The sequence below is a fragment of the Sorex fumeus genome, unplaced genomic scaffold (assembly GCF_029834395.1).
Source record: "Sorex fumeus unplaced genomic scaffold, SorFum_2.1 ptg000010l, whole genome shotgun sequence".
NCBI lineage: Eukaryota > Metazoa > Chordata > Mammalia > Eulipotyphla > Soricidae > Sorex > Sorex fumeus.
This window is the reverse complement of record NW_026606067.1, coordinates 44,346,629-44,490,807: the sequence shown is the minus strand read 5'-3', so window position 1 is coordinate 44,490,807 and position 144,179 is coordinate 44,346,629. Positions and strand designations below refer to the sequence as shown.

Here is a 144,179-nt window from a genome sequence, read left to right as displayed (position 1 = left end):
AAGTGAAAATGCATTATTAGCAGCAACAACAAAAAATCATTCACAGCCAGGGAAATGCGGAAATGGTTAATGTACATGCTTGCCACGTGGGAGCCTGGGATTCAATCCCCAGGATTGCATGTTTTCCCCGTCCGCATCCCAGAACCCCTGGATGTGCTTCTTACCCCAACAACATGCCCGATCACCACCAGGGATGGGTCAAAGACCCCCTTCATCCCCCCAAAAGATTTTACACTCATGCTACCATCTAGAGAGAAAAATTATATGACTCTTAAGTGCTTTGAGGTCTTTGGATGAAAGGGGTTTGCCGATACCACAACGTTAATTACAGGACTGTTTATGGTTCCAGAAACCTGGAAACGGTTAAGGAAATTACAACATGTTCAATTGACGGAATATTACGTAACTGATAGAAGAGTTGCAGAGAATCATTAGTGAGTGGGAAAATGCTTATTCTATGAAGTGAAAAAACAACACAGAGACACAAACCCTCTCAACATTGTCCAGTGTGAGTTCATTCCGTTTAAAACAATATAGGAGATGGGAAATAATCCAGTAAGTGAACAGTAATTATCTCTAAGTGGTATAATTGTGGGGGAATTTGTTCTCTTCTTTAGACTTTTTCATATTTCCCAAGATTCATAAAATGAGCATAGAAAAATACATTGCTTTCACAAATCCTTTGAAATTTGTTGAGGCTTATTTCATGGCTCAGTGTGTGGCTGGGTCTCATAATGTTCCATGTACATGTGAGGGAAAATGTTTAAAAAATGGGGTGTTTGTGTGAGGTGCTGAGGATCCTAGGATTCTGCCTGTGAAAGACATGCTGTCTACCACTGAGCTACAGTTCTGACCAAGAATATAATTTGTCTGGGTGAATTATCAATTTCTGCAAGTCTGAAAAATATTTATTTCAAAAGCAAACAGTGGATCTCCCTGTGCTTCCAGTTATAAGGCAATGCCACTCAGTACATATTAATCAGCATTTCCTCTCTCCTAGGTGAATAGAACAGTTTAAAAAAAAATCTCCCTGCACTCCGGCTCCTTTGCTGTGGTGACCAGAGATCCTGGGTGGTGCTGCTCATTCACTTTCACTGGTGCTGCTTGCTGAGGGTCGACTGCTTCAGTTGCGGAGCTTCTTTGCGCATGCTTGGCTGTGTGGTGCTCCAGACACCATCCACTTTGTGGTGGCTTTGGGAGTTCCAAGGGGGGTGCTGCTGAGAAGTGGGGTGATGCTGGAGATCAAATTCACAGCCTATATTTTCGAGGCGGCCACTTTCACCACTAAGCTATTCCTGGTCCTCATGAGTTAAGTGTTTAATCAGTGTTATGACCTTTACTTTTCCTGTGGTGTGTGTCATGGGGCGGAGGGGCAGGGGGAGGACATTCAGGGCTTACTACTGGCTCTGTGGCAATTAGGGATCACTCATGGTGGTGCTTGGGAGACCATATGTGGTACTGGGGATCGAGCCAGGGTCAGCGACATCAAGGCAAGTCCCCTTAATCCTTGTACTACTTCTTTGACTCCTATTAAATTAAAAAACATATTTGGGGGTGGGAAGGTCTATTAGGCACACCTGGAGGTTCTCAGGGCTTACTCCTAGATCTTTGTTCAGAGATCACTCCGGGAAGTGCTCAGGGGACCACTTGTGGTGTTGGGATCAAACCAGGGTAGACTGCATACAAGGCAAGATACCTACCTGCTGTACGATTGCTCCAACCTGGCCCTTTCATTTTTAATTTATTTTTTTACTGAGCCCGGCAAGCTACTGAGAGTATCTCGCCCGAACGGCAGAGCCTGGCAAGCTCCCCGTGACGTATTCGATATGCCAGACACAGTAACAACAAAGTCTCCAATGGAGACGTTACTGGGCCCGCTCGAGCAAATCGATGAACAACGGGAGGGCCTTTACCTTTACCTTTACCTTATAAATAAAAATATTCATGTAAACCTTTTTAATTCTTCAAATTTCAGAGAATGAACAGATAATATCATGATCCCAATATTTTCTGAGTGAAGAAAATAAAATACATTATGACCTAAAATTCCAGTACTAGCACTCTAGAATAGCCCTTACTTTTAATAAAGCTTTAGTCTCACATCAGCCAGGGTCTGAGAGATAGTGTAGAGTGGAAGGTACTTGTCTTGCACACGGCTGATATGGGTTCAATCCCTAGCACTGCATGCAGTCCCCCGAATCCCAGCGGGTATGATCCCTGAATACAGAGCCAAGAGTAAGCCCTGACCACAATGAGGTGTGGTCCAAAAAGTTTTGCATCAGCTCACTTTCCCTTATAAATTCCCTGACAAATTTTAGGCTTTTATATAAAAATATTTATAAATACGTATATATGTTTTAGAATTATTTTAATAATACACATTCATTATAAATACACATATAATTAAATTTAGCCTTCTGAGTCATTTAATTTAGATTTATTTTGTAATTTCTTTTATGCTTGGATTTTATTATATATCACGGTCACGGTCCTCCCGTTGTTCGTCGATTTACTCGAGTGGACCCAGTAACATCTCCATCGTGAGACTTGTTGTTACTGTGTTTGGCATATTGAATACATCACGGGGAGCTTGCCAGGTTCTGCTGTGCGGGTGAGATACTCTCGGTAGCTTGCCGGCTCTCCGAGAGGGGCGGAGGAATTGAACTCGGTTCGGCCATGTTGGCTGCATGCAAGGCAAATGCCCTACCACTGTCCTATCACTCCAGCCCGTATTATTATATATATTTACACTAAAAAAAGGGAGGTATTTGGGCCCCACCCAGCAGTGCAGTGCTCAAGGATCACTCCTGGTGGGCTGCAGGAACCATACGGAGTGTTAGGGATCCAACCCAAGTTGGCCACATGCAAGGCAAATGCCCTATCCACTATGCTCATCACTTTGGCTCCTGCGTGTTCCATTTCCTCCTTTTGTTGCCGTTTTTGTTGTGATGATGAAGGTTTGCAGTGCTATCTTTTTTTTTTTGCCTTTTTTGCTTTTTGGGTCAACCCAGCGATGCTCAGGGGTTACTCCTGGCTCTGCACTCAGGATTTACTCCTGGCAGTGCTCGGGGAACCCTATGGGATGCTGGGAATCGAACCCGGGTCGGCCACGTGCAAGGCAAACGCCCTACCTGCTGTGCTATCGTATTTTTATGCTTTGTATTTGTCTTTTTACCCCCCTGAGTTTATTTTTCTTGCACTCTCTTAGATTGATTTTCTTTGTCTCTTCTACTCATCTGGAAGTGACAGTAAAAATTTGTACTCACATGCTGGATGTTCCAGGAATTTTATTGTACTGACTTGAACTTAACAAGTTGAAATCTATTTCTTCATCTTTTCCCTGAAAAATATTAGGAGGCCAGGGGTGAGGCTGCAAGGGTAGAGCATCTGCTTGGCATGTGCAAGTGTCCTCTGACCACACATTCCCCGTCTCCCCCCGCCCCAGCAACTGGGCGTGCTCACCACAGTAATTAAAAATAAAGCAAAATAGGCATTTCAGACACATCGACAATGTCACCCTTTCATTTAGATGCTCCTGCCATGTCACCCCTTTAATTTAGACACTCTGCCATATATTTGTCTTTTTCTCCCACTCAACAAGACATAAATAACAACAGCAATTATTGTTATTATCTTATAAGGTCATTATCTTTACTCACCCATTGACCCCTGTGAGTGCTCTTGATTTCCGGTAAAAATTCAACCCCTGAATATGAACTGTTTTTTAATCTGTTTAACGTAAATATGTGACTTTCTCTCCTGTGAGGCCTTTGGTTGGTGAATTTTGTGTATGTCAGAATGTCTTTGTTTCATACTTACAAAAACATTTACAATTTTATTTTACTGTATTTAAATTGTGAGAAAAAGAGGTTTGGGTGGTATCTGGTGATGCCCGGACTTACTCCAGGCTCTGTGCTTGTGCCTGAGGATGGGATCATATGTGGTGCTGGGAACGGAACCCAGATCTGCTACATGCTGCATGCAAGGCCTGACCCCTTGAACTAACTCCCTGACTATCTTTCCACATAGTGACAATATTTCTGTCACAGATTTTCACTCTTGTTGGAGCAAAACTCTAAAAATTGTTCTGGGGCTGGAGCAATAGCACAGCGGGCAGGGCGTTTGCCTTGCATGTGTCCAACCTGGGTTCGATCCCCAGCATCCCATATGGTCCCCTGAGCACTGCCAGGAGTAACTCCTGAGTGCAGAGCCAGGAGTAACCCCTGTGCATCTCCAGGTGTGACCCAAAAAGCAAAATAATAATAATAATAATAATAAAAATAAAAATTGTACTGTTTTGTCGAAGTTAATCTTTTATTTTAGGCTGCTTTTAGGAATTTTTATGTCTACATCTATGATTATCCCTGTCATGTGTCCTTGTGTGAATTTCTTTGTATTTTATTCCCCCTGGACTTCTGGAGTTTGTGGACTGGTCTCTATCAATTTTGGAATTTCATTACTTTGAGAAATCTTGCTTATGACCTCTCTCTCTCTCTCTCTCTCTCTCTCTTTCTCTCTCCCTCCCTCCCTCCTGTAATTCTGAACAACTTACTCTCAGAAATGTTCTGTTTTCCACATTTTAAAACCGTTTTCATTAAAGAACTCCTGGTTCATTGAAGAACTCACATTCCATTTCCTTCCTTATCAATGATCTCTTTTGGAATATCTAGTAAATCTTTCCATTGAATTTTTGTTCTTTTTTCCCTAAACATGAGATTTGATCTAAAAATAGTAGTGTGGACATATTCTAGAAGTGTATATATTTTTCTTTTTTTCTTTTCTTTTTTTTTAAAGCTCATTTGGTGGCTGAGGAGATAGTACAACAAGTAGGGCATTTGCCTTGCACAGAGCCAACCCAAGATTGATTCCTCACATCCCGTATGGTCTCTTGGGCACTGCCAGGAGTAATTTCTGAGTTCAGAATCAAGAATAACCCCTGAGCATCACCAAGTGTGGCCCCAAACCTAAACCAAACAAACAACCCTGTCCCCAAATACACACAAAAATAAAAAGCTTATTCTGGGCTGAAGTAATGATACAGCAGGTGCTGTCCCAGATTCGATTCCCTGAACCTCATATGGTCCCCTAAGCACTGCTAGGAGTGACCCCTGATATGCAGAAGCAAATCCTGAGCACAATTGGGAATAGCCTCAAAATGAAAACAACAAACAAAAAGCTCATCTGTGCTATAAAGTTTTGATTTCTTTATTTTTCCAGAACCTCCCAAGTGACTGTTCAATGCAAGGGCCTGAGGGTGCCAGGCTGGGGGTTACCGGGGCTGTTCTGGTGGTGCTCGGGGCCTTGAGGGTTGTTCCTGGTTGTGCTCAGGGGATCATGTGGTTGGTACCAGAGACGAACTGGCAGACAAGGCTTCACCTTAACTCCTATCTCCCGGCTCCTTTTTGATATTTTCAAATCCTTCCTTTGTTTCTTTCTACTTACTAAGATGTATCTTTGTCTCTTGCTAGCTCATGTGACATTTTGGGTGGATCTGATTCTGTTGTCTATTTTTTTCTCAAAGACCTGATCATGCGTAGTATGACTTCTGGATGAGAGCACATCCTCCTTGGAGGGACAGGGCTCCTGCTGGCAGACGCCAGAGCTCAGCTTCTCCAGAGAGGGGAGGATTTGTTTCTGCGCGGGAGCTGAGGGCTGCCAGCTTGAGTTCTTAATGAGCTGCTTGCTTAGCTCTGGGACTTGGGATTTCCCAGCTAGTGAATCAGGCTACAAACTCTCTGGGGATCTCCTGAAGGTTGTGTAATCCTATGGGAGATTGTAATTTTTCTCTTTCCTCTCTGGGTTTCTACTCTCACATACTTTTGCTCCTTTGGGTTTCTCCCACTCTTTTTTAGAGTCTTGACCAGAATTGTTTGCACTCAGAGTGGATGTCCAGTTCGTCATGCTATGAAACAGAATCTAGTTAGTATTACAGGAATAAAAATGTATTGGTGTATCTAAGTTTAGCTATTAGTTATTTTTTTCGGGGGGGGGGGCGTGGCACAGCCCACTGTTCTCAGGGTGTACTCAATCATGGCTCTTGTCAGATCATAGGAAGTTTTGAGTGGATCTGATTCTGTTGTCTATTTTTTTCTCACCGTAAGATCACTCCTGGCAGGACTCAAGGGATCAGATGGGGTTATGGATGGCAGGGAAAGAACTGGATCTGCCGGATGCAAGGCAAACTCCCTAGACGTTGTGCTCTGGTGCTAACTCCACTTTTTAGCAATTATTTTATTGTTTCCTTCCCCATCCCCACCCCAACATGACACAACCTCTTCAGAAGGGCCCTCTGGTGCATCCACTTGTCCTGTATACTGCCAGGTCTGTAGTCTTATTCTTAAATTAGATCAGAACCAGGTTAAGCCAGCTTTGTGTAATAGACAATACTACAATTGGGGCTGTCTCATGGCTGTATCTGTATTGCTACTGAGTGCTGAAGGAGGTCAAATGATATATATGTTAACCTTTCAGTAACAGTATTGCAAACCACAGTGCCTCAAAGGAAAGAGAAAGAGAGAGAGAGCGACAGAGAGAGAAGAAGAAGAAGAAATGATTTACTCCTGGATTAAAGTGTAAAATAAAATTTCCCATTTTCTTTATTTATCCATAAACATATGTTTATGTACTACCTACAATGACCAGTTTCCATATTCAAGTCATTTGTAGGTAATACTACACTGTATATTGGATGAGGATATCTTTTCCTTTGCATTGCTAGATCACAATTTTAGTTATTTTGAGAAACCACCATAGAAAGTGTAAAAAAATTTTTAAAAAGAAAGATTACAATAGACTAAAAAATAGAATTGTATTGTTGGTGATAGCTCATAATCAACCTCTTCAACCCTGGGTCTCCTGGGTGTTAGCATTTAAAATTCCTTAAAATATACCAGAGAGACAGCACAGGGGTTATGGCCCTTGTCTGGCATGCAACTGGCCCCAGCTCAATCCTTGGCACCACATAGGGTCCCCCAAACACCATCTGGAGTGATCCTTTTTTTTTTCTTTTTGGGTCACACCTAGCGAAGCACAAGAGTTACTCCTGGCTCATGCATTAAGGAATTACTCCTGGCGGTGCTCAGTGGACCATATGGGATGCTGGAATCGAACCCAGGTGGGCCACATGCAAGGCAAACGTCCTACCCGCTGTACTATAACTCCAGCCTCAGGATGGATCCTTGAGCACAGAGCCAGGAATGAGTAAGCTCTGCACACCACCAGGTGTGGCAAAAAAGTAATTCCTTACCATCCAATCCAATTAAGGTGCAAATTTAAGACATAGGGGGAAAGGCAGAGATGTTGGTCCTAGAAACCTAGAAAATATGGAAACTTTAGTTACAAGTTCTTTTAAGGTTGTCTTTTCTTAATCAGTTTGCCTGATTAAATTGGTAAGTCCGTTTGTCAACCGCTGATGAAATATTTCAAACTTTGAAGAGCCAGAGGCACAGTTCAGGAGTTGATGCACTTGCTGTGAATCTTGTGGACCCCAGCTTGAATCCTCAGACCACATGTGGTCCCCCCAGAATGCTGTCAGGTCACTCTGGAACACAGAACCGTGAATATCCCCTGAATACTGCTGGGTGCAGCCCCCAAAGAAAAACAAATAAAAGGTTCACTTCAGGGGGATCTGGAGCTAGTTCAGTGGCTACGGCGACTTGCCTGGGCTCGATTCCTGGCACCACATAGCCCCGTTGGCCTATGAGTCACAGGAGGGGCCCCTGGAGCCTCCCAGATTTGTGAATCAAAATTTTACATGTTGTTTCCCTGCCTATTCTCTGAGGGTGGAATGACAGAGGGTGAGTAGCAGCAAAGGAGATCCAAGCTCCCAAATCTAGTGCCTTAGACAAGGGTGGTGGTGGTAATGGTGACGGCACGGCTGCCCTCTGGGGTGCTCCCAACGAAGGCTCTGGATTGCTTGATGTTACCCCTGCTCCCTTTGGGAGATGTTCCCGGGGACAAAGAAAGTCAGGGAGAGGAATGGGGAAGGATCCAGGATAAAGGATCGAATAGATGTTTTTTTCTTTCTGGGTCACACGTGGAGATGCTCCGTGTTGACTCCTGGCTCTGCACTCAGGAATTACTCCTGGTGGTTCTCTGGGGAAGCATACGGGATATGGGGGAATCAAACAAGTACAAAGCAAACATTTGCCTTACCCACTGTACTATTGCTTTGGCTCCAAGTATAGAACAAATTTGTAGAAAGAAATCAGCTAGCAATTCCTTTGACTAATTTGGTGCTAGGCTTCAATTTTTGTTAATTTTCTCTTTCTTTTCAATGTTTTATTAAGGCTCCGTGATTGAGAAAGTTACTCATGACTTAGTTTCAGGCATACAATGTTCCAACACCAACCCCTCTACCTGTGTCAACTTTCCTCCACCAGTGTGCCCTGCCCGACCCACAGTCTGCCTGTTTGACAAGCACATTTTCAGTGTCGTTGTCTCTGTGACTTAGCTAAGCATTTATGCAGTTCGCTGGAGCCAGAGATTCTACCATTAAAGCTGCAGTTGTTTGGCTTAAGATTCATTTGGCCTCTTAAAATGCAAATACCTCTTGGACACAGATGCTTACTGGTGGGAGGGGGCTAGCAAATCAGTGACACAGGCCACAGGATGTGGTGGGACTGTGGCAAATTGGAGAAAACGCCCCACCCACAGGGACAGCTGTCCCATGGCCTGGCCAGTTGCTCAGGAATAGGAATGTGGGCTTGTGGTTGTTTTCAAGTCAGAAATGATCATTTTTTATGAGAAATGTCATGATTCTTAAAGTGTTAGCAACTTATCCTACAAAAAAGTTTAGCCCTCCCCCCACCACACACACACACACACATATACACACAAAGACTTGAAAAATTACAAACAAACTACAGAGGCCAACAAACAAACATAAAAGACCAGACAAATAACAAAATCGCAGCTAAGGGCTGGGAGCTGTCCAGGCTCTGATCTGTGTGTTAACTTTTACTACTCATTGGCCACCCCATTGTGAAAGCATTGATCATGGCTTCTGGTAGCAGAGGAGGGGTAGGGGAGGAGAGAGAAATAGAGAAATAGACCATCAGACACACAGAGAGAAACAGAGCTGAGAGACACAGAGATGCACAGACATTGACAGGAAGAGAGAGAGCCTAAGGCGGAGCTGTGGATGGACAGAGAGGGCCTGAGAGCCGGAGAGGACCACGCAAATTCTCAGCACCCCGAGGGGACTGGGCCCTCGCCTAGAAGCCCCTTTCCAACATCTGGATAGAAAGAAACGAGCCAAATCTAACTCTTTCAGGATGACCACTTCCAAAGCAAACTTGGAGCGTCATTCTTTCCATACGGAATTCTCAAGACAATGTTAGACATCTTTCCAGGGAGGTTCTACAGTATCTCCGACAGATGACTAAGTCCATAACACTTGTTTACCGGAAGCAAATGAAAATTCTCAGAGGGTTCCCTTTTCTAGTCAGGGCTGAAACTCTTCTCTAAGACCTTCCAACAGGCAATGAGTCAGTATTAATTTGTTCCATCAACAGTCTTTACAACACATCATTTTGGGGTCACACCAGGAGGTGCTCAGGGCTTCCTCCTGGCTCCGTGCTCAGAGATCACCTCTGATGGGGCTCAGGAGAACTCACGTGGTGCCAAGGATCCAATGGGGTCAGCTGTGTGCAGGGCAAAGCACCTAACCCACTGGACCATTTGTTCTGGCCCTAGAAAGAGTTTGATCAACTTGAATGTGGAATGTCATTGACGCATCAAACCTGCCCGCACATGTCAGGAGGGCAGCAAACGAGGTCCACCCTGTCCTCTCCTCACCCTGCCTCCTACTTCCATCTGAGTTTAATGGACCGTCCTCTTTCCTCTCCCCTCAGGACAGCACTTCCTGCTTCCACGAGGAAGGGAGCTCTAGAGCCAAATGGAGACCCATCAGACACGCACCCAAGGCTACCGTCCAGCGCGGGCGAGGACCGTGCCATGCTGCTAGGGTTTGTGATGATGGCCTCATCTGTCCTCATGTTCTTCCTGCTCGGAACCACCATCCTCAAGCCTTTCATACTCAGGTAAGGAAGAGAGAAGGAAGACTGAGAACTTCCAATTCAGATCAGCCCCATGCCCGTGAGAGAAGAGGAGGCTGGTTTGCTTTCTCAACCCTCCGGGCTGGGGCCTGGAAGGGGTCGTAGGGCCACTCACCATTGCTCTCGGGGCTGGGCGACCTGGGCATGAAGGAAGAGCTGGGAAGAAGCACTTCGCTTTGCCATCTCCGAACTTCAGGCTCAACATTACTCAACAAGTAACTGCAAATTGGACATTAAAGTAACACATTCTGCTTTCACATGCAGTTATTCTGGAGAAGATCCTCTATGTGAGCACATTGAGCTGGAGTGTTTTGAGAGACTTTCTTCGCTCCATTTTGCATCTCTTGCTCCCTTATCAAAGGTTATATGCTCATAAATTTGAGGGTGTGTGTAAGGATGTTCAACCCTATTCCATTGGTCTGTGGGTCTATTTTCGTTCCATGCCATTTCAATGATTACCACTTTGCAGTACAGTTTGAAGTTGAGGAAGGTTATGCCCCCATCTTCTTTTTCCCAAGAATTGCTTTAGCTATTCGTGGACGCTTGCTGTTCCATATGAATTTCAGGAATGTTTGATCAATTCTTTAAAGAATGTCATGGGTATTCTTATAGGGATTGCATAGAAACTGTATAATGCTTTGGGAGTATTGCCATTTTGACAATGTTAATTTTCCCAATCCATGAGCAGGGAATGTGTTTCCATTTCCTCATGTCCTCTCTCTTTTCTTTTTGCTTTTTGGGTCACACCTGGCGATGCACAGGGGTTACTCCTGGCTCATGTACTATGTACTCAGAAACTACTCCTGGTGGTGCTCAGGGGACGATATGGGATGTTGGGAATTGAATCTGGGTCGGCCAAGTGTGTGAGGCAAACGCCCTACTAGCTGTGCTATATCGCGCCAGACCCTCTCTTTTATTTCTTGAAGTAACGTTTTGTAGTTTTCTTTGTACAGGTCCTTTACCTCCTTAGTTAAGCTGATTCCGAGGTACTTGATTTTTCTGTGAACGGGATTGCCTTTTTCATATCACTTTCTTCTCTCTCATTATTTGTGTATAGGAAAGCCATGGACTTAGATTTTTTTTGGGGGGGTCACACCCAGCGATGGTCAGGGGTTCCTCCTGGCTTTGCATTTGGGAATTACTCCTGGCGGTGCTTGGGGGACCATATGGGATGCCAGGGATCAAACCCGGGTCGACCACATGCAATGCAAATGCCCTACCCACTGTGCTATCATTCTGGCCCCAGCCATGGACTTTTGGGTATTGATTTTATAGCCTGCGACTTTCCTATACATGTTTATTATTTCTAGGAGTTTCTTGGTAGAGGCTTTAGGGTTCTCTAAATATAGTATCATTTCATCTGCAAATAGTGAGAGTTCTATCTCTTTCCTATTTGGATGTCCTTGAGTTGGAGTGTTTTGAGTTTGGCCATGTCTACCTGACACATAAAAGCTGTTTATACCTATTCATTCTTCATGAAGTCCTTGTCTCCCAATAAAATGATGGACTTTGCCTGTTTGAAGGCAAGTTAATTGCTCATTCAGTTAATGTGCCCATTTATTTCAGCTCTGAATAATTATATCTAAATATATCTTTGGTTCCTGTGACAGGCTCTGGCCTGGCCCTTATAGAAAAAAATATGTATTGAATATTGCTGGATGGGGCCCTCAAACAAAATGAAAAACCAACAGAAGTCTGGTGCTAAACCCATAGCAGAAACTTATTTGCTAACTTAAGACATTGTTTTTCTAAGGCTCCATGCAGCGTTTTATATCCTGGATCTGGAGATCATGTTCAGCTTCACTCTGTGACTCAGCTTTAATTTATTAGTGAGTAAAAATGGTTACATGTGGTCTGAGATCCCAGGAGTGCACCCTAACCCTCTCTGAGCAGTATTTTTGAACATTTTGACTTCAGAATTTGTTCACTGAACTTGTGTTTAGGAAACATAGGGCCCGCCAAGGAGTGAGTACAGGAGTCCATGAGGATCTGATCCTACAGGGTCTGTCAAAACCTCTCTCAGCAACCCCTCTGCACCTTAGCCTGAAATGGCTCCCTAATGACTTCATGTACTTGTGTGTTTTCTTTTCAAATGGCATCAAAGTCTTCACAAGTGGGAATTTTGTCTTTGACTTCTAGCACCTAGGACATTCTGTTCATGTAGGATATGGGCACACTCTCAAGGAACATTTCCAAGTCAAATTGAATTCAGTCCATTTATGGAACTTTTATATCATCTGTATATGAGAAGCAGGATGCTTTCTACTTTATGTAAATAGCTAGATCCTATTTACCTTTAGAAAAGTAAATAACTTCTAAAGGTAAATAGGATGTAGCTAAAAATCACCTCAAGGGACTGATAATAAAAATAACTGAATCTCTCTCTTTCTCTCTTTCTCTGACCATACCCAAATGATGCTGCGGTGGGGGGAGATTCTCCCTGCTCTGTGATTGGGGGTTGTTCTCAGAGGTGGTCAGTGGCCCATGAGATACCAGGGATGGAACCAGGCCACATGCATGCAAAACGTGTTCTCAGACCATTCATCTATCTTTATGGCCCAACATAGTAACTTTTCTAATAGGTAATTTCTTGCTTATAAGATTTTCATTTGTCTCTGGAAGTAGAATAGGTTTCTACTTCTGTAGAAAATGTCCACAGTCTGTGTTGACTTATGGGATCTTGTGGCTGGTTTGTCCAAAGGTGTATTTCTACGAAGAGAAGCCAAAGGGTTTGTGTTTTTGAGATGATGAGGCATGAGAGGTAAGTTGGGGGGGGGGAGAGAGAGAGAAAGAGAGAGAGAATCGTGGTGACTATAGTGTATAGGGTAATATTGCCGAAGCTCTCTAAATATGTGCATATTAAAAAACAGTAAAATATACAGATTGCTGGCCTTCTGAAAAATAAATGAACCCAGATGTTGGGAAATGTTGCTGTAGAGTCTGTGTTTTAGAAAATTTGTCATTCTACCAAACACATTTGGATGCTTCTGCAGTTTGAACAATATAGAGGATAGATGTGGCGAGGAAGGTCTGACGGAGACTTGGAGAAGAAAGACTGTAATTTTCTGCTGGCTCTCCCTGCCTTCCTCCACGTCTTCCATGCCCTGAAAGTGCTGCGTCAGCACTGAAGGTCCTTGACTGCCTTGAAACAGGCACCTGCCTCAGGCTGCCATGTTAGACATGCAAAACTCAATTCTCATTTCTTCTTTTCAACTTGCAGCACTCAGAGAGAAGAATCGAATTGCACTCTCTTGCACACACACATCACAGAAGACTGGATGGACTGTGCATTCACGTGCGGGATGGACTGCCGGGGCCAGGGAAGGTACCCATGTCTTCAGGTGTTTGTGAATCTCACCCATTCGGGGCAGGAAGTGCTCCTACACTACAACGAAGAGGCGCTGCAGATCAATTCCAAGGTAACAGAGACGTTAGGAAGTGTGCCAAGCACAGCAATTAGAGCCAAGAGTCTTGAGCACAGGGATCTTTTCGGGGCAGACTGCCCTCAGCAGGGTGTTTGAGAGGTAAATCTGTTTCTGGCTTGGGACTGTTTGACAGAGGTCAAATGAGGATAACTGAAGCCAAAAGTATTCTTGGAAGGAAAATGGGAAGTCTAGTCAGGAGGGGGAATTTTTCCAATATCACAAGTTGGAGTCAGCACTTAAAGGCTGAGCCAATAAACAGATTCATTTGTAGGCAGTTCTGCTTCGAGAGGTCCCACTCAGTCTCTTACAGATTCTAAAATGCACTTTTGAATTTATTTAAAATCAAGCAAGTCACTTTTCTTGTCTTTTTGAAATTGAAAAAATCTTAGGCATCGTGGTTGGCATACTGTTAATGACTACCCACTCCATCGTCCAGTGTCCCCACTCAATACCCTCATTCACTCCAGTGGTAAGCTTCCTACTCAAGTCCAGTACTTGGTTTCTGTTGCCTTTGGTTATTTGTTATTTCTCCACTGTTTCTTAATACCCCACATATGACAGATCATCCTGGGCCTATCCTATCATCATGATATTCTCTAGATCCATCCATGTATCATTAATTGCATTTCTTACAGCTGACTAGTATTTTGTTGTGTATATGTACCAGAGTTTTTTGTTTCTAGGCCATACTTGGCAGTGCTCAGAGCTTACTCTTGGTTCTTTGCTCAGGGACCACCCCTGGCAGGGCTCAGGGGGACCATCTGAGTGCCAGAGATTGAAACTGGGTCAGCTACAAAGAAGACAAGTATCCCACCCATTGTACTATCTCTCTGGTCCCAGTACCATAGTTTCTTTATCTAGTAATCTGTTCTTGCACACTTGGGTTTTTTCCAGATTTTGAGAATTATAAGAAGTGCTGCAACAAACATAGGAATGCAAAGATCTTTTCTGAATAAAGTTTTTGGTCTTTTGGCATACATTCCAAGAAGTGGAACTGCTGGCCATAAATGAGCTTGACTTTTTTAGAAGTATTCAGATTGTTTTCCAAAAAAGGCTGGACCAGTCAACATTCCCACTAGCAGTAAAAGAGGGATCCTTTTTTTCCACATCAGTGCCAACCCTGGTTGTTTTTGTTCATTTTATTAGTGCAACACTGACTAGAATGAGGCGATATCTCATTGTTGTTTTCATTTGCATTTCCCTGATAATAAGTGCTGTTGATCAAATTTGGCTAGCTATGTTTCAGGAATGTTCTGTTTATCTGTGTCCCACACTCCCATTTTTTGGAGTTATTTTTTTTTCTCATATAGTTCTACCAATACTTTATGTATCTTGGGTATTGACCCTTTATCAGATGAGTGGTGGGAAGTATCCTTTCCCACTGTGGGTGTCTTTTAAAATCTTTTCATTTTTATAGTTGTTCACAATAATTTATTACATTCAACAGTCCAACACCAATCCCACCACCATTATACCTTCCCACCACCATTATTTCGAATTTTCTCACCACCACCCAAGCCTGTTCCAAAGGCAAACCCTAAATATTTTGTATTGCTTCTTATGAATAATCCACTAAAAGTGATCTAAAAAGGTTTCCTTAGAGGAAAATGTGTGAAAATTGTTGTATATCTCTCTTGGAGCCATTAAGCCCCTGTATCACTAACACTAACATGCGGTTACAGGTTGAGCTAATATATATCTATATCTATATCTATATCTATATATATATATATATATCAAGATTGGTTGCCTTCTACTTTACATCCCATCAAATGTGGTGTGCTACTCATTGTACCTTAGGGGTATAGAATTCTAAAACTTTAAATAGGGTTTTAGAACTGGAGTTAAATTTTTAATTGAATGGCACTTAAGAGGTTGGAAGGCATATCTGCAGTGTGTTGCTTTCTTCTGATAATTATTTGTGAATCTCTAGATCATGGCCATTAAAGAATTTATATGGCACCCAGAGGAAGTTCGTGGGCATGGCTGCCAGGCTCCCAGAAGCACAGGGAGATGGGTAGAGGGCACCCATTGCCTACTCTGCGAGAGCCTGGAGATTTTCATCACAAAACCCACATACCAGGTTTTTTTTCAGTGTATATATTCTCACGTGTGAGGGGCTCATCCCAAGCCTGTGAAGATCGGCTACAGGCATGGTGATGATTGGGTTCTGGAGGTTTTGGGCTGCCGGGGCTCTGTGGGGGCAGGACTCTGTTGGGATAGGCTCACCCACCACTCGAGGTGCCCCCAGTGAAGTCAGCTTGGCACAGGTGAGGAGGCATCTCTGCAATGTGTTGCTCTCTTCTGGGATTTTTGAGGGTGTCTCTTTGTTCTGGTCCTTGCTTCTTTTGCTGTGCAGAAGCTTCTTAGTTTGATGTAATCCCATTCATCTTTGTTTCCATCTGCTTAGTCAATTGCATGAGTCACTGAAGATAATCTTTAGCTTTGATGCCATGAAGTGCTCTACCTATGTTCTCCTGGATATAATTTATGGATTCAGGTCTGATAGTGATGTCTTTTATTTTTATTTGAATTTGTCTATGGTATTAGAAAGAAGTCTGCATTCTTTTTTTTTTTTTGGTGGGGGGGGGTTCATGTGACCAACCACTTGTCCCAACACCATTTGTTGAAGAGGTTTTTTTTTTTTTTGCTTCACTTTATACTTTTTGCTTCTTTATCAAAGATTAACCATCTATATACCCGTGGATGTCTTTCTGGACTCAGTTCCGTTCCATTGGTCTGAGGTGCGTCTTCATTCCAGTACCACTGGAGCTTGAAGTCGGGGACAGAGAAGCCTTCCATCTTGCAAGCCTTTTTTCTTGTTAAGAAAAAAACCCTTCAGAGATTATGAGTTTGCTTTTAAGGTTACTTAGGTGGTTAATGGGATTCGAAGTTTACGTTTACATGCTACCATGAAGTTGAGTTGCATGAGCTCAGCTGATATGTCACCCTTTGTTGTCTTCCTTAATCACTTTCATTCGGTGACTTCTATTTTCTATTTTTGAGGCAATAGTTTTTACTTATCTATATTTTGTGGGTCCGTGATCAGTACTCTGGGTTCCTCCTGGCTCTGCACCGGGAATCACCCCTGGATGGGTTGGGGGTCCACGTGAAGTACATACCTACTGTACTCTCTCCCCCACTTGGAGCAATTATTTTGAAAGGCCTCAAATATTTTTTATAAGCATGACACAGTATCTCCAGTGCAGAGCAGATAATGACAATAAATCTCAGACTTTTCCTTTTATTTTGGGAAGGGGTTTTTTGGGTTCACCCCTGGTTGTACTCCCCTGGTTTTACTCAGGGCTTACTTCTGGCTCTGTGCTCCAGGATCACTTCTAGATCAGCTCTGGGGACCATATGCAGTGCCGGGGATCAAACTGGGATCAGTTGTGTACAAGGCAAGTGCTTTAACTACTGTTTTCTCTTTTTTCTTTAAAAACAAAACAAAACAAAAAACAAAAACCAGCTGAGAGCCTTCTTTTTTCCCCTATTGGTTCTGCCTTGCAGGAATCAAAATTTCGGCCATTCTGAGGGTCAAGGGGAAAAATCTCCATGTTATATTTCAGGGAAGATTTTTACTCTAAGAAATTAGGCAATATTCAGACAATGGAGGTAGTGAAATTACATAGAGATCAATACATTTAGTTGAGTGAACAACTGGATTAACCAAGTAGACGGTCCAGGAAGAGACCAAAGGCCAGCTTAGGGAGCAGCACAGTCCTTCTGAAGCTGGTCATCGCCTCTTCTGGTACATCTGTTGATTAAGAATTCCTTCCCACATCCCTGCTTAGTGCCTGAACTGGCCATCTCAATCTGGGCGCTCCTGCCAACACATCCCCTTGAGTGCAGTCATTTCCGAGAGCAGCAGTCTCCACCAACAGCTATACCAGAAGGCAGTTTCAGATGGAAAATTGTTGTGTAAGTGCCTGGGGGTCAGGGGCAACATCCTCATCTTTCTTCCTCCTCCATGTCCCCAGTGCTTTTACACTCCTAAGTGCCACCGAGATAGACATGACTTACTCAACAGTGCTTTGGACATAAAGGAATTCTTCGATCACAAAAATGGGACCCCGTTTTCATGCTTCTACAGTCCAGGCAGCCAAGCAGAAGATGTTGTTCTCATGAACAAGTATGACCCCATGATTATCTTCCACTGTGTGTTTTGGCCTTCGCTGACTCTGCTGGGTGGGGCCTTGATTGTTGGCATGGTGAGATTAACACAGCACCTGTCCCTGCTGTGCGAGAAATACAGCTCTGCACACAGGAATGAGGTGGGTGGCCAAGTAGCCTACACGGAACTGCATCAACTCAAACCATGCAATACACGGGGGAGGAAAGGAAGGAGCGGGGAAATGCAACAATGGTGACAAGGTTAAAGCCCTGGTCCCCCAATCCTTACGGTCTGCGCCTGGGGGGAAGAGCAAATGATGCCTTCAGCAAATGAACCATGGAGGAACAGGAAGTGTGATTATTTCTATAAGGAAAGCAGCACTTTATTCACTTATCTACTTGGGTTTTGGGGCCTGGTAGTTCTCAGGGCTTACTCCTGGCTCCGTGCTTGGGGGTTTCTCCTGGCAGTGTGAAGGACCACGTGGTGCTGGAAACCAAACCTGGCCCTCTATCTCCCTGGGTCCGCGAAAGAACTGTAGAGGAAGTCTTCATTATGTACTCTAGGCTGTAGATGCATGAGCACTCCCTATCTGTTCTCCCAAGTTCCATTACATGTGAACTAAGGAAGCGTTTTTTGTTATCACATGACAAAAACATCTCAAGGTAGCTGCACTCGAATTCAGTTCCAGTTGGAACTGGTAAACAACAAGGGCGTCTAATCTACTGCGCAATGCACAATCAGCCTACTTACAGACACTGTAAATAGAATAAACATAAGAACATTTCTCAAAAAAGTCTGAGATTTCATTCACCACAGAAAGAGAATAATCTGGCAACTTCACAAAACCCGAGTCTCCCGTTTCAGTTCCAAATTCATGCTGGAGGAAGAACTCGGCACACAGAAAAGATACTAAGTTTAGAGTTGCTGTACTGAACTTTGCTATCAACCACGTAATTTTTCTTTCAGCAAGTTTTCTTTTCTGCTTAAATTAGCCTCCCATGAGCTCATTTTGTTCTTTCTGCACAATCTGGTGGGAATGGGAGAGAGGGTTCGAGATGTGCTGAGAAACAGGTAGACACTGTCCTGCATAGAATTAACCTCAGCTAATCCACACGGGGGATTAGAAAGTGTAGAAAAGCTCCACACTGCTTGTCTATGTTTTAATTATCACGGTTATTAAATAAGACGCCACAAGCAATTGCTACGCTAACTGCACTATGGATTGAAAACTTGGTTCTGAAAACCAACGTGCTTTAGTTTTAGAAGTCTAGAAGTCGGGAATATGCTCAAAGTGGTGGAGCCCATGCTCGACACGACACACCAACCGACCACTGACACCACGTCCCTCTGCGTTACCCTCGCACCCCCGCCTAAGCTCCCAGTGCACTGCCAGATGGGACTGTGGCGGCTCCTGATTATTACCAGCTTGACTGGTGCAGTGTTGGGCCTAAGCATTGATTGAGCCATCCTGTTGAATGGGTATGATTATTATTAAAAAATAAATTATCAGTCTTGGTGACTTTCACTAAGTGGGTCGGGGCAGGGAGCTGCAGGAACGGGCTGGCTAAACCTGACAGGCATCTCAAGTCCAGAACATGGCGCTGGAGACACAGTACAGTGGCTAAGACACTTGCCTGGCACAGTCGAGCTGGATTTGATCCCTGTGTCCCATGGGGTCTCCTTCAAGGAGTGATCCCTGAGCTCAGAGCCAGGAAGAAGCCGCAGGACCACCACGTGTGGCCCCAAATCAGAATATATTCAATTAAGGCCCAGAATATTCATTTTAGAGAGGTGTGATACATTATTTTGCAGACTAAAGACTTCCTTGTATTTTTATACATATTAAATCAATTGCAGAATGAATTTCTGTAGTTTTTTAAATGAAGGGCACACCTCTACTTCACTTTTTAGTGAGTTTAGCACCATTCCAGCCTTCTTGTGATTTTTTTTCCCTCCTACCAAACTCAAGAGCACTCATTTGGAACTCTCAGTGTAAAACCGAAAAGTGTTTCAGTTACTACAATTTTCCATTCATAGAATGGGCATTTGGCTCCTCTCAGGAAAGACAAATATTATTCTTGGGGAATAAAGTTAATTTGGAACCATGTTAACAAAGTTATTCACACCATTTGGTAAATAAACACAAGTTAAGTGATTATTTGCTGTAAATTGTTTAAAAGCAATGTCCCCATGCCTTACTGGTGAAAGCCCAAATTTACCTTTTGCAAAGATTATGATCATTGAAAAAGCGAAACCAGTTTGCTTCTAGTTCGCCTTAACGGTTCAAGTTCTGGTGTTCAACTAACTTGAAAAAGTGTCTAACTCCATATATAAAGCCATTCGTACAAGTAAGTCTCTGCATATTTCTGCTTAAGATGCCAGTTATAAAATCCTTTATGCTTGAAGGAAGTTAATCTATAACTGCATTTCTCTAGTATTCATAGCTCTACCAGGGCAGAAAAACTGGCTTTTCGGGCATCACTTAATCACTTAACTTCCCGTTAGTCGTCGATTTGCTCGAGCGGGCGCCAGTAACGTCTCCATTTGTCCCTGTCGCGTGCTAGTGTAGCCCAATGGCATCTCTTCGCTCCGGGAACATGGAGGGCCTCAAACCGATCGTTCATGATCTTGACAAAGAAGTCTGACCATCTGGTAGGTGGGCGGCCACGCGGTCTCTTGACATCCCGTGGAATCCAATCAGTAACAGCTCTAGTCCAACGGTCGTCTTTAAATCTCATTACGTGACCAGCCCATCTGATTTTCGACACCTTGGCATATGAGACAGCGTCCCTGATCCTTGATCATCGACGGATGTCAGAACTCCGGATTCGTTCTCTCATTTGAGTGAAACGTGATATTCCAAGCATAGCTCTTTCTATTCTTCTTTGGGAGACCTGAATGGCGTCGTTTCGGGCATACTAGTTTGTTTTTCCAATCAACTTTTCTTAATCATGAGGTACGAACTCAAATTCAGTTAAAATTTGATTGTTTACACTGATTTGTTTTTAAGTATTCAAAAGAAATGGTGAACTGTAATGATCCCAAATTTTTGCTTAAAATGTAGCACACTAAGGACTGCTTGAACACAAGGAGATTTTTTTTTTTTTAATAAACAGTGTGATGTTACAGACTGCAAAGGTAAAGAAAAGCAGACATTAACAGTTTCTGATGAGCACAAACAGGAAGTGCAGTCACAGGTCAAACTTCTTGCTAGAAACAGCAAGACTGGGGAGAGGGCATAAATTCAGTGACACTATTATCCCATATTTTCATTACAGTAACACATGCATCTTGCTGTGCCGAATACTTTTCTGGGCCATCATTTAAAAAATATTTTAAAGCATTTTTTTCCTAACTACTGTGGAAAAGCACAGGACTTCAGTTCACTGAAAAACAAAATGCAAATAGATTTGTTATAAATAAATGGGGCTGGAAAGGGTGGTTGGAGCTTTGTTTTTGACGGTCCCAAAGTCAAAATATTTGACGTGTTGGTAATAATTTTTATGTTAGTGCTATAGTCTCCCAAGATATTAAAGTGTTATGTTACAAAAGAATATATTCTTTTAGATTTTTATTTAACACAGTTAAGTTTGGGGCCTGAATCAGACGGAAGCCGTTACCTGCATTTGAAGTTTATGGCCCATAACCAAAAACATTCTGGAAACCAGACAGTCAAAAATCTCCAACTACATTTAAGAACAGAAATTAGATATGATGAAGGGCTTTTTCTCGTGGAATCAACAGCAATGACCACATTTGGAAATTCATACTATAGTTTAGTGTTCACTAAAGATATTTTGAAGAAATAAAAAACAGTGAAGATTTTCTGCCTTCTTGCGAATCCCAGAGGAAGAAGAATCACTTTAAAAACATACTAGCTTTTAGCATAACCACAAAATCACTATAGCAACAGATTAAGGTTTAGATAAACTAGAATCTTATGAAGTGCATTAAAAACCATTTTTCACCTAACACAACAAATGGAGTCTATGGTTGGCAGTGAAAATCAGTTACCCACCTATGCTAAATGCACCATGAACCGATCTTACTTCCTAGCTCGGATTCCGGGCCAATGAAAACTGTTCTATGTGGTTGTGTGAAAGCTGTCAGACCCTTCCCTTACGGCGCGTTAACTGCCACTTTATGCTGACTACCATGACTTGAATAGCAAGAAACCTAAAGCCCAGCAAAAGAATGGAGCTATGCTGAAAAAAATAGCACGAAGCTGCATCATCAGCTGCAACACTCGGATGAAGCGGGCCTCTTTAAAAACTGACCCCGACCTGGGAAACTCCTAGTCGATCTTAGAACCCTGATGTCTATACCAGACGCTTCTTGACTGGGGCTGGCAAGCCGTGTGTCCACAAGTACTGCGCAAACACTTACTTCAGTCACAGTGAAGAATAATTTCAAGTGTCAAATTTAAGAAGCTAGGACTATGGACTTCCTGGCACTAGTCCAAATGACTAGGTCAGTAATTTGACTTGAACCAAATTTTCTTTATAATGTCTCCAATGACATTAAAAAGCAGACACGCCAATTCGAATTTTACAAATCTCACAGTGCTCTGAAGATGCCTGAAACATCAAGAGCCTGAAGTTTTGAACATTATTTATTTTTTTCCTTCTGAGGTAGAGTTACAAAAACAGTTTTATTGAGACCATAGTTTTTTTGAGCTCAACCCACCACTTTTGCAGGAAGGAAAAGTTAACTTCTAAATGATAAAAAAGGCTTCTCAAGCCACGGCACATAAGACGTAATGACAATTTTTAATATGATAATTTAAAAAGTGGTTTGTGTTTATAGTTTTAAAAATAGCCCAGCTGTATTATTCTTCGTCATCAAGAATTATTCTTTGAGGATCTTGTCAGTGTTTAACACGACAGTTCAGCCTTCACAATCCCATCCTTGATGAAGTGGTCAATTTCCTGTACAATACACTCGCGCAACTTTCAGCCTTCTCTCAGACAGTAACCAGCTAGGCCGTGATGAGAAGAATGCAGTTCATCCAACCAACTCCCACTACTCCTGGTCCTTTCCTCCAGTTTCCTCGTCTCAAAAACATCTGAAGTATGAAAGTTGTCTTTAAATTAGTAGAAGCACCACAATCCATTAAGACCACATACGGCCTTTAAAACGATTTCAGTAATGTCTTAAGACATGAAAGTATCATTGTTTGAAGGTGGATTCTGAACATGTGGGTCCAGCCTAAGACTGCAATTGGTGCAGACACAAAGACATGGAACTCAAAACACTCAGAAAAAGTTAACCTGCTAGCTCTGGGATGATGCTGGAAATGAAATATCAACGAGTTGGCAAATATGGGTTACTAACCAGAATATGAAAGAGAGGAACTTACACAGTCATCAAGAAATTTACACTATGAGATTTCCAGGGTGCCTTTACAATAGGTAGGCTACTTATAATTTGTTAATAATGCCAAATCACAGTTTTTGATGGGAAAAAATACAGGTGGACCGTGTTTTACTTAAGCGAAAATCAGTAACTCATTTAAAATAAAGTCAAATCTAAGAGGGTATATACAAATCATTATTTTCCTGATTATTAAGAACTAGACTTTACACAAAATACTTTATCAGCAGCTGTGTTCATCAAAAAAAACCAATAGTCATAGTTTCACAGTTGAAAAAGTCACACATGAAAATATTTTACAATTCATTGTATTATATTCACCAGGTTCCCACTTCCTAAAGGGCTTATAATATAAAGCCAATTAGAAGGGAAAACCTCAAAGTTGATTCCTTGGACACTACATTTTACAGAGGACACTAACAACCACAAAAAACTTAGGTTCTATTGTAAAATAGCGACCACATTCCATTCATTTTTAAAAAACCCAATTAAAAACATCTTTTAAAAAAGATGAAATTCCACAATATAATGAACAGATTCCAAACTAACAGCAGTCTAAAAATCTTCAAAATAAACAATTTCATATATTTTAGAATATGATAAAAAAGTTAAAGCATGATTTTCAAACAGTTGATAATTTCCTGCTAAAAAGTGTTCAAAATTAGGCTTCATTTTTTTCTTTACCTGCTTCCCCCGCCCCTCCAAGACAGCTACTGAAGGAAAAATTTCTCAAGTGGCCAGATACAAATGGCGCAAGCCAAGAGTCATACCATTCAGTGATAAGCATGGCAGGTTATTGAAACTGACCAACCCACAGAAATTGATCCGATATTCAAGTACCTTGACGCCTCACAGGGGCTCAATAAACACTAACCTGAAATACAGCCTAGTTGACCCAATATAGCACTTAATCCAAGTTCTGGATGTTCGCCTTCTAAACACTGCAGATCCCCACCCAAACCCCCCACCCTCCCACCCCTTATTTTTAATGTTATCTGCTTAAAATTTGCTTGGATTTATTTAAAATTCACTATTAGATCGCTGCATCATTATTTTCTATGAAATTTGTATTTCTTCAAACAGAATTTGGTTGTTGTGACTCTTGAAAATAAAAGTAAATGGTGAAAATAAGTTATGTGGCTTATGTTTCATGGTGGAGGGGGTCCCAGGGGGAGAGATGGGGACAACTATGTGGACTGAGGTGAAAAATGAAAAAGCTGCACAAATTTGGTGAAGGAAGCTCCAGGCTTTTTTGGCACTCAGATAAACAAACCACAGTTCTCTGTAATGTCTTCATTTTCCACCACTAATGTTTAAGATTTGTACCATTTCACTGAGTTTTCCTGTAGTCAATCCCTGATATGGAAAAGACTGGGACGTCACTAACTGAATATATCTAAGGATTAAAATACTATGATATTTTAATAAGTTACAGAACTTCAATATCTGCACAATAATCTTTCTGGTTTCCTATTTGGACAGAGTTAAAATTCTTGCAACTATTCCAAGACACTTTATACATAAAGATCCCCTAGTCTTCAATTTTTCTTCTTGCTGGCAATAGTATATGCATGCTTTAAAGAAGTACCTAAATCTCCAATGCTTATTCCCTTTAAGGGTTCTAAAATAGCCAAGTATTAAGAGCATTTGAGTTAGAGTCCCCTGTTCATTAATTCAAGACTTCTACTATAGGTAATTGATTTCATAAATAAATACTTTTTAAGTGATGCTGTTTTACTAGAGTATACCATGTACACAGTTTTTTTTTAAAAAAAATAAAGTTGTATTCCAATGTTATATCTAATCTAGAAAACTGTCAGTAAATTATTGCACTTTTTCTGGTGTGGCACCTGGACATTTGCTAAACCTATTTCCTAGGATATTAATCATTTATTTTAAATACTGAGTAAAATATCAGAATGGGTGACTAGCAATAGATCCTACATCTTGGGTATCCTGTGCTCTAAGGTGATTTAAGAGAGGTGGAGCCCTGATGACTTGGAAATGGACTTGGTCTTAAGGTGGCTTAAAGGTCCTACTTTTATACTGAATTGTTGGATAAATAGTCTAACAGGTCTAAAGTTCGCTGTCTCTATAGAGCATACCTCGGTAGAGGGTTTAAGCAACTGAGAAGATATTCTAAAGTGTTAATTTTGGTACCTAATTTCATATGACTGAGACATCTCAAGTATAAAAGAGGATGGAAGATGGAGGATGCCTGTGAAAACAAAAACAAAAGAAGAGGAACTTGTTCTCCTTAAATAGTTACACACTAGTTGTTGGTATAAATGGGACAGTGCCTGAGCCTCCCCCGCAGACCGAGAGAAAAGTTGACCATGCTGCTACGAACGTAAAAAGTTTGGGGGTGCAAAACAATGCATGACTATGGGGCAGATCATGGAAATAAAGAATATATATTAATGATAGTTTCTATAATATAAATAGCCTTTAATAAAAAAAATAATCTTTTTTAATAACATTAATACTCATTTCTATTTTCTGGAAAACATGCATGAAAAATGTATTCGATTGCAAAAGGAGAGAAAAAAAATCAACCTACGGTGAATACTGTACAATTCAGGAGCAAGAACTAGTCTTGCCCATTCTTTCTCTAAGATGATTATTTTATTTTGTGAGAGCCCAGAATTTCCCTGGGAAATAAGAATCAGATTCTTGTAAATACTGTCTAGAACCCTGCCCACCCCTCCCACCCCAAATACCATATAATAACAGGTCTCATTTGTGACTGCTTCCAAAAGTTTGCAGATAAGACCCCAAATCATTAAAAGGTTTGATTTATTAAAAAGTCTCTGGTGAAATCTTGAGCCCCTTCTACCGCAAGCACTTTTCTTCATTAAACAAGGAGTCAAAAAACCCTCTTCAAACCTTTAAACTATAAAGTGAACAGCAATGGAAAAATACGTCAATTTTCATTACTTTCCAATCTTAATGTAATTTAACATCAAACTCCAGTTCACTTGGATCTAATGCAATGGTAGACTGTTATGTCCACATTTCGAAACAGAACACTTGCAAAAAAGAGAACATCATTCTTTTTCCTTCTCCACCATTTCTATATATTTGGGGGATTTTTTTGTTTTGTTTTTTAAAAAAAAGATACAAACAATCTTCAAAGTTTACCTTTTTGGACTTAAGGCATAACATGAAATTGCGCATTATTCTAAAGCTCAATTTTGAAATGAACTAGTTTAGTGCTATCAAACCCTGTTTGCGTTTACATTATTTAAATTATATAGTATTTTATTTCTGTTCTTGCTGTAAATTGTAATGCTGTTCATGGATTGTGCAATTCCTATGCAGTCAGTCTTTGCCTGCTGACAGTTACTAACAGTGCAGTACAGAATCCAGATACTGAGCTTTCCATTTTTCAGTTATCACTTCAGTTCAAAGCATGCTGCTTGATTGTGTGGAAGATCCAATCCATTTTTGTTGTCCAGCCACCATGATGGGCATCATTCATTTGTTTCATGAAATATTCCAAAGCCTCTTGTTCAGTTTTATCTAATGCTAGAGTCTTTCGGATATATGCAATATCATCAAAAGACTGGAGTTCTGGCATCCCAGAGCCAAGCATCATGGAGAAAAGGTTTATGAAGAGATTAGCATGCTGCCGAATAGCAAGGTAAGCCTTGTAACACATCTCCTGAAACCTACAAGTAACAAGAACAGTTTGGTCAGTTAGGCGCAGACAGTGTGACTGCTAGCTCGAGGGCTTTGCTCCGACAGCTCATTCGAGGGGCCTTCTGGAACAAACAAATGCTACTAAAAATAGCGTTCTCCTCCTCACTTCTCTTCTCAACACTTTCAATTCCTCTACCCCACACTAGAAAGGACATCATGAGAGTTCGTAAGGATTGTGTTTGCTGCCTTCATGACCAGCACCAGGCCTGGCTCACTGGAAGTTAAATACAGATTAGGGGCTACGGCAATCGTACAGAGGGTCAGGTGTTTTTCTTGCATGTGACCAATCCAGGTTCGATCCCCAGCACCACAGATGGTCCCCCAAGCCTGCCAGGAGTGGTCCCTGAATGCAGAGTCAGAAGTACGCCCTGCTGGGTGTGGTACAAAAACCAAACAAAAACCAAAACAGATTATTAAATGAAAATTGGCCTTTGCAGCAGGGTTTCTTAAACTGTGGATCAAGAACACAAATGGAGTCATGTAACTGCTTTTGCCAGAAAAAAACTGACAAAAGTAAAGGGTTTTGAGTGCAGAGTGACAAAAATTCAGAAATCACACACGTAATGTATTTGAGGGGAGCCCTGGAGGTTCTTAAACTTTTCTCACCCATAACCCCTTTCACTCCTGAGAAACGCAACATAGGCAAACATTGCCAGAAATTACTTGGATTCATTATGTGGTTGGTTTTCAAGTTACTTTTGGTTGTTGCATGTTCAGAAATCTTTTGCTGTTGTCAAATTTTCCTAATCAACCCATTCAGCTATGTGACTCTATGACCAACAGTTGAGAAGCTAGGTTTTAGGGTATGTGCTCGGGCTGGAACTGAGGAAAATATATGTGGAGGTTTAAAAAGGGTTTTGAGAAGTACTTTATAGTTAAAGACAATAGAGACAAAACCTTAAGTGGTAAGAAAAATCATGAGTAAAAATGGTAATTAAAGACAGTCTCCACTCTGGAATCACCTGCATCTCACCTCAGGGCACGTGATTTCTCTTCCTTTATGGGGATCTCTCTTGTCTCTCTTGCATGCTCTGTCTCTCATGTGCTCTCTCTCTCTCTTTCTTTGCTCCCTTTCCCCTTCCTGGACCCCTGCACCCTTTGTTCTTACTCTCAGTTCTGTCAAAAGGAGCACGTTCTTTGTAGGCCTTAATTAATAAACTGCACTTGTTTTCCTTTCCATTTTCTTCACGGCATACACAATAAACTTTAAAATGCTAAAAAGAGCCTTGGAGAAAGCTTAAGCAGTACATGCATGGACAAGGCTGAGTTCAAACCCCAGAACTCCCACCATCCTGCCCCCCCCCCCACACACACACACCACTCGGAGTGGCTCCAGGCTCACTGAGCACAGTTGAGTGTGGTCCTCATTCAATAAAATTAAAACGTTCAATTTATGCTAAAATGTTACTATAACATTATTCTTATTCACTTGAAAAAAATCAATTGTTTTTGACAGAATATCAAGTAGTCTTTATTTTGAACCTTTTTTTTTTCTTTTTGGGTCACACCTGGTAATGCAAAGCTGGGGGTGCTCAGGGGAGCATATGGGATGCTGGGAATTGAACCTGGGTTGGCCGCGTGCAAGGCAAATGCCCTACCCGCTGTGCTATCACTCCAGCTCCTATCTTGAACTTTTGATTTCTTGGGCTTACCTCTCAAATTCTCTTGTCTTTGTACATTCTTGAGCTCCTTTACTAATTACAATCAAAAAATCTTGTGTCAAGACAAATGGCACACGTTCTCGTTTATAACCAAATTTTTTCTTCTTGTGATCCAAAAAGTGCCCGAAATCTATATGAAATAGCTTTTAAAAAGAGGAAATTTTGTTATAGCTTGACAGCAGAAGAAATGCAATATCCTGAATTCATAAACTGAAGAATGCCAAAACATTGTAAGAAGAGAAAAGTATTACTTGTCCATCATCTTTGACCATGATGTTACTATTGTGACGATCTCCAATACCCAAAATAAAGGTGGCGACACAGTATCCCGCACAGGAACGTGTAAACAGGTCAATAGCTGCATCATATCTACAAAAAAGGAAGAAATACCCCATGCGTCTGAGAAATAAATAGCCTATGAACAGAAAAGATGGTTCAAGTTTGCATTTTCACAATGAAGACAATCTTTAACACGAGAGGGAAGCAATTATGCCTGAAGATATGAGGAATTTTGACATTCTTACGTTTCCAAGGGTTTCCAAAGAAATCTCTAGGTATTCTCTGATAAAACCACTGTTGGAGGGATGGGTGTTTGATCATTGTGTGATTGTAACCCAAACATGAAAACTTGTAATTATCTCACGGCGATTCAATAAAATTTAAAATAAATAAATAAATAAATAAATAAATATGCCTTCCTTAAAAAAAAAAGGCACTGTGTAAATGAAACATTTTGTTAACTGACTTTTTATGATTAGTTTTTTCTTTTTATTTTCTTTTGCTTTTTGGATTGCAGCTGGCAATGCTCAGGGGTTACTCCTAGCTCTACACTCAGGAATTACTTCTGATGTTGCCTGGGGGACAATGGAAGGAAGGGGACTCCAGGTCGGCCACGTGCCAGGCAAATGCCCTACCCACAGTACTATCACTCCAGCCCCGTGATGAATTTTTTCTAATCATTTTAATAATAATTTGAAAGTCAAATTTGGAATGGTCAATATTAATTTTTTATAAAAGCAGTTAAGAAAAATCACATTTCTGGAAATGCTACAAAGAATACCATCAAAAAGTAATTCTGATCATTGAAACACTGGAGCAAATTGATGAACAACGGGAGGGCAGTGCTACCCTCAAGCGTTTCCAAGTTAAATCTACCTTCCCTCCAGCACCCCAGGCAAGTACACCTTCTACTGGGTTGATGGGAAGAAATAGGAACAATTATTGAAAGTCTTGTCCAAAAAAAGTGACACAAAAAAGCATTCTGCCAACACTGACCATTGACAGTAACAACAGAGAAGTGTGGAATAAAAGTTCTGGTTATGAGACCCAAACCTCAAAATGAAAACCGACACTGACATCGGAAGAGAACAAGAACTTACATTTCTCCTTTGTTCTTGTCCTTGAGCCACTGGTGCAGTGTGTGGCTGTTGAACTGTAGTGCTCCTTTCAGGCCACCTTTGCACTGGATTTGCATGATAGTGTGAGAATTTCTCACCACCTCAATCAGTCCTACGCAATCTCCAATTGACAGACAACCATAGGGTAGCATTCTAAGGAGGAGCAAGATGTTTGGAATTAGTTAGATGATGGAATTTTAAAGTGGCGACTGTTTTAATAGGCTAGTAGAGAACATTTTATTTGCAAATCTGGCAACTGTAACCTTTACTCCCTAGTCTGATTTAAATTTTGTTACAGCACGACAAACATTCCTAGAAAAACCTTCAGATTACCTATCATTTATTATAAACTTGAACCGAGAAAGCATTTAATTGTACATCATAAATGCATTATGAAAATTACAGTGGCAATTAGAAGTTTCACAAACCTTTATGACATGAAGAAATAGGGATGGATTTCAGGGGGGGAGATGGCCCAAGTGACAGAGCACATGGCAAACACACGTGAGGGCCTGTGTTTGACCCCAGGGACCCAGGTTCTCTTGACCACCGCTAGGTTTGGTAGCCTCTGAGTACGAACAGGCCAGAGCAACCCAACTGCCAGGAACCACAGGGAGAGGGCGCCGGGCCCTGTGCGCATCGCGGGGACATACTGCAGGGTTCTACTTTTGGGTTGTACTTCAGATTAAAGAAATAAGGACGATGCAGACAAGAGAGATGGGATGAGGGTAGGGTGCTTGCCTCTTATGTGGCGACCGAGTGTGATCCTCTGTCAGCACAAAGAGTCCCCATGCACAGCTGGGAACGCCCCTGCCCCCAACATACATGGAAGAATTGAAAGCTATTAAACTGACATCTAAGTAATATCTGACGCAGCAGTTCTCAGATTTTTGTGATGGAGGATTTTAAAGAGCCTGAACTTACCTGGTCCCATCTACTGATGTTAGAAATTAAAACAAGGTAAAATTTTAAATAGAAATTCATTTAAAAACAATAAACTACTACATGTTAAAGTAACATCTTTTTTGGTGTGTGTGTGAACAGCATAGATTTTTATTTAGTTTTTTTTTTTTTTTGGGAGGGGGGGTTATACCTGGCAATGCTCAGGGGTTACTCCTGGCTCTGTGCTCAAGAATTACTCCTGGCAGTGCCCAGGGGACCATATGAGATGCTGGGTATCAAAACTGGGTCAGCTACGTGCAAGGCAAACACCCTACCCATTGTGCTATTGCTCTGACCCCAGAATGATTTTTTATTTTAATAATATTTTTACTGACCATTAACAAAGCTGTTAATGATTGGGTTTCAGTCATACAATGATCCACACCCATCCCTCCAGTAGTGCACAATTCCTACCACCAACGCCCATTTCCCTCCTACCACCCACCAAAAGTGACGATGAGACAACCTTGCCTCTATCTATGGCAGTCACTTTTCTTCTTTTTTCCTCTCTCTCCTTTTGTGCATGATGATTTGCAATACAGGTACTAAGAGGTCATCATGTGTGTTCAGGACGTTCAGCATTTTTATCGGGAGGGTAAGGCTGGAGATTTTTTAGCTGGATGGCAGGTTTGGTGTGTGGACGTGACTGGTGCGGCTTCTGGGAGTATGGGGAGGTGAGGGGAGGTAGCCCATTCCGACCCTGAGAAAGCCTGGAGAATGTCGCAAAACCTGTGTACCCGAATTTTCAGCAGATTATATCTCGGTGAGGTCTGTCCCAAGATGGAGTCCAGCCGGGAGCGTGACAGCTATTTTGAATTGTGGGAGCAAGCGGCTGCCGGGGGCTCTGCTTGGGCGGGCACAAGACTGACACTCTGCTCTGGTTTACCCTGGTCTACTCAGCCTTGTTCGGGTCTAAGATTAACTGCGGCTTTTGATCTCTTTCAAAATGTATGGGTCTCTGAAATAAGGCTGAGCCAGAGGTGGTTTGTGGACGTGGCTTCCACATACCTGTTTGGCTGTTTAATTGCTCAGGAAACTTAGTCCCGAGTTGTTGGGGTCTGGCCAGAGGCACAGTGGCAATTTTGGGGTGTCAGGAGGCCTGAAGGCACCATCAGGCTGCTGATGCACTCACCCCGCAGGTAGAGGCAGACCTGCTGGTGGCACTGAATCCCATAATGCAGCATCTTTTATGAAACAAACAAAAAACTTAGTATTTTTAAGAATCTGTGAGAAGAGCAACACTTTCTCACTGAAAAAAAATTTTTTTTTTCCTTTTTGGGTCACATCTGGCGATGCACAGGGGTTACTCCTGGCTCATGCACTCAGGAATTGCTCCTGGTGGTGCTCAGGGGACCATACAGGATGCTGGGGATTGAACCCAGGTCAGCCGCGTGCAAGGCAAATGCCCTACCCGCTGTGCTATCGCTCCAGCCCCTCTCACTGAAATTTTTTTTAAATGTCTAGCTAATAATTCTTGGTTGGATTCTCATGTATGCTTCTATATTCATTCTAATACAATGTTTTAATTGAAGCCTTACACAGATGTAGATATACAGATAAAGACATATGCAATAATCTTATATAAATGCATTTTTCTTTGATACTATATCAAAAGCAGATGATACTAATTTCTGAATTTGCTATATGAAATCTGAAAACAGCTGTATCAATAAACTTTTCATAATAAACAGGGGCTGGAATCTATCACCAGTATGTGAGGGGCAGAGGGCAGGTAAGACAGAAAAGGAACCACAAGGACCATAATAGTTGAAAATGATCATGTTGGATAAGAACCGAGTATTGAAAGTAGGTAAAGGAACATACATGATAACCTTTCAGTATATTGCAAACCGTAATGCCCAAAAGGGGGGGAAGGGGCAAGGGAGGGAGGGAGGGAGGGAGGGAAGGAGGGAGGGAGAGAGGGAGAGATAGAGAGAATAAGAAGAATCTGAGACTGATGACAATCTGCACCTCAGAAGGTCACTTAACATGTCCACTTTCCTTCTTTGCAATAGAAGGGGATTCACTATTGTGTCACCGCTACATTTTCCATAGCAGCTGCTCTCGACCTAAAACCTCATGGGCCCTGTGGCTGCAGCTAGAAATGACTCCCTGTGCCATCCCACAGACAGGCTTTTCGGGCCGGGGTCTTTGCCCGAGGAACTGTTTGTCCTTGGGTCACCTTGACGGTGCCCAGGGCTCACTCCCGGCTCTGCACTCTGGGGACTAACCCTGGACTGGCACGTGCAACGTCAGCACCTTACCCACTGTACGATTTCTCCACACCCCTCGCCCACCAAAGACTCCTGATCAGCACAAAGACAAGAGAAGAAAAACTCTCAGGAGCAAAAATGACCAAGAAGATGAAACCTGGCAAAAAAAACCTTGAAGATATTATTGGTAAGAGCTGATGGCTTGGGCTTAAAACACAATGGCACAGATATTAAGAAAGGTTCTTTGAGGTAAGAGGATTTACAATTTTTTTTCCTTCTTGGGTCACACCCAGTGACGCACAAGGGTTACTCCTGGCTCTGCACTCAGGAATAACTCCTGGCGGTGCTCAGGGGACCATCTGGGATGCTGGGAATCGAACCCGGGTCGGCCGCGTGCAACGCAAATGCCCTAGTTGCTATGCTATCACTCCAGCCCCAAAAGTTTAAAATTTTAAGAAAATATATATTATAAAAATTTCTTTTAATTATTAAGATCTGAATTATAATGGGCCTTTTGTGCTTCCTATGTCTTATTCTGATAGTGATATTGGAATTGCAAAGTTTTTTCAAGCTTATCAGAGACAGTTCTTCCTTAACCAAAACTCACTAGTTATGCTAAACCAAGGAACAAAAGGAAAGTGAAAGTTAAAACTTGTATTAACAAATTAACTAGTGCTAATTACTCCACCTATGTCTTCAGATGCCTATATATATCTTATAATTAAGTAAAGGTGACTTTCCAGAATACATTTCAATCTTCATGTTGCCTTTTTGATTACTTACCGAAGATCAAGGCCTTGATTTTGCCATATATTTTCCATAATGCGAATAATCTGAAGTGTGAGCATATCTTGTCGTAAATCTGAAATTCAAGTAACATATACCACCTCTTACTACCACAGTGCAAGTTTGGGAAAATTGTGACACCCATAATTTTCAAATGGAAGATAAACAAAGCCATATAGTTTCTTTAATGTAACTGGTAAGGAAGCAATATGCTGAATTTTAAAATCCACATCTAAGTATATAAGTAAATACATTGGTAAAACTATGAAGGATAAGTTAGTATCTAATTTTCCATAATTTTAAATCACAGTATCTAAGTATGATGATAAGAAATGAAAGCTTGGGAACTTGTAATAGTTGACTTAAAACTCTCATGTGTTGTGAAAGTGATTCATTCACTCATTCATTAGAAACTGCAAATCTGAATTCTTATCTTTCCCTGGGTTAGGGTATGCAGTAGTATAATTTCTAATAATCACAGATAGTTCCTAGCCAACCATGCCATAAAACTCAATAAACTTCATGAGTCATTCAATACTTAATTATTTAAGAAAATTAATAATTAACTGCAAGGCTTTCTATTATGTGATTTTTCCCAATTGTAGGCTAATGTAAATAGTCTGAACGTATTTAAAGCAGATTAGATGAGGTGCTGGAGAGATAGTACAGTAGGAAGGGCACTTGTCTTGCACGCAGCTGACAGGAGTTCAATCCATGACACCCATAGGGTCCTTCTAAGCTGGAAGTATTCCCTGATCCCAGAGGCAGGAGTCAGCTCTGAGCACTTGCTGGGTGGGGCTCCAAAACAATCATAACAATAACGATGACAACAATGTAGACTAGATTAAGCTATGATGTTTGGCAGGTCGGGTACATTAAATGCACTTTCAGCTTAGAACTTCAATTTAAGATGGGCTTGAAACAGGCTTATTTAACCTTATTAAAGAAAGATCTGCTCTTCTTTTTCTGAGTCCTTTGAAAGCTGAATATTTATATGAGAAATACTGGACTTCAGGGAATTCAGTGCTAAAATGTCATTTCCCAAGAGAAAACCATGAACGATTCTCCCACCATTCCACTTCTCCTACTACCTCTGCTGGCTCTTCAAGCTACAGGACTTTCACGTATGGGGTGGGGGGGCAGGGGCACCTAGCAGTGATCAGGCTCACTACTGGCTCTGCGCTCAGAGATCACTCTTGGTAGAGCTTGGCAGGCCTTTGGCAGTGCCAAGTGCCAGGATTTGAAGCAGGATCAGCCATGGCAAGGCAAGAGTCTTACCCCTGTACTATCTCTTGGTGCGAGTCAGAACTTTCTTAAACGCTTCTTGAGTAGACTCTGTTCCAAGGTTTCCATGATCTTAGTAACTGTCTAACATACCCCCTTTCTCTGCTAGATTCTGAGCTCTACGAAGGTGCAGATGCTCTTTCATTTCTTCTTACAATACCAGGAACTAGCTCATCAACTATCGACAGAATGAGTAGATAAACACTCACAGAGCTGAAAAATGGTAATTAGAAACCGATTTTAGATCTAATTAATATTCAATTTCTTTCCAATACGCATATCATATTCAAAAAGTTAAGACATTTGTTTATTATATTTTTATCACTTGTGTATTTCTTAAATGGCTTTTGAGAGTCTTCATGGCTTATAAATAGCCTATGTAAAAAAGAGAGTTAAATTCATGCATCACAAGTCCATTAATACTTTCTTACCATCCCCATTTTTAAAGATGATCTCATTGTTCTGAAAGAGTAACTCTGACATGATGTCTGGATTCTCCCAATTCAACCACAGTGGCCTTTTTGCAGAGGACATAATTCGACACTCTTCAAGCCTTTAAAACAGTTGAAAACTTTACTAGACACCTTGGCTTTGCTATCCTAGTCTCCCTCAAACTTATACTAAAATACTTGAAGCATAATTTAAGTATTACAAATTTTCAAACGTTCTCTTCAATATTATTTGTGAATTAATTCTTAAGGAAGTACAAAGAGAAGTATTAAGCGTAATTTTTAGCAACATTTTTCAGTAACCAGAGAGATATGGCACTAGTTTTGCTGTTACTACATTCTATTTCTTTTACCAGAAATTCTAGCCATGTGAAACACTCTGAAGTAATAAAGTTATTCTGGAAAAAAGTGCAGATCTGAACTTGAAAAAAAAATTCTTAGTACTTTGATTTTGCATGTTAGGAGAACTGGAGAAGTAAGCACATATAATTGAACATTCTAAGCTATCTAATGGACATGCTAACTTTCTGCAAGATTTAAACAGAAAGCATACTTGTTTAAATATGCCAGAGAAAACTTACCTAAGATTTCCTAGTTGATGAGCAGGGTTTAGAGGAGAAAGAAAGCCCTGGAGGGCATCCATGAAATCTGGCCGCCTCATTTGCTCAACTAAAAACTTCATCTGTACCTGATAGGTAAACATAATCGTGATTAGAAAATGATTTCACAAAAGCTAAACCCAACTGCTACTCTTTTTACACTGGGGCTTCAACGTTGGATAGTCTTTGGATCCACAAGCTGACCGGGCTGCATCTTAATCAGAAGGCCTTCTGTAACAAAGCAACCCCGTCTGGGCATAGAGGGGCATGTGCGCCAGTCCGGTACACTTTCCTGAGAGAGGAACTCATAACACTAGTAGCCAGAGTCTCGGCTTGAGAGCTGGCTTGGTCAATGGTGGCCGCCAGTTTTTAAAATGAACTGTGCTGGAATATAGCCACACCCCTTCACTTCAATATTGGCTACTTTCAGATTAACACGGTGGTGCTGAGAGTTGACAACAGCGACTGCATGTCTTGAAAACTCTAAAATAATTTCTACCTGGTCTTTTCAGAAAAGGCCCTCCCGTTGATCGTCGATTTGCTCGAGCGGGCCCAGTAACATCTCCATTGGAGACTTTTGTTGTTACTGTGTCTGGCATATCGAATACTCTCGGTAGCTTGCCGGGCTCTCTGAGAGGGGCGGAAATACTTCTCACCCTTGTTTCATGCCCTCTTAGCTGAATCTTACTTTCAAGCTTTTCGTAGAACAAAAAAATCACACTCAATCTCTGTTGGGTAAAAAAAAGTAACAAGGCTAAAAAAAATAGTTGGGAAAAACATTTCTTGCACTGAGGCTAAATTACAGTCCAGTTTTAGCAGACAGTTTGAAAGAAACATCCTCTTCAATCAGTTCAAGCCAAAGCCTCAATGCTAAACTATCACACAGGTAACAGTCCTGTTATTTTCAGGAAATCCCAGTACATTGAAAACAGAAAATCTGAGTAGGAAAAAATGAGGCCAGGAACCAGGAGTTCATAATAAATTAATTTTCATGCTTGAATTTTAGAACAAATTGATTGTACATGTGTGTGAGTTGGGGCGAGGGGGAGTTGCATGTCTGGCAGTACCCAGGGACCATGAAGTGTCAGGGACTGAAGGTGGGGTTCCTGCATGCAAAGCAGGAACCTCCGTGCTATCTCCCCAGCCCAGTAACAAGTTTTTATTTTCTTTCTTATTATGCATTAGTGATGAATACAATGACTGCTGACTACAGCAATTCTTGTTCACATAACAGGCATTTTTAATCACTACATTCCTAAAGTATAGTGCTTCCTACTTGTTATCATTACTGTGCTAAAGCACAGAAATCAAAGTTAATTGCTTATGTTCCTGTGACTCATTTTAGTTCACTATTACATTCAGTTAAGCCTGTAGTGATCTGAGTAGTGGAATTCACATTCCTAATTGACTTGACTGTATCAGAGCCCATCTGTATTATGAAAACTCCAGCTTAGAAGAAAAGTCTGTATTTATAAACTTAACTGATAACTATTTTTTAATCTCACTTGTAACAAATTTTATTCCCCACTGAAGTCTAGTTCTTCTTGTTCACAACTCCAGTATCAGAAACAATAGACTCACCCTCAAATAATCTGACCAAACAACTTGTCACACCCTGTGACATTTAGACTGACAGAGGAGCTTTCTTTGGAAGTCTTTTGAAAGTAAATATGAATGAAGCCATTGGAATATTCATTCCTTACTGGTGATTTACATTGTTCCTTTCTCAGGGAATTACGAACAAACGTGCAATCCCCTTCTATTTCACTAGACATGAAAATGACTTCAGTTTTCCTGTAGGATGTGGCAGCAAGTAGAAAGGTTCATTCAAATCCTTTACACTGCATATTCCTCACACACTACATTGCACTGTGAACAACCTATTACACAACCAAGTCCATTAATTGTAGCACTGTAGCACTGTCCTCCCGTTGTTCATCAATTTGCTTGAGCAGGCACCAGTAACGTCTCCACTGTGAGACTTGTTGTTAATGATTTTGGCATATCGAATACGCAGCGGGGAGCTTGCCAGGCTCTGCAGTGTGGGCGGGATACTTTCAGTAGCTTGCCGGGCTGTCCGAGAAGGAAGGAGGAATCGAACCTGGGTCGGCCGTGTGCAAGGCAAACGCCTACCTACTGTGCTATCCATTAGTTATGTTAATAAAAAAATTTGAGGGGGATTTGGGTCACTCCTGGCAGTGCTCAGGGGCTGCTCCACCTCTGTGCCTGGGGATTATTCCAGGTGGTGCTCCGGGGACCATGTAGTTGTCTGGACAACAACTGAACCCAGGTTGTCAATATGCGAGGCAAGCACCTTAACCTTTACACTGAGTCCATTTTAAACTTAGAAATGTAAAAGCTAATTTATGAAAGGAAACTCTCATTTTCAGGTCATCTCTTGAAGATAATAAATTGTACAAAATGAGGGAAAAAACTCATTTAAAACATGGAAGGTGGGAGGGATAGTATAATGGATGAAGCACTTGCCTTGCACGCAGCCAACCCAGATTCAATCCCCAGAATCCCATATGGTTCCCTGAGTATCATTAGGAATGATTCCTGAGTGCAGAGCCAGGAATAATCTTTAAGCATCACCAAGTGGGGCCCAAAAGGGCGAAAGGAAAAACCAAAACTGGGAACTAGCTATGTAAAAGAGAAAGGGAAAGAAGAAGGAATTAACATTCACTGGATATTTTCCCATACAAGAACTATGACAGGCGCTCCAGATGCTTTATGTGATTTAATCTTATAACAAATCTATGAAAAAAAATCTTATTCTTGTTTTACAGACAAGGAAAATAAATTCAAGAGATAAATAATGTATCTAATGATGTAAGGAGCAGTGGAAATTAAATTTCATCTCAAATCCTGATCTACTTGACTCTGAGGCACTTGTATCTATATACAGGAATCGTAAACACGCCCGTCTCACTGCGCCGGAAAGGGTCTTAAGTAAAAACCCGAGTCACGTACCTTTTGTGTTTCATCCTTCTTCTCTTGTTTGAGGATGTCAGTTAAGTTAATAAGCTTTTCCATAGCCTCCACTTGCCTGTTCAGGTGCTTTAAATACATGCCACACGCACGACAATAGGACTCCAAAAGCAGCCCGAACCGCTGGCTCACTGTTTTATTGTGCATCTCAGATCTAAAAGAACAGTTCAGATTTTTTAAGAAACTGTAGCACTGCACTGTAGTACTGTCCTCCCGTTGCTCATCGATTTGCTCAAGCGGGCCCAGTAACGTCTCCATTTGAGACTTGTTACTGTTTTTGGCATACCGAATACGCCATGGGGAGCTTGCCAGGTTCTGCAGTGCGGGTGGGATACTCTCGGTAGTGTGCCGGGCTCTCCTAAAGGGGTGGAGGAATCGAACCTGGGTTGGCCTCGTGCAAGGCAAATGCCCTACCCGCTGTACTACTGCTCCGGTCCTTTTAAGAAACATATATATATATATATATATATATATATATATATATATATACACACACACATACACATAAAAATTTAAGTGAGTATATTAAACATCCATGCATAATCATTTAAAAATATATTCTTCAAAATCTAATAAATGTTATAATTATTCTAATAGTTAAAAATTTACCACTTAGAAATAAGACAACCAAGAGTTTTAGGTTGAACCTGAAAATCGACTACATTTTAGGTTAATTCAATTACTTTCCATATAGTAATTTTGCACATCATGTACAAACATGATAACAAGGAAATTAGTGACAAAAACAAAATAAGTATAGAAGAAAGTCCAGTGAACATGATTTCACTTTTGTGCTATATATATCTCTTTTCTGAACTGTCTCTAAAATTTTAAACCTAGTTGGAGCAATAGCACAGCAGGTAGGGCGTTTGCCTTGCACTCTGCCGAACTAGGTTTGATTCCTCTGCCCCTCTTGGACAGCCCAGCAAGCTACCAAGAGTATCTTGCCTGCACGGCAAAGCCTGGCAAGCTACCCGTGACGTATTCGCTAAGCCAAAAACAGTAACAACAAGTCTCACAATTTGTTGTGAGATGTTACTGGTGCCCGCTTGAGCAAATTGATGAACAACGGGAGTACAGTGCTATAATGCTTTAAAAAATAACAATATGAATATGATTCTAACTTCAAAATTTGTGCAATGTTTATGTTGCTAACTTTGAGAGTAATCTCCTATTCTGAAAAGTACTTTTACTCTCTATTTTCTAATAAAAACCTTGAGATCTGTCATTAGTATTTTGAATTTCAAGATAACTGCTTGTCCATTTTCAGATTTTTAAAATGTTCATATATAGTGAAACCAAGCACAGTATTCTCATCTCATAAATTTTTTTTTCACTTTACTTGAAGCAGAAGCAGAATCTTTAAAAATATTTCCATTCTTCTGTTTAAATTCAGCTTTGAATTTTAATTCTTGCTTAATGATAAAAAGAAAAAGTTGAGGGAAAACTCATCACTGGTATAGTATGCTTTCAGTATGTAAATCTCTAAATATTGAGTAATACATACTTAGCAAGTCTACTGAAAAATAAAGCAATATGTAAAGAATTTTAATAAGAAAATAATTTAACTTACTTTAAATGCCAAAAGAAAAAGTGCCCAATCCTTTGATTAGTCAATGCTTTCTTAAGTAAAAATCTCACAAGCAGGTTATCCAAATACTGTTCATATTTTAGGACCTATGTATTAAAAACAAATAGAAAACAACTCTACATTAGTTATATTTTACACGGTTAGACAAAAAAAGCATTTTTTTAGTGTGTTTTGACATCTTTTTTAATGTTGAGGCAATTTTTTTTTCCTCTTGGGTCACACCCAGCGACGCACTGGGGTTACTCCTGGCTCTGCACTCAGGAATTACTCCTGGCGGTGCTCAGGGGACCATATGGGATGCTGGGAATCGAACCTGGGTTGCTGCGTGCAAGGCAGATGCCCTAACCGCTATGCTAACACTCCAGCCCCAGTAAGGCAATTTAAAAAAAAACACTCTTAATTAATTTTTTTTTCACTTTTTGGGTTATACCCAGCAATACTCAGGGGTTACTCCTAGCTCTGCACTCCTAGTGGTGCTCGGGTGACCATATGAGACGTCTGGGATTGAGCCCCGTCAGCTGCGTGCAAGGCAAGTGCCCTCCCTACCCCACTCCACCACAGTCTAATGTCCTTCGTTCCCAAGCCAACTCTTCCAAGTTCTGCTGCTGGACTGGTAAGTCTGCTGCCAAATGAAGGAGTTTGTTTTTGTCTTACATTCTGATTAAGGTGCTGTGGTTTACAATCCTGCTAGGGACAGTTTCGTGCATCTATTATTCCAACACCGCACCGCCATCTGAGTACTCACCTCCCTGGACCATGTCCCAAAGACCCCTCCTTCCCTCCAGTTCAGGCTGCTTGGACACTTGCTATTTTGTTTTAGATTTAAGAGACTTTGCTTCTGGCCCACACTCTGCAGTTCTCAGGGCTCACTCCTGGAGGTGCTCAGGGCACCATATGTGGTGCCAGGGATCAAACCCATATATTTAGAGAGCATTTTATTTAAAAAAAATTTTTTTTTCTTATTGAATCACTGTAAGTTACAGAGTTACAAACTTGTTCATGACTGAGTTTCAGGTGTACAATATTTCAACACCAACCCCTTCAATAGATTCGATTTCCCTTCACCAATGTCCCCATTTTCCTTCCTGTCCCCGGTCTTGCCTCTATGGCAGGCTCTCTTTTCCTTTTCCTTTCCCTCACCCATCCCCCATCTTTTAGGCACTCTGGTTTACAATACTATTACTCATGGGGTGTCATGCATGTCTCTTCACCTCCTTCAAGCCATTTTAAAGGAGGAAAGTAGATGCTACTTTGAGTGATGCTGATTCGTTTTATTATTTTTGGGCACTGGAGCCAGACTCAGCTGTATTCAGGACTTATTTCTGACTCAGCTGAGGGATCACTCCTGATGGTGCTCAGGGGACAGTATTTGTGCCACAATCAACCGTGGTTTACCCATTCAAGGTGCCTTACCCCCCTGTATTATACCTCTCCAGCCCCGGTAAAACTGATTAAAAAAATACACACACACACACACACACACACACACACACACACACACACACACACTGTTACTGCAAGTTAAGTTTTGGAAATAGTGCATTATTTTTTAATTTTATGTTACTTACCTGTACAAGCTGAATTAAGTACTGAGAAAGTTTGTCATCTGTTAGGTATTTTTCCAAGCATCGAACAGCAAAACCTCGAACCATAGGATCTGGGTAATTGCAATCCAAGAGCTCCATAGCCTGTTCAGGTTTGATCGGAGGCCAATCTTTAACCAGGCAGTACATCTGTGTATGAGAGACAATCTGAGAAGTCAGAGAGAAGCTGCGAGACTTGGAGATGCTGTCTTCATTTCTTACTTTAAAATCAGTTAAGATAAAAGCCCACTTTATAAATTCAGTGCTAAAAATATGCAGCTCTAATTTTATTAGAGAAAGTGATGTGAAAGGTACTTTTCTCCACTATATTACCATCATTTATTTAAGACACAGTCTATTTCATTACTTATATTTCTGCAGCTTTGGAGGGGAAATAATTTGGACACACACCAATTCTGTTCAAGAGTTATTCAGTAACCTCAAACATGCACTTACCTGAGCTACTTCATCTCTAGAATTCCATTTAACAGAAAGAAGCAGTTTAGGCAGAATCTCAGGAATAGTTACGCAATAGTGTCTGTGTGGGAAAGACAAAACAAAATTAAAAAAAAAATTCTTGCATGTTATTCAGAAAGTCTAGACATATATATTTTCAATTATGCAATTTTAAAGGTTCCAAATACTTAATAAAACTCCTTACCATTACCAGTCTCCTTTAAAATCAAGAAATCAGTTTAATATGATAATTTCATGTACTAAGACAGAATTGTAAAGGCAATGACAAGCGGAAAATCCAAATGGAGGACAAGTACTTCGAAAAAATGGCTTACGAGACTTATGAGAACTTATGAGGCTCTTTTATAGCACCTGTCATTCACATAAGAAACATGAGCCATCAGAAGAATCGCCACTTCTACTTTGGTTACTGGGCAAAATTCATGTTTTGTCTTGGTGACATAAGAAAGCATCATGCTATTTGAGAAAATGTAAAAAAAATTAAGAGAACTCCCAATAACAGAAATCCTAGCCCAATTAAATCATAAGTTGTTTTAAATGATGGGTTTTTAGCATCATCACTGTTTTTAGGACCTGGGGACAAACCTGCCCAGGGGTCACTCCTGGAAGTGCTTCAAGGGACTATCAAGTACCAGGGACCAAACAGGGGTCAGCTGCACGTACTGCAATGCCTTTACTATCTCTCCAGCCTCACTACGGGGCATCATATTTTTGTTTTTGGATTTTATTTTTAAAATCTTAAAAAGGTCTTATCAGGCATTTAGAATTTACAAAGGAAGTATTCAATGGATGAGTTTAATTATCATCGAAACACGATTTCCCAAAAATAATAAGCTATACCCACAGTTCTCACAGAATGATGTTTCTAAATACAAGTATGCTATACTTTAACAAATATGCAAAAATAAGGCAAAAAGACCAGTATTATCCTGGTATTATCCTTCTGTAATAAAAGCCAGCCAGATTCTTTATCTTATCGCTTACCTGTGGCTCCACAGGAAATCCTTTTCTTGCTCAGTGATTTCAGATAGAGGATCACGTGTACAGATTGCTCGGAGCTGTTCTTTATCATTTTCTCTTAGTTCATTGTCTCTAGCTAGTCTGTTACTCTGTAAAATAAACAATATCTTAGATACTTTTCTTTGCCATGTTATTTTCTTCCTGGATTCAAAAGTGAATTACAGAAGAGGAAATTATCAATAAGCTTTATGCTTAGTTTATTCCCAGCACAAGTTTTTGTTTTCAGGGGAAAGAAAGAGCCCATTTAGGACTCTATAGGAACAAACCTATAGGAGCAAATCCAGGAACTGAATTAGCATCACTGCATTCACAGAACTGGGATCGCCACAGTTAAGGATGTGACCGGATGGGGAGACTAGGAATACTGTAGAATCCACTGCTGCTCCTTGCCATTCCCCTTTCTAGTACTAGTATTCTTTTAACTAATCTAATGTTTCTCGACTTAGTAGTAAAATAGAACAAAAATATAAATTTTTCCCCACATTCCTTGTCTGAATCCTTCTTACCACTGCAAAGGTTTCCAATTCAACAAGTAAGACAAGGGGAAAAGGAGAAGAAACACCCTCTTTAAAATGCTGTGCACTGAGTGTGACGAAGCTGGGCTGTAAAGGCGGTTGCAAAGGCTGGAGCACACGCCACGTACGCAGAGGCCTGGCTTTTCACCTGGGCCTGACAGTTCCACAGGCACTGAACTGAAAGGCCGTCCTGTCCACTGCCAGGTGTGCTCCCCCACACAAATGGACACACCAAAAAAGAAACCACAAGCAAGTAACTTTATATGCTTTCAAGGTCTCGATTTATTCCTTTATCTATTAGCTGCATGATAAGTGAATGCATTAATGTACCATGTAAAACAAATATACCGGCTTAGAATGAGTTACACAATCCCTAGTGGCTAAAATTGAGACATCTTTTCTACTTGATATATTTGAATACTGTAATTTCTCAAAAACATACAGAAATTATTGCATATACTTATTCAAAGGAGTAGGAGGTAGATCACATACTGCCTACTTGGCTATAAGAGCCTCTATTCTGGTGAGAAATAGTGTGAAGATCATTAGAAACTTGATATAAATACTCTGGGTTTTGTGATAGAGAATGGCTGAGAAGCTATCCTGTTTTCTGTTGGGGGACAGGGAGGGCGGGACTTTGGACCACACCCAGTTATGCTCAGGGACTGACTATTCCTGGCTCTGAGCTCAGCAGGGACACCAGGCAGGGCTTGGTGGGCATCCTATGTGGGGCCACTGGGTCTGTGGGATGAAAGCCCAGGGCCTGAACCCCATGTACCACTTCTCCAGCTCCTGAGTGATCACTCAGATAGAGTAAGTGGAAATGGCCTCTAAGATAATAATATTTAATTGTGGTCCAAATGACGGGAAAGAACCCTTCATATTAAGGACAGGGAAAGTTGACTGGGACCGGGCAAACAGTGTCCCCAGAGAGAGTGAATTTGATGTGAAAGAGGAGCAGGAGGACGTGTGAGCCTGAGGTTCGGAGATGAGGAAGAGGAGCAGAGGAAGAGGATGTACAGGAAATGTAAAATTTGCAGCTCCAAGTGGTGTTTGAATTTTATTTCTAGCAAAAGCTGTGAGAGGATAAAGACCATGATTCGACATGTTTCATAACGTCTACACTGGCCACATAGCACCAAGGAGACAAACTAGGAGGATTAAGGCAACAGTCCATAAGAGATTAAAATAACAAACTCCAGACTGACCAAGAAAGTGGTCAGTACCATTTATTATCTGATTCCAGTGGACTCCATTTTAAAAATTTATCTTTATTTATATTTTGATGCGGCCGCGTGACATTTTATCATCTAGGTCTTACTCTGGAGAACCTGGCAGGCTACCAGAAGTATCCTGCCCACACGACAGAGTCTGGCAAACTCCCCATGGCGTATTCAATATGTCAAAAACCAGTAACAATGATGGGTCTCATTCTCCTGACCCTGAAAGAGCCTCGAATGTGGCACTTTTTAAAATCTCAGGGTTAGGACGAAGGAGATGTTACTGGGGCCTGCTTGGGGCAATCGATGACCAACAGGATGACAGTGATTTATATTTTGATATAAAATAATTCAGAGAATGAAATGATGATGAAAATTTTTATAGAAATTTGGTTAAGAATTAGAGGTAAACCAAATTTATGATGCAATACTTTCAAGAGACTTTGATGCAATACTTTTAAGAGACTTTGTTTGCTCATTGTTGTGTGTGATCCTGGAATATATCCTTCTCAGAAATATTGATACAAATCTAACAAGTTTTACTTTATCATTACTGATTTTTTTTTTGTACCAGCATTGTCAAGATGCCATTGTTGAGAACTTTGATGGTCATAATTTTGTTGAGAGGATAGCCATTTTCTGTGCTTTATTATTGCAAAACATTTCTATTTTACACATAGAATAGTCGAAAGAATTTTTCAATCACCTTTTTCCTTTCAATTCCTCTTGCTATCTCACAGCTACCTGCTACATTTATCTATTTAGGAAGCGTATCAAGTAAATTTTGGTACATGATATCATAAAAGGTGAGATGAAGTCATTCCTGTTTATGACTGAGTACAGATACTATATTTTTTGTCATTGGAAATATATTGTTCACTCACTGTATTTGATTTTGGGAAAATGCAGTCATTTATATGATCAATTTCATTATCATTAGAATCTGGTACAGTGATTTTTATTGGTGTGATTCTGACCCCTGTGCCCCTCAAGAACCTTTGATATTGTTGGAGATATTTCTGATTGTCCCAACTTGGGATTGAGGTACAAATGACACCTATGACAGGGATGCAGCTAAACATCCTGTAATGAATAAGGCAGTCCCTACAAAAAATCAAGATAACCCTTCATCAGTCAGGTTAGTGATGTGATGGAATTCATGTATAACTTTTGACACCTCAAAATTAAAATGACAGTCATTTCTTTTCTTTTTTCTTTTTTTTGCTTTTTGGGTCACACCCGGCAATGCTCAGGGGTTACTCCTGGCTCATGCACTCAGGAATTGCTCCTGGCGGTGCTCAGGGGACCATATGGGGTGCTGGGAATCGAACCTGTGTTGGCCATGTTGGCTGCATGCAAGGCAAACACCCTATCCGCTGTGCTATTGCTCCAGCCCCTCTTTTTTTTTTTTTAATTTTCACTAGTGAAACACCATGAGGTACAGTTGTAGACTTATAAATTTTTGTGTCTGGGTTTCAATTATACAATGATCAAGTATCCATCCCTCCACCAATGCCCATTTTCCACCACCACCGATCCCTGGATCCCTCCGACCCCCCAGTCATTTCTTTTTAATTTTAGAATGGATTAGATGCAGAAGTCCTGCAGATACCAAAATCTATGGTTGCTTGAGTAATATTAAGATTGGTCTCCTGGATTTATGGGTCCCTCATTTCTAGTTTCAACCAACCAACAGCTGTGGTGGCTGAATCTGTGAATGCGTAACCCTAAGATATAGAGGAGCAACTGTATTTTTTTTTAATCCACAAATAAGTGGACCCACAAAGATCAAATTGTGTAATTTAAGGGCCAAATGTTTTTGGCTCAAGTTGTCAATAGTGTACAGGCTAAGAAAGCCTTCTTTACATTATATCATTTGTCTCTTTGCATTCATACCTGTGTCATTTAACAACTGTAAATTAATTTTCCTATCAATTTTCATCTCTTTGTCTCTACAGATAGAAAGGGGATGGGCGAGAGAGTTAGTACAGCAGGTAGGGTGCTTGAACACAGCAGACTTCAGTTTTAAGATACAGGAAAACTAAAATTCTACATGTATCTTAGATTTTTAAGTTATCAACAACCCATGATAATTGAAGAAATTCATTTCATACTGTCGTACAACATTAATCATATTTGTTTTGTTGTCCTTTGCTCTCCATCCTGCCATCTACCATCTCCAGGGAAATGTAGCACTGTAGCACTGTCCTCCCACTGTTCATCAATTTGCTGGAGGAGGCCCAGTAACGTCTCCATTGTGAGACTTGTTGTTACTGTGTTTGGCATATCGAAAACATCACAGGGAGCTTGCCAGGCTCTGCTGTGCAGGCGAGATACTCTCAGTAGCTTGCCGGGCTGTCCGAGAGGGGTGGAGGAATCAATCCTGGCTCGGCCAGGCTGGCCGCGTGCAAGGCTAACGCCCTACTCTGTGCTATCGCTCGCAATATTAATATTACAACATTTTCTATTATTATACTAAACATTTATTTTGGCCTTTGAAAGAAAGGTCCTTCAAAGAAACAAAAAGTAATAAAATATGATCCTTACAAAGAATTTTGTGTAGTCAGAACTGCTATAAAAACAAACTTCAGGACTGGAACCCCACCGCGCAAGTGTCTGCAGGCGCCCCACCCCCGCGACGCTGGGAGGAAAAGGGGATCTGCTTCTCTCTGCCTGTCCCTTTGGTCCGGCCGCCCATCAGAGCTGCTTCCTTGTCCCCCACCCAGTCTTTACTTCCTGGACAAAAACCAGGTATCCGTGGAGGCGTGGCCACTTCAGAGGTGGGCGTGGCTTTAACAAGTGGGCGTGGCCTAATTTTCGGCAGGCCAAGGCTCAAAACCAACAAATATTACCCCTCCACATACACAACAACATGAGGAAACAACGCAAATCCCCACCACAGGGAGACCATGAGGAAATACATCTAGAAGCCTCAGTAGGTGCTAGCCACCGTAGGGACCTCTCTGACAAGGAATTCAGATATAAAGTCATCAAGATGTTCAATCAACTCGATGAAACAGTCACACACATATCCGCTAAACTGAAAGAGGACATGAAAGAAACAATCGATCGCAAAATTGACAAAATACAGCAAGAAATGAGAGCCGAAATTGGAAAGCTCCGCACAGAAATGGCACGCATCACAGATTCCATAGATGAAGTCAAAACCTCACTCACTGCCCTCAAAAATAGAACAACCACAGCTGAGGAAAGAATCAGTGACTTGGAAGATCAGCAGCACCAAGCCAACAGACAACAGCAAACAATGGCAAGAGACCTCAAAATAGCTCAAGAGCGAATCAGAGTCCTACGAGATGATTCCAGAAGAAACAACATTAGAATCATTGGACTACCAGAAGCTCAAGGAAACAATCCCAATGAAAAAACCATGCTGAAACAAATTATTGCCGAAAAATTCCCAGAGCTCCATAATACAGCCATCCAGATTCAAGAAGCCCAAAGGGTGCCAGCTAAAAGAGACCCCAACAGAAACACCCCAAGACATATTATAGTTAGAATGATCGATTCTGCCGATAGAGACACAATACTGCAAGCAGCAAGGGCAAAAAAGGAAATCACATACAAAGGAGCACCCCTGAGATTCACAGCAGACCTCTCAGAGGAAACCCTACAAACCCGAAGACAGTGGCGAGATATAGTCAAAAAACTCACTGAAATGAATGCTTCACCAAGAATACTCTATCCGGCTAAACTCTCACTCCAAATAGATGGAAAGCTACACTATTTTCTAGATAAACAGCAGCTCAGGAACTTCATAGACTCAAAACCAAACCTAAAACAAGGACTAAAGGGGCTACTATAAGACAAGACAAACCCTACAACCACAACACACCCGCACAGAAACATGACACAAAACCCCATAACCATACTCTCTCTCAAGTCAACAGTCTCAATTCACCATTGAAGAGACACAGAGTGGCAAAATGGATACAGAGACAGAACCCAACATTCTGCTGCCTACAAGAAACTCATCTCAACACTCAGAGCAAACACAGACTCAAAGTCAAAGGATGGAAAACAATTCTGCAAGCAAACAGCTCCTGTAAAAAAGCTGGGGTGGCCATACTAGTATCTGACAACATTAATTTCACCCTGAAAAAGGCTAGAAGGGACAGTAAAGGCCATTTTCTATTAATCAAGGGATACGTACAACAGGAAGAAATCACACTCTTAAATGTATATGCACCTAATGAGGGAACAGCCAAATATTTAAAACAACTGCTAACAGACTTTAAGGAGGACATTGCAAGCAGCACAATAGTACTTGGAGACTTCAACATTGCCCGATCACCTCTGGACAGATCAACAAGAACAAAACCCAGCAAGGAATCATTGGCTTTGAAAGAAAAAACAGAAGAGAGAGGGTTTATAGACTTATACAGGGCTTTACACCCCAAAAAGAAAGAATACACATTCTTCTCCAGTGCACACGGAACATTTTCCAAAATAGACAATGTGCTAGGACACAAAACATACCTCAACAAAATAGGGAAGATAGAAATAGTATCAGCCATCTTTTCAGACCATGATGCACTGAGGATAGAAGTGAATCACACACAGACATGGAGAACCAAATCAAACACCTGGAAATTAAACAACTCGATGCTGAACAATGAATGGGTCAGGAACGAAGTCAAGGACGAAATCAAAAGATACCTGGAAACAAATGAGAATGAAGATACGAGCTACCAGAACCTATGGGATGCAGCGAAAGCTGTATTAAGGGGAAAATTTATAGCTCTGCAAGCATATCTTAGGTCTGTAGAAATGGTGCACATAAACAACTTGACCTCACAGCTCAAGTCCTTAGAAAAGGATCAACAGAAAGAACCTAAATCAGGCAGAAGGAAAGAGATCATAAAACTTAGAGCAGAAATCAACGACATGGAAACCAAAGAAACAATCCGAAAGATCAATGAAACCAAGAGCTGGTTCTTTGAGAGAATAAACAAGATAGATAAACCACTCGCAACACTCACAAAGAAACAGAGAGAGAGAACCCTAATAAACCGAATCAGAAATGAGAAGGGGGATAACACAACAGAAACCAAAGAAATCCAAAACATCATCAGAGACTACTTTGAAAGTCTCTATGCCACGAAACAAGAGAACCTAGAAGAAATGGACAAATTCCTGGACTCCTATAATCTCCCAAAGCTGAATCAAGAAGACCTGGAGTATCTGAATAGACCTATTAACATCAACGAAATAGAAACTGCAATCAAAAGCCTTCCCAAAACAAAAGCCCGGGCCCAGATGGATTCACTAGAGAATTTTTCCAAACATTTAAAGAGGACCTGCTGCCAGTCTTTCTCAAGCTCTTTCAGGAAATTGAAAAAACGGAAACTCTCCCAAACAGTTTCTATGAAGCCCATATCTCTCTAATACCAAAAGGAAACAAAGATACCACAAGAAAAGAAAACTACAGGCCGATATCCCTGATGAACATGGAATCGAAGATTCTCAACAAAATACTAGCAAATAGAATTCAACTACTCATCAAAAAGATCATACACCATGACCAAGTAGGATTCATCCCGGGGATGCAAGGCTGGTTTAACACTAGGAAATCAATCAACATAATCCACCACATCAACAAAAGAAAAGATAAAAATCATATTATCATATCAATAGATGCAGAGAAAGCATTTGACAAGATCCAGCACCCATTTATGATGAAAACCCTAGCCAAAATGGGGATAGAGGGGACTTTTCTCAATATAGTTAAAGCCATCTATCACAAGCCTACAGCAAGCATCGTCCTCAATGGCGAAAAACTGAGAGCCTTCCCTCTAAGATCAGGGACAAGACAAGGATGCCCACTCTCTCCACTGCTGTTCAATATAGTATTGGAAGTACTTGTAATAGTGATTAGGCAAGAAAAGGATATTAGGGGCATCCAGGTAGGAAAGGAAGAAATCAAGCTCTCACTATTCGCAGATGATATGATACTATACTTAGAAAACCCTAAAACCTCTATCAAGAAACTTCTAGAAACAATAGGCTTGTATAGTAAAGTGGCAGGTTATAAAATCAATGCCCAAAAGTCCATGGCTTTCCTATATGCAAATAGTGAAAGAGAAGAAAAAGACATGAAGAAAACAATCCCATTCACAATTGTGCCCCAGAAAATCAAGTACCTAGGAATCACGTTAACCAAGGAAGTAAAGGACCTGTACAAAGAAAACTACAAAACTCTACTTCAGGAAATAAAAGAGGATACGAGGAAATGGAAAAATATCCCCTGTTCATGGATCGGGAGAATTAACATTGTCAAAATGGCAATACTTCCCAAAGCACTGTATAAATTCAACGCAATCCCTATTAGGATACCCATGACATTCTTCAAAGAATTGGAGCAAACACTCCTGAAATTCATATGGAACAATAAGCCCCCACGAATAGCTAAAGCAATTCTTGGGAAAAAGAAAATGGGAGGAATCAACCTCCATAACTTCAAACACTACTACAAGGCAGTAATTATTAAAACAGCATGGTACTGGAACAAAGGCAGAGCTGTAGACCAATGGAACAGGGTTGAATATACTGACGTCCCCCTCCCCCCCCCCCAAGTATATAAGCATCTAATCTTCGATAAGGGGGCAAGAAAAGTGAAGTGGAGCAGGGAAAGCCTCTTTAACAAATTATGCTGGCAAAACTGGACGGCTATATGCAAAAAAATGGGCTCAGATCTCTGCCTAACTCCATGTACAAAAGTAAGATCTAAGTGGATTAAAGACCTCAACATCAGACCGGAATCTATAAGATACATTGAGGAAAATGTTGGCAAAACCCTTCATGACATAGAAGCTAATAGTGTCTTCAAAGATGTCACACTGCTGGCCAAGCAAGTGAAAACAGAGATAGATAAATGGGACTATCTTAAACTAAGAAGCTTCTGCACCTCAAAAGAAACAGTGACCAAAATACAAAGACAGTCAACTTAATGGGAAAGGATATTCGCCAACTACACATCTGATAAGGGGTTAATTTCAAGGATATACAAAATACTGGTTCAACTCCACAGAAAGAAAACATTCAACCCCATCAAAAAATGGGGTGATGAAATAAATAGAAACTTTGACAAAGAAGAAATCCGAATGGCTAAAAGACACATGAGAAAATGTTCCACATCATTAATCATCAGGGAGATGCAGATCAAAACCACAATGAGGTATCACCTCACGCCACAGAGACTGGCCCATATCCACAAGAATAAAAGCAACCGGTGCTGGCGCGGATGTGGTGAGAAAGGGACACTCCTTCACTGTTGGTGGGAATGCCGACTGGTTCAGCCCTTCTGGAAAACTGTATGGATGATTCTCAAAAAACTAGAAATTGAGCTTCCATTTGACCCAGCAATACCACTCCTGGGAATATATCCCAGAGAGGCAAAAAAGTATAGCCGAAGTGATATCTGCAATTGTCTGTTTATTGCAGCACTCTTTTTTTTTTGCTCATGCTTTAAATTTTTTATTTTTTGGAAGATATAACTGGCAGTGCTCAGGGCTTACTTATGGCTCTGTGCTCAAGGATAACTTCTGGTGGAGGCTTATGAAAAATATAAGGGGTACTAGGAATTGAACCCATGTCAGCCATGCACTTAAACACTGCACTATCTTTCCATCCCCCTCAGATTTTTTTTATTAAAAATTTTTTAATAGTGAGACATCATGAGGTACAGTTGCAGATTTACACATTTTTGTGCTTGGGTTTCAATTATACAATGATCAAACACCCATCCCTCCACCAGTGCCCAGATCCCACCACCACAGATCCCAGTATCCCTCCCACCTCCATCCCCCCAATCTCACTCTGTCTCTGTGGCAGGGCATTCCCCTCTGTTCTCTTTCTCCTTTTGGGTGTTGTGGTTTGCAAAAGAAACATTGAGTGGCAATCATGTTTGTTCTATAGTCTACTTTCAGCATGCTTCACCCATCCTGGGAGGATCCGCCCAACACCTTTATTTTGGCAGCACTCTTTACAATAGCCAGAATCTGGAAAAAACCTGAGTGCCCGAGAACAGATGACTGGTTGAAGAAACTCTGGCACATTTACACAATGGAGTACTATGTAGCTGTTAGAAAAGACGAAGTCATGAAGTTTACATACAAGTGGTGCTACATGGAAAGTATCATGTTAAGCGAAATGACTCAGAAAGAAAGGGATAGACATAGAAAGATTGCATTCATCTGGGGAACATAAAGTAACAAAATAGGAAACTAACACCCAAGTCTGGCAGAGATTAGTACCAGGAATTTTTACTCAATGACCCGGAGGACAACCACACATGTTAGGGGAAGGGGGAGCTCAGAAAGAGAAAGGAACACCAAATAAAGGGTGTTGGGAGGATCCGCCCACGATGGGAGAGGATGCTGAGGGTAGACTGTGGACCAAGCATGATTGCCACTCAATGCCTCTTTTGCTGACCATGGCACTCAAAAGGAGAGAGAGGGAAATGCCCTGCCACAGAGGCAGGGTGGGATAGGGGCTGGGGGGGGGGGGGGGGGAGGGGATGCTGGGATCCGTGGTGGTGGGAAATGCGCACTGGTGGAGGGATGGGTGTTTGATCATTGTATAATCGAAACCCAAGCACAAAAATGTGTAAGTCTACAACTGTACCTCATGGTGCCTCACTATTAAAAAATAAATATTAAAAAAAAAACAAACTTCAAAAGCAAAAACTGATTCTAATATACTTGATTGTAACTGAGCTCAAGGACTGAAGAACAAGACAGTTCAGTTTATAGGCATAACTAACTGGAAAGTACTGTGGGCATTTCATGGGCATGCTCATCATTAGGACTTAAATTCTAATTTCAATACTAAAATTTCCTATTTAGTTATAATAACTGAAAGTATGAGGCTCAATATTTGTTAAACTGTCACACAGCTTATTCATTAAACGCCTTACCTGTTTGCTTACTGGTAAACCAGGTATTATAAAATTCCTATAACTCATGGAGATCACTTTTAAAACTAAGTGAAATAATTTGTAAATATATATATTATATATATGGGTATGGCCTTCAGTATACTATACCCCATAAGAACTTGAAAAATGCTAGCAATATGATCTTCAAAAATTAAGCGTAAAGACAGTGGTTATGGTTTTAAAGTCTCTCATGGGCCAGAGCAACAGGATAATAGGGAGGGTGTTCATCTTGCAAGCGGCTGACCCGGGTTCGATCCCCGGCATCCCATATGGTCCCCGAGCACCGCCAGGAGTAATTCTTGAGTGCAGTGCCAGGAGTAACTCCTGAGCATCACCAGATGTGACCCAAAAAGCTAAATTAAAAATAATAATAATAATAAAAAAGTGAAGTCTCTCAGAAAGAGAATGCCCTTTGAAACAAACAAAAATAACTAGTGGTATTTTTAGTACCTGATAGAAGTTAGTCGTTTGTACTTAATAGGTAAGATGCCTACATATCCTATGAAAATAGGTAGAAAAATGGTTATTATTATTATTCAGTTTGTAAAACGTATGGGTAAACTCCTTAATAAGAACATTTATAAACTAATAAAGTTCCTAAATGCAAGTTTTGAGGTTGCCTCAGTGGGAAAGGGGAGAAACCTACTGTTAGCAGACTTTAGTCCCACATTTATTGGCTTATTTAAGAGGTTCCCAAACTTACTTGGCCTATTGCCCCTTTTCAGAGAAAAAAAGTGTCCCTCTGGAAATTTAACTTACTTATGTGAACAAATAGAAAGCACCCTTCATTGTACCACAAGACTACGACCACCCTTCTTCCCAAGTTCCAGCACCTTTTGCATGGTGATACCACCGATTTTGGAAAATACTGATCTATACTCCAGTCAGGCTAAAGAAAAAGAAGCACATGTGGAAACTGGGGAAAGAGGCACCATAGAACAAAATCATCTTCTCTTAGCAATGACACCCTTGCTCTTGAGAAATAAGAAAGAGTTAATGGTCCTTGAACTCAGTTACATGTGGTTCTGAAATTATGAGTACGATCAGATAACGAGATCACTATTTAAACTCAGCACGTTCTTTTCTAGGAAATTTGGATTGTGGTAAAGCTATTTCCTCTGTTTCCAAGCTCAACAAACAACATATTTATACGCTGGTTTCATCTTAAGGTTACTATCTCAGGGAGGTCTTATTAATACACTATATTAAGCTGGTATATACTAGCCCTTACCATGATATACAATCTTGAATTTCTGCTTTTTACCAGTTGAACGTTTATTTTCATCATTAGAAGGTAAACCTAATGGAGGTTGCTTTAGATCATAAATTATGACTTAAGTGACTATCATACAATACGCGTAAGGTATATTCAATAAATATTCAATAAATATTTGGTAAATGAAAGCAGGCGAGGATAAATTAAGAATAGGATAAACTAAGAAGAGGCACAGCTGCAGTGAAAATGTCAGCTTCAAGAGTGTTTCATTACTTGCAATACTGTTCTGGGGCCTTCTGTTTCATGATAACCCACATAACCATTTCCATACAATAAATGCTGACTGGTAACGGTACTTAAAAAAACTCAGCGAGCGGCCTTACCAGTCCTGCATGAGAATAACTAAATCCGGCTTCTCGGGATACAGACCAATTGGCATGTTCTTCAATCACTGACATATCTGGAAATTTGACAACGCTGCTGAACCAGTCAAACTCCAACTCTAAGCATGGAGTTTCCTAGCAAGTAAAATAGAATTATTTGTATTGTTTTTGACAGTCAGAACAAATCTCTAATTTATGGGAATAAAAGTAGCTTACTTTATTGGGATTTGACCCAGTAACGCCAATAGGGTTCAGCAAGTCTTCTAATCCATGAGGTACTGGCCAAAGATTCAAAGCCATTTTTCCAGATACTAAAGTATCTGTATAATCAAATAAGTTTATATTTCCCCAGGCCAAAGGACAGTGTTCCTTAAAAAAAAAAAAAGAAGAAAAATATTCACTACTTTGTTGGTCACATTTTAAAATGCATTTTAAAACATTTTTCTTCCTCATGAAGGAATTCACAGGCTACATAATGCTATCTGTAATGCCAGATGCACTTTTTTTGAGTATAAGTGTTTTCTTTCATCCCTCATATTAAATGACATGTATTTTCTTTAACTATAAATGAAGAATGGAGATGCTACTGGCACCCGCTCGAGTGAATCGATGAGTAACGGGGTATCAAGTGATCAAGTGATAAATGAGAAATACAAACTAAAGTAAGCAAAACTGATATTTGTATATAGCCACATAACAGATATATGTGAAGTCACTCTGCATGCTTTAAAAATAGTAGAATTAAGAATTCATCTCATACTCATAAATTCTAGAAGCACTTTCAAGTTGTAAAAAATGCACTAATATTCAAAAAAAATTAAGGAAATATCCAATTAATGGTAAAAGTCAATCAGTTGCACAACTGATCCTCAGAGGTGAACCTAATCGTCCCTTCTGAAAGACTCTACCTCCTTAGCACCCTTTCGGCCTTTCACAGAACAGATAGAAAGGCAGAGTCGAGCAGCACGCGGAAGATCAGGGATGTAGATGTCGTAATTCAGCCATTCGTTCCACCTGAGAACAATTGGAAAGACAAAGAAAAATCCATGAAGAACAAAAAGCGTTTACTCAGAATATATAATGACAACAACAGCAGCAACAGTTTCCTCCTGATAGAAGTCGCCAGTCTCTAACCTTCACTTAGGCTATCCCCAGCTACTTCATCAGAAGGTCTGAATATTTTCTTTACTCTCCTAGAACTGAGTTTAGGCTCACTTCACACATAGAAGTGAATTTAAATTCACTGAAAAATCTACTTTTGGAGGAGTTCCTATTGCCATTTCTATTACTGTTATACTGAGATTTTTATTCCCAAGTGATTATATACAGGGAAAGGATGGAAGGTACTGAATTAACCCACCTTTAACTTCATCATTATATCTATGCAGTAATAATTTAAAATGTTTCAAGTAACTCCCTTCCCCCTAAGAAATAGATATGTGCTAAGATCGCTTGATCACTTGACTTCCCGTTAATCATCGATTTGCTTGAGCGGGCGCCAGTAACTTCTCCATTCGTATCTGTTGCGTGCTAGCGTAGCCCAATGGCATCTGCTCGTTCTAGGAACACAAAGAGCCTCAAACCGTTCAGGGTCTTGACAAAGAAGTCTGACCATCTTGTAGGAAGGCGGCCATGCGGTCTTTTGACGTCCCATGGAATCCAGTCGGTAACGGCTCTCGTCCAGTAGTCGTCTCCAAATTTCATTACGTGTTCAGCCCATTTGATTTTCGATGCCTTGGCAAATGAGACAGCGTCCCTGATTCTTCTTTTTTTTAAAATTTTTATTAGTGAAACACCATGAGATACAGTTATAGACTTACACATTTTTGTGCTTGGATTTCAATTATCAATGATCAAATACCCATCCCTCCACCAGTGTCCATTTTCCACCACCACTAATCCCAGTATCTCTCCCAACTCCCAGTCCCCTCCCCCCCATCCTACCCTGCCTCTGTGGCAGGACATTCCCTTTTGTTCTCTCTTTTGAGTGTTGTGGTTTGCAAAAGAGGCATTGAGTGGCAATCATGTTTGGTGTATAGTCTACTTTCAGCATGCTTTTTTCGTGGATGGAAGTCAGAACTCCGGATTCTTTCTCTCATTTGAGTGAAACGTGATACTCCAAGCATAGCTCTTTCCATTCCTCTTTGGGAGACTCAAATAGTTCTCATCCTGTTTTCGAATAGTTCTCATCCTGTTTTCATAGGGCCCAGGTCTCTGAAGCATATGTTAATGCAGGAAGAACAGTGGAATCGAAGAGATGTGCCCGGAGCCAGAGGTTCTTCGTCCTCTTAGCTATTTCTTCGATGCTTTTTTTTTTTTTTTTTGGTTTTTATTAGTGAAACACCATGAGGTACAGTTGTAGATTTACAAATTTTTGGCTTAGATTTCAGTTATACAATGAACGAATACCCATCCCTCCACCAATGCCCATTCTCCACCACCACTGATCCAAACCGCTCTCTTCCTCCTGCGCATCTCAGGTGCCATGTCATTTGTCATGTTGACTTCTCGACCTAGCATTAACATGCAATAACTATTGCATTCAGAGATGGTCGTTCCGTTGAGAGCGAATGGAACGTCAGGAACAAGACTGTTTCTCATAAACATTGTCTTTGTGAGATTCAGATGGAGACTGACCTTTCCACACTCACAGTCAAAGTTGGCCAGCATCTGTGCTGCTTGGCTAGTGTTTGGTGTTATTAGAACAATGTCATCAGCAAAGCGGAGGTGGTGTAGTTGCTGACCATCTATCTTCACTCCCATTCCTTCCCATTCCAGTTGTCGCATGATGTTCTCGAGGGTGGCACTGAAGTATTTTGTGAAATGGTATCACCCTGCTAAACTCCTCTCTTTACATCGATGATCACTTCTTTGGAGAATAGTGAGATTCTGGTAGTGAATCCGTAATACAGCTCACGGAGGATCCTGATGTATTGAGTATGAATGCCCTGATTGGCTAGGGCTTTGATGACTGCTTCCATCTCAACAGAATCAAAGGCCTTCTTTAAATAAATGGACATTAGACAGATCGGCACCTTGAACTCTTGAGAAACCTCAATGAGCTTGGTTATCATGTGGATATGGTCGATTGTGTTGAATCCTATGCGGAACCTGGCTTGCTTGCATGGTTGTCCTTCATCTAGTGTTCTGCCAATCCTATTCAGGATGACTCGAGTGAATAACTTGTAGATGACAGACAGTAGGCAGAACAGGCAATAGTTGCCAATGTGGATTTCTCCCGTCTTGTACAGCAGTACAGTCCTGCTGGTTTTCCATCGGGACAGGACCTTGTATTCAAACAGGGAGCGCGTGAAGAGCCGATCCAGTGTATTGATGAGTACTGACGGCAGGTTCTTCAGGTGTTCAGGTCTGTCCTTGTCTGGGCCGGGTAAGATAATTAATTTATCTGAATATCATAAATATCAACATCTATAGTTGGGAATGATGTGAGGGAGAATAGTTTGGCTCTGGAGCGACCTGCCAACTCTCCAAATGGAAATGGAAGTAAGACTAAAATACTGCATTTATTATTTTATTTTTTACATCTTTTTGATTTTGGGAATCACACCTGGCAATCACACCATTCCAAGAGTGAAATGTTTTTAAGCTTTAGGGAATCTCTGTCACTATAACAGACTCACAACCGAAGTGCCAGTTATCTCTCCACTACTGTCCTTTGGGTAATCTTGGTCTACTCACTACCCTACTCCATCTTTCCAAAACCTCAATCAAGGTTCATTTCCATTAGATTCTGTTTTCTTCTTTCTTTCTATGCTATCTACAAGTGAGATTCTGTGGTATTTATCTTTCTCTTTTTGACTTGTTTCACTTAACATGATAACCTCTGTCTACTTTATTCATGTTGTAGAAAAAGACAAGATTTCATTTTTTTCTATTTTCGTTTTGGGGCCACATCCAGTGATACTCAAGGGGTAACTCTAGGCTCAGCACTCAAGAATTACTTTTGGCAGTGCTTAAGGGACCATATGGGATGTTGGGGATCAAATACGGGTTGGCCATTTGCAAGGCAAGCGCACCAAACCCCACCACCCCCCTGCAAAAAAAAGAAATCTCTGCAGAGACGGGACTAGTTTGTATTTCCACCAACAATAATTTTGGAATGTGACTGATATTTCTTTGACAGAATATACTTACAATACATATGTACATTATAATTTGTGTGACTGGCATAAAGCTAATCGTGTAAAATGTACTAATTTTATTACATAAGACTCATATGACTTTTGGATATATCAATTCATAATTTCTTACCTAGGATTGGAACAAGGTACTCTTTGAGTATTCACATTATCACATAAGGGTTCTCCTCCATGGTAGATACCTGTTCTAACATAGATCTAAAGAAAAGAACACAAACATGTATACATATGTATGTATGCACATGTATGTACAAGTATTATGTAAAATCAGTATCAAATAATATGATGTGTTTGATATGAATGACAAGGTATTTTGTCCAGCTATATGGCTTCTTTGGGTTATTCTTCCCTTCCCTACCCTATATAGACATATATACACATTTATAGACATATATGCATACATATTTATATAAAATACTGATAGACTTCACCAAAATTTGGAGCAGCCTTTGGAAGGAAATCAGACTACTGAAAAATAATCCATACAGTACTTTAAATCCTCTTTAGGTCATAATGTAAATTAAGTTTTTCATATTTCATGAAGATATAATGGTACATACACTAAATAATTCTCTTGGCATTTGGAGCAATACGCCATAAAGCCAATTAATATTTCTGTGATGAAACACGTAAATCCCACCTCAAGTGAGATGAATAAAGGTTATTAAAAAACTTACTTTAGGTTGGGCCAGGAATTGTAAAACTTTTATTTTTAAGAGTTCAGGCCTATGGGGATTAGAACTGTTAGAACATTAGAATGAAATTCTAATCGGGACAAAAGGACCATAGGCTGTGTGATAGCTGAGGGTGCTCATTTTCCTGGTCATCTATAAGCATATGGCAAGACAACATATTACTGGATGGTAGCATACAAAGGCTTAAATAACATAATGAGCAATGACACCTGACTATACCTTGTCAATGTCTCGAATATTCACATTCACATATGTCGCACAAAGAATTTTTATTCTGAGTGCACTATTTATAACCCAGAGGGATTTTGTAGATGTTTCTCCATTCATATACGGTGTAGCTGTGGAGATGCGTCTGGAATAAGACGGCATGGTAAAGCAGTCCATTGGCAGTTGAGAGTAAAGGCTTTCTTTAGCCATCAACATCAAGTTGGGCATCCTCCCGAGCATTATACAGCTTCTTATATACTGTTAAGAGATTGGTGGGGGAGGAGAGAAGCAATTTCTTAAGAGTTTACATTTTAAAAGTAACATGTAGGAGTATTGACATACTGATATGCAAAGGTGATTAAACATATCGAACTTAACAGACCACATTTCTTAGCAGTTACTGTGTAACATTTAAATAGAGGCATGAGAAAGTAAGGTCATCATACAGGATTGCCTCTTGCAATATTAACTGAATGAAAAAACAGGGTCCATTTTTGACACTACAGTTTCAAACTTAACTGGAAATGAGTTAAAAACAAGAATCAGCAAGTAATCATTGTGAAAACTGTATTATTAAAGGAAAAACGATATAATTAGCTTTAGTAAACTATTAAGTTATATGGACATTCAACCCCACAGTGATTGGCAACTTGCTATTTTTGTTCTTTATTTCTTGAGAGAGATTTTATTTCGTTAAAAAATAAAACAAGAGGTTGTCAAGCTCATGCAGTGGGTAAGGCGCTTGCCTCACGTACAGCTGACATGGGTTCAATCTCCTGCACCCGGTACAGTCCTGTACCGGAGACCTGCCTGAGAGCACAGTTTGGAGTAAGCGCTAAGCACTGCTGGCTGTGGCCCCCAAGCAAGAAAACAACTACAACCACAAAAGCAAACAAAACCCACAACAGCAACCCCAACCCATCCCAATACAGGCTTGCTCTTCAAGCTGGTTCTTCCCCATGAAAATATATCTTGCTTGTCTTTTTGCTTGTTATTTTCTACTCCGAAGAAACCAATGTTCTCTCGTGAACATACATTCCTGTCTCTATGCCCTCACATCTTTATAAGGAAATTTTGTTCAATAAAAACTGTCTTCTTTTATTTAAAAAAACAGGAGGGGCGAATAAAACTATTAGAAGTTGTTTCAGAAAAAAGTACCAGAGAAATACATTGGTCTGAATTCTGAAAAAAAGGACAGAAATTTTGAATTATACTGTATACATAACAGTTTATCTTCTTACTCTTAAGTCCCACTCTATGGAAGCAATGTCAAGGCCAGGACTGTGTCTTGCTTGGTATTATAAAGCAGCACTTGATTTATCTTGGAAAAAATTGCTTCTTATGTGATTTCATTAATAGAAAGAGTTTAGGGAATTATCAATATGGTATCTTAACAGATCGTGGATTTTTTTTTGAAGTGTCTATTTTAATTCCTATGACATCAGTATCTGGGAGGGAATAAAAACTGTGTCACTGTCACTGTCCTCCCGTTCATCGATTTGCTGGAGTGGGTCCATTAAAGTCTCCATTTTGAGACTTGTTACTGTGTCTGGCATATCGAATACGTCACGGGGAGCTTGCCAGGCTTTGCCGTGCGGGCAAGATACTCTTGGTAGCTTGCCGGGCTCTCTGAGAGGGGCGGAGGAATTGAACCCAGGTTGGTCGGGTCGGCCGCGTGCAAGGCAAACACCCAACTGCTGTGCTATCGCTTCAGCCCAAAAAAACTGTGAATTAGCCTATATTTGAGAGTCAGCAAAACTGCGAGGTTTTTTTTTTGCTTTTTGGATCACATCCAGCGATATACAGGGGGTACTTCTGGCTCTGCACTCAGGAATTACTCCTGGAGGTGCTCTGGAGACCATATGTGATGCTGAGGACTGAACCCGGGTCGGCTGCATGGAACAGGCAAATGCCTTACCTGCTGTGCTATCACTCCAGCCCTGCCAGGATTTTTAAACAAGGGTAGGCTTACTTTATTGTTTCTGTTGTATATTCAAATGAATACAATAAACTGCCCTTCTAAAAAGTAAGGGGCATGCAAAGTCTTCTGTGTATGTTCTCAATTATGTAAAATTCTTATTGTGAAATCTTAAAAAAAAAAAAAAGAATAAAGTTCCTATTGCAGACCAAGGTGATAGCTAGCTCAAAGGGATGGTTTTCGCATGCCCAAGTTTCAGATGGGGTCACTGGCCCTGAGCACTGCTGGGAGTGACCACCAAGCACTGAGGTGGGGTAGACCCCACGCGCCACCATGTGTGGTCCCCAAAAGTAAAACCTCAAATGAATCAGAATTCCTATCAGTTAATAAAAGTATTTCTACTAAAGAATGGAAACTATCTAGAAAAGTAAATGATGCACTATTTTATATATAGATACCCGGAACACTATTACACTAGTTACATGCATAATCAAGTTTATTGTTACAATTACAAAAACACTGCCTAATAATATAGTCAGTTTCCAAACATTAATTAATAAAATCTAAAGAACAGCATTTTTCTCTCTTGAATTCATCACTATTCTTTCAAAACAATATAGTAGAAAAAAAATGACATTGTGAATGCTATTTTCTAACAGTTAAGACTTTAAACTATATTCTAAAATTAAAAGTACTCATTCTAATTGTGATTACTTTTAAATTTAAATTAATATTTTTGAAACTTATTACTCACCTTATACTGACTCAGAGGATATTTTTCTAGGAAGTATTCATCACATCCACACACTTTTAAAATATACTTGCCCTGATATTCTAAAACACACAGTTTTAGTTGTTCAGATGATAGCAACATACTTCGAGTTTTTTTCCTGATTGCCTCCGCAATTACTTGTTCTGGCACACAGTCATGGTTGATTTTCAGAGTATACTTCTGTTTGTCATTATTTGGAGAAACTATTACCCAAATTACCACTATTATTTGTCCTATAACAGGAAAACATTATTAGATACGATTGCTATACACACATATTTCATTTATCAAGAGAAAAGTCTTGAAAGTATGCACTAATATTAGCCTTCGCCATAATAAAAAGTGACTTATAATCAGCCTCATCAAATATGGGTAAATATCCAGTAGAAACAGTGTACCCTTATCTGGCAGGGATGCCAGGCCGTGCCTAGATCCCATGTTTAATGCGGACAAGTGGGAGTGGGAGTGGGTCACAAGCACCTGTGACCAAGTTAATTTCCATTCTAAATCGCCCGATATACTCTATGGACACAACCCGTAAGACACACTCATCATGGTATCGACAGAACATAAAGTAGAGACTGACAGAAAAGATGGAGCAGACAAAGAAAGCGAATTTTCTATCTTTTGTTTATTTCTCTTTTAAAAAACTTTCTACGAAAACTTTTTTGTCAAGAATTTTTTAATGAAAGAATCCTGTTTGGTTTTGGACCGCCTCCAGCACTGCTCCCAGGCTATTTCTGGGTCTGTGCTTTTGATGGTGCTCAGGGGATCATATGCTGGAAATCTGAACCAGGGTCAGTGGGATTCAAGGCAAGCCCTTTACCCCTGTAATTGAATTCCTGGCTCTGAAATTAAATTTTCTAATTAATTCCTTTTAAGATTAATTAAGTCAGGGGATTCTTTAAAAAATAAAATGAAAATAAAAAAATAAAAATATGTTAAGGCATTCTGGGTGTTTACAGTATAATTCTTTCCATCAGTGTATTACAATTTTTTTCTTTTTTATCGGGGGGCAGGGAGAGGGGAAGGCACACCCAGAGACGAGCAGGGGTGACTCCTGGCTCTGCACTCAGGAATCACTCCTGGCAGTGCTCAGGGGAACATAGGGGATGCCAGACACCAAAACCAGGCCAGCTGCATGCAAGGCAAGTGCCTTACCCACTGTACTGTGTCTCTGAATCCCGTTACAAAATTTTCATAAAAAATATTAGAAGAAAAAGTCTGGAGAAAATGAAAAGAACATTCAATTAACAGAATTTCATAATGAATAATGTGAATCAATCTGCCCTATAACTTGAAACGAAAACTTTATATACTTTTTTATCTTCAAAGGTAGATATTTGATACAATAATATTTTAATTTCTAAAACAATAAATTTTGCATATATTTCAAGGTCATTTAATTAAATTTTAGAAATTGATAGAGAACGTGTGTAAATTCAATCTATTATTTTCACCATGGTCCATTAGTGTATGTAACACTGAAATTATGCAGATAGCTCAAGGGCTAGAGCACAGGTCTTGCATGAAGGCAGCAGAGGGTCAATTCCCAGCACCTCAGTACCTCACGCTCTGCTGGCTGTGACTCTTGAGCCTGGAGTGGCCCCCAGCACCACTGGATGGAGCCCAAAAACCAGAAAAAAGGAAAACCTACTAAAGTTATAATTATCTAATTTATCTAATAATCTGGGCTGGAGCGATAGCACAGCAGGTAGGGCCTTTGCCTTGCACACAGCCGACCCTGCCGACCTGGGTTCGATGCCTCTTGGAGAGCCCGACAGGCTACCGAGAATATCTCGCCCGCATGGCAGATCCTGGCAAGCTCCCCACGGCGTATTCAATATGCCAAAAACAGTAACAACAAGTCTCACAATGGAGACGTTACTGGGTCCGCTCGAGCAAATCGATGAACAATGGGAAGACAGTGCTACAGTGCTACATCTACTAATCTAAAATTTATATAATTTTTCCTTGTGTACATAATTTAAAAATATTTAGTTTCTCTAAAATGTCATGAATGTTTCTATTTTACAATAGAAATAATGAGCTCTAATTTGGTAATACTGAATTTCAAACTCAAAAAAGTTATTCAATTTCGGGGCTGGAGAGAAAGTATAGCAGGTAAGGTGTTTGCCTTTCATGTGGTCAATCTGGGCTCAATCCTCAGCACTACATACGTTCCCCAGAGCATCACTACGAGTGATCCCTGAGCACAGAGCCAGGAGTAAGCCCTATGGACAGCTGGGTTTGGCTCAAAAACAAAACCAAAAAAAGTTAATCACTTTTACTCTAAGAAAAACAATTCACCAAGGGATTAGCATCACACACACACACACACACACACACACACACACACACAATTCATTTCATTACTATTACTGCACACATACCATATACTTGACATTCAACCTCAAGCACATTATGTAGCTGAGATAAAGAGTATTTAGTAATACCAACACAGACAAACGTTTCGACTATAGTAAGCAACTATAATCAACTGACGATTTTCTTACCTTTATCTAATTTATTATATATGTGCTTTGGCAGTTCTGGTGAAGATTCTACATTTGGAGGATAGACATACATTGCCCTACTATGAGGTGAATTAAAATCCCTAAGATCCACAGCTTCTTTACAAACATTAAGAATGTTTCTTCGGAAGTCCTGTACTTCTGGATCTTTCACCATATCAAATTCACACACTGGCATGCCGATAGCAAAACCTTTAAAAATATATATATAAAAAAAGAACATTAATATAATTAACATCCTGTTAAAAATACAGTGTGAATGTTTCTTAAATATTTGGGGGGAAAATCAATAAATTTAAGATGTTTTTCTGGAATAAATAAGCTTTTGATGAGTGAGAGTTGATAAGAAACAAAACATAAATACAAATAAGTCTCCCAAGTAGTGTTCAGGAGGCAAGGGTATGGGCACGTCCCTTTCTGGAGATTTTCAGCCAACAGAGCGGTGGTTCAATGCAAGGTCAAAGAAAGAGGGACTGTCAGACTCTGCTGCAGAGATTACCCTGGACACTCAGTGGTGCCGGCCTACTCCAGGGTCAGAGCCAGTGCTGCACGAGGGCCTCTGGTCTACACCCGGTGATGCTTGGGGAACTAAGACTGAACTGGGGTTTGCCACATGCAAGGCAGGTGCCTTAACCCCTGAACTCTCTCCAGCCTCTATCTTTCATACATAAAAGCAGTATTTAAAAGCTGGAGTGACAGTACAGAGGTTCAAGTGCTTCCCCTACACAAGTGTCTCTATCCTGTTTCAGTCCCTGGCACCACATATATTCCCTTGAGCTCGGTCAGGAGTAAACTCTCTCTCTCTCTCTCTCTCTCCTTTCTCTCCTTTTCCTCCCTCTCCTCTCTCTCTCCCTTTCCCCTCCTCTCTTTCTCCCCCTTTCTCTCTCTCTCTCTCCCCCTTTCTCTCTCTCTCTCTCTCTGCAGAGGAAACAAACATTATTCATAACAACTTATCTCTGTAAGATTAAACTGCGTCGGAACAAATATTTGTGTAATCTAATCTTTTATACAAACATACTTACAGAATGCCAAGGTGTTTTTGAAAGTTCCTTAGTCTTTTAACAAAAAAGTATTTTAGATTCATTATGGTTTTTTACGTAGGTAAAACTTGGTCCAAACAAATACTTTAGAAATAAGGAAATAGGTAACTTTCATCATTATTTGTAAGATATTAATATCATTTAGCTCAAAATTTTATCATACCAATTTCTCGATTGAGGATCTTTTCTTCACGGTTGCCTACTGGTTCAATTACTTTTAAAAATGGTTGAAAAAGCCGAAGGTCACAAAGTCGTCTGGTTTCATCAAAAAATTCTTCCCTTTCTGCTTCTTGGGTAACACTTACGAAAATGTAAGAAGATTCATCTTGAAGAAGTTGATGGAGAGGGTATTTTCTTGCTTCTTTAAATAGTTCGTGCTTTATAGTTATTAACGTAGCCTCACGGAGGCATTCTAAAGTCACTATCATTCCATTAGGTAGTAAACATTCTACAAGGATTCTTGGGGGCATCAAGTGGATGCCCCACAGTTCACCTGATGATGGTCTTGGCGGCATTTTTCTGATCTTATATGAGTTTTACATATAAGATTACTTTAAGGAATTAGGTCCGTGGCGGTCCCAAAGCAGAAATCTAGACCAAAGAAGGAAAACATCTATTAAAAAATAAACAGCAATATAAAGCCTATATTTAAAAGATTTAAAAGAAATTCATTCTTGCATTTGTGTTGATTAGGTTTCATAGTAATAATTTAAATGTTTTGATGGATACTGGTTGTCTAAATTAGATTAAAATGATCAATACCAAAGCAGCCATCGGGGAAAAAAGTAATTTAAAGCAAAATATTTTATCTGAATGACTTTTTTCCTTTTCTTTTCTTTTTTTTTAATTGCTCGCCTTCCCCCATACCCCACTGACTTTTTAAAAAGCCAGGTCTTATCAAGATTGAGTTAGGGTATGCAAAGAAATAATAGCAAATTGTAAATGAAACCAAAATTCTTATAACGTCATTTAATCACTCCCTTTTACTTCAAGCAATAACCAAAAGTGCCGTGGGAAGGCTCTTTTGGATAGTGCTGCCTAAGTGGGCAATATCCCCCGTGGGGAGGACACTGGTGTGAACCAGGCAGGCAGGAGCTGGATCGGGTGCAACTGTGGGGTGCTTCTGACTGTTTAAAAAGGGAGATCTCCAGGGGGACCCACTGACGACTTTTTTCTGGAAAGGGGACAATAGGCCAAATAAATTTGTTAGTTTCTGCTTTAGATTATGGATCCCGTTCTCACTTTAAAGATGAAGAAGTGAAAATTCCTATTACCAATGGAAGGGGAAGGGGAGGTGAAGGAAGAAGTGGACAACAGGTGGCAGAGGGGCTGTGGGACAGAATTCTGAGCACTTTGGCGATGGTGGTGTACAGCTGCTGTGTACATCAATACCCTGATTTTTAATAATATTATAGTCAGGACTTAAGATTATCAAACAGACTGTGATATCTAAACATATGTGTACACAAACACACATTCACACAGGGAATACCACTCAGCAATAAAAAAGGATGAACTCCTACAATCTGCCGTAACATGAATGGAATGCGAAGGCATCAAGCTGAGTGATGTCCATCGGAGCACTCAGGCAGAGGTGGCTAAGACAGAATGTCTCACGTGTGGAATATAAAGAAACATTTAGGGAGTTCCCATTAGCCAGTGGGAACCAATCTGAGAGCCACCTACAGAAGTATTTGTGGTGGGTGGGTGGGAGGGGGCCCTGTGACACGGCGGAGGCCTGCTGACACCCTGGTGGGAGGTGTGGTGGGGGGCACTGTATGCCCGAAATGCTGCTATTAATTGTACTGTGAATCATGCTGCCTAAATAGAAATGAGGGGAAAGTAAATAAACATGAGTTAAGACTAGGAAAGTGAGGGCCAGAAAGATAATCCAAGCGGGTAGGGCGTTTCCCTTGCATGAGGCCAAACTAGGTTCAATCCTGGCATTCCATATGGTTCCCTGAGCATCACCAGGAGTAATTCCTGAGTGTAGAGCCAGAAGTAAGCCCTGAGTATCACCGGGTGTGACCCAAAAATCAAAAATATAAATGAATGAATAACAAAAATAAAATAAAAGGCTAGAGATGTGAAATCCTCTTTTTTTTTTTTTAGGATGGGGTGCAGGGGAACTACATGTGGTGGTGTTCAGGACTATTCCTGGCTCAATGCTTAGGGGACACTCCTGGCAGTGCTCAGAGGACCATACGGAAGCAGGGATTGAATGCGTAGCTCTCACACGCAAAGCACGTGCTCCAACCCTTCAAACTACTTCCTTTGCCCCTAGACTTTCCCTGGTTTCCCCATATGTCTAATCTGTGATCATGAGAACTGTCACAGCTTAGTCCTTTTCTTTCTTAATCTTTGCAATTTCTTTGGAGGGGAAGGTTTGGGACCATCGCATCCAACCATGCTTGGGTGCAACTCAGGGATTCCCCCCAGCAGTGCTCAGGGGACCACATGGTGCCAGAGACTAAACCCAGGCCTCCTACTCACACAAAGCCGATGAGCCAACCTTTGAGCCAGTCCTTTGAGCCAACTCCTCTTTTTTTTGTACTGACTTTCTTTTTTTAAAAAAAATGTAGGAGTATTGCTATTTATTCTGCTATTGATTAAGCTGGCCGAATTGGGCATGAACTCCACTGTGCTGACTGCTTTCTAAGTGACATCTTGGTATTATGCATTAAAGAATAATTTAAGCAAATAAAAACTTTAAGTATCATCAAAGCATTTTATTTCAAGTATGACAAATTTATAATGATTCATATACTTTAATAAGAGACTGAATTCCTCTGGTTGAAATAAATTTGTCTATACACAAATGAGATACATCGATTCTTAGTAGACTCTCTAACATCAACTATGTTAAACGTTTGTAAAACACACACACACACACACACACAAATGTGTTATTGTGATCTGAAGCTCTCATTTTTGGTTTGTGTTTTGGGCTACTCCTGGCAGCTCTCCAGGTACCACGGCTCAGTGCTCGGAGAGCATGAGGTGCTGGAGACTGAACCTGGGCCTCCTGCAGGCAAAGGATATACTTCGGCTCACTGAGATCTATTTCCAGTCCACAGGGCCAAATTTTATTTTTTAATGGGGGGGGGGGATGCTGGAGATTGAACTCAGGGTCTCACACATATACGGCAAATGTTCTATCTCTGAACCTGGCCCTCAGGTTTTAGCTGCCATTAGTTTGAGCGATTTTTTATTTTTATTTTTTATTTTTTTGCTTTCTGGGTCACACCTGGCGATGCACAGGGATTACTCTTGGCTCATGCACTCAAGAATGACTCCTGGCGGTGCGTGGGGGATAATATGGGATGCTGGGAATCGAACCCAGGTCGGCCACGTGCAAGGCAAATGCCCTACCTGCTGTGCTATGGCTCCAGCCCCATTTGAGGGATTATTTTTGAAGACAGTATCAATACCCACAAATTTGTCTCCTGTTGTTTATGCTTATATTTTATTTTATATTTTCTTTTGTTCTGTAAGCTCAATGGTAAAGATATAAGAAAAGATAAAGTGCATGACACCAAGGAGATAAAAAAGAAACAAAAACTTGGAATACTAGAAAAATAAAACCCAAAGGTCCAGGTTTACTGACTGTATTCAAAGACCCGGCCAGACCCTGTGGACAACAGCTACAAATGACAGTCTATTCACCAACACTGTGCTACGACTGTCCCTGGAGCCATGTGAGATGCTGGGAAGATGATGATGGATGAAACAGACATGGCCCATGCCCTTACAAGGCAAAGTTGAGAGTGCAAAGAAGGTGTATACTGGGTGTAGGATAATTAAGTCCCAGGTACAAAACAGAGAGGGGGTGTGGGAAATTCTATGGAGAAATGCCAGGTGCTATAAACGTATGTAGTGTGGGGCCAGAGTGAAAGTGCAGCAGGTAAAGCACTTGCCTGGCACACAGCCCGACCTGGGTTCAATCCCCAGCATGTCATGTGGTCCCCCGAGCACCGCCAGGAATGACCCTGAGCTCAGAGCCAGGAGTAAGCCCTGAGCACCACCACTGTGGCTCCAGATCCAGAAAACAGAAACAAAACAATCCGAATCAAAAGAAGTGTGCAGTGTGGCCACTTAGCTGAGTGGAAGGTGACATGTCCTTGGGAAATAAAGACAAGCGGGAGTTAAGCAAGTGCAGTGGGAAAGAAGCGACAGGCTGCTCTAATCAGAAACCTGCTACCACTGACTCCTCTGTGGAACACCACCAACACCGAGTCGATCAACAGATGTCGCTCACTCTATCTCCAACATCCTTCTGGACTCCTTCACTACCAACCTCATCACCCTGGGTTAGGCCCCCTATTGTCTCTCTGGCCCACAGCTAAAGGGCCCCACGGTTTCTCTGCACATCAGGTTTCCCCATCACTGTCTCTCTTCTCACACCAGTGAAACCAGAGATCAATAAAGGCTCTTTTGAAAAGACACTTTAGCTGTACCAATTCTCAGTTGCAAATAAGTGTTTATATGCATGCTTCAGAGATATACCAAGGAAGAAACAGCAGAAACGGTGAGCATTCCTTTCCTACCTCCAGGAACATAGATACTTACTGAAAGACAATGAAAAAACTATTGTTTCAGAATTGCTGAACATATTTTTCTTCAAACTTGAAGAGAACCACTAAAGCTATCAGATTAAAAAATATTACTATCCGAATGCCTGTACTTTTAACAAAAAGTTCATTGGCTAGTAAAGACCAGATGGATCAATCTGTGTGTATAATTATAGAAGCGACTTAAGTATTTTAAAACATACAAAAATGTGAAGAATGTAAGGGAAATGCCAAATGAGTCCTTTAAATGAAGACTGCCTGAATAAAAAAGTTCAAATACAAACAAAAGTAAACCACAAGCTACACCAAAACAGCAGCTGTGTTTCCAGTTTTCTTTGTGGAATGACACTAACAGTTCATGTCATGGCATCATTGGGACAACTATTTTATACGATGAATAAATGCCCATAGTTTTGTTATTTTTTCCTAAGAATAAGTAAGAGTAGGACATCAAAAAAGTTAAGGGGAAAAGAATAATAGCACGTTAGGCAGATTAAGTAAGGTACATTAGATCTTATTATATTACTATATTCATGGGCAATTAACTTTACATATTCAAGACACACCCTTATCATTAAAAAAATAAATGTAATTGTATCCATAAAAACACTAGGAGATCCTGAAAGTCAGCACTGACTGAGTTTACGACAGTACTGTACAAAAGAGAGAAATCTAACTTTCTTGTCTTTTTACCTGTCCCGTCTCATTCTAGACAAACCATTACTTCAGAAATCAGATGAAAGAAGAGACAAATAAAACTAATATCCACTAATTAGTACAGACAAGGAACTCAGGCAGGCAATAACTAACTGGTTTGGGCAGATACTGCTGTTTTACATATGAGGAAATAAAAGGTCAGAGAAATGATATTGCTTCCCACCAATAAATGTTAAATATAGATTTTGAAGTTGTATCTTGATGATTTCAAAGTATACATTATAATCACGCTACTTGGGACCTCAGCTAAGGCCAAATAATAGTCATCGATGGCCCAAGATACAAGAATGGTCTCAAAAGCTATAATGGATTAAGGTTCTGACTCCCTTAGTTAACAGTTCCCTCCCCACTCCATTTTCTTAAATTCAGATAAGTAGCACTAAACAGTAAGCACACAACGTTATGTTAGGTGTTGATAAATTTAGAAAATATATTACTACAATCTTGTGATGGGAGAGTTACCAAGCAGTGTTCAGGGGGCCCCTTAGTTATTCTAATTATCTGGCTGGAGAAAGTTTAATGCAAGGGTCCATAATGTGGATCACTAGAGCCCTGCATTGTTGAAAACACCTGGGCCCCATAGGGGTGCTCAGGGCTCTCCAGAGCCAAACCCACGGAGCTCACCCTTTCGGGAAGTGTGGGGTGAAAAATTTACTAGTGCCATCCTCTATGTCACTGTCCGTCACTGTCCTCCCATTGTTCATCAATTTGCTCGCGTGGGCCCAGTAACGTGTCCATTGTGAGACTTGTTACTGTGTTTGGCATATCGAATACATCACAGGTAGCTTGCCAGGCTTTGCCGTGTGGTGAGATACTCTCGGTAGCTTGCCGGGCTCTCCGAGAAGGGTGGAGGAATTGAACCTGGGCCGACCGGGTCGGCTGCGTATAAGGCAAACGCCCTACCTGCTGTGCTATAGCTTCTCCATCCTCTGGACTAAACGTATTATAAAAGCAAAGTGTTACATAGGGAGTCACAGAAGCTATGGATGAGCACAACTTTAACAATAGATAATTGTTCTGAGGTAGAATATAAACTTGGGGAAAGTCACAGGAAATCCCCAGGTGCCCCAGAGGTAAGGGAAGGTGACCCAGAGGTAAGGGAAAGCTTAGCCAAGCAGTTTCGGCAGAGTATTCAAGATCAGTGGGGATTTTAAAGAGGACACAAGAATTCAAAAGGAGGACAGCATTCTGGCTGTCACAAGAGCCTGAGAGCGAAGTCACAGACCTTGAAAGAATGCAGCTGGTTACCAGTAATGTAAGTTGTTTTATTACTTGAGTCTAAAGTACACAAGGAAGATTAGGTGGGGTGTGTGATAAAGGAGGATGGGTGAGAGGTAGGCTGGGGTCAGACAAGCACTTGGCTCCATGTTAAAAAGCTTGAATTTTTTTGGTTGTACACTGTAAGTAAAAGGATCGCTGAAGTATCTGATCAAAAGAATGATGACTGTTTTCATCATTTTTAAAATTCAGTTATCTTTTTGTCAACACTTTTCCATTTTAGATATTAAATCCACTTTAAACTGAGACAGTGATACCATCTTCTCAATTTTACGAATTTGGAGAAGACCCCTAAAATTAAGAAACCGGAGTCTGTAACATTCAAAAGAGCTTTTACACTACAGAAAAACATACTGATAAAAAGGCAAAATTATTCATATTTGGATGATTTCTTTAATTTATTTAAAGAAACTAAATAAATTTCTTTTCTATTTAAGTGAAAAGAAATTTGCAAGGGGGAATGATTCACTGTAAATTAAAAAAAAAATAAATATCAATCTCTGCAAATTAGAGGTTTGAAGTACCACAAACTTACTTGCTAAAAATGAAACACTGTAAGAGTTAAGGAGTGAAGCTTTGGATTGCTGAGTTCGGAATTTCTGGTCTCTATGTACATATCCAGTCAAGTCACTATTCAAAAATAATTCATTTTGCTTATCTTTATGTTCTATGTATCTGAAGGTGTTCTTTCCATGAGAGTGGCTCTCCCAGTTTCTTAGAAAATATGTAATTCATTATTAGCCCTTTTATAGATGAGTGATGGTCATGATTATAAAACCAATTGCATAAAGTTGATATCCAGGATGCAGAAAGTACTCATAAAGATGAACACCACCACCAACAACAACAACAACAAAAATCCAAAAATCCTATCAAAAAATGGGGGAAGGAAATGAACAGACACTTCTCAGAGAAAGAAAGCAGGATGGCACATGATAAAATGCTCATCACCACTTATCATTAGAGAGATCCAAATCAAGACAACAATGAAATATCTCACACTGCTGAGTATGGCACATGTCAAAAACAGTGGGAACAATCCGTGTTGGCAGGGATGTGGTGAAAAAGGCACTCTCATCCACTGCTTGTGGGGATGTTGTCTGGAAAACAGTACAGAGAGTTCTCAGTAAACTTAGAATTGAGCTGCCATAAACCAGCATTTCCACTTTTGCCTTTCTAGCCCAAGGACACAAAAACATTCATTCAAAAGGACACGCCATTATTCCAAATTCACACCATTATTCACTGTAGCGCTTAGTACAACAGCTAAAATATGGAATCAATCTAGGTTTCCAATGATAGATGGATTATGAAGACGTAGTATGTGTACCCAATGGAATACTGTGCACAAGTGCAAGAATGAATCATGCAATTTGCAGCAACCTGGATGGAAAGGAAAGATATGATGTTGAGAGAAGTAAGCCAGAAGAAGAACAAACACAGGATGATCTTACTTATCAGTGGTATATAGAATAACAGGATGAGGAAACGCAATGGAGTAAAGTGGGGGGGGGGGGGGGGATGACAGGGAGAGAGATAGAGAAGGAAAAGAATCAAGGGCGAAGGAAGAGGAGAAAGGGAAGGAACAAGGGAACAGGGTCTAGGACCTCGGTTACACTCGTAATGAAGGGGGTGGTACAGCTGTATATCCAATGCACAAAGTCAACACGGAAAACCTGAGACCCAAACTGTACAACCACCAAACTAAAATGTCAAGGTGGCAGGCTCTGTGTGTGTGTGTGTGTGTGTGTGTGTGTGTGTGTGTGTGTGCGTGCGTGCGCAGATACTGTGAGGTGGGGAGGCACCTGAAGGGACCTTGAGAACACGGATGGAGGAAAGTTCACGTTGGTGCTAGATCATTTTGTCTAAAATCAACTATCAATAACTGTAAATCTTCGTCTTTAATTTTAAAAAAAGTAAAAACTGGAGTGCTGTACTGAAACACAATACAGCAGAAGTCTAAGCCAGAGAGTGCTTCATCCCCCAAAGCAGCAGCCCCAAGTTGGGTAAGGTGCTGTCAAACAAGGTATCCTCTTGTTTCCTCGCAGCCCCCTTCATCAGCTGTGCCTGCCTCCCTGATGACAGCTGCCCCCTTCTTTTTCTTCACTCCTCCTCTCCTGATCTGTGGCCTGCAATTAGTTACAATCAACACTTATTCATCATTTTATAAAGTCTCAAAAATCAAAAATCAGATGGGCTGGTCACGTAATGAGATTTAAAGACGACCGCTGGACTAGAGCTGTTACTGACTGGATTCCACGGGATGTCAAAAGACCGCGTGGCCACCCACCTACCAGATGGTCAGACTTCTTCGTCAAGATCATGAACGATCAGTTTGAGGCTCTTCGTGTTCCTAGAGCGAACAGACGCCATTGGGCTACACTAGCATGCGACAGGGACAAATGGAGACGTTACTGGCGCCCGCTCGAGCAAATCGACGACTAATGGGAAGTTAAGTGATTTATAAAAGTTTCTGATCTCTCTGAGGCTAACAGGTCAAAACATGAGATCAGTACCTCCAAAGTCATATATAGGAGCATGAAATAAGTTACAGGTACTTTGCTAATCAGATATTCATTTACTTCCTTTCCTGGTATTAAAATTATTATTAAAAATTGCTGTTTGTAGGCAGGAGGCACTAAAAGTCTTTTGTTTTTAAGATGGCCCGCACCTTGGTAAGATTTGGTCTACACTAGCAATCCAAGTGGGTAGGTGGCATAGGTCAGTAAAGGAAAGACACCATTATGGTCAAAATCAGCAGAATTGAACAGTAAAATTCATCTGAGTTTCTACTGTCACCTGATGTTTACTTTCTTTTCTTGGGGGGGGGGAGTGTGGGGTGCCAGATATGGGACCTAATCGTGGGTCCCATACATGTAAGGGACACTCTCGAACACTGAGTTATAGGCCCAATTTTGCAGTGGAAGGTTTGTTAGGTCATTAAGCAATTAGTTTGAACATCTGAGCTGTATCTTTCAGTACAAAAACAATGACATTTTGAGAATTTAACTTCCACATTCCAAGTTTTTCTCTCGTTACATGAAACAGGATTTCCAGATTTCATTCTTTAAGGTAAAGATAGTCAAACTGTGGGCCACAGGGCAAATCCACTCATGACCTTTTATTATTTTTTTGTAATTAAAGATTAACTGGAACACAGAGATAAATCATATTAACATATTGCCAGTGATATAAATGTATCCTCTGGAGCTCTGGGGACCGTGTGACCTAAAATATTTACTACCTGGCCCCTTAGAGAAAGTTTGCTAACCAACCTCTGGTAAGATTTCAGAATTACCAAGTATCAACTGGATCTTTTTAAAAATGCATATTGGTTAACAGGCCATCCTTGTCTCCGCGATTTCATCCTATGCTTTGAATAAAAATCTTTGGGGGGGACTCTCTCTCTCTCTCTCTCTCTCTCACACACACACACACACACACACACAAACACACACACACACACACACACCTACCCCTACACACCCTTTAAAAGTGTTACATTAAAATCTTAAAATAGAAAAATATAACAAATTGCTTAATTAGGTATTTCCAATATTGGAAGATCACTATATGATACAGAAATTTTTGTAGAACATTTCTGAAGTTATCTGTACATATTTTTATACCCTGGGCCGGTGACAGGGTATGGCCAGAAAGGTGCTTGCCTTGCATGTAGCTGAAATGGGTCCAATCCCCAGCATTACATATGTTCCCTTAACCACTCACAGGAGTGAACTCTGTACACAGAGCCAGGAATAAGTCCTGAACAACATGGTGTGTGGCCCCCCCCAAACAAAAAAAATGTTTTGGGGCTGGAACGATAATACAGTAGGTAGGGCACTTGCCTTGCAAGTGGGTTGGGCCCCCTGCATCCCTTATGGTCCCCCAAGCACCACCTGGAGTCATTCCCGAGTGTGCAGCCAAGAGTAACGCTTGAGCACTGACATGTGTGGCCCCCCCAAAAACAAACTATAGCCCCCCAAAACTCCAAAATAAATGTTCTTGTTCTGAACTTCTTCGTTTCATCTGCGTGCCTTTCTTTCTCATCACATACTTGACAGTTACTAGAATTTCCCTTGGAAATATTGACCAATTCCCTTAACCAAAATGTAAGCAAGATCGTTTATTGCCATCTTCTCTGCAATCCTTTCCTTTCAATCTCCTATTGTTCACTTCAAAAGTGCTATAACCAAAGTTAGTACAAAATTCTAGAGTCAATATCACCACCAAAGCTGAGTATTAAAAAAAAAAAAAACTCTTATCAGGTTGTGGACTACACTTCTCCACAACACTAAGTCTAGAGAGACTTTCCTAACTTGATTACTTGAAAAACTACATAATTGTATTTTGTTATCCATTCGGGTTTCAATTTCAGGTGTTACTTTAAGAAGTTATTTAATTTAAAATATAAATATTATACACGCATCAGAAAGTCATTAAAAGAGATCTAGCCTGAAGTGTGAATTTTCAAATCTCAAAAAATACAGATTAGTGTAAGTATACTAACTCAACTGGCAATTTAATTAACTCAAATAGTCACAATTTGTTAAAATGGGCAGCTTTTATTTTCTAGGTAACTATCTTTTCTACAAACAACGGAAGCTGTGTAAATGTTGGATGGAAGGGTTTTACACATGTTTATTTCTTATTTAATCAATATATTTAACAAATGCTGTGTTATTTAACTGACACGTTTACAATCAAATATGTATTACTGATGCATAGTAACAAGATTATTTTTCACCCTCATTCTCAAAATGATCAGGAAAACATTAATACAGTTTTGTGGCTCTGTTGCAAATGCTTATTTGCTAATTAACTAGAAAAAATCTTTCCCGTTTTTTTAAAAATCACCTCCAAACTCTGAATCTAGTCTGCTCTAGAAGAATAAAAAGTTCCTTCAGCACTTGCTACAGAAAAAAATAAGTAAAATCTGAGCTATTAATTTAATAATTCAATAATCTTTTTCCTTAAGAGTTCTTCTTACTTCAGAGTTGGATACTCCTTGTCTGTCAGTTTCTTACCCGTATTTCTGCGACTGTACCCTAAAATAACTTTATAGAAAGACCTACATTCATATCTAACTACTAGACTGAACTCATCCAGGATAGGAGTTCCTTCTCTTTTCTTTTCTTTTTTCTTTTCTTTTCTTTTTCTTTTCTTTTCTTTTCAGGTGGGAGAGGTCACTACAGCACTAAAGATAGGCAAGTAAGTAAGAAAACTGTATTTCAGCTTCAATCTCTCAAGATAAAATACAACAAGAGTCTGAAGAGAGTACAGCAAAACAGTAATAGGAAAAAAGAAATGGAAGAAGACACTCTGTAACGAAAAATAAAAGCTCTCAGAGATCAATTGGAGAGAAAACAGTCAAGTTGTAAACAAATTCCATTGCAGTGGACTTGCATGGGAAGCAAGTGTCTTCCAGGATTATTTTTCTGAACCCCTGTCAGGGCCTCTAAAATTCTCTTGTGAGAGTCACCGAGCTGTTGCTGGAGAGAGGCCAAAGGGACAGCTGTAATATACACTAGCTCTGGAAAGATGGATATTATCTATTTTTTTTCAAAGTGCTGTCCTTCACTGACCTTTCCAAGCTGACCATGAGAAAATATCAACTCATTCTTAGCGATTCAGAGAGATCTTAACGACTTCAGGAAGTGAATCAAGTTCTCAAGACCAGTCTATGGGAAATTCGACTTTGCCTTAGTATGGTCTGCAAATTCATTCCCACTATTAAATTCACAACACTATGAAGAATGTCATAAAAATACAATTCAAGAATTCAATGCAATCTGTAAGAGATGGGCTCCCTAATTAAATTTCACAGGTGGGTTTATGAAGTCTATGCAAATGAATTTTAAACAAAATAATGGCCAAGAGGGGCCAGAGAGATAGCACAGAGGTTAAGGCGTTTCCCTTGCATGCAGCTGGCCTCTGGTTCAATCCCTAGCACACAATTATGGTCCTATAAGCACTGTGAGGGTCATTCTTAAGTACAGAGCTAGGACTAGCCAAAGGCAGAAGCAGCCGAGAAGCAAGCAAATAAACAAAACTGACAACAACAATCAGTTTTTAATGTTCGGCAATGTACACTTCTGACAATCAATAAATACGAGCAAGGACATTATCAGATTAAAATGAACTAGTATCACTAGAATCAAACCAAACCGAATAAACACAAGAGCCATGATAAAGCGTGAATGGTTGATGTTGGACACACGATGAATTTAAACTCTTTACCTGGTATCAAGAAGCCAAATCAAATTTCAAACTACGTACTTAAAAAATTCAAATTTGGGGGCTGAAGCGGAAGTACCGCAGGTAGGGTGTTTGCCTTGCGTGTGAATGACCCAAGTTCGATCTCTGGCATCCCACATGGTCCCCTGAGTAGCTGCCAAGTGATTCCTGAGTGCAGAGCCACGAATAACCCCTGAGCACTGCCGGGTATGGCTCAAAAAGAAACAAAAATCCTATTTTAGTGTGTGATCGGATGAATTAAGATTTCTTAAAATGTAAACCACAAAGGAAGCTTGCTTTTTCTTCTTTCGTTCTGTTTTGGTTTGGGGGCCCCACCCAGCTGTGCTCGGGTATCACCCCTGGTGCAGCTCAGGGCACACACAGGGTGCCAGGGATCAAACTCAGTTGGCGGTGTGTAAGGCAAGCACCATACGTGCTGTACCCAGGATGCTAGCTTTTAACAGAGGTAACGATTGGAGGTGTAAAAATATGAAGAAAGGTTAGGTATTGTTACCCAATATGGAAAATGTAAGGTATATTTCATATCATCACACAACTTGGTAGGAGACAGGGCTTTACAGTGACAAAGTCACTTCAGAGTAACAGTTTCGCACAAAATATTTCCTTTCCTCTAGTCTCTTCTTTTTTTCCATTTCCTCTTCCTTTCTCTTGTATCTCCTCCTTTTCAAATAAACAAAGTTACCAAACTAATACATATGTTAATGATTTAACTTCTGAACACATGAAAACTTTGCAAACTTCTAGGATATTTTTCCTAATACAGTATTCAATATTTAGCAGCAAAGAGAACAATAGATATGATTTCAGACTAAATATGATTTCTAAAGTAGAGCAAAAAGGGCTGAACCAGAGGACTTTGCTTGGGTTCCCAAGTCACTGTTTCCTTACCCTCAGTTCCACTGACCACAGAAAGTATTCGCCTATTCTTAACTTTCTCAGAAAAGGAAGTTTAAGACAGAATCTTTATTTACAAAGGCAGACCTAAAATAGTCACTATCTCATAGTGATTTTCTAAGAATTAAACAGGAGAATACAAGCAAGATCTAGCCCTGCACGTGGCCAACCAGGATTTGACCTTCAGGACCCAACAAGGTCCCCAGAGCCCTATCAGGAGTGATTCCGAGCACCACTGAGTGTGGGCCCCCCGTCTTTCCCCCCTAAAGGATAAACTTTATCTTTTTAACTTGGTTTGTACACTCTCAGCAAAGCCTGAGTATCAAGTGGACAGCTGATATGTTTTATTGATTTATTTCTTTTTGGTTTGGGGGCCATACCTGGTGGTATTAAGGCTTACTCCTGGCTCTGCCCTCAGAGATCAGATATCTGAAGTTTGGCAGGCTTACCTTTATTTAAGGAACAAAAGTATATAAACTTCCACAAGGCATGAAAACAGAAGGTGACTCATGCCCACCACTGGCTCAAAAACAATTTAATCAATCTGAGATCAATGAAAAACAATCCACTAAGGAAGCATGGAAAAAAGCAAATATGGAATGGTTCTTGAAAATTATTCTAACTTCCATGAAGCAAAAATTTTGCCTTCCATGGAATTTTAAAAGCTTAATATTCTACAAGAGTTTATAAGAAAAATTATGACTGATAACCCCCAAAATGGGCTCACAACTGCCCTTTATTAATGAGACCAGATTCCATATACTTGAGGAAGAAAATCACCTGACTGCCTGGAATCACTGATGATGGCAATCTTACACTGTTCCTTTCTTACTTGATGGATTTACTTAGTGCAGTGGTTCTCAAAGCTAAGTGCATAATGGAATCACCTGAACAGACTTAAAACTACTGGTATCTGGGAGCCAACCCCAGTGATTCAGATGTAACTGTCATGGTTGCATTTTGATGTATCTGTCTGATCCTCAACCATGTTATTAGTAAAGATTCAGGATTTTTATAGAAAGCTTGTCTGATGATTCAGAGGAAGAAAGTTCAAGAACCTCTGACTTAAAAGTATCAAAGAACTTTTTTTTTTTTAGTTTAAACTTAATGTTAAAAGTATTCCCTCCACTTTGTCTTTAAAACATTTGGGGGTTTCATATAAAATAATTTCACTCTTTCTTGACCTAATAAAGAAAAACCAAGCTGAAGTTGCCTGATTTTTAAGTTTTTTCTTGAATGTTATTTGTCTAAAGAGAAAGAGAATGGGGTTTACCTCCTAGAGTTTACCTCCTAGAGAGTAGAGCAGGTAAACTCTAAACTCAATTTTAAGGAGATAAAATAGTATACTTCACTCAAGGCCCAGTCAGATAGCAATGTGTCTTCCAACTCACTTTATTTGATTTCTTTAAAGATCTGTAATAAGCTGAAGGCAAAAATGTTTCCATAAACCATCAGGGAACGTGAACCTCTCTCTAACGTTTATGAAATGGGGCACTGTCACTGTCACTGTCCTTCCATTGCTCATCGATTTGCTCAAGCGAATCCAGTAACGTCTTCATTGTGACACTTGTTGCTGTGTTTGGCACATCGAATACGTCACAGGTAGTTTGCCAGGCTTTGCAATGCGGGCAAGATATTCTCCGTAGATTGCCGGGCTGAGAGCGGCGGAGGAACTGAACCTGGGTCGGCCAGGTTGACTGTGAGCAAGACAAACGCCCTATCCCCCCGTGCTATCACTCCAACCAAATGGGGCATGGACCTTCAAAAGCTTTTTCATGGCTATGGATACCCAAGCATCCTGAACAGATTTTTTTTCACTTCTTACTGCTACCATGGGTACATAAACTTGTAAACACCCATTTCACACTGTTCCCCCACTTGTCTTTCTCCCTCTACACACCTTGTCTTTCTCCATGCACCTTGTCTCTCTCCCTCCACATTCCCTATTTCCTGTCATGGAAGAAGAAAGGATGTAGTCATTATTAGACTTCTATTTCGGTAGCAACTAGATGGACTAAAACTTGCTTGCACTCCACTGATTAAACCTGGCTTTTTTGAGATTGCTTTATAGAAGTATAAAAGATACTTTTTAAAATTGATTTTTACTAAAATTTAATAAAAAGCATTCATTATTACAAAGTTATTCATAGTTGAGTTTCAGGCATAAAATAGTTCAACACCATCCCATCAAAGCGTCAACTTCCCTCTCCCAGTGTCCCCAGGAACACTCTCACCCTTTAGCCTGTGTCCTTGACAGGCACAGTTTTGAGTTTGGTGGCTGTAGTCTGGATCTCATACTTTCTCTCCTGTTGGTTCTGTGTTTTGAGATACAGATATACCACACTCCACAGCACCAATATACTCAAGGTCCCTGACATCCTACCCTATTCCCTCTCATCTGCTTCTTCTTAGCCTCCCCACACTCCGTCCAACCTTGACTGAAAGATTCTTTGCTCGAGCTTTTAGGAATTGGCAATCAGTGTCTAGAGAGAGCGGCTGGTGCTCCCAAAGAAGATTTTATGTCTAGTCTGGTTCAGTAGAAATCAGGCCCACAAAGAAACACAGTAAGGAAGCAACAAATGGCCAAAGGCAACAGAACTGGCTGGAGGCTGGTCTGCAGGACTGTGCTTACACAGGAGGTGTGGGGCAGGGTTGTGACTGGGAGAGGTTCTGGGATATTGGTGAGGGGAAACAGACTCTCTGGTGGTCGGCATGGTGTTGCAAATGATGTATGCACAAAACCATCATTTGACAGCACTGGAAACCAGATGGGAATGAAGCCAGCAACTTTGGGGGCAGCAACAGAAAGAACTTAACCACCTAAATGCATCCAGATAGATTTCGTGGAAAGTCTTTTTGTATTTTTTTTCCATTTGGGCTGTCAGCATTTTAAATTTATATCTGGACTATATACCATAGGCCAAACTGATCAGAGGAAAAAAATAGAACCAATCACAAAGCTTCAACATGGTCTTTCAGTCTTCACAGATTTCCCTTCTGTGAGGCCAGGTGTTACAGAACTGCAGGGATGGTGTCTGTGTCATCTGATTACTCTGCCCAATGGCTGCATTGCCAGGTACAAATAATGAACAATCCAGATGCTCTGATTTGTTTGCTTGCTGCTGCACGGAAAGTATTTTCAAAGTTCAATCAATAAGGTCTGAACTATACTGCAGTGCACTCAGGGGCAATTCTGCCACATCTGACAAGCTAACAAGGATGTGTAAATGCAATTCTACCAGTTTGTAAGAAAACAGTCTACTAATGAGTGAACCAATAAAAAAAATTAGTTTACAGGGAGGACACAGAACACCAATTGCACATATGTCTAGCACGCAGCTGACCTGGCTTTCGATGTCCATGTGATATCCCGGGCACTGCAGGGTGTGGCACTGGAGGATGAGCACTGCATCCTCAGGGCTGCACTCCACTGCTACCCTGGCTGGCCAAGTCCTGGTCAGTGTGGCGGAGATAGCCCCTGGGGCCCCTGACTACTGCCTGGGAAGCCTCCCAACACCAAAACATTAGCATCAAAGTATGGAGTGTTTCCTCAGTTTGTATATGAACCTGACACAGAAGCCATACTACCTTTCCACTGTCATTCCAATTTTAATAGTATGTTCAATGAAAATAGTAACTATCCAATCAACTCTTACCAAAAATATCAGAACCATGGAAAACATAGTCCTTACTGGCTGCCTTATATACCTAGGCATCCATGTAATTCGGTATTATAAAAACATGCCTATAAAGTATTTCATATACAACAATGGTTACTGGAAAAATAGACAAGATTAGAAAAATATGGCTCAATGTGTACTGAATATCCTTGATGATCCGATCAGTGCTGGAGTCCCTGGGGGTTTTTTGGTCTCTTTTCTACCCGTTATTATTCTTTTACCCCGATATAAAAATACCATCTTTGCCCTTGAACTGACTTCTTCCTTAGAAGCTCTTACTGTACCATCTTAAAATATTCTTTCCTCAGGCCAGAGAGATAGTAGTGTGTGTAAAAGCGTTTGCCTTGTAGATGGTCAACTCCAGTTAGATCGCTATGCGGTTAGATCCCTCTATGATTCCCCTACCAGAGAGCCAGGTGTGAGCCCTCAGCAGCCTAGATGGGACCCACCCCACCCTCCCACAATATAGTCTTTCTTCATATTATCATATCTACTAATAAACCACTGGCATTGTTATATATAGATACAAAACATAGTATATATGCTGCATCGAAATTTGTCTCATTTAAAACTGATTCAGTTAATGTCTATATAATCTGCAATTTATTTGTCAAAACAAGTATCACCCAGTTTTATTTAACCAAATTCACAAATAGCTATTTGCAAATGCTTCATTTTCTTCAAAATTTACTCTAATAATGTTAAGATAGTTTATTTGCTTAGTGAATATTACCCAAGCTTATCCACAGATTTATAAATGTTTTAAAAGATGCTACAATAATAGAAAACATGAAGTATAACTTGATTAAAAAACTGTTTTTCAATGATGAAAAACATTTGATACAACAATGTATGCTCCATTTTCTGACAAGTACAGAATTCTTTATCGATATGCCAGACACAGTAACAACAAAGTCTCCAATGGAGACGTTACTGGGCCCGCTCGAGCAAATTGATGATCAACGGGAGGGCCTTTACCTTTACCTTTACCTTACAGAATTCTTTAGTACTATGTGAATAATGATGAAACACTCCACTGTAAGCAATTATTAACCAATTCTTACAGTGATTTAATCTTTCAGGATTTGATCTCTGGTAAATGGCTATTTCACAAAAGTAAAAATTTAAGTAAGGCGGAATAGCTTTTTGGCATACAAAGGAGTACAGCTCTTCCCGAAACAGAAACAGATGGGGACCAGAGCAATAGTATAGCGGGTAGGGGTTTGTCTTTCACACAGCCAGACCTGGGTTCAACCCCAGCATCTCATATGGTCCCCCAAGCACTGCCAGAAGAAATTCCTCAGTGCAGAGCCAGGAATAAGCCTTGAGCACTTCAAGCTGTACATCCAATCCCCACTACACCTCCCAAACAAACAAACAAACCCATAATCAGATAACACATAGCTTCATTTCTTCTAGTCATGATGTAAAAAGCATCAATCTTATCTGGGGGAAAACAAAAAAAATCAGTCTTCTAGCTAACAGTCAAAGTATTTCAGAATCCATTTAGTGATGCGGAGATGGTCTTTACCCTTTCAAACATTTCCTGTTCCCTTCTACCTGAAACAGTGAAATGTAGTGAGTATCTGGGAAATTAAGAGTTACTATACAACAGAGAGGAATGAGAATAGCAACCCAAATGGGTTTACTGTATAAAACAATAAGAAGTACAGAGTACATTTCACATGTTATTCATTGGTGCTCAATATAGCACCAGTTGATCACCTAAGGCATAAGGTCAAGTGACATGTCACTCTGTAATAATTTAGTGTTTCCTTCAAAAATATTTACATTGACAAAAACTTCTTGGCCAACCAGGCAGTGCTCAGAGCGCTATGTGAGGTAAGTGTCATACCAGCTGTACTGTCCCACTCCAATACTTTTAAAAATCATTAACATTTGTCAATAAGCTTTGTAGTATATTAATAACAATTCTGACTCATTGGCTACTCTTCTGGAATAAAAATAAAGGCACAGTCAGAAAAGAAAACTTGAAACGGGCAGTTCAAGAGACCCAGACCTAAACTCTCACAAAGGTAGCTCAAGAAGGGCTGTGAAGCTTAAATGAAAGGAAGGGCTGGAGAGACAGTACGGTGGGTACTTGAGTATCACCGACCTGGGTTCAATCTCCAGCACCACATGTGGCTCTCTGAGCGCCACCAGGAGTGATTGCTGAGCAGTCAGGAGTGAGTCCTGGACACTGCTGGGTGTGGCCCCCAAACCAAAATACACATTTTGGGGTCAAAATAATGTATATATTATTTATAAAAATAAAATTAAAGGTCTGTGTTCAGTTTCAATTTTACTTTAAACAGGGGTTTGAATGTGCTCTTTCTGTACTATAGTAGAGGCTTTCACTCCCAATTTCCACATCAAGATTCTTGATCATATTTCCATTCCTTATCATAATAACATATCTGACACATACACAACAGCTTTTCAGGTACATTTCCCTCTCTTTTATCTACTTATAATATTATCATGATTTTGGGTCTGGGGCACACTTGGCAATGTGAGGGTTTACTCCTAGCTCTGTGCTCAGGTTACTCCTGGTGGTGTGTGGGGACCATCCGTGGTGCCAAGGATCAAACTGGGGCTGGCCACATGCAAGGCAAGGGCCTTGCCTCTTGTACGATCTCCCAAACAGCCCCAATAATATATTCATGCTTATCTGATTACCATTTGACGGTCTCAAACAATTCTGGGGTGTAGAAGAAAAACAGGCAGAAGAAAAAGAAACTATCCCAATCGTCAACACTGGAAACTAGTTTACCTCTTGACACACAGTATTTAAAATAAAGTAGTACTTTTTAAAAGGTACAAGAATGGGCTTTGGGGACCAGAGTATACAGTGGGTAGGGCAGTTGCCCTGCACAGAGCCAACCTGGGTTAGATCCCAGTCACCCCATATGGTCCCCCCAAAAGCCTCTGCCAGTGTATCACAAAATTTTCTTTAAAAGAGGGCAGCTTTTATATCAACTCCTTGTTGGATGTGTATTCGGTGAATATCTTTTCCCATTCTGTAGACTGTCTTTGTATTTTAATCACTGTTTCTTTTGAGGTGCAGAAGCTTCTTACTTGAAGATAGTGTCCCATTGGTCTATCTCTGCTTTCACTTGCTTGGCCAGTGGTGTGACATCTTTGAAGATACCATTAGCTTCAATATCATGGAGGGTTTTGCCAACTTTGTCTTCAATGTACCTTATAGATTCCGGTCTGATGTTGATGTCTTTAATCCATTCTGATCTTACTTTTGTACGTGGCGTTAGGCAGAGATCTGAGCCCTCGTTTTTGCATATAGCCGTCCAGTTTTGCCAGCACAATTTGTTAAAGAGGCTTTCCTTACTCAACTTCACTTTTCTTGCCCCCTTATCGAAGATTAGATGATCATATGCTTGGGGGGAGATGTCAGTATATTCAATCCTGTTCCATTGGTCTACAGCTCTGCTTTTGTTCCAGTACCATGCTGTTTTAATTATTATGCTTTGTAATAGAGTTTGAAGATAGGGAGATTGATTCCTCCCATTTTCTTTTTCCGAAGAATTGCTTTAGCTATTCGTAGGGGCTTATTGTTCCATATAAATTTCAGGAGTGTTTGCTGCATTGCTTTGAAAAATGTCATGGGTATCATAATAGGGACCGCATTGAATTTGTACAATGCTTTGGGAAGTATTGCCATTTTGACAATGTTAATTCTCTCAATCCATGAACAGGGGATATTTATCCATTTCCTTGTGTCCTCTTTTATTTCCTGAAAGTACTGGTTGAACTCCACAAGAAGAAAACATCCAACCCCATCAAAAAATGAGGCGACGAAATGAACAGAAACTTTCCCAAAGAAAAAATCCGAATCGCTAAAAGGCACATGAGAAAATGCTCTACATCATTAATCATCAGGGAGATGCAGAGCAAAACAACAATGAGATATCATTTCACACCACAGAGACTGGCCCACATCCAAAAGAACAAAAGCAACCTGTGTTGTCGCAGATGTGGCGAAAAAGGACCCTCCTTCACTGCTGGTGGGAATGCTGACTGGTTCAGCCCTTTTGGAAAACAGTATAAACGATTTTCAAAAAATTAGAAATTGAGCTCCCATTTGACCCAGCAATACCACTCCTGGGAATACATCCCAGAGAAGCAAAAAAGTATAGTCGAAGTGACATCTGCACTTGTCTGTTCATTGCAGCACTGTTTACAATAGCCAGGATCTGGAAAAAACCTGAGTGCCTGAGAACAGATGACTGGTTAAAGAAACTTTGGTGCATCTACACATTGGACTACTATGTCACGGTCATGGTCCTCCCGTTGTTCATCGATTTGCTTGAGCGGGCCCAGTAATGTCTCCATCATGAGACTTGTCATTACTGTGTTTGGCATATCAAATACACCACGGGGAGCTTGCCAGTCTCTGCCGTGCGGGCGAGATACTCTCGGTAGCTTGCCGGGCTCTCCGAGAGGGGCGGAGGAATTGAACTTGGGTCGGCCATGTTGTCTGTGTGCAAGGCAAACGCCCTACTGCTGTGCTATCGCTCCAGCCCAGAAAAGATGAAGTCATGAAATTTACATACAAGTGGTACTACATGGAAAGTATCATGTTAAGCGAAATAAATCAGAAAGAGAGGGATAGACATGGAAAGATTGCATTCATCTGGGGAACATAAAGTAACAAAATAGGAGACTAACACCCAAGAGTGGCCGAGATTAGTACCAGGAGTTTCACTCCATGGCATGGAGGCCAGCCACACATGCTAGGGGGAAAGGGAGCTCAGATAGAGACGGGAGCACCAAATAAAGAGTGCTGGGAGGATCCTCCCAGGATGGAAGAAGCATGCTGAAAGTAGACTATAGACCAAACATGATTGCCACTCATTGCCTCTATTGCAAACCACAACACACAAAAGGGCAGAGAGAACAAAAGGGAATGCCCTGCCACGGGGAGGGACCGGGGGGGGGGGGGGGAGGGATACTGGGACCCGTGGTGGTGGAAAATGGGCACCGGTGGAGGGATGGGTACTTGATCATTGTATAACTGAAACCCAAGCACAAAAATTTGTAAGTCTACAACTGTACCTCATGGTGTTTCACTAATAAAAATTTAAAAAATAAATAAGTAAATAAAAGAGGGCGGCTTTTGTTTTATTGTGTAACTGACAAAATCACAATAGACTGTTCATTTTTTACAACCTTCTCTCATATCTCTTGTAATCATCAAATTAAAATTGATGCTTGGTTCTTGTTATAACTCCTTTTATAATACTGATTTTCTTACACACCTCTCATTTACTCGTAACAGTATCATTAGCTCTAAGATCCCAATCGCAGTGTTATATTTACTTTATATTTTACTTTCCATAAAAGCAAATTTCTGAGAGAGCATGAGTCATTATCCCCAGGGTTAAAAAAAATAGTTTCTTTGGTCAAAACAGAAAACTTATTACTAAAGCTAGTGATTTAGTCTTGAAGTTCCTTTTCTGAATAAAAGGAACAGAATGTTTCTTTTCCCCAATGAACACTCCAAAACTATCAGAACTGTCCATCTGGCTGCTTTCACTGCTCTTTGTATCTGGTGTGTGGTGACAGAAATACAACCTGTATTCTACTATTTCCTGGATGGTTGCTGATAACTTAATTAGCTTTTTTTTTCTCCCGAATTTCCCTAATAAAAAATAAAACAAAATAAATCAAAGTAATCGTTCTACAATATTGCTTGGTCTCTTCTAACAACTACTTTGCCTATTACTCAAATGTGGGCACATGTAATGACATCACTACTCTCTTACTCTCCAAGCCTTTGGAATTCTCAATCCTCTTGGATAACATCACTTCCACCTATTGAACTGCCCTCAAATTCATCACCCTTTCTGGTTTCTGTTGTTGCTGCTACTGCCATTTTCTCTATCACTAACAGATCCTACAAATTTCCCATATGGAACACTGTCTTTTGCAAAACTAAATAAATAAATTGCTATGAGCTCTGAGGAACTCCTTCAGGAGCTCAGAACAACTGTCCAGTAGGTGTAAGGTTGTGAGTTCAAATCCCTGATGTGACACTATGCACACAGAGCGATTCTGACGGCTTTGATCTTGGAGCCTGACAACCCAACTGTAGCCTGTCTACAATCCCCACACTGCAGCTAGGAGTGTGCAATAACCACAAAGGCAGTGTGACCCATACCCTTCTAGCATCACCAGTAAAAAGATGTGTGAGTGCTACACAGCTGAGGTGTGTGAACTCTGGTGAGCACATGTGAGTACTATAACAATCCCTGGTGAGCACTGCGATCAGAACAGACATGCCTCAACCAAAGAGCGACCACAGCTACGAGTGTGACCAACACAGTAGGCATGTGTCATGCATGGTCATGCGACGCTAACATCAACCACAACAATGAAGGGGAGGAGGGTAGGGAAAATAGCTAAAGCAACATAATGAAGGCAAGGAGGAGAGAGTTCTGACCTTCACTACTTTACAGTCTACAAAGCAGAATGTGGTAATTACAGGGAGACATGTGTGTGTGGGGGCGTGTTTAAGTGAGAGGTACTTAGTGAATGAAAAGGATTTCTCATTGGTACAGAAAGAAGAAAAGGGTATAGAGCCGGTAAAGTGGGCAGAATCCACTCGGGGGAAAGCCCTGACATCACACACTAATTAAGTTCTCCCATCCTCAACTCATTATCTATCACTATTACTAGAACTGGAGACCAAAAAAACACTTAACTTACTCTACTGAAATAATGTGGTGAGTCTCTGGCACCTGTGGGACATAGCTCAAACTCAAACTATAAGCCCCTCCTTCCCTCATACACCAAATTTTAATGCTGTTGGGTCACCTTTCCCCTCTAACCCCCTGCCTCTTTAAAGTTTTCTTCATCTCTACAGATCAATCAATGGTTTTTCTTTTACTTCTCTTTTCATTTATTGCCATTAAATTCATACTTGTAAGTTTGGCCCAACATTTTCCCTAGAGTCGCTTCAAAGTCTCATTACACTTGGTTTACAAATCCAGATGACTACAAATCCACTTTAACTTCGAAAACAGAGACAAAAGCAAAACTTACTGATATTTTGATTGAGAATACTTTCGAATACTTTGATATATACTTAGGGTAGTCAGATATTTTTACAAGGGATTTTTCTATCCAAATGGAATAGTAAAATCTACTTCCATTTATCTAACTCAACTTTTTCAAAATCCCTCAATAATTTTTAAACTATAATAAACATTCAATGAACTGCACACATCTTAAGTGTTGCATGAAGATAATAAACAACTTCTTACATCATGTAATCATTACACAAAAGACATAGAATATTTGCGTTTCCCTAGATTGCTCTTTTCCAATTGTCTGACTCCAGTCACATTTATATTTTAGTGATTAAAATTTTGTTGGTTCTTAACTGACAAAAATTAAATCACACTATGTACACTTTTTTGTGTTGGCTTATTTTGTTTGATAATGTTTCTGTGATCGTTAATGTACTGATGATCAGTTCTTAATAACCTGCAAGTACTTAAAATATGCAACTTTTTTCACCAGAGTTCTAGGAAATAAGCTTCTCTACACAGGGAATTGCAGATATTCTTGAAAAGGATCCCAAACCTTGAAGAGCGTCAGAGCTAGAGCACAGTCCAACAACAGACTACAACCTTGTCCTCAAAGTCACAGGATTCAATCATTATTAATGAGGGCTGATGAGGATCTGTATGCATTTGGGTAACAGTATCAAAAATTAAATGAAAAGACAGATCAAAATAGGTATTAAGAAACAAAGACTGCCCCCCTCCCTACTCCAGATGGAATCCAGAGACCAAGAACTTCCACAAGCAAGGCCCAGGTATGCAGGTTCCAGGACTAAATCTCCATGACGCATGGGGGCAGAGGAGCTGGGCTGTCCCTCCCTGGCTGCCTGACCACTCGTAGGCCTGGCTGTCACACCCATAATGTGCCTTCGGGCACCATCTTAGCGCACCAACAGCTCTGGTCAAGAGACGCCCAACTGAATCCCAAAATGGATTAGTGCCCTACAGAAGTGTCTCTGGAACCCACCATTTACAATCTAGAATTCCAGAAGCATGCAGTCGCAGCACCCATGATATTCAAAATGACCAATGGACAATAAATGATCTAGCATCTGCCCCTGGCAGGCAGGCTTGCATGGTGGTGGGAAAATTTGAGCAAGACATAATGCCCAAAAGTAGAGAGAGAGTATTGGGGAAATTGTCTGCCAGGGAGGCAGGGTGAGAACTGCGATGGGAGGGGGGATATGCTGGGGATACTGGTGGTGGAAAGTGTGCACCGGTGGAGGAATGGGTGTTCAATCATCATATGGCTGAATCTTGAACATGAAAGCTTTATAAAAGTATTTCATGGTGATCCAATAAAGAAAAAGAGGTAATGTGGAGTTCATGCCCAATTCAATCAGCCTAATCAATGGCTGAATAAACAGCAGTACTTCTACATAAAAAAAATAAAGGAAAAACAGAGACTGTTGAAACAATGTCAACGAAACTATTGTCTATCAACAACAAAAAACAGAACCAATTAGATCAAAGAAGCAGCTTTAAAAAATTCTCAAAGTTTGAAATTAACATCAATTTAAAAAAAAAAAGAAGGAGCATCTGGACTGGCGAGGGGTAGGGCCACCACTGTAGGGGGCAAGGCCCCCTCAAAAGTGGGCGTGGTCTTCTCCGAGGCTGCCGCAGTTACATTTCCCACTCCCAGCACTGCAGACTTTCATCCCAGCCTTTATCACCTAATTCTGTGGAAAAAAATCCTGGCCACCTCAACTACAATACAACAATAATCCACTGGCCTACTAAAATTCTAACAAAAGACCAGTACGCAAGAAGCTGTACAAGCCCAATGTTAAAGAGCACCTCCTCCAAAGCTTCACTAGGTGCCCATCAAAAACCAAAGAATGCCTCACTGGACGGCTACATGCAAAAAAGTAGGCTCAGAACTCTGCCTAACACCATGTACAAAAGTAAGATCAAAATGGATTAAAGACCTCAACATCAGACCAGAAATTGAAGACAAAGTTGGCAAAACCCTCCATGACATTGAAGCTAATGGTATCTTCAAAGATGCCACGCCACTGGCCGAGCAAGTGAAAACAGAGATAGATAAATGGGACTATCTTAAACTAAGAAGCTTCTGCACCTCCAAAGAAACAGTGACCAAAGTACAAAGACAGTCTACAGAATGGGAAAGGATATTCACCGAATACACATCTGACAAGGGGTTGATATCCAGGATATACAAAATACTGGTTAAACTCCACAAGAAGAAAACATCCAACCCCATCCAAAAATGGGGCAATGAAATGAACAGAAACTTTCTCAAAGAAGAAATCCGAATGGCAAAAAAGCACATGAGAAAATGCTCTACATCATTAATCATCAGGGAGATGCAGATCAAAACCACAATGAGATACCATCTCACACCTCAGAGACTGGCCCACATTCAAAAGAGCAAAAGCAACCGATGCTGGCGTGGATGTGGCGAGAAAGGGACACTGCTTCACTGTTGGTGGGAATGTCGACTGGTTCAGCCCTTCTGGAAAACAGTATGGACGATTCTCAAAAAATTAGAAATTGAGCTCCCATTTGACCCAGCAATACCACTCCTGGGAATATATCCCAGAGAGGCAAAAATGTATAGTTGAAGTGACATCTGCACTTGTTTGTTCATTGCAGCACTATTTACAATAGCCAGAAACTGGAAGAAACCTGAGTGCCCAAGAACAGATGACTGGTTAAAGAAACTTTGGTACATCTACACAATGGAGTACTATGTAGCTGTTAGAAAAGATGAAGTCATGAAATTTACATACAAGTGGTACAATATGGAAAGTATCATGCTAAGCGAAATGAGTCAGAAAGAGAGGGATAGACATAGAAAGATTGCGTTCATCTGGGGGATATAAAGTAACAAAGTATGAGATTAATACCCAAGAATAGCTGAGATCAGCACCAGGATGATTACTCCATAACTTAGAGGCTAGCCGGGTATCCTAGAGGAAAGGGCAGTTCAGATAGAGAAGGGAGCACCAAATAAAGGATGTTTGGAGGATCCTCCCAGGAGGGGAGATGCATGTCGAAAGTAGACTATGGACTGAACATGTTTGCCACTCAATGCCTCTTTTGCAGACCACAACACCCAAAAGGAGAGAGAGAACACAGGGGATTGCCCTGCTACAGAGACGGGGGGGGATGGGGGGATGGGGGTGGGAGGGATATTATCCATGGTGGTGAAAAATGGGCACTGGTGGAGGGATGGGTATCTGATCATTGTATAATTGAAACCCAAGCACAAAAAATTGTAAATCTACAACTGTAAAAAAATAAATAAAGGGGAAAAAATGAAAAAAAAAAAAAACAAAGAATGCCTGAGAGGAAGGTCAGACTCTAGAAAGGGAGAAGGATGACCACCATCGACTGACCTTATCTAGAATCCTTTCCCACAATATGAGGGAACAGTGCTAGTGAATTCCAGGGTTTTACTAGACAACATAAAAATACAGCGCAAATCTCCACTACAAGGACAGGATGAAGAAAAGAGTCCTGAAACCTCAACCGGGGTTATTCACAAATATGCTCCCTCCAATAAAGAATTCTTAGACAAAATGCAGAGGATGTTCAAAGAACTACTCAAAGAATCAATAGAGGAGATATCCAGAAAACTAAGGAAGAAATGAAAGAAACAGTAGAACGGTTAGTCGAGAAAATACAGGAAGAAATGAGAGCAGAAATAAAAAAGCTACAAAAAGTGTCACAAATAAAGGATTTGATAGACGAAACGAAAAACTCAGTAGGTGCCCTCAGCAGTGGGATGATTGTGGCTGAAGACAGGATCTGTACGCATAGGGAACAACAAACAATAGGAAAAGACCTCAAAATAGCTCTAAGGAGAATCAGAGAACCAGGGAATGACGCCAAGAGGAACAACATTAGAGTCATCGGAGTACCAGAAGGACAGGGAAGCAACTCCAATGAAAAAGCCACAGTCAAAGAAATCATTGCTGAAAAGTTCCCAGAGTTAAAGAATGCAGACATCCAGATCCAAGGAGCCAGAAGGGTGCCAGCTAAAAGAGAACCAATAAAAACACTCCAAGGCATATCATAGTCAGAATGATGGATGTTGTTGACAGAGACACAATACTGCAAGCAGCAAGGTCAAAGACGGAAATCACATACAAAGGAGCACCTCTTACAGCAGACCTATCAGAGGAAACCCTCCAAGCCCGAAGACAATGGTGGGATATAGTGGAAAAAACTCAATGAACTGAACGCCTCACCAAGAATACTTTATCCAGCTAAACTCTCACTCAAACTCAATGGAACTATACAATTCAGGAACTTCATAGACTCAAAACCAAATCTAAAAGAAGGATTAAAGGAGCTCCTGTAAGATAAGAAGGAAAACAATTATAAACACAACCAACCCCTACAGAAAGATGGCGCAAAACCCCATGACAATAATCTCTCTCAATGTTAATGGTCTAAATGCACCAATCAAGAGACACAGAGTGGCAAAATGGATCCAGAAACTGAAACCAACATTCTGCTGTCTACAAGAAACTCATCTGAACAATCAGGGCAAACACAGACTCAAAGTTAAAGGATGGAAAACAATCCTGCAAGCAAACAGCTCTCTCAAAAAAGCTGGAGTGGCCATACTAGTATCCGACAACAGAGATTTCAGGTTGAAAAGGATCAGAAGGGACAGCGAAGGCCATTTTCTATTTATCAAGGGATATGTACAACAGGAAGAAATCACACTCTTAAATATATATGCACTTAATAAGGGACCAGTAAATACTTAAAACAACTGCTAAAAGATTTTAAGGAGGACATTGCTGGCAACACAATAGCAGTTGGGAGGCTTCAACATCGTCTTATCACCTCTGGATAGATAACAAGAACAAAACTCATAGACCAATACAGGGCTTTAGACCCCAAAAAGAAAGAATACGCATTCTTCTCCAGTGCACATGGAACATTTTCCAAAAAAAGTCCACGTATGAGGTCACAAAACATACCTCAATAGAATCAGGAAGACAGAAGTAGTATCAACAATCTTTTCAGACCACAATGCACTGAAGATAGAAGTGAATCACACAAAGACACCGAGAAACAAATCAAACACCTGAAAATTAAACAACTCAATGTTGAACAACGAGTGGGTCAGGAAGAAAGTCAAGGACGAAATCAAAAGATACCTGGAAACAAATGAGAATGAAGACACGAGCTACCAAAACCTATGGGATGCAGCTAAAGCCATGTTAAGAGGAAAATTAATAGCATTGCTAACATTCCTAAGGAAAGAAGAAAGGGCCTACATAGATAACCTAAGCACACAGCTCAAGATCTTAGTAAAAGACGAACAAAAGAAAACCAAAATTGGATGAAGGAAAGAAATATTAAAACATAGAGCAGAGGTTAACGACATGGAAACCAAAAAAAAACAATCCAAAAGGTCAATGAAACCAAGAGCTGGTTCTTTGAGAAAATAAATAAGACTGATAAACCACAAGCAAGACTCACAAAGAAAGAGAGAACCCTAATAAACCGAACCCGAAATGAAAAGGGGGACATCACAACAGAAACCAATGAAATTCAAAGGATCATCAGAGACTACTCTGAGAGTCTGTACGCCACCAAACAAGAGAACCTAGAAGAAATGGATAAATTCCTGGATTCCTATAATCTACCAAGATTGAACCAAGAAGACTTGGGATACCTGAATAGACCCATTCATATCAAGGAAATTGAAACTATAATCAAAAGTCTTCCCAAAAACAAAAGCACAGGCCCAGTCAGATTCACTAGTGAATTCTTCCAAACATTTAAAGAAGACCTGTTGCCAGTTCTCCTCAAGCTTTTCCAGGAAATTGTAGTAACAGGAACTCTCCCAAACAGCTTCTATGAGGCACATATCTCCCTAATACCAAAAGCAAACAAAGACACCACCAACAAAGAAAACTATAGGCCAATATCCCTGATGAACACAGATGCGAAGATCCTCAACAAAATATTAGCAAATAGATTCCAACAACTCATAAAAAAGATCATACACCACAACCAAGTGGGATTCATCCTGGGGATGCTAGGATGTTTAACATTGGAAATCAATCAACATAATCCATCATATATCAATAAAAGTAAAGATAAAAACCACATGATCATATCAATAGACGCAGAGAAAGCTTTTGACAAGATCCAGCACCCGTTTATGATGAAAACTCTCACCAAAATGGGTTTTGAAGGAACTTTCCTTAAGATAGTCAAAGCCATCTAATGACAAACCCATGGCAAGCATTCTCCTCAATGGAGAAAAACTAAGGGTCTTTCCTCTAAGATCAGGGACAAGACAAGGATGCCCACTTTCACCACTTCTATTTAACATAATACTGGAAGTACTTGCAATAGCGATTAGGCAAGAAAAAGACATTAAAGGCATCCAGACAGGAAAGGAAGAAATCAAGCTCTTATTATTCGCAGATGATATGATACTATATCTCGAGAATCCTAAATCCTCTACCAAGAAACTCCTAGAAACAACAGACTTGAACAGTAAAGTCAGAGGCTATAAAACTAATGCCCCAAAATCCATGGCCTTCCTATACACAAATAATGAGAGAGAGAAAAGTGACATGAAAAAAAAAATCCCATTCACAATTGTGCCCCAGAAAATCAAATACCTTGTAATCAGCCTAACTAAAGAGGTAAAGGACCACTACAATGAAAACTACAAAACGCTACTCCATGAAATGAAAGAGGACACAAGGAAATGGAAACATATCCCCTGCTCCTGGATAGGAAGAATTAACATCGTCAAAATGGCAATACTCCCCAAAGCATTATACAGATTCAACGCGATCCCTATAAGGATACCCATGAAATTCTTCAAAGAAATAGATCAAGCACTCCTAAAACTCATATGGAACAACAAACGTCCACGAATAGCTAAAGTAATTCTTGGGAAAAAGAAGTGGGGCGGTATTACCCTCCCCAACCTCAAACTCTACTACAAAGCGGTAGTAATTAAAACAGCATGGTACTGGAACAAAGGCAGGGCCGCAGACCAATGGATCAGGGTGGAATATCTGTACATACAACCTAATGTATGAACACCTAATCTTTGATAAGGGAGCAAGAAATGTGAAGTGGAACAAGGAAAGCCTCTTCAACAAATGGTGCTGGCATAACTGGACAACCACATGCAAAAAAATGGGCTTCGACCTTACCAACCAAGTGGAAACAGAGATAAATCAAATGGGACTATCTTAAATTAAGAGCTTCTGCACCTCCAAAGATACAGTGACCAGAATACAAGGACAGTCTACAGAATGGGCAAGGATATTCACCCAATACCCATCCGATAAGGGGTTGATATCAAGGATACAAAGCACTGGTTGAACTCCACAAGAAGTAAACATCTAAACCCATCAAAAAAGGGGGTGATGAGATGAACAGAAACTTTCCCAAAGAAGAAATCCGAATGGCTAAAAGGCATGAGAAAATGCTCTACATCACTAATCATCAGGGAGATGCAGATCAAAACAACAAGATATCATCTCACACCACAGAGACTGGCCCACATCCAAATGAACAAAAGCAACCTGTGTTGGCGCAGATGTGGCGAGAAAGGGACCCTCCTTCACTGCTGGTGGGAATGCCGACTGGTTCAGCCCTTTTGGAAAACAATATGGACGATTCTCCAAAAAGTAGAAATTGAGCTCCCATTTGACCCAGCAATACCACTCCTGGGAATACATCCCAGAGAAGCAAAAAAGTATAGTCGAAGTGACATCTGCACTTGTTTGCTCATTGCAGCACTGTTTACAATAGCTAGAATCTGGAAAAAACCTGAGAGCCTGAGAACAGGTGACTGGTTAAAGAAACTTTGGTACATCTACACAATGGAGTACTATGCAGCTGTTAGAAAAGATGAAGTCATGAAATTTACATACAAGTAGTACTACATGGAAAGTATCATGCTAAATGAAATGAGTCAGAAAGAGAGAAACAGACATAGAAAGATTGCATTCATCTGGGGAATATAAAGTAACAAAATAGGAGACTAACACCCAAGAATAACCGAGATAAGTATCAGGAGTTTCACTCCATGGCTTGGAGGCCAGCCGCACATGCTAGGGGAAAAGGCAGCTCAGATAGAGAAGGGTGCACCCAGTAAAGGGTTCTGGGTGGATCCTCCCAGGATGAGAGATGCATGCTGAAAGCAGACTATAGACCAAACATGATTGCCACTCAATGCCTTTTGCAAACCACAGCACCCAAAAGGAGAGAGAGAACAAAAGGGAATGCCCTGCCACAGCGGTGGGGTGGGGAGTGGGGGAGGTATGCTGGGAGCATTGGAGGTGGGGAATGGGCACTGGAGGAGGGATGGGTACTCAATCATTGTATAACTGAAACCCAAGCACAAAAATTTGTGAGTCTACAACTGTACCTCATGGTCTTTCACTAATAAAAATTTTTTTAAAAAGGAGGAAAGAGGAGTACAAGGAGGGAAAGATGAAAAGTAGAAAAGCAATCTAGGAAGTCTAATATCTGTCTACTAGAAATAACAATGAAAACATATATGATATAAAAAAAAAGCTAAGAAAATTTCTTTTTTTTTTAATGATTAGATCACTTTATTTTTTTCTTTTTTGGGCCACACCTGGCGATGCACAGGGGTTACTCCTGGTTAATGCACTCAGGAATTACTCCTGGCGGTGCTCAGGGGACCTTATGAGATGCTAGGAATCGCACCCAGGTCGGCTGCGTGCAAGGCAAACATGTGGCCATACCCAGCAGTGCTCGGGGGTAAGACTGAAATCAGGGTATCTCATAGGAACAACCCACCAGTTGTCACCTAAGACACAACTCCAGTCCTATTCCTGCACTCTTTTTTATTTTTATTTTTTGCTTTTTGGGTCCACCTGGTTTTGCTTAGGGGTCACTCCTGGCTCTGCATTCAGGAATTACCTCTGACGATACTCCGGGGACCATATGGGATGCTAGGGATTGAACCCGGGTAGGACGCATGCAAGGAAGCATCCTACCCGCTTTGCTATCGCTCCAGCCCCTTACTCTTAAATTCTACTCAGGGGATTCAATTTCCTCATGCTGTCATCAGATGTCCTTATGTTGATGATGAAAATAACATTAAATATATACTAAAAAGAAAAGACATGAAGAAAATATACTAAAAAGAAAATTAAAAGATTGAATAAAATTCTATACTAATAAAATTAAATTTTGGATTTTCAACATTATGAATAACATATGTCTCACCTCAGTTTTTCCCTACCCTAAAATCATGCTTTTGGTTGCAGGGTGTGAATGACATTCAGGAGAGATAGAATGGAAATAAACTTTAACCTGAAAATAATAATCCTTTAAAAAACATTGTGGGAGGGTATTGGGGATTGAACCCAGGCGCCAAAGCAAAGCATTGTACTTTGAGCTACATCTTACTGCCATCCTTAAACTTTTGCTTTCCTTTTTCTAACTGTATTGTACATTAACACACACACAGACACACACACACACAGTTCTTAGCTATTGTTTTTTGCATTATTAGAAAAATTAGTGGACTATAAATGCTTCATTTCTAAATCCACCTTAAGTTTTTGGTATCAGATCTCTATTGTTTCATATGTTAAGGCCTAGTTATCTTTTCCTGTTATATAAGGATGTGTGAAGTATTTATGTATGTGTGTGCTTTTGTATGTGTACTATCAAACCCATTAGCTAAAACTTAAGTTAGTATTAACAGATACTGAAGTGATATTGCTCGGTAGATTTGTTTATCAGTCTCTAACATAGTCTAAGAAGTTACAGAACTTTAATGTACTGAATGTTTAAAAGAGAATGAGGAGACAGTACTCATAATAAATGTTAAGGCCTGTTATAAAAAGAGCATTGGTCCATGCAAATCCAGGAGACAGAAATGAGTTCAGAACAGACACAAGAAGTTGCTGCAACTATGTAAAGAACTCTAGAATTTCTATTCAGGGTAATAGGGCCGTTTGTTTAATAGATTTTCTGGTAGAAGTGACTGGCCACTAGGGAGGAAATAAAAATTGGGACTTCTTACTGCTTTACTTTAAGACACATAAGAAAAGTTTAAAATGCTTCTTAGTAATATAAAATACTTGAAGGAAAGGAAAAATACTCATTCAAAGTTTTAAATTGATAGAAATGTCAATTCTTTAAATACTATATACATTTGGCCTTCCACCAATAAAACACAGTACAATTTGTGTGTCTAAAATTAATCATGCTGACTCTAATGTTCAGAAAAAAGAAATAGTTGGTACCTATTGTGGAGAAATTGTGGAGAGTGAGTGGGTACTGGGAGAAAAGTCTAGTGCAACTAGATACTAAAATATATGCTAAAACTACAATAATCACAAGGTTGCGTACAGCTCATTAAGAGTCAGAACAATAGAACAAAAATTTTGAAGAAACAACAGACACAGGATTATTACATGATAAAAGATGTCCTTTCAAATCAATAGGGAAAAGACTATTTGAAACAACTAACTGGATACTTTAAAAAAAAAAAGACTGGTTTCAAACTTGAATTTATAGTAAAATAATCATACAGGGATGAAAGTGATAGTGTAATGGGTAGGGAGTCTGCCTAGAACATCCAATCCAGGTTTGATCCTTGGAGTCCCATATGGTCCCCCAAGCCCTGCCAGGAATGATCCCTGAGCAGGCAGGAATAAGCCATAAGCACTGAGGGGTATGCCCAACGTGGCCTCCCCCCCCACCCCTCCAAGAAAAACAGTAATAGCATGCTTTGAAAAGGAGATTAAGAAATTTATTTTCATAATAAATTTAAGATCCAATTTATTTTCATAATAAACTTAACATCCAATGACTATTAATGGGGATTCCTTAATTTCCCAAATGCTGCTTTATGTTCTAATGTGCACTAGAACTTAATATTGAAAAAGGTCATTGGTTTTTATAGAAACCTTTGAGACACTAAAAAGACTCTAATAAAAAATCTTACACATAAAAGTTTTTCAAGTGTTCAGTGTATCACAAAATGTGGTACCCTGATTTCCATTTTCTTGATTTCAGTTGCAGAAATATTGGCAGGAAAAGTAAAAAGCTGACAGCTGGGTATAAGGATATTACAAGATGACTTTAATTATCCAAAATGTTTCTTTTAAAAGAACAGTTGCTACTAAATATTTCATTGCTAACATTTGTTTTAAGCCACAGTTACACTTTCCTATAGCATACTGGATCTGAATTTTGCAGCTGGTGGGTGATTTCCATCAACACTCTAAGACTAAAGTCTACAGCAAGGTTAAACACATATTGACTTTGGAAATCAAGTTTTAAAAAATGCATGGAAACTCACTTGACAACAAACACACAACATTTTGTCTTGATTATTGCAGAATTCAATGTGAGTTATACAAATGTCAGTTCAATTTACTTGAGAAGTATTAGTGGATACTTCAGTTCTAAATATGACTTCCGCAGGGGATACAAATAAGCATAGAAGGTTTAATTTAAAACAAACAAAAAGCTTCAAGTTAGCAACTGGTTCTTGCCCTGAAGAATAGGTATTACTCAATAACGTATAAATATGGTGAAAAATTTTATTAAAATACCTTCACTTCCAAACATGAAAGACCAAACAGATGAATAGAGGAGAAAACACCTAAAAAGAAAAGTGCTTGTAATTTTACTCTGAGATACTTTCCTGTAAGACCAAAACTGGAATATAAATTTATAATACTGAAGCTTATAAGCAGGGCTAGTGTAAGCAAATACTATGACCTCATTTTTTCTCTCACACACAAAAGACCAATCACTCCGTCTCTACTTCTTTATAGCAGAGAATCATATACAAATGTCAATGTCAATGTCAATCATATACAAATGGCATACTGGCAAACATATACACTATGTTTATGTTCAAGGTATACAGCGAACATCCCTGGATTCAAGAGTCCATTGAAGAACACATAGAGAACGAGGAAAATGTAGAATGTATGCGTTTTCAGACAGGCAAGAGAAAAAGAGCAGGGATCGTGCCTCTGCAAGAGAGTGAGTTGGGAATACTTTACACAGATCACACGGAATCTGAAGATAACAAGCCAGGTTAACAAGCTACCAGGCAGAACCAGCTGTCGCAAACGTGGCTCTGCGGGGCTTAGGGGAGTTTGCTGTTCAGAATAGCTGAATTACAAGGCGTCTGTGGGGAAAGTGTAGGAAATGCATGGAGAAAAGTGGACTGGTGCACAATTATGAGTTATAAGAAATTGATAAAAGTATACTTTATTCCAAAGTAAGTGTTCTTCAAAATCTTGTCCTGGGATCACACAATGAGGCTGAAGAGGGGGAAGGAGAACTTGTTAAAATAAAATGCACATCACCAGGCCTATCGCTCCACGGAAGCAAAACTGTTAAGACTCTGGGTAATTCACATCTTAGCAAGTTTCCCAGATAATTCTTACATATTCCAGGCTTGAGAAGTACCAATGTAGTTCTTCAGAAATTACTAAGCTTTAAATAGGCTGACATTCTGGCAACAGTCAAGAAATGTCACTCTCACCCCTACCAGTTTCCATCGACCTACCTATTAGAACACATACACACAACCACTGGTTATTTACATGTCTGGTAATTTTCTAACATTGTGCAAAGCGAAAGAAAAGTAAGAACTCTGGGATAACTTCAGGGCACAGAAAAGTAACAAACTAAGAGTGTCTATGCATAAGGTGGAGTACATCGTAGGAAGAGATTATTTTCCAGGAGAATAACTAAAATTCAGTGGTCGACTGCACTTGGTGGGTCTCAAGAGTCAGGGTTAACAGAAATTTGTAACTTAGGCAAGTACTATGAACTAACATCTTCAGATAGGGCGCATATAAAAATAAAAGGTGAAATGTTCTGGAAATTGACAATCTAAGTGTAAGGAAAGTATTATCCTTTCTAGTATCCTTCCCACTTCCCTTTCCTTCTTGTGAACTGTATTCCCATTTCTTTCCATGTGAAAGCTACACAGGCCTAATGTAGAAATTCAGTTACACTGACCATCATACCTATTGTGGTGTTGGACCTGAACCAGCTCAAGATACAATGGTGAAAACAGAGAAGAATAGGGAAAATAGAAAAAATACAAGAGGCACCAGAGAAAACTATTAACAATTTCAGGCATGTTCTCAGACAATTTTTGTAAGCCTATTTTAAATTTAGTTTCTTTGTTTTATACTTGTACTTAAATACTATTACAATTTTCTATCTGGCTTTTTCTTCTTAATTTCAGAAACACTTCCTACTACACATTTGTATGGGCACGATGGCACATTTGTTGAATACTTAACATGATTTCAAAATTTTCGTCATATCGTACTGCAAATGGAATTATAACAAATATGGTTATTTTAAAGATAAAAAGCTGCTGACATCGTTTCTGAAAGGGCTGAATAAATTTAGACCTTCAGCAGAAATTTACAAGGCAGGCACACTGCACCTTCACCCCTAACAACAGTAAAAAATAATTCTTACTAATTCGAAAAAATAAAAATACACCACTGCATCTTAAATATTCATTTCTTTGAGTGTGAAGGAAAAATGTTTTCCCATATGTTTTTATTTCCACCTAAGTAGATAAACCTGGGTTTCCAATTTCCTTGCTTATGTGCCTATCTGGATATGGACGCTTCTGAAAGTATTCTTCTGAATATCTTAGAATTTAAAGATAAACACCTGGCTTTTGGTGATGGTGAATAAAGATCCTGGCTATGCCAGGGATGTCAACTTCATTGCTTTCTCAGCCTTTTGCCCCTTCCCTGAGCCACTTGGGGCAGGAAACTGCGCCTTCTTCACCAGTAACAACTGTAAAAACACAATATACATTCACTGATAGCACAGCGGTAGGGCGTTCGCCTTACAAGCGGCCAACATGGCCAACCCGAGTTCGATTCCTCCGCCCCTCTCGGAGAGCCCGGCAAGCTACCGAGAGTATTCGATATGCCAGACACAGTAACAACAAAGTCTCCAATGGAGACCTTACTGGGCCCGCTCGAGCAAATCCATGAACAACGGGAGGACCGTGACCGTAATATGTCTGTAATTTTTTTCTTTTTTCTTTTTGCTTTCTGGGTCACACCTGGCGATGCTCAGGGGTTACTCCTGGCTCATGCACTCAGGAATTACTCCTGGCGGTGCTCGGAGTACCATATGGAATGCTGGGAATTGAACCAGGGTCGGCCAGGTGGGCTGCGTGCAAGGCAAATGCCCTACCCACTGTGCTAATTGCTCCAGCCCCACATGTCTGTAAATTTTTAATACAGGTTATTTTAAATTTATTTTTTACTAAAGTTTAGCTAATGGTTGGTTATAAGAGTTTTAATGCTTATGGTAATGTTATAGTCACTGTACTCCATCACTACTGAAGTGCCCAAGACCCTCACCATTGTCCTTATGACACCGCTACTCCATCTCGTCACTCCCCGTGACCCTTTCCCATTCCCTCCAGTGCTGGGTAATCAATCAGAGGTTCAGTAGAAGCCTTAAGATTTGCCTCAAGATTTTTCAATACTGTCTGTTCTTTTGTTCTGTACCACTCTATACCACAGATGAGTGAGAATGTCCGATATTTGTCCTTTTCCTCTGACTTATTTCACTTAACATGACACCCTCCAGTTGCATCCAAATCTCAGTGAACTGCATGATGTTATCACTTTTACACAGCTGCGTGGTATTCCACTGTGTCTATATACAACTTCTTTATCTGTTGTTAGATATCTGGGTTGTTTACAGATTTTGGCTATTGTACTAAGAGCTACAGTGAACACAGGTGTGCATATAACTTTTCAAAGTACTTTTTGTGTGAACGTATTTTAGGGATATATGCCAAATAAGGAGGAATCACTAGATCATATGAGGACTCAGTTCTATCTTACTCTTTTGAAGAATCTTCACGTTGTTTTTCTTAGAAACTGAATCAAATTATATTCTTATTAACAGTGAATGGGGGATCTTTTCAACACATCCACACCAATTTGTCTGTTTTCAGTTCTTCTCAGAGGGTTAGCACTTGGGGGACCCACATCCAATTGTGCTCAGGGCTTACTCCTGGCTCTGTGCTCAGGGATCACTCCTGACGAGCTCAAGGGACCATAGTGGAGTGCTGGAGATCAAACCCGGGCTGGCTGTATGCAAGGCAAGCCCTTTACCTGCTATCCTCTCTCTCCAGGCTCTGACAGAAGCTACTCTAACTGGCATGAGATTGGATCTCACTGCATTTCTCCCAGAATAAGTAACGCTGTCTACTTTCTCACATGCCTACTGGCCATCTGTATATCTTCTTCAGGGAAGAGTCTACTCTGCTCCTCCCCCCATTTTTGACAGGACTGGTCTCTTTTGTTGTTGAGCTTTGTGAATGCTTTGTATTGTCTTGGCTAGAACCTCTAAGTACGATGTAGAGAACACAAACATTCTTCCCCATTCAGTAGGTTCAGACTCATTTTGAACAATTAAACTTATGCTGATGTTATAAGCTGTGATTCATAACAGATGAACTTCGATCCAAGAACCTGAGACGACTCTCCCTGTAACCACCCCTCAGCCCTTGTTCATATCAAAAGAGAATGTTCAGATTTCTTCACAAGAGGGCACACATTTCCAAGGAACATCATTTTACATCTTCTGTCACTGTTAAAAGTGATTTCTTTTCATTTTGTATTCTCTAAACAGTTACTGCTAGAATAAAGGAGAACTACTGATTTTTAAAGTACATCATACTAATTTCTCTCTTCTTATTCTAAGGTCTTTCTGGGAACGCAATAATGCAATAACCAAGAATGGAATTGTGTAGCTTCCAATTGGGGACCAGCTCCTCCCACCCTCAACTCAGTCCTTTCTCATCTTTCTAATTTTGTTGTGCTGTATGGGTCCAGAATTTCCAGAACAATGCTACACAATAATGTAGTGATAATGAGTTTTCAACTTTTTAATAATGGTTACTTCTTTAGTCATTCACTATAATTAAAGTTTTAGCTTTAAATTTAACCTGTTTTGTCAAGAGTATTTTTCTTTCCTAGTTTTCAGGTACAAAAGAGAATTAACTTCCTTTCAATTTTTTATTCTCAATTTTCCTTATCAGATTACTGGCTGATGCCTTATAAATTTTCATATGAAGCTATCTTTTCCAGTTTAAAAACATCTCCTACCTGGTAGTCACAAAATAGAGTTAATATACTGTGAAAGGTTCACATAAATTCACTTTTGGAACACAGCAACTTAGAACCTCATTCAGCCTCTAGTCACCTTTCCAGGCTCATAAAATGCAAGCAGTTTACTCAGTGTCACAGAATTAAGAGGCAGGTTAGATATTCTGGTCCAAGCTATAATTATAAGCAAATGTCCCATTCTATTGCATCAAAGACAGTAGAGATCAAGGCTGCGGGAAAGGGTGGAAGCCTATGCTCCGTATGCGGGAGCCCTGGGTTCTAGCCCTGAGTCCAATACCCAGGATCACATGATTCCTGAGTCTCACTGAAACAGTCTCTCCGCACTATGCCAGGAGCGACCCCTGAACACTGTTAGATGTTTGTACAAAGAGCTAAATTTTACATAAGGAGATAAAAATAACAAAATATTTGTGGGGCAAGAGCAGTAGTACAGCAGGTAGGGCATTTGCCTAATTTGCATCGGCCTTGGGTTTGATCCCTCGCACCCCGTATGGTCCCGGGTCCACCAGAAGTGATCTCTGAGCACAGAGCCAGCATCGCTGGCGTGGCCAAAAGCAAAACACAAACACAGCTTTGGGGAAAGATTAGCAGATCAGCAGGGGGAAAAAAGATTAGCAGAAACTTAATCATTTTCCATAAAATAAATTCTGCTTGTTTGCTTGCGTATTCTTCAGTGAATCTAAATGCATACAAAGAACATATGGCAGAAAGGTACAAAACTAAGCAATGATAAGCCAAGGGTCATACTAGGACCAGATGTTGTGAGATAGATTTAATTTCCAATGTTCTATTTTTATGCTGTTCTACTATGACTTACGAGTAATCCATCTGGGGAAAGAAGCAGATTTTTCAAGTGTCCTCAAAACTTAGGCTACTGAGGTACTGCAATCACTGCACATATAACGTTTATAAGAAAAAAATAAGATCAACGATTTTAAATGAATTAAACACTTTTCTTCTTATTTGATAATCTGTTTTGCTATATGTCAATAATGCATTAGTCGCAGACAATAGAAACATAGTTTGTGGATACCGACATTAACCTTGAAATTTTTCAAATCAAATGTATGTTTTATTTTGTATACATCATGGAGAAATGTTTCATGCAAAAACATAGAAATAGCTGCCTCAAACACACGATTATAAATGATATAATGTGGTATTTGAAAAGCTGTGGGACACTGCATGTCTCACAGAATGTATTAGTGAGAGAATGTACGCACAACAGCGTCTATTTGGCCGTATCTGCAAACTACCTTGGAAACGCTCAACACATCTCAAACAGCAGTAGCTCTCTGAGCACTGAAGCAAACTGTTCTTTCTCTTGTTGAACACAAGAGGCTTGGAACTAGAGGCCATGTACTATGACCACAACATGTCCGCAGAACAAAAACACACTCAGAGCGAGATATCTACACATGTACACTGAGACTAGTTGAGAACTCAGCAAGCTCACATGGCTGGTGTCAGTTCACTTTGAAGTCAAAGCTCAACGCTGGGATATGACTACAATATTTAAGTGATGACTTTTGTCAGGTTTTTACTGTGGCTGAACTTCATAGTCGAATTCATGTAAATGAAAACAGTATTCCAAAGTACTGATCAGACGTGGAGCCTTGGGTTCCGACTGTGAAATCGAGAGACTTCATGTGTACAGAGGTGCTACTGTGGATATCAAGGAAAGTAATGCATAAAGTTCTTAACATTTCCCCTTACCAAATTTATGACATTAAACTCTCAGAATGAAACAATTATGTGTGTGTTTATAAATTACTCTGGACACTTATAAAATCAAGACGTTTTCTCCTTCAAGTTGTCAAGTGTGGCTTAGTTAACTCACACAATAGAACAATGAACTTCTAAACAGTAATAGGGCAGATCACAGTCATTTTTCCCCCATTGTGTATTACCTCCATGTCCCGAGAGATTAATGTCTAAACAGTTTTAGGAAGTTCAGACTAGATTTGAAAAATGTATATCCAATTACTTCATTCTCTGTCCATTAATCCCTCATTACTATCTAAGCTAAATCTCCATCTGCTAAGTTATTTCAGCACAAGACATGAAACAGAATTCAGATTTTTAGAGCTCGCATGAATTGAAAAAGTGTATGGTGAACAAAAGGCAAGTGGTAATGTCAAGAAGCCATCTCCGTCTTGCTGGCAAAGAAGCAGCCCAGTATCAAGTCTCCAAAAGAACATGATACCACCAGATCTTCCCTAGTAGCCGAAACTCAGGGGCATTCCAGGAATGGGGCAGACAGAGTTCCCTTTCTGCCCGAGGCAGAGCCACCTGTAGCCATAGGTGACAATCTCTGACACAGGAACGGCCCAGCTCCACAAAAGAACCTCATCAAACTGCTGAGCCACCAAACTGTTCCAGATCTACAGCTCCCGGACCATGAGTTGGCCCAGCAGGATCACAGCAAATCTGATGGAAAAGTTGCATAGACGACGACGAAGCACAATGAGCCTGAACAATAACACAGAGGCTTCAACTAGCACTAACCGGCACGGTAGATCCTCAACTAACATCACTGTGAGATTCAACAATTATCACAAACTGGCTCTTATGGATCTGAGTTTTAATAATCCCGTTTACCTCTGTGTTGTAACAATATGAAATAACGTCTCTGTGCTGTCAGGGGTGCTGGGGTGGTAGGCGGGAAAAGGGGACACGACGGAGGAAAGGTCACGATGGTGGTAGGATTGGTGACTGAAACAACTATTGTTACCTACTTGGTAAATCAGTTTTATGATAAAAAAGTTAAAAAGGAAGACTGTTAGAAGCCAACCTTATTCTATGTTCGAGATGGATCCATTAGTAAATCCTTGGAAGGAACCGAATTCCATTCACTAATGTTAAAAAATTCAAATAAGTATTATATAGACTATGCTCTCAAGGAGCTTAGAGATATTTTTTGCTGAGCGTGAACTATCTCCTAGACACTGTTCTAAACACTTTCATGTCTTAGTCATTTAATTCTCACTGCAATATTATAGTGCGGGTACTGTAGGATTCCTCCCCTATAATAAGGAAATGTATCAACCCAGAGAATATTTAACAGAGACAAGTTAAAGAACTTTTCTCTAAATTATAAAACCAGTAATCTAGCTATTCTGGTGGCAAAGCACGGTCTCTCAACTATTCTGACATACATTCAGGAGAACAGGAAAACTGGAAAAGCTTAAGCAGGCTTCGTAACACAATTCCAACTTCAAATGTTTTCAGAGCTTAGGGATATGGCTTAGTAATAGAAAACTTGCCTTCGCATACGTGCAATCACTGGCAAGGCAAGTAATACATTTCACGACCACTGGAGCGATAGCACAGCGGGTAGGACTTTGCCTTGCGCGCAGCCAACCCGGCCAAGCCGGGCTCGATTCCTCCGCCCCTCTCAGAGAGCCTGGCAAGCTACCGAGAGTATCTCACCCGCGTGGCAAAGCCTGGCAAGCTCCTTGTGACGTATTCAATATGCCAAACACAATAACAACAAGTCTTAAAAAAAAATGGAGACGTTACTGGGCCCACTCGAGCAAATCGATGAACAACGGGAGGGCAGTGTTTGTTTGAAATTCTCAAGCATGCAGATCACTTACACAGAGTTATGTTCAGAGCCAAGCAGTAATACGGTGGGTAGGGTGTTTGCTTTGCATGTATTCCCAGCATCCCACATGGTCCCCTAAGCAACACCAGGCGCTAATTCCTGACAGTAAAGCCAGGAGAAACCCCGGAGCATCACTGGGTGTGCCTCTGCCCCACCCCAAAAGTCCTGTAAAAGGGCCCAAGATTTCAGTGGACTGGGTGCTTACGTTACAAATGCCCAACATGGGTTAGATTCTGGCACCCCATGTGGTCCCCAAGCACCACAAGGAGTGATTCTTGAGCAGAGAGGCAGGAGTAAGCCCTGAGTACCATCAGGTGCGGCCCCCAGAGAAAAAGTTATGCTCAACTTCACAACTGATATAGGAGAAGGACCCACAGCTCACAAATAATTGAAGATGTTACTTGATTAGGGTCTTAATTTTAATAGTCATTCAAGCTTAAGAAACTCTACGTAAAAATTTAAATGACGTTACTACTACTGTTTGTGTTAAAAAAATGTCTGAAAAAAATCTTTTTTCCCTTCCCTGCTGTCATGTATGGTAATTTCCAACTGAACTGTACAGCAGCAACTAATTTTCAGCTTTTTGCTGCCACAATTTTTCCTATCAAATATGGTTTTACATTTGATGGTGTATTTCGTTAATCTATAATAACAGAATGGCAGTCTAGGGGGAAAAAATCCAAGTTTCTTGCACTTGCCAAGAAGTTTAATTTCCAGGGGGTGGGGAAATTACTTATTTTTAACTTAATTGTTCAGAAATGCAACAGTACTCTTAGATCTAAACCTGCAATAAGTCCAGCAGAAAAGTACTTAGAAAGGCAAGGAAAGAAAGAACATGCTTCGTTTATTGAAAAATGAGTACATATTCAAAATAACTAAATAATAACTCATTACCTAAGCAGTTTGCTGGTCAAAAAATATTCACTGCTGGGTTTGAGCCACACAGGTCTGGCAATGGTACCCCATGGTGTGGCCTTAATAATAATAATAATAATAGTAATTCAGAAGTTGAATAATTTAGACATGTAATAGAAACACAAGTCAAACACTTAACTATTGTTGCTTTCCCTTCACAGGCGATATTTTGGGGTCATCTTTCGAAATACTTGTCTGTGTAACAGAGCTGGGCAAAGTGTGTGGGGAAAGAGTGCACTCTGCCTCTGGAATCGCATTTCTAAGCCAAACTGGATTAAGCAAGGGAAATTATGGAACACAATTTCCTAGAAGTCTTAAACAAGCAAGAGAGGTAGTCAATGGTTACTGAGAGTACTGGGACAAGTCTGCAGGCTTTCATAACCCTGGCCACTGCTGTGCAATGGATGATCAGTCATTTAACTTCTTTCCGTACCAGGCATCGAAATGTCCAAGCCTGCAGAAAATCTGATTCTCCAAAGTCACTGATGGTTTCAGGGAGGAAAAAAATCAACAGTCCACTCTTCTGATGGCAGCTTTTCTCTGCCACAGAATTCCATACAAAGGTCTTCCAATATGTACAGCATATTCTTATTCTTTTAAAAAGTACATTTTCTTTATTTTTATTTTTGGTTTAGGTAACACACAGGTGCTCAGGACGTACTCCCTGCTCTGCGATTAGGAATCACTCCTGGTGAAGCTCACACTCTCTCTTTGGCCCAGATATGTATAATACTATAAACAAAACTGTTTCAGTTATTGAAAATATAACAAATTGATATGGCTATGTGCCCTTGAGGTAAGACTTGCATACTTAACTAAGCTTAAACTCTAAGTTATTAACACTTAACCTCTTATGGGTTAAGTGTTAATAACTTAGAGTTATTAAATTGCTCCAGGCCCCTTTACTGCCTGAGCACAGAACCAGGGGTAAGGGTCCTTGCCAAGTGTATGGCCAACCCAGGTTTGATCAATCCCTGGAGCCCCATATGGTCCCTCAAACATCACTAGGAGTGATCCTTGAGCACAGAGCAAGGAGTTAAATCCTGAGTGTGGTCTAAAAAAACAAAACAACAACAAAAACTTATTGGAGAATAATTTAAAATGATGCAGAAGAAACAAATGTGTCACTATCAGATAAATTATAAAATATTATGCTAGTATTGATACACGATTCTTCTTTGCAATTTAGAATAATTTCAATTATCTCAATTATAACAGTTACTTTCAAGTGATATGTTACTATTTCTATTGAAATGATGCAGGAAAAAAAATGGACACAATGTGATACAATCGGCCTCCTTTAGCTCTATACTAATACAAAGTATCATTCTAAAAGTCAGTTTGGAATTTAGAAGGACATCAATAACCACAGCTCTATCATCCACTCTAAAAACAGCTAAATTGTAAGAAATACTAAATTTGAAGCAAAAGCTTCATTTCATTACTTTAATAACAAACTTATTAGCTCCCTACTGGAGCATTTTAAACTTTCAACTCCACCAACTGGAGAAAGGAAGCAGCAGCCTTGCATGAGCCAACCCCGGATGCAACCCTGACACCACATTTGATCCACATTAATGTCTGAGCACAGAACCAGGAGTAAGCCCTGAACACAGCAGAGTAGCAGCCAACTCGACATCACAAAACAACAATAAAATACTATTGAATATATAAAAATAACAGTTCGATTCCTCTGCCCCTCTCGGAGATCCCGGCAAGCTACCGAGAGTATCTCGCCCGCACGGCAGAGCCTGGCAAGCTCCCCATGACGTATTCGATATGCCAGACACAGTAACAACAAAGTCTCCAATGGAGACCTTACTGGCCCCGCTCGAGCAAATCGATGATCAACGGGAGGGCCTTTACTTACTTTTACTTACTTACTCTTTTGGGTGCTGGAGATCCTTAGGTTTCAAACCTAAACCTCAGATTTTACTCTGTTGGCTTATATTTCTTCTTGAAGCCTATGACATTTTAGTTTATCACAGTACCTGTCCCAAAAAGATGACTGATAAACCTCACACGAAACGCAAACTCGAGGGGCCAGAGAGTACACGTTAGTTAAGGCACTTGCTTTTCATGCAGCTGGCCCGGGCTTGATCCCTGCACCGCCTGGTCCCCTGCGCACAGAGCCAGTACTGGTACTAAGCCCTGCAGCATGTGCCCCCGCCCCAAACAAAACACTTCAGGGAGCTATCTGCAAGCCAAATTGATTTATACAAAAATAAGACATCAATAAACCTGAGTGGAAAGATAATCCACTTCTTCATATATACCATTACTGTCTCTCGCCAAACAAGGACTAACAACTATGTAATAATTAAGCATGTCCAAAAATGGAGAAAATCATCAACTTCAATCTCCTAAATGATATGTATGACTGCTAATCTAGCATCAAGAACAATTTTACATTCTAGAATTGGTCCAGATCAGAGGCATATTCCCCATCTTTAGTAAACTATCATATTCTAATTCCTGAATTTTAAGCTTTGGTCTACTTACTTTCCCTGGTCTTATTTTACAAATTAGTCTTAGTTGTAGTTGACTGCCTTCATTTGGAATAGTCAGGTCTGGTTTTGTTTATCTTTGGAGAGAGTGTATACTGATAGCTGGGCACTTGTTATCCTGCCATGATTCAAACTTCTAGGAATAATTATTTCCCAAAGAGGTTGACCTAAGCCCTGATGTGTGACAGAGGAATGAGGTTCTGAAAAAATGAAACAGAAAATCACAGTGATTTCTGTTTTCCAGTCGCACTTGGTGTTTATATTCAGCAAGTGGAAAATGGGATTTATTACATAAACTGTGTCTTTCTGTTATCTCAGATAAATCCATTCATACTTAACACTTTCATAAGGAAGAAGGAAATGAACACTTACCAAGTACTCAATTCAGGGGGAAATTCATTTCTTCAATAACAACTCTACTAAGTAGCCATGAGTCCCATTATACAGATTAGGACATCTGACCAAAATAAAGTAAATGCTGCAAGTTTAACAAGACCAAAGTCTTGAATTAAGGCCCTTCAGATTCCAAATTTAGTATTTTTAGTATTCACAGGGTTTTCAGGCTCAATGACCAAGTCCCAAGTAGAACAACCAGCAGGATTCTGTACTACAGACAAAAAAACTGAGGCCAGGAGAGACGGAAACTCGCCTGAGGACATAATGCTTGTACTAAAACTGAGAGTTAAAATCAAATCTCTCAATTTCTTGTGTACAGTGACTCATATTTTGTTTGCCTGTGTACTTCCTGATTAACTATGTGTGTATATATATATTCATATATATGTGCATATATATAGAGAGATAGATAGATAAAGTTATGTAAAACATCTCCACTCTCTTCAAGTGAGATTCATACGTACGGCAAGTTCAAGGATCAACATATTTAGTGGCCAAAGGATTAACTGTATTGATCAAGAATAAAAGTTGGCACATGTCAGTTATTACACGTTGTAAAAAAGTGTGCTGCCAAATAATTTACTCAGTCAACAAGTTCCTATTATGTACTGGTTACTATGTGAGACAATACTAGAGAAGGTGTCCCTGTCTTTCTTATGGAATTTACCTTTTGGTGGAGGACACAGACAAGTCAGTAGGCAGTTTCAAGGCAGTGAGTCAAGGCTCTGATAGTGGGAGTACAGAGGCGATGGGAACAGGAAGCAGATACCTAACCCAGGCTAGACTTTCAAAGGAAAGGAGAAACGAACCCAGGGAGAGAAGCTGCAAGCAAAGCAGACAGGTCCTTGAGTGTGAGGATTTTACAATCTTGCCTATCAGAATTACCTAGGCAACGTTCAAACAATCAAAACATGTCTGCGCTCCATCTCAGAACAATTAAACCAGACTATCTGGGAATGAGATTATGGTATTGGTGTTTTTAAAACAGCTAACTAGATCATTCTAATACGAGGTCAGATTGAAAAACCCCACTTAAGTTAAAACAGGGAATTTAATACGTGCGTGCATGAGAACATGCACCGAAAATATCAAAACAGGGAAAGGGTAGAGTTAAGTAATTAAACTTCAGTGGTTCTAGTTTCCTTATCTATTAAAAAAGGTGGCAAGGGCAGGAGAAAACATGTCATTGTGAGAGGAATCAGAAAACATTCGGTTTTTTGTCAATGAGCCTGTAACCTGATACCACTTTGACCTTAGATTAAAATGTCATTTGGTGGGAGGGGGGATGGGGGATGGGAGGGATACTGGGATTAGTGGTGGCGGAGAATGGGCACTGGTGGCGGGATGGGTACTCGATCACTGTAACCCAAGCACAAAAATGTGTAAGTCTACAACTGTACCTCATGGTGTTTCACTAATAAAAATTTAAAAGAAAAAAAAAGAACTGAAAAAAAACCTCATTTCTCTGAGACAGTAATACTGCCTTGTCTTCAGGACTGATGTTTCGCTCAACATAAATAAAACTTAAGAAAAACCGCTGGATAACTGCATTAATCAAAGAAATGACCACAGTCAAAGACACTTCTAAGCGTGCACAACTTTTAGGATCATACTTTCACCAGAGACAACATGTTTTATGAGGTTTAAACATTTCTTAAAGATAAAATATTTCATCTTTATAAATTTTCCCTTTACCAATTTTACAGTATGGGGTCATGATCAGCAGTGCTTGGGTGGTTGGGGCTATTCCGGGCAGAACCACATGGATCTGGCGCTGGCCAGTGGTGCAGAGAGGCCACTTGGTGGTACTAGAGGGCCTTACACGTGCTATATGCCACCTCAGCTGTACCCCTGGCCCCAAGACATATCATTTACAAGGATGGGGGTGGGGGTGTCGGTGTTTGAGGGTGGCAGTATCTGAAATCCAACTCAGGGCCTCAAATACGCAAGATACATCTTCTACCACTGCGCCACACCCCAACCCAACATCACATTTCTTTTGAAGACTCATTCTAAGAGCTGGAATAGTAGTACAGGGAGTAGGGCGCTTGCCATGAATGCCATCAAGCAAGGTTCCATGCTCGACATCCCCATAAGTTCCCCCAAGCTTCCCCAGGAGTGACCCCTGAGCACAGAGCCAGGAGTGACCCCTGAGCGCAGAGCCAGGTGTGTCCCAAAACCAACAACAAGAATAAAGACATTCCTGGGGCAGGCAACTGTAGCCTGGTAGCAGAGTTCAAGGCCCTGGACTCAGTTTCCCATACCAATCATTTCCACCTAGACCTTGGGATTCAAGACACAAAAGTAATATAACAGAGATCTCCTCATGTTAATGCTACTCTAGTTGCTAGAGAGATCCAGGAGGGTCAAGTGAGCCCCTTCGCAGTAAACAGGTCAACAGAGCAGACGTCTTTTACAAGAATAGCTAATACTGGAAAATCTTTAAGAAGGGGCCCAAATAAATAAGGAAAAGCTACCCACAAAGTCCATTTTTAGGGGGGAAAAATCATTGTGATGAAACTTCTTGAATAAGTATTTTATTTATAAATTTCGTTTTTTTAAAATGAGGTGAATACTTCTTTGGGGTGGAGAGAATCTTATCCTGACAGGAAGGAAACTCTGCTCCAGAAGGACTGTTCCACACGAAGTCAGGCAAAGCCAGGGCTCTTCAGTCTCCTATTGCGTGCACTAGACCCTGGAGAACACGCACTTTCATGAAGTCCGTTTGCAGTTGCCGCACAGTATTTGTATGCAGTGACATCTCTGTCTGGTGATGCTACATCCAATCAAAGTCAAAAACAACGTCCGAGAGAGAAAAAAGCACCTTTGTATTTGCATGAGGTTCACTTGTAGTTCTCCAACTAACACTGACGGCACTGCCTTCCAGACTTTGTACTTACTTTCAATGATAAAGATCCTAAGCCAACATTCACAGATCTTCTCGCTCTTCCCGCATACTGCTCTTAATTGTGACGTTCAATCACCTAGCTGGAGATGCTAGTGGAAAAGCACCCTCTTTTGCACCGACTGAAAAAAACTGAAGAAACCCTGGGGAAACGTTCTGCATGAAATGCCATCCCCATAAAGCGCCGCGTAAAGAAACGTAAAATAAAAACGAAAACAAGCCAGGACACCCTGCCCCCACCACGGCCGCCACACACACTACTGGGCTCTCTCCGGATCGTTCCGGTGGATGACACTGCAGAAGAGTCGATCTGATCATCAGAAACGTCCAGCACATGGGATGTTTCGGCCAAGACCTCTGCGCCAACCAGAATCCAGTTACCAGAAAAAGAAAGAAAAAACCCTTCAAACTTGAACACAAACACATCAACGTACCCTTCCGCTGCAAGCGCTTCCAGACCCGTCAGGGCAGGATCCCGGTTTCTCCCAAACAGACTGGAGTATTTTCCGGGTCGTTTCTTCCCGAACGCGACCCGGCCCCGACATGGTCTCGGCGCAGCGTCCGCCGCCGCCCAGAGCACCCGGGGCCGGGCAGGGAAACGTGCGGCCCTCGCGGGCGCGGGCAGGAGGGACCGGCCCGCCCGGCCCGCGCTCGCCGGAGCGTCCCCGCCCGCGCCCCCGGGTCTCCCCAGGCCGCGCCGGCGGGACCGAGACGCCGTCCCGAGAGCCAGAACCGGCGCCCGCATGGGCACAAAGGCGCGGGGCTGGCACGGGGAGGCGCCCCCACGCGGGGCCGCGACCGCGATCACCGGGCGCCACGCAGGCCGCTTCCTCCGGCGCCCCTCCGGCGGCGCCTCGGCCCCCTTACGTAACGGGGGAGCAGCGCCCCGACCGTGACACTCGGGAAGGGCTTTCGGTTTCCCGGCCGGGGCGCCCGCCGCGCCCCTGCCCCTCCGGCCTCCGAAACAGCCCGCCGGTCCCGGCCCGCGATCGGAGCCCCTCGGAGCGCCGGGCTTCCCGCAGGACGACTTTGTTTTCCCGGTACAGACACACGCACACACCCGCACACGCGCGCGCAGGCGGACGAGGCGCGCCCGCGAAGCGAGGACGGCGGCTCCGGGGCTATGAATGAACGGCTCGCGCGCCGCGGGGAAAACAAGCTCGCGAGCAAGGCGCGGGAGGGGCCCGCGGGCCGGCGGGGCGCGGTGGGGAGCCCCGGCCCGGCGCTCCCGGCCCGGCTCGCCGCGGGGCCCCGCGCCCGGTGACAGCGCGCCCGGCCGCGCGGGGCGGGGGCGGGGGGCGTGCGGGGCGCGGGGCCCCCGGCGCGGCGGCGGCGCTGGGCGGTGGCCGGCTCCGGCGCGCTTCCCCCGCGCGCAGCCGGCGAGGAAGGGGACCGCGAGGGGACCGCGGCCCCCGCCCCAGAGACAGCCAGCCAGCCAGCCAGCCCGCGCCGCCGCCCCCCGCCCCCCCGCCACACAGACAGACAGACAGACAGCGCGCGCCGTCCCCGCCGCCCCGCGCTACTCACTCTGGGCGCTCCTCCAGGCTCCGCGGCTCGCGCGAACCGCATCGGTCCCGGCCCCGCGGGCGGCGGCGGCGGCGGCCCCGCTCCCCGCCGCTCCGGGGCTGCCCGCCGGGCCCGCGCCCGCCTCGCCCGCGGCCCCCGCGCCCGCGGCCGGCGGCAGCAGCAGCCCGGACCGACCCTCGGCGGCGGCGGCGGCACCGGAACTGCCGCTCGCTCCTGGGGCTCCGGGCCCGCTCGCCCGGCCGCACGCCCCCGCCCCCGGCTCCGCTCGCCGTCGCCCCGGCTGCCGCTGGTGTTTTTTTTCCTTTTTTTTCGGCCTTTTGTTTCCAGAATAAACTTTATTGGTCTCTTTTTCCGCTCACATCGTGTAAACAAACAAGGGACTCTTCCCCACCCCCTCGGCTCCCCCTCCCTCCGCGGGCAGAGGCGGGGCCGGGCGCCGCCGGGCGGGGGGGCGAAGCCGAGCCCGGCGCGCCCCGGAAGCAGCCGCGCCGGGACCGGAAGGGAAAGCGGCCGGGCCGGCGGCGGAAGCGGGCGCGGAGCTTCGGCGGCCGCCGTGCGCCTGCGCCGCGCTCTTCCGCCCGCACTGCGGGCGCGCGCGTGCCCGACGGGAGCGGGGACGGGGGGCGGCGGAGGTCCCGCGCGTCCTCGGCCCGCGCGCACGGCGACCGGACGCTCCCGGGGCCAAGGAGGGGGGCGCGGCAGCCGGGGTCCGGTTCGGCGGCGGCCCGTCCCGAAAGAGGAATGCGCGGGCCCCAGCCCTCGGCGGCCCCTGGACTCGTTCCTTGTTTTTTCTCGTCGGTCTGGGGATTCGGTCCCGATCCTTCGCGCCTCCTGCCGCTTTTCCTTCTTCTCCGTGTCCTGCCCGAGGAAGCGTCCGGAACGCTGCCTCGATTCGAGGGGGACTGCGACGCCCCTCTTTCGTGGTCTGCGAGGGGGCGGTTTGCTCTTGAGGGCTCGACCCCGCAGGGCCCTCCGCGCGTTTCCCCCCATAGTGGTCGTTCGTTAAACCGAAAGGCCGGAGCCCCGATTCTGGGTGGAAAACTTGAGCTTTCACTCCGCGATCCCCTCCTCTCTCCCTGGGTTTTGTCGCACTGGACTTGGGAGTGACGGGCTCTGCCGAGCTGCTCTCGACCTTGCGATCCGGACTGAAACCCCCCAGTGAAAGCCAGTTTTTCCTGGAACGGGCGTGGGGAGGGGGAGAGGCAGAGAGGCTGGAGATGTGCATGTGGAAAACACTGCCTGGAACCCAAACAGACCCGCAGGCGTAGAGGACTTTGCAATATCAGACTTGAATATAAGGCTCCAAAATCTTGGAAGGTGGAGCTCGACCCCCAGGACGGCGCCGCCTTCCAAGCCCCGAGCAGGGATGCACCCCTGGGTAGGAGAACGCTGGGCCAAAGACTGTAACGAGAACCTGCGAGCGGACCACCCAAGTTCAATGACAGCTACTGCTTGGCCCCCGCCCCTAGCCCACCTTGCGGGAGGGAAAAAAGCCCACTGGACTCCTTGTTTGGAGAATTCCAGACTGGGGTCTGAGGGGCAGCATAGCTGGAGGAGCCCTAGGAGTCCAAACCAGGTCTCATCTTCAGGCATCCCTAGGGCCCCCAGAGCACTAACAAGGAGTAATCCCAGAGTCCAGAGAGAGGAGTAAACCCTGAGCACCACCGGGCGTGGCCTCAAAACAAACAAAATAGGAATTCCAGGCCAAGACAGGTATGGAACCTAGTCATATATAATCCCACCCCACGGTGATTAATAAGAAGCACCCTCACTCTTGAGTGCCAAGCCCTTTCTCTCTCCCCCCCGCACACAAATTAATTTATGCCACTTCACTATTCTTTTCTGACCTGAAATCCTTGGCTGTGAGAGAGGGTAATATTCCTGGAGAAGCTGGAGAGAAATCAGGACTGGTTGTCCTTCCTTGCAGAGAGGAATTCTTCTCTCCAGCCTGAATTCCAGAGCTGCTCGGAAAAAATCACACTGGGGTAGAACAAGCGTGGTGCTGGGACAATTTGACAACCACTCTGTGAACCTGGTGAGGTCTGTACGTGCAGTGCTCAGAGCAGATGTCCATCAGTCCTAAACCTCCCAGGGTAGCTAACCACGGTGGGAAGGAAGGGAAACTGGAAACCCCCCTACTTCACATAAGCCACCTCCAAAGCGCCCCCTACCCAACAGGAAATCAGATCCATTCCTCTGGGTAGTTTCTGGGATGTATTTCCTCTGTTAATTTTTTTTATATTCTGGTTTTTACGCGTCTGGATGTGCTATAAAAACATTTTATTTTGTTTGGGCCACAAACAAAATAAAATAGGAATTCCAGGCCAAGACAGGTATGGAACCTAGTCATATATAATCCCACCCCACGGTGATTATACGCAGCTATACGCAGGACTTATCCCTGACTCCGCTTTCAGGAGTCACTCCTGGCAGTGCTCAGGGGACCATATGGGGTGCTGGAGATCAAACCCCGATCTTTTGCATGCAAGGCAAGCGCTCTACCCGCTGTACTATGTCTATGGCCCCCATCTAAAAAATCATTTCTCGAACAAGCATTTTTCAGCAGTTTCAGAACACTGATTTTACCCCAGAATACAGAATTGAAAAAGAAGCAGTGACACTGAATTGCTAATTAGAATAAAACTTTAGGCAACTTTTTCCCAAATTGTATTATCAGAGTTCTGAGTTATTAATATAAGAAGTCCTCAGTGGGAAAAATTATGCCAGGTGTAATTTCCCTTCTAAAATTTATTTTTTTTGTCAGAAAGTGCTGATGCAATTATCAGTATTTTGATATAAAGATAATATCATTTCAGAAGGAGTTTGCCATTCACTGGTACAGGCATAACATTCATGGTCCAATTCACAATTGGTGGATTTGAATTAATTGGTGATTATTAATTCAAGCAGGATAATTGCTTTATCCTGCTTCCAAAGATATTTGCACTATCATTCAGTGTTTTGGAAATAAGAGTCAACTTAATTGGGGGCTGGAGCAATAGCACAGTGGGTAGGGCCTTTGCCTTGCACATGGCCGACCCGGTTTTGATTCCCAGCATCCCATATGGTCCCCTAAGCACTGCCAGGGATAATTCCTGAGTGCAGAGCCAGGAGTAACCCCTGTGCATCGCCAGGTGTGACCCAAAAAGCCAAAAAAAAAAAAAAAAGAGTCAACTTAATTGAAGAAATCTACTCAACATATAAAATTGTCAAATGAAACAGTGAAAATACATCAAGGGATAAACAAAGAGAGGTACTGTACAGTACTTTTTATACAGTTATGGCCAGAGAACACTCTTTTTAAGATTTCAGTTCTTTTCAATCTATTACGGTTTGGGGTCCAAATGTGGTGCTGAGGGATGAACCCAGGCAGACCATGTGCAAGACAATACCCAGGCCCTTACGCGCTCTTTGAGACCTTCTAACAATAGTCTAGCTATTTTGCAGACTTTCCCAAAATTTGTAATTGACTTATATTTCCACATGCCTAGGTCCAGATTATATATTTTTGACAGGAATACTGTATAAATATTAATTGGTTCTTTTTAATATATTCTATGAGAAGGCATGTGATAGTTTGCTTCATTATTTGTAATTTTAATTTTGTTTATTTGGTTAATATATACGGTGTACACCTAATGCACTCTAAATTACTATTCTTTTAGATAAATATAGTTGAATAAATTCTTTTGACTTGCATTCTTGATTTATTTGTTTGTTTTTGGGTCATACCTGGTGGTGCGTGAGGCTTAGTCCTGGCTCTGCACTCAGGGATCAGTTCTGGCAGCCTCCAGGGATCATATGTGGTCCTGGGAACCCAATGTGGGTTGGAGATGTATAAGGCAAGAGCCCTACCCTACTAACTCTCTCGCCCCAACCTATCACCTACTCTTAGATTACTTTGGTCTCCTAGTTTTAGGATTCTTTGATGATTTTTGCCAGAATCAGCTCATGTTATTTTGGTGTGAGGGCGAGGGGCTCCCATGCAGTGTTCAGGGGGTACCTGGTTTACTCTTCTCAGTACTGCAGCAATGGCAAGAAGGTTCACTGTTAGCCCAGCATTTCTGGGGGGCCCTCAGGGCTACTACACCCAATGGTCCTGGGGAAGGGGCATACAGCGCTGGGGTTCAAACAGCACCTGCAAAGTATGAGCCCCTGACTGCCTCCCTGGTCCCAATTGTCTGTACTTTAAAATGATATAAATCAGTGGTTTTATTTAACTCTAAGTGATTTGCCCCCACCTCTGGAATTTCCAGACTATCTATTGTTATTGTACCATAATTTTTGATTTTATATTTGGTTTTTGTTGTCATTTTTTTTCTTTTTTTCAGTTTTGGAGCTACACCCATCCGTGTTCGGCAGCAACTCTTGACTTCGTGCTCAGCATCAGTCCTATTGGTTTCCTGGGGACAATGTGGGACCGGGGATCAAACAAGAGCCTCCTGCCTGCAAAGCACGAGCCCGACCTGCTGAGTTCCCTCTCTCAGGCCCTTTCATCATCCTAATGCTAGAATTGAATGTGCGAGTGTAATTCTTAAACTCCAGTGCTGGGGGGTGGTATACGGGTTAGGACACTTGTATGAGTCCAACCCTGGATGGATCCCCAGAACTGTGTCTGGTCCCCCAAGCCCCGCCACGAATGATCCCTGCGTACAGATCTAAGAGTAAGCCCTGGGCACAGCCAGGTGTGGCCTCCAAGAAAACATTCGTTCTCCTGTGTACTCAGCAAAATATTTATTCATTATTCCTTTATGTAGGGCCACACCCAGTGATGCTCAGGGGCCCTGAGCCACTCCCACGATTGACAGGGATTGAATTCAAGGCTTCAAACATGCGAAGCTTCTGTGCTACCATTTGAGGGCCCTTTGGGGCCTCTTAATAGATTGCTTTGATCTGGAAACTCCTCTTCTGAAAAATTAATTTTGGTTCTCATTTCTAAAAAATGTTAGTAACCAAATAATACACCTTCAATATCATTCTTTTATTATCTTTGATAACTGCATTGCAGTCTTTCTCTTTAATCTTTTCTTTACCCAGTGGAATTTGAAAATCCAATATATTATTATATTTTACTTGTCCAATTTTTTTTGTCTGTTTTTGGACCACACTTGGTTGTGCTCAGGGCTTACTCTTGGCTCTCAGCTCAGGGGTCATTCCTCGAGGGCTCAGGGCACCATAGAAATGCTAAGGTTGAACCCATATCAGCTTTGTAAAAGGCAAGTGCTCTACCTGCTGCTGTATTACTCTGGCTCTACTTATTCAATGTCTGTACTGAATTTTAGAACTTTTATTATATTCTTATTTTCTTAGAGCTGTTTGTTAGTCTCTGCTTAGCACTTAAAAATAATATGGCGGGTACTTGATAGTACTTGCCTTGCATGTGGCTGGCCCACCACATATGGACCCCCAATACTGCCAAGGTTCACTCCTGAGCATAGCGCCAGGAATAGCTTCTGAGTGTCGCAGAGTGTTGTCCAACACCCTCCTCTCCAGTCACCCGCAGAAGGAACTGAGGATGGCTCTGCAGTAGATGCCTACCTCACAACAGGTGTGCGACCCCTAGAGAGCATCACAGGTAATAGTGTGCAAGCTCTTCAGCCAAGTGTGTAAGCACCACTGCCACGTTTGGGTACGCCCCAGTCATTGTAGGAGCCACAGTAAAAGGGAGAAGAGTGACATCTTTTTCATATATTATATATACAGTATCTTCTCTTTTCCCACCAAAGCGTATTACAAAACACCTGGACCATCTCTTTCGCTCACTTTACATCTTGTTTGAGAGCCCTCTCTCACATTTTGCTTGTTGGATTCACAGTACTTCATATTAGAAACTTTCCTCAAATGTTTGTCCTACAGTCGTTTATGTTTTACAGTAAAGTACTAAGACCTTTGATCAGAGCTATGACTAATAGGTTCCTTTTGAAGGATGACTCAGCTCCATATACATTAACCTCCCTAGATATGATTACTAGATTTTTGTAATAGTTTCTGTGAAATTTGCAAAGATGTGCCACATTTTATAATAAAAATATGAGATGGAAGATGTTTTACCAAGCTTGATAAATTTTGTTAATATCAATTTAATATTTTTACAGTAATTATTCTGAGACTTCTTTTTAATTTTTTTCCCTTTGTTTTGGAGCGATAGCATGGTGGTAGGGCATTTGCCTTGCGCGCAGCCAGCCCGGCCGAGCTAGGTTCGATTCCTCCGCCCCTCTCGGAGAGCCGGGCAAGCTACCGAGAGTATCTCGCCCACACAGCAAAGCCTGGCAAACTCCCCGTGACGTATTCAATATGCCAAACACAGTAACAACAAGTCTCAAAAAAAATAGAGATGTTTCTGGGCCCACTCGAGCAAATCGATGAACAACAGGAGGACAATGACAGTGACAGTTTTGTGGCGGACCACACCTACTATGCTCAGGGCTAACTCCTGGCTCTGCGTTCAGGGATCGCTTCTGGCAGGGCTCAAGGGACCATCTGGGGTGCCAGGGTTGAACCTGGGTTGACTGTGTGCAAGACACGCACCCTACTCGCTCCTGCCCCTTTTCTGTTTTTAAAATGCAAATAAATGTTCTACCTGAGAAGCTCCTCTGGAATTGATAACTATATTCACAGCTTTGGTTTGAGAAGCATTCTGTGATCAAATAAATGTGAAAAATGCTGTCCTATAATGCCTAGCCTATAGCACTGTATTGGCATTTAGCAATAGCTCAACAGGAACTTGTGAAATAAATGGAAGTATTCCACCTGGGATGGCCATCTTCTGTCCTTCAGGCTTAGCTGTCTAAGCTCAGACAGATAGGAAATGTTTTCTAAAAACTCTCCAAGGTGAATGTTTAATAACATCCCTGGAAACCCGTGTTAGTATTTAACAAATCTCAATGTCAGGAAGCTTCTTACCCTACGGCTATTTTGCGGTAGTTTAAGTCATTTCCTTTTATTCTTTCTTTAATGCTGCTAGAGAACAGGTTACTTGTTCTCTTGTATATAAATCTGAGAAGACAATTGCACAGAACTAAATTTTGGTTTAAGACTTTAGAAATTCTTTTTTTCTTCCTTCCATTATGATTCTGTCAGATGAGAATAATTCTGTCACCTATGGAAATAAATTGATCTATTTATAGCAGAATATTGGAGAAATATGTCCAACAATTTTAGAGAAAGCTGATGCTTAAGTACAAAACTATTTGGGCAGGAGAGATAGTTCAAAGATGGAGTACGTGTGGGACTGGACTGATAGCACAGCGGGTAGGGCGTTTGCCTTGCAGGGGGCCGACCCAGGTTCAATTCCCACGATCCCATATGGTCCCCTGAGCACCGCCAGGAGTAATTCCTGAGTACAGAACCAGGAGTAATCCCTGTGCACCTCTGGGTGTGACCCAAAAATAAAAACAAAAACAAAGATGGAGTACTTGATTTGCAGGTGTGAGGCCCAGAGTTCCTAAACACCACTGGAGAACCTTCTTCCGCCCTCCCCCCCATAAAGATGTCTCTCACTCTCCTCAGAACTCTGTAATTAATGGTATGCAAACTTTATTGATGTTTAAAAATACCCCGGAAATGTAATCAATATAAGTATGCTAAGTTCCCGGCTTAAGTGTTTTAAATTTGAGCACCAATGGACAATGCTTGGAAACTAGTAACTAAAGAAGCAGCACAGAGCAGATGCTGCCATGTGCTTCTTGTGCCCACGTGGCCGAGCACGTCGGTGCCTGAGCACAGGTGTCGCCAGCATCTCCCCTCTTGAGACGTGGACTTTCATGCTTTCCTATCCAATGCTGGGGTGTGTGTAGGGGCTCTCTCCGCCCTTGGAGAAGCCCGCATTCTCTCTTGAGCGCCTTACTCTGTCTCTCTTACTCTCCTCTCTCTACCACTTTCTCTTCCTCCTTCCCTTCAAAAGCCCTCCAGATAAAATCTGTTTTATTCACAAAAAAAAAAAAAAAAAGAGAAAGAAACAGCATAATTTTCTAGGCAAATAACATGGTTTACTGTGTCAAACATTTTTGTAGTCTGAATTAAACTTCCGGCTGCTGAAGGAGTCTGAAGGAGGAGCTGCTGGAGGAGCCCGTGGGACACTGGTGGGGGAGAAGTGGACGCTGGTGAGGTTGTGGTGTGGGAATGCTGGGTCATGAAAGAGAGGATTAACAGTACTAGAAATATCAGTACCTAAATGGACAAAAACTGTCCAGAGTCAGTGCAATATATAAAATTGTGTCAATTACTTAGTTTTTTTTAATTACTTATTACATATTGGCAGTAAGATAGCTCAAAGGGCTGGAGCACATATTTTGCATGTCTGAGGCTCCAGCCGTATATATTAAATGATACTAGGTAAAGGTAAAGGCCCTCCCGTTGTTCATCGATTTGTAACGTCTCCGTTGGAGACTTTGTTGTTACTGTGTTTGGCATATCGAATACATCACGGGTGGCTTGCCAGGCTCTGCCGTGTGGGCGAGATACTCTCAGTAGCTTGTCGGGCTCTCTGAGAGGGGCGGAGGAATCGAACTCGGGTTGGCCATGTTGGCTGTGTGCAAGGCAAACGCCCTACCGCTGTGCTATGCATTATTAATTTTAATTACAATTATTAACTGTAGACTGTATCATGTTTTTTCTCACACTTTTTTTCCTTGAAGTTAAAAATTATTCATGTTTTCCTGTCTCATTGCCTATGGGCCCACTGCAAGTTGTTTGGTGCGCCTCCCAGCTGGTCCCAGAGGACTCCTGCTGATACCTCACCACATTTGGCCACGCAGGCCTGTGGTTCAGGGTGAGGGCCTGAGGATGTGCTGCTGCGTGGGTGCTGTGAGGCCAAGGAATACCAGAGCCACCCCCAGTGATATCTGGGGGGCACCACGCTCCTCCTGATGATGCTTGGGAGACCATAGGGTGCTGGGTATCAACCCAGATCTGCTGTACTCTCTCCTGGTCCCATGGCGGCTAAATCTTGACGCATTGACTCAGCTACACATTGTCAGACCTACCAGATCATTGATCATTTTTCCTTCTTTCCTGGCAAACTCCAGTCCCCGCTTCCAGTTTGTGCTGTTTTCAGACTCAGGTAACGTAGATGCAGTTTTGCACGGAGCCTGGGCATCATGGTTTTCCTGTGTCAAATCCCTTGCGTTTTGGTTTTATTTCTCTCTTTGATCTCTCGTTTTAATGAACATGGGAGATAAATGGTTGAGAACTTACATGTCTGCAAATTTCTTATCCCCCAGAGTTAATGAGTAGTGTCTTAGTCATCTTCAGTTGCCATAACAAAAAATGTCGAGACTTGGTGACTTACCAGAAATTCATTTTCTCACGTTCTGGAGGGCGAAGGCTGAGCTTGGGGATCAGGGTGGTTAGTTTCTGGTGACTGTTCTCTTCCTGGTTCGTAGTTGGCCACTTTCCTGAATGTGATCACCCAATTGATTAGGAAAAAGAACAAGTTCCCTGATCTCTTTCTAGAAGGGCCCTAGAGCTCCACCTTGCTCACTTGATCCAACCCTTATTTCCCAAATGCCACCACGTCGGGGTTAGAGCTTCATTCGCCATGAGAATTTTAGAGAGACACAATTCAACCCTTAGTTGTGATCAGCATGTAATTAGCATGTGATTGGTATGTAATTAGCATGTAATCTGCATGTAATCAAGAAATTACATGAAAATTACATTCTCTCAGAATTTTGAAGACATTGTTTTTTTTAAATATTATTTCTAGGTACATTACTTCTGTTGAAAAGTAACACATCATTCTTGTCTATCTTTTTCAGATTTTATTTCATTTTTTTTTTTATTTTTGCTTTTTGGGTCACACCTGGTGATGCACTGTGGTTACTCTTGTCTCTGCACTCAGGAATTACTCCTGGCGGTGCTTGGGGGACCATATAGGATGCTGGGAATTGAACCCGGGTCGGCCATGTGCAAGACAAATGCCCTACCTGCTGTGCTATCACTCCAGCTCCCTCATTATTGTCTTGAGACTTTACATAGTGCTTGTCTTTACTCTGGAAGCTTCTGTGGTCTCTCTCTGCTATGGTTTGGTCTTGGTCACTTGCTCTACTTTGTTGGGGCTAGGAAAGAGATCTTTTATTTAGTTGATTTGTAACCTATCCCGGCCTTTCCCCCTCACACTTTTAGAACAGTGTTTCCCAAAGGGGGTTACACACTGTAACAATCCTTGGGGGCGCTGGGGGGGGAGGGGGGAGGGGGGTTGTTGTTTAGGAACCTCTGGGCCCAACTGAGGGAAAGGGGAGATCACTTTCTGTTTGCTTAAAGAAAGAAGAGTTCCAGGGAGGTGTTAAGTGGTTTTTTTTTTAATTCTTTAAAAAATGGAGTGGAAGTCCAGCCTCTGTTGTTCTAGAGTAAAGCTCTATTTTGCTTACCACTTTTCTCATAGTAACAAGCTTTGACTCTGTCAACTTTTCTCCACTTTACAATACTTCTATTGAAATTGTACTTTGATGACGATGCTTCGCCTACATTTCTAATTTCCTGGAGCCATTTTTCCTTTTGTGTGGTAGTTTAAGCATGTCTACAACTTCATCAAAGTTTTCATCAGGAAAAAACAAACTGCAGAGTCTAATGGCCATCTGTTTGGGGGAGGGCTGGACCGAGTGACTTTCTTTTAATGAATAGGGGGAAAAAAGCACAAATGATTGTGTGCAAGTTTGGATAGAAGATCAGAAAGGACACTATGGCTTTCTGATTGCTTTTTCTCTGGATTACTTGCTCTAGGGAAGCCAGTTGCCATGTTAATGAAAATTCAGTGATGAGAGAGAGAGAGAGAGAGAGAGAGAGAGAGAGAGAGAGAGAGAGAGATGCTTATAGTGAGATTCAAGGTCTCCTGCCAACAATCATGTAAAGAGCCATTTTAAAGAGGATCCTCAAGCCCCATTAGTCAAGTATTCTGAACACTGCACTCCTGGCTGAGAACTCCACCGCGGTCTGATGATGTACCTGGAGCTAGAATCGTCCAGCTAAGTTGCTACCACAGAATCTAGACCCGTGGAGATTATTGAGATAGCAAGTATTTGTTACAAATGAAGTTTGGGGACAACTTTTTATGCGATGATGATAGATCAGTAACTTCGACTTCTCATGTTTCTTATTTTTATTCCCTCCTACCACCTGCTTCCCCCCTCCATTGTTATTGTTGCACACGCACTGGCTCTGATGCGGGCACATTCTCACTCCAGTGCTTACCACAGGGAGGACATGGTGCTCACACACTTGTCTGTCGTGCTCAGCGAGTTTGCAGTCCATCAGCTGGAACCCATGGAGGCACAACATTTGCGGGTGTGGTGTTCACAGATAGATGCTCACTGGAAGTTGCACTTCCTGGCCATGTTGCTTGTGCTTTTGTTTAGATATACTGTTCCCCCTCCCTGCCCCGCCACACCTGTGTGCCCTTAATTTTTTTTTCTTTTTGGGTCACACCCAGCGATGCTCAGGGGTTACTCCTGGCTCTGCACTCAGGAATTACTCCTGGCGGTGCTCGGGGGACCATATGGGTTGCTGGGAACCAAACCTGTGCCAGCCGCGTGCAAGGCAAACACCCTACCCGCTGTACTATCACTCCAGCCCCTGCCCTTTATTTTTGTGGTTCTTACAAACACCTGGCTCTAGTGTGGCCAGAAATGGTGGCATCAGACATTGCCAACAACTGGTGCCAGGGCTATGCATGTTGCATGTGGGTCACTGTGGATTTGAACTTGTGACTGTATGATTGCAGAGCCATCATTTGAAGTCCCACACCGTTTCTCTAGGACTAAATGTTGCTTTTTTTTTCTGGTGGCAGTGTTGGGTTTGGGGCCACACCTGGCAGTGCTTTGGGCTTACTCTTATTTCTGCCCTCAGGGATCACTCGTGGCAGGGCTTGGAGATCATATGGGGTGCCAGGGGGTCAAACCCAGATCAGACCTGCAAGGTACACACCCTACCTTCTATGAAATCTCTCCAGCCCCCTAAATGTTGCTTTTTTAAAATATTATGTTTTTGTTTTATGGGTTCCCTATCGTGTTATTTCTGATTATTAATTTCGTGTTATTTTACAAAATGTTAAGCTTTCTCCTCCTTACTGCTTTCTCTCTAATTCATTTCGGATTCTGTTCCATTTCTTAGATTCAAAGCATCTAAGAAATGGAACAGAGATACAGAATCTGGCATGGTGTTCGGGAAGAAGACAGAGAAATTGTCAATGTGTCTCCTATAGAGATCAAGTCAACTAAAATATGTGGAAAGGATGAAATACCCCAAGATAAAAGAGCTATGAATATGATCCAGGGTGTTTGTTTGTAAATCAAAAAAGCACTAAATGTATAAAATTCTTTAACCTAATTTATTTAGCTATCATTAGCACTGAAATTCCTGAATTTATACTATCTTTTGCAAAGACTTTTAATATAGTATGCAAGAAGTGCTCAATGGTGAATTTACGATGTTCTTATCCTTTTTCTACAACTATATAAAGGAAACCAAGAAGGTGTAAGATTATATTAGAAAATAAGTTTAAAACTTTACATATTGTTTGTATGGCTGAGTGGAATATTGAAATATTGGGTGAGAGTTTTCAGAATAAACTCACAGTCACTGGAAACTTTGTAGACTCCATTGTCTGTATCTTTGAGTGTGCTTCTTAAAACTTTAAATCCTTTTTGTCAGCTGGTAACGTTTTATCTGCCAAGGAATAGTATCAACCTGCTATTACCTATCTAGAAATAGTATAAACCTACTTAATGAAATGTAGTGTTCAGAACAATGCTGGTGTGTTATCGGTGTATGTTCTTTTAATGTCTCTCTTCCCTTTTTCCTCCTTCTTTTCCTCCTTTTTAACTTTCCCTCATCCACTTCATGTTTCTACATTAATAGTACATATCTATGTATTATGGTGAACCTGGAGTTTTTCTCTGTGGTACTGCAGATTTGACCAGTTTCATTCATCATAATTCTTTACTACCACCCCAGAATATTAGATCCTGGCACCTTTCTATGTTGTGTGTGTGTCCGTGCATGACTGTGTGTGTGTGTGTATGAGAGAGAGAATGAGAGAGAGAGTCATGATTAAATCTCTCACAGACAAGTTTGACTTCTGATAACATACCCAAATCACTAAACAAAATTTTATGATGTCTACTTTTTTAAAATAAACGAGTCAAATATAACAAAGGGCTATCCTTTATTATGTGCATCTCACAGTGCTATTGGAACATAAAGAGGGAGCTTTGATTCCATTATGATGGTCACTGAAGGACTGAAAAAATAGAATTCACCTGAAAGGGTGTGTGTGTGTGTGTGTGTGTGTGTGTGTGTGTGTGTGTGTGTAAATAATTCCAGATTGAGGATGTGTATATAGTAGAATATTTATTTCCAGATTGAGGAACAATATTCAACATTCAAAACTATTGACAGATGACAGTGTATGATATGACTGAAAACTGCAAAATTGCTAAAAGCAAAATTTGAGCATAGTATATATTAAAATTATATTCTAGGAACCAGGAATGTATGTAAGAGGTAGAGCACTTGCCTTGAATGTTTTAGCCCCTGGGCTTGATTCCCAATAGCTAACCCTCATTCCCCATTATATTCTAATCATTGAATCTCCAAAGATCAAATTATGGGTCTGCAAAGATAGTACGGTAGGTAGGGTGCTTACCTGGCATGCAACTGACCTAGGGTTCAATATCTGGCACCCCATATGGTCCTCCAAGCTCCCCCAGAACTGATCCCTGAGCACAGAGCCAGAACTAAGCCCTGAGCACCACTGGGTGTGTTCCTAAAACAAATCAAAAACAAAAAGCTCAAAAAGTGTTGGAGAGACAGTACAGAGGGTAAGGACTTTGCCTTGCACATGCCAACTACACCTTGATTCCTGGCACCACGTGTGGTCCCCCAAGCACTGGCAGAAGCAACCTCTGAGCATAGAACCAAGAGTGATTACTGAGAACTTCCAGGTGTGCCCACTCCCAACCCACCTCAGGAAAAGAGCAACAAATTGAGTCCTCATGTGACATCTGAGAATAATAAAGAGGAAGTGTTCCTAATATTTTGTAATTGTCTAAGTATTTAATAATTTTTTTAGTGTTTACCGAATAAGTTATAAATCTTGAAGAAAGTTCAGCAGTCAGGAAGCAATAATTTCTTTCTCAAATATAAGCACTATCTCTACTGTGCTTCCCTTGAGTACTGTGTCACTCAAATGTTTTGCACTTGGTGCTTCCAATTGTTTGCTGCCACCTAGTGTAATACAGTTGATGTAACTGTTTCCAATTAACTTGCTCCTCTTGTTCGTTGAGAGTATTGCCATTCAGAATTCGCAAACTGAAGTCAATTCATATTTGGATAAAAATCAATAAGTATCATAAAGACGGTGCTACCTGATAGTGTACACTGATGCCTTTGTGACTAGAGTTTGTAGTAAAATTGCGTCTGTGAAAAATCTAGTAAAATTCAAGATCAAACACACAAAATAAATGATAATTAAAAATTTTAGAGCATTAGGGGCCAGAGAGATAGTATAGCAGTTTTCCTTGCATACAGTTGTTCCCAGTTAAATCCCCAACATCTTATCTGGTCCCCCATGCAGAGGCAGGAGTAAACCCTGAGCACCATCAGGTTTGGGCCAAAAATTTAAAAAAAAAAAGAGTATTGTAAGATGGTTCAATAGAGTGGGATGTAGTTTGGAGCATCTTCTGTCCTAAATTCCTTTATTTGAGGGAGTTGGATCATTCCCAGCTGTGCACATGACTGACTCTTGTTTCTGTGCTTAGGGGTAATTCCTGGTGGTGCTTGGGGCACCATATGTGATGCCAGGTATCAAACTGGGGTCAGTCACATGCCAGGTAAGCACTGTAACCTTTGTACTATGTCTCCATCCCCTGAGTTAATTATTCTCCCCATCCTTTCTATATGAAGCAATTTTTTTCTTGGTATTTACTTTATAAAATTGTAGCTTCCGGATTTAAGGGAAATACAAACCTTAGAAAAACAATTTCTGAAGCAGGAGACATAGTCATGAAAGAGTTATTAGAGCAATAAGGAAGTTTAACTGGCAGTCATTCATCTTTTAGATCCGTATGTATACGGTTACCCCGGTTATCTAGAAATAGTAGAATAATTTCAGACTCACAACTTAATAGACTGGTTAGATTAAATCTAAACTTGTGTTTCAGCTGATGAAAGGCACAATATTTACTATTGGGGAAGATGCAAGTCCAGAAGGTAATCTAGAGTTAGGGTGAGATCAAATGGAATGAAAGAATCTAGTACAAGAGGTTCACACTTTTGAATAAAAAAATACCACAGGAGGGGTTGGAGAGATTTCTCGAAAGGCTGAGTGCATGCTTCGCATGTGAGAGGTCTAGGTTTGACCCTCCAGGAGGGACCCCTAGGCGTAGTCCTGAAAGTAACCCCTGAGCACTGCCAAATTAAAATAAATCAATAATAAGTAATGAAAACACTGTAGGAGCTGCAGAATATTTGGACTTCTCATTGATTAGTTACATTGCTAGTAAAACTACAACTCTTTTTTTATGAGGTAATTAATGAATTTTGAGAGGGCTTATGAAAACCAAACTTATTAACTCATAAATAACAGTACATCTAATGAGTACATTCTTAGGATATCTGAAAGCAAGGAACTTATACTTTTTTTTTGGTTTGATTTTGAGTCCACACTCAGTGGTGCTCAAGGGCTATTCCTGACCGTGTGCTCAGAAGTAACCCCTGGCAGTGCTCAGTGAACCATATATGGTATCAAAAACTCAAACCATGGTCAGCCTCAATACTATTTTCTCAGCCCCAGAGGATTTCACCTTTAAACATTAGCTAACTTTACTTCATCTGGAGGTAGCAACAAGGAACTACCTAATCTTACTAAGAAAATTAATTTTTTTTTGCAAATTGAGAATCTATCATAATTTTAAACTCATGGGATTTTGCAGCATGGGAAAGAAGATTCAAGCCTTTCATCATTATTTTTTTTCTTTCTTCCCCCTGCCCCATTTTATATTTCCCCTATAATCTATCTAAATATATTTATTCAGTGCTAGTGATTTACCAACTTTCTCAAAGGCCTCTTATCAAAAACATAAAAGTATGGGTAATGTGCCTATATCATATTAAATATGTTTTTGTATCTAGTAACTCATATAGACCTCTTATGCATTCGGTGACTTTCAATGTGCTTGGATGAATGAGGCCTGGCAGCTCCGTACAGCTGATCCCTAGATCATATGTTGTCTGGGACTTTCCTTAGTCTATAATGTCAACTGAAACAAACATTAGGCCAGCCTCTTGGATCACTCCACAGTCCAGATGAGATCGGGCGCGTTCAGGGTGGTATGGCCATAGACTCCATCGTCCAAAGGTAGGAGGAAGTTCCTCTGAAATATTAAAACTCAACCAGACTGTGGAAGGAGCTCTCTCTTATGTAGTGTTATAGACAGACAGACAGACAGACAGATGTAAAAAAGCATATACTGAAAATACATGTAGTTCTCCCCCACCACAGATTCTGCTGCCTTGAGACTGTACTTCCCCTTCACCTCACTCACCTCAGTAGTTCTCTAGAAACAGTTCATGGTTCCATGGACAGGGAACAAGACTAGGACAAACCAGTCAAAAACTCCATGAATACTGGGAGGATTGTGTGATCAAGAATATGGATGGCCAAGAGATGGCTCAATGGCTGAAGGCCCTTACCTGACAAGTGCAAGGTGAGTTCAAACCCCAAGGCCAATGTATCTGCTGAGGTGATCAGAAGGGGCATTCCCACCATGTGGGACCCCTGGGAAGATCCCACAGAGAGGATCACTCAGGGGTTTAGGAAGCACCCAGGGAAATGTGAGGTTCAGTGCTTAATCCCTACTACTGTGCATACTTGAGCTGTTTTTGAGTGTCCCATAGTCTGGGGTTCCTGCTGAGGGAAGAAAACCAAAGAAATATATATATATTTAAATCTCATAACCATAATCATTATATTATAAAAGAATATAACATTATTAGAAAGAGCACAATTTCAACATTAAGTTAATTCTAAATTGAATAAATTTAACGAACAATTGCCTGGATTGTCCTTATTTTGTTATCTTTTTTTTGGTTAAGATTGGAGAGAGGAGGGTTGGGTCACACCAGCCTGTTCTGAGAACTTCTATCTCTACACTCAGGACTTATTTCTGGCTCTAGTAAATCTGAGTTATTTGGGGAGACCATCTGGGTTTCTTAGTAATAAAACTTGGATCAGCATCAGGCAAGCCAAATGCCCCACCAGTTCTTCTGTCTTTCTGGTCTTCCTCACCTTTTTGAAAAAATCATCCATACTTCTTATACCTGAGGATGTGTGTGTGTGTGTGTGTGTGTGTGTGTGTATGTGTGTACACGAGTGCGTATGTGTGTGCGTGACTCACCTATGCACACATAGTGTTGGGAAGGCTTCTCAAGGCTTTTCATGAAACTGAAGTTAAATTGTCAGCTGGGTCTGTAGTTGTCTAAAGGACTGACTAGGCCGCTGGAGCCACTTCCAAAATAAGTTTATCATGCAGTTGTGGGCGGAAGACTTTGATTCCTCACAGTGACTTTCCAGAGAGATGCCTTCGTATCCTGACAGGCTAGATTCTCTGAATGATTTTAATGAGAAGACAAAAGAAAAGCCATACTTTTTTTTTAAAGACACATTTTATTTTAGGATCTAGTTTTCCTTTTGTTGGGGAACTATACCTGATGATGCTTGGAGCTTACTCCTTCCTGGCTCTGTGTTTAGGGACCACTCCTGGCATTGCTCAGGAAGTCATAGGCAAATGCCAGGGATTAAACCAGAGTGAGCTGCAGGCAAGGCAAGTACCTTACCCCCTGTACTGTGACCCCACTCTTACTTCATTGTTATTGGTTTATTTGGGGTTGGGTGGTCGGGGGCACACCCAGCGATGCTCAGGGCTTACTCTAGCTATGCACTCAGGAATCATTCCTTGGTGATGCTCAAGGACTGTATGGATGCTGAGGATCAAACCTGGGCATGCAGCATGCAAGGCAAACTCCCTAGAGCACTGTATTATTGCCTCACACCCCTCCCACGCCCTTCCCTTTCACTTCTATGGTGACCAGAGACCAGACTAACTGACCATCACATGGACCAAGACTGCTACATGCTGGGAATTAACAACATTTAAAAAACTGGGCATCTAAACTTCACCTATCAATAACTTTGTCCATCACAGTTCTTTAATTAAATTTTTAAAAAGTTTCATTGTATTTTTAAAAACTGAATCATGGTGAGATATACACTGTTACAAAGCTGTTCATGATTGGGTTTCAGTCATACAATGTTTCAACACTTGTCTCTTCTCCAGTGCACATTTCCCACTACCAAGGTCTCCAGTTTCCCTCCTGCCTAAAAAAACCTTTTTAATTAAAAATTATTTTAAAAGATCCTTGGTCATCTTGGACAACCAAGGTTATCATAAACAATGACAATATTCAGTGTTAACAATTTAGAAAACAAAGCAGTTTTATGGAAAAGAAAAAAATCCTGGGTTCAGATATGGAAGAAATTTATATTATCATGAAACTGCATAAAAAGAGACTTAAGGAATTATAGAAAATGCTCCAAAAATATGCCTAAAAGTTATCAGATAAAAAAATCTGTTATGAAATAAATAATTGCATCCTTCCAAAGTTCACAGGTTAAGGTCTTACCCCCTGATAATGTGATGGTACCAGGAGATAAGAGACTGGGTATGAAATAAAGTTTATGCAACACCACGAGTGTGGGGTCCCCGAGATGTGAACAATGGCTCCCATACATGACGAGGCCAGACTCTCTCCCTGCTCCCATCCACTACCCCACCATGAGAAAAAAGAAAATGGCACCCGTCAACCAGCAAGTTCTAACTAGTGAATGTGCTGGTGCCATGATCTTGGACTTTCTACCCTTGTCTTCAGAGCTGTGAAAAATGAATGTCTGTTGTTCAAATATATGGTATTTCTCAGCAGCAAATAACTATCACAGTAAACTCAAATTAAGTTGCCCCATAAAGGAAACAGAGGGCTTAAAACAAAAAATCTAAGTTAAACCTTGGGTATGACAAATCTACAAAGTCAGGTGCTATCTTTCTGGCCCCAAGAAATGTTCAAATTTATTAGTTTAATACAAAGTTACTATCTCGGTAAGCTAGAGTGATGCTTCTCAAATTTGACTATTTTTAGCCCTGAGATTGCACATATAAGGATTCTCACATTTTAAAAGGCGCTAAATATGTGTGAATATTTTAGAGGAAAGTCGTGAATATTTTGCTACCTTTTTGTTTTACATTTATTAATTTTTTGTACATTTTAACGTTATTAGCAAGCTGGCCATAGAGGGGATCCCTTGCTTCACTCTCAAGGACAATCACAAGGGCCGGGGATGAAGCTCAGTGGAAAAGCAGTTGCCTTGCATGGAGGCACTGGATTTGATCCAGAAAGCAAGCACTGTCGCACTGTAGCACTGTCCTCCCGTTGTTCATTGATTTCTTGAGCAGACACCAGTACTGTCTCCATTGTGAGACTTTTTGTTGCTGTTTTTGGCATATCGAATATGCCACGGGGAGCTTGCCAGGCTCTGCCATGAGGGCGGGATACTTTTGGGATCTTGCCAGGCTCTCTGAGAGGAACGGAGGAATCGAACCTGGGTTGGCTGCATGCAAGGCAAACATCCCACCTGCTGTGCTATAGCTCCAGAACACAAGACAAAGCAATACAATGGTCCCCCCAAAACTCTCAATTAACTGGGAAGACAGGACACGGAAACAGCTTCCATAGCTCAGGATGAGACTGAGACCCCCCTTACCTGAGGAGGAGACTGCACCTTATTGGACAGGATGTGGGCGGAGAGAAACACGGGGGCTGCACGCTAGGTTGGGACATAGTTGATGGGGTAGCTGGGCCAGTAAGAGCCCTGGGGAGGGAAGAGTGGAAACAGTTTGGAGGCACGCACTGGGCCTAAGGGAACCCCGTTTAGAGTTGCTGAAGTGTTCCACTAGGTCAGGAACCCCATCAAGGAGAATAACACAGAAATTGTTCTAGACACATGCCTCTGCCTGTGCCCTCAGAACTTGCACTGGCATTATTGCAGACAGACTGCCAAGTCTTAGATCTTGAACCCTGGATAGAAAGAACATTGGTGGTGCCACAGCATGAACCAGTTCTCTGCAGTCTGTTTGCAACAGCAGTTGGGCCCCAGTGCTCCCTAAACTGATGAATCTGGAACCTTCTTTAAAGCACTTAGTACCAAGAGAAGCCAACAGTGGGAAAGAAAAGAAAAAAGGACCAGAGCAATAGGACAGCAGGTAGGGCGTTTGCCTTGCACACAGCCAGGGTTGATTCCAGAATCCCATAAGGTCCCTGGAGCACCACCAGAGTAATTTCTGAGTGCAGAGCCAGGAATAACCTCTGAGCATTGCCAGGTGTGACCAAAATACCAAAAAATAAGGTAAAAAGGGAAGGAAGAACGGAGAAGACTGAAGAAAGTATAGTGGGTAGGGTTCTAGCCTGCACAAGGTCAACCAGGTTCAATTCCCAGTTCCCCACACGGTCCCCCAGAGTCTGCCACGAGTGATTCCTGAGCGCAGAGTCAAGAGTTACTCCTGAGCATTACTGGGAGTGGCCCAAAACCCAAAAAGAAAAAAAATAATAAAGAGATACAAAAGTCACACATGAGCTTCTGGAAAAAGCAAGCTTGTTTAATTTTGTATATTTCTGATAAAGTTGGGAAAAAATAAAGCAACTCTTTATATGTGTGTGTGTGTGTGTGTACATGAGGTGCTTGGATCAAACCCAGGGCCTCACACATACAAGGCATGTCCTCTACCACTGTCACATCCTCAGCAAAATAGAAGAATCAGAAGCAACAAAATGGGAAGAGAAAAAATTGAAATATATGGAAAGTTAAGACCTCAAGAGAACATGAAATCAACAAGGAGAGACCTCTTCAAGACTGAGTTCAAAAACATGAACGATTACATCTCCCTATCATCAATAGAGTTCATAACAGTTTGGAGGCATGCACTAAGCCTCCAAAATATAGTAACAATAAAAAAAAACTCAACAAAGTGAAACAAGTAAATTCAGAAAAACTGATAATCAGAAGTGACTGAACTCACAAAAATAAATAACTCAGAAATAAAATCAATGAAGGTGGAAGAAATTAAAACTATAAATAAGAAAAACATGATACATGAGATAATAGTTAGAGAAAGCTATGAGAAAAAAAGGTAGTAATGAATCAGTGAGTTCAGAGATCACTTAATCACTTAATCACTTAATCCCCGTTATTCATCGATTTACTCGAGCAGGTGCCAGTAACATCTTCATTCATCCCGGTTGCGTGCTAGTGGAGCCCAATGGTATCTGTTCATTCTAGGAACATGCAGAGCCTCAAATCGATCATTCAGGGTCTTGACGAAAAGTCTGACCATCTTGTAGGTGGGCGTCCACATGATCTTTTGATGTCCCGTGGAATCCAATCAGTAATGGCTCTAGTTCAGCGGTTGTCTGTAAACCTCATTACGTGTCCAGCCCATCTGATTTTTGATGCCTTGGCAAATGAGACAGCGTCCCTGATTTTTGAGTGTTTACGAAGATGAGAACTCCAGATTCTATCTCTCATTTGAGTGAATCGTGATATTCCAAGCATAGCTCTTTCGATTCCTCTTTGAGAGACCCGAATAGCGTTCTCATCCTATTTTCGTAGGGCCCAGGTCTCTGAGGCATATGTTAATGCAGGAAGAACAGTGGAATCGAAGAGATGTGCTCGTAGCTGGAGTTTCTTTGTCCTCTTAGTTATTTCTTCAACGCTCTTGAAGGCATTCCAAGCCGCTCTCTTCCTCCTGCGCAACTCAGGTGCCAGGTCATTCATCATGTTGATTTCTCGACCTAGGTATATATAACTGTTGCATTTGGAGATGGTGGTTCTGTTGAGAGCGAATGGAGCGTCAGGAACAAGACTGTTTCTCATAAACATTGTCTTTGTAAGATTCAGCTGTAGTCCGACCTTTCCACATTCACGGTCAAAGTCGTTCAGCATTTGTGCCGCTTGGCTGATGTTTGGTGTTATTAGAACGATGTCATCAGCAAAGCGGAGGTGGTGTAGTTGCCGACCATCTATCTTCACTCCCATGCTTTCCCATTCCAGTTGTTGCATGATGTTCTCGAGGGTGGCACTGAAGAGTTTTGGTGAAATGGTATCACCCTGCCGAACCTCTCTCTTGACATGGATGATTACTTCTTTGTAGAATGGTGAGATCCTGGTAGTGAATCCGCAATAGAGCTCACGAAGGATCCTGATGTATTGAGTTTGTACACCCTGATTGGCTAGGGCTTCCATGACCGCTTCCGTCTCAACAGAATCAAAGGCCTTCTTTAAATCAGTGAACGTTAGACAGAGTGGCATCTTGAACTCCCGAGAAACCTCAATGAGCTTAGTAATCATGAGGGTATGGTCGATGGTACTGAATCCTTTCTGGAATCTGGCTTGTTCACACGGTTGTCCTTCATCTAGTGTTCTGCTAATCCTATTCAGAATGACTCTAGTGAACAGTTTGTAGATGACAGACAATAGGCAGATTGGGCGATAGTTGCCAATGTCGTGGATATCTCCCTTCTTGTATAGTAGTACAGTCCTGCTGGTTTTCCATTGGGATGGAACCTTGCATTCAGACAGGTAGCGTGTGAAGAGCCGAGCCAGTGTATTGATGAGTACTGATGGTAAGTTCTTCAGGTGTTCAGGTCTGATCTTGTCTAGGCCAGGTGCTCTTTGTTTCTTTACTGACAAGATGGCATGTTGGATTTCGGAAGGGAGAACATTGGGAACAACATATCCATCATGTGGAATGTGGTATGTGGGCAAGTGGACATGGCTATTAAAGAGATCTGAGTAGAAGTCATGAGTAATCTTCTCCATTGCCCTTCTGGAAGATGTGATAGATCCATCATGATGTCGGAGGGCAGTCATCTTGGTCTTGTAGTTGGTGAAGGACAGGCGGGCAATACGAATGCTTTTCCCAGCTTCTGCCGCATCTACCAGCACTGCTGCTCTCCTGTTTTTGAGGTCATCCTTGATGGCTTCTCTGCATTGTTTTTTTTTCTTTTTTTATTAGTGAAAAACCATGAGGTACAGTTATAGGCTTACAAATTTTGTGCTTGGGTTTCAGTTATACAATGATCAAGTGCCTATCCCTCCACCAGTGCCCGTCATCCATCCCCACGGGTCCCAGCATCTCCCCCCAACCCTCATCCCCCCCCGTCCCATCCTGCCTCTGTGGCAGGGTATTCCCCCTTGTTCTCTCTCTCTTCTTTTGGGTACTGTGTTTTGCAAGAGAGGCTTTGAGTGGCAATCATGTTTGGTCTATCGACTACTTTTAGCATGCTTCTCCCACCCTGGGAGGGCCCTCACAACACCCTTCATTTGGTACTCTCTTCTCTATCTGAGCTTCCTTTTCACCTAGAGCCTGTGGCTGGCCTTCCATTCATGGAGCAAAATTCCTGGTACTAATCTCAGCCATTCCTGGGTGTTACTCTCCCTTTTTGTTGCTTTATGTTCCCCAGATGAATGCAATCTTTCTGTATCTATCCCGCTCTTTCTGACTCATTTCGCTTAACATGATACTTTCCATGTAGTACCACTTGTATGTAAATTTCATAACTTCATCTTTTCTAACAGCTACATAGTACTCCATTGTGTAAATGTACCAAAGTTTCTTTAACCAGTCATCTGTTCTTGGGCACTCAGGTTTTTTCCAGATTCTGGCTATTGTAAAGAGTGCTGCAATGAACAAACAATTGCAGATGTCACTTCGACTATACCTTTTTGCCTCTCTGGGATATATTCCCAGGAGTGCTATAGCTGGGTCAAATGGCAGATCAAATTCTAATTTTTTGAGAGTCGTCCATACTGTTTTCCAAAAGGGTTGGACCAGCCGGCATTCCCACCAGCAGTGAAGGAGGGTCCATTTCTCGCCACATCTGCGCCAGCACCGGTTGCTTTTGTTCTTGTGGATGTGGGCCAGTCTCTGTGGTGTGAAATGATATCTCATTGTGGTTTTGATCTGCATCTCTCTGATGATTAGTGATGTAGAGCATTTTCTCATGTGCCTTTTTGCCATTCGAATTTCTTCTTTGCGAAAGTTTCTGTTCATTTCCTCACCCCATTTTTTGATGGGGTTGGGTGATTTCTTCTTGTGGAGTACAACCAGTACCTTGTATATCCTTGATATCAACCCCTTGTCGGATGTGTACTTGGTGAATATCCTTTCCCATTCTGTAGGCTGTCTTTGTATTTTGGTCAATGTTTCTTTTGAGGTGCAGAAGCTTCTTAGTTTAAGATAGTCCCATTTGTCTATCTCTGTTTTCACTTGCTTGGCCAGTGGCGTGACATCTTT

At 41.3% G+C, this 144,179-nt stretch overlaps 2 protein-coding genes across 3 annotated transcripts in view; one reads left to right on the top strand and one right to left on the bottom strand.

The window, feature by feature from the left end:
• KCNMB3 (potassium calcium-activated channel subfamily M regulatory beta subunit 3) overlaps positions 1 to 20,863 on the top strand; it is a 22,653-nt gene extending 1,790 nt beyond the window's left edge. The window contains exons 2-4 of the mRNA XM_056110770.1: positions 9,855 to 10,043; positions 13,279 to 13,477; positions 20,714 to 20,863. Coding sequence (XP_055966745.1) covers positions 9,855 to 10,043; positions 13,279 to 13,477; positions 20,714 to 20,839 — 514 coding nt within the window. The 3' untranslated portion in view covers positions 20,840 to 20,863. The remainder of the gene's footprint in view (positions 1 to 9,854; positions 10,044 to 13,278; positions 13,478 to 20,713) is intronic.
• Positions 20,864 to 22,985: 2,122 nt separating this feature from the next.
• Positions 22,986 to 119,862, bottom strand: PIK3CA (phosphatidylinositol-4,5-bisphosphate 3-kinase catalytic subunit alpha). 2 transcript variants are annotated; one of them, XM_056110768.1, is made up of 21 exons: positions 119,782 to 119,862; positions 67,445 to 67,872; positions 66,224 to 66,433; positions 63,690 to 63,940; positions 61,030 to 61,275; positions 60,228 to 60,313; positions 56,864 to 56,969; positions 56,172 to 56,324; positions 55,956 to 56,090; positions 43,630 to 43,754; positions 42,625 to 42,706; positions 42,154 to 42,318; positions 40,568 to 40,671; positions 38,977 to 39,148; positions 35,986 to 36,092; positions 35,387 to 35,508; positions 33,669 to 33,747; positions 29,713 to 29,883; positions 28,585 to 28,702; positions 28,325 to 28,476; positions 22,986 to 26,641 (listed from the first exon to the last, which is right to left on the bottom strand). In XM_056110768.1, exons 2-21 carry the CDS (start codon positions 67,794 to 67,796, stop codon positions 26,371 to 26,373), a joined length of 3,207 nt encoding a protein of 1,068 aa, XP_055966743.1. In that variant the 5' UTR covers positions 67,797 to 67,872; positions 119,782 to 119,862; the 3' UTR covers positions 22,986 to 26,370. The 2 variants fall into 2 exon arrangements, with proteins under 2 accessions (XP_055966743.1, XP_055966742.1); XM_056110767.1 differs by lacking the exon at positions 119,782 to 119,862 and adding an exon at positions 118,689 to 118,785.
• Positions 119,863 to 144,179: the final 24,317 nt, after the last annotated feature.

Coding starts and splice junctions, on each gene's coding strand:
- PIK3CA (XM_056110768.1), bottom strand. CDS start 67,796: ATGCCGCCAAGACCATCATCAGGTGAACTGTGGGGCATCCACTTGATG. Junction 56,091..56,171: donor CTGGGTCAAATCCCAATAAA/GTAAGCTACTTT, acceptor TTTACTTGCTAG/GAAACTCCATGCTTAGAGTT. Junction 40,672..42,153: donor ACTTAATTCAGCTTGTACAG/GTAAGTAACATA, acceptor TTTAATACATAG/GTCCTAAAATATGAACAGTA.